The 121,896-nt window shown below is 45.4% G+C and overlaps 1 protein-coding gene across 1 annotated transcript; it reads right to left on the bottom strand.

The window, feature by feature from the left end:
• Positions 1-41,359: 41,359 nt before the first annotated feature.
• On the bottom strand, positions 41,360-121,412 carry LOC141218677 (uncharacterized). Its single transcript, XM_073665929.1, has 15 exons — positions 121,283-121,412; positions 76,718-76,997; positions 76,307-76,467; positions 76,008-76,167; positions 75,380-75,550; positions 62,853-62,944; positions 55,772-55,929; positions 54,214-54,317; positions 53,593-53,817; positions 51,963-52,048; positions 49,857-49,993; positions 47,304-47,393; positions 42,963-43,171; positions 42,673-42,879; positions 41,360-41,817 (listed from the first exon to the last, which is right to left on the bottom strand). The coding sequence occupies exons 2-15, from the start codon at positions 76,892-76,894 to the stop codon at positions 41,530-41,532; spliced, it is 2,265 nt and encodes a 754-aa protein (XP_073522030.1). The 5' UTR covers positions 76,895-76,997; positions 121,283-121,412; the 3' UTR covers positions 41,360-41,529.
• Positions 121,413-121,896: the final 484 nt, after the last annotated feature.

Consider the following 121,896-nt stretch of genomic DNA (forward strand, 5'->3'; position numbering starts at 1 on the left):
AAGGTACAGCTGGTCGTGCAGCGGTATGGTGGAGCAAAGGTTCCTGCAGGTTGTAGGCTTGTCAGAAGAAGTGGGTCGTCAGCTTCCTTTTAAAGGTTTCAACAGTCGGCGAGAGTCTGATATGTTGGGGTACACAGTTCAAGAGTAGAAGGGATGCACGGGAAAAATCTTGTATGCGATTGTGGGAAGAGGAGAGAAGACGGGAGTAGAGAAGGAGATCTTGTGAGGATCAGAGGTTGTGTGCAGGTATGTACCGGGAGACTAGGTAACAGATATATGGAGCAGACAGGTTGTGGATGGCTTTGCATGTCATGGTTACGGTTTTGAACTGAAGTCTCTGACCATTGGGGAGCCAGTGAAGGGATCATAGATTGCAATATTATAGATTGCTGGAGCCAGTCCACAGTAAAAAAGCAGCCATAGAGTGTCCAGGAACCTTCCCACAGACTTTTCTTAGCTAGGGCTGCTTCTCGGCAGGGTTGGACGGGCCCAACAGAGAACCGAAGACTCCTCCGGTGGGCCCTGGATTCTCCTTCAGTAGAGTTCATAGTGCCGAGGTGAGGTTGTGATGATGATTGAGGACACCATCTCCTTATCTTGCTGCTGGTACTTTTCTATGGGAATCAGCTTGGCTCCAACCAGCCTGGAATATTTCCAGTGAACTATGCCCATGGTATTAGGCGTGCCACCAGTACCAGTAGCAAAGCCATCCACAATTTCCCTTTCTTCTGCCCAAATACATTAGTTTCTCAAAAAGGAGCTGAAGATACTGAGTGGCAATAGGTGCAAGTTTCTCCAGAATGTTAGCTATCAGAGGGAGAACAGAGAGGGCAGCACAGTGGCTCAGTGGTTAGCACTGAAGCCTTGCAGCACTGGGGTCCTGGGTTCAAATCCCACAAAGGACAACATCTGCAAGGACTTTGTATGTTCTCCCCGTGTTTGCGTGGGCTTCCTCCTCAGTAAAAAAGTAGCCATGGAGTGTCCAGGAACCTTCCCACATACTTTTCTTAGCCAGGGCTGCTTCTCGGCAGGGTTGGACAGGCCCACCCGAGAATCTTTGGATGGGCCCTGGCTTCTCCATCAGGAGAGTTCACGATAGCGCAAACTTTGCAGCTGCTATGGGGCTCTTGAGCAGGGGAGAAAGGTGGGCCCTCAGAATCAAATCCTCTGGTTGGCCCAATGTTTTTCAGTCTGACACTGCTTCTCAGTGAGAGTTGTATTTCACCACAGCCATATTCTTTAGCTCGGTGAAAGGACTGGCATAGAGGGAAACAGTATCTACTCCGGCTGTCATTTCTCCACCACCTAAGCATTAAGCATATTATCTTCAGCACAGCCTGTTGCTTACAGCTTATTACTGATGTGGTCATTTCGGAGATGGAGGTCGAACTAGAGGAGGAGGTGCAGGAGCTGAACAATGTGATTACATTGAGGTTACATAGGCGAGTCTGGTTTTTATACTAAAGAAAGATCCTACTGTGTTTTTATTTATTTTTTTACGTCTCTTCAAATGTGTATTGGAGTGCATTCTAATTTTTGGCAGCCCTTGAAATTGTTGCCTATGCAATAACAATATAGGAGACACACTTCTTAATAATGGGAAGCACAATTCAAGAACATTAACTGTCTTATCTGAAATTCTTTTATAGGTGAGTTATCGCAGTATGGATAGAGTAGTACACCGATCCAGCCAGGTATTATTGCCTTATACTGCGTGCTGCTGGTGCTGCCCCCAAAAAATTAAAATCTATTCTATTCCCAATCGATAATGCTGTTAGATGCATTTACAATAGGGTCAGGTGCTTCTAGGTCAGTGATGGCGAATCTTTTAGAGACTGAGTGCCCAAACTCCAACCCAAAACCCACTTATTTATAGCAAAGTGCCCAACACTGCAATTTAACCTGAATGCTGAGGTTTTATTTTAGAACAAAACATACATCAGCATGTCACTTGAGCACCCGCAATACTCTGTGCATACCCGAGCAGCTGATGCAAACTCGAGTAGCGAGCACTTGCGCTCAACACTAGTCGTCATATTGCCATCACTTTTTTTTTACTTTTGAAAAAATCCAATCCTGACCCAACCCTAACACAGCCCTAACCCCAACCGTAAACCTAACACAGCCCTAACCCCAACCGTAAACCTAGCACAGCCCTAACCCCAGCCATAAACCTAACACGGCCCCAACCCCAACTGTAACCCCAACCCCAACCATAACCCCAAAAAAGACCCAACCCCAACCGATCCCCAACCCCAACCGTAACCCCAACACAGCCCCAACCCCAACCCTACTATAACGCAACCCCAACACAGCCCCAACCCCAACACATCCCCAACCCCAACCGTAACCCCAACACAGCCCCAACCCCAACCGTAACCCCAACACAGCCCAACCACAACCATAACCCCAACACAGTCCCAACCGTAACACCAACCCCAACCTTAACTTCAACACAGCCCCAGCCGTAACCCCAACACAGCCCCAACCGTAACCCCAACACAACCCCAACCCTAACCCTACTATAACGCAACCCCAACACAGCCCCAACCCCAATCACAACCGTAACCCCAACACAGCCCCAACCGTAACCCCAACACAGCCCCAACCCCAACCCTAACCCTACTATAACGCAACCCCAACACAGCCCCAACCCCAATCACAACCATAACCCCAACACAGCCCCAACCCCAACTGTAACACCAACCGCAACACCAACACAGCCCCAACCACAACCTTAACCCTACTATAACTCAACCCCAACACAGCCCTAACCCCAACCGTAAACCTAACACAGCTCTAACCCTAACCATAAACCTAACACAGCCTTAACCCCAACCATAAACCTAACACAACCCTATCCTCAACCCTACTATAACGCAACCTTAACACAGCCCCAACCCCAACAAATCCCCAACCGTAACCCCAACACAGCCCCAACCCCAACCGTAACCCCAACACAGCACCAACCCCAACCGTAACCCCAACACAGACCCAACCCCAACCATAACCATAACCCCAACCGTAACCCTACTATAACGCAACCCCGACACAGCCCCAACTCCAACCATAACCCCAACACATCCCCAACCCTAACACAGCCCCAACCCCAACCCCAACACAGTCCCAACCGTAACACCAACCCCAACTGTAACTCCAACACAGCCCCAACCATAAAACCAACACAGCCCCAACCGTAACCCCAATACAGCCCCAACCCTACTATAATGCAACCCCAACACAGCACCAACCCCAACCACAACCATAACCTCAACCCAGCCCCAACCCCAACTGTAACCCCAACACAGCCCCAACCCTAACCGTAACCCCAACACAGCCCCAACCCCAACCGTAACCCCAACCCCAACCGTAACCCAACACAGCTCCAACCCCAACCGTAACCCCAACACAGCCCCAACCCCAACCGTAACCCCAACCCCAACCGTAACCCAACACAGCTCCAACCCCAACCGTAACCCCAACACAGCCCAAACCCCAACCGTAACCCCAACACAGCCCCAACCATAAACCCAACACAGCCCCAACCCCAACCCTACTATAACGCAACCCCAACACAGCACCAACCCCAACCACAACCGTAACCCCAACACAGCCCCAACCCCAACTGTAACCCCAACACAGCCCTAACCGTAACCCCAACACAGCCCCAACCCCAACCATAACCCAACACAGCTCCAACCCCAACCGCAACACCAACATGGCACCAACCCCAACCGTATCCTTACTATAACGCAACCTCAACACGGCCCTAACCCCAACCCTAACCCTACTATAATGCATGCAACCCCAACACAGCCCTAACCCCAACCCTAACCCTACTATAAAGCAGCCCCAACACAGCGCTAGCCGTAACCCTAACCCTATCCCCAACCCTATCCTCAAAACACACCTAACACAACCCTAAGCCGAACCCCAACGCAAACTGCAAAGAATGGAAAAAATATATTTTTAATTTTATAATTTTTATTTGACTAAGGGGATGACAAAGGGGATTTGATTAATTATTGCCTTTTGATCACTGTGATATTGGCACCCCCGCCGATTGGACGGAAGTGCTTACCACTACGGAAGTAGTGGACAACTTTTTTAACGGACTGGTGGGGCGTCACACGGGTACAGGACACAGCGCTCGGGCACAGGTGACGGCGCTGGTTCATTAGACTGGTGGCGGTGCTTGTGCTGAACCGATGGCACACCACCTCTGACCTAGGGGAAACAGTCAGTGTGGAAAGACATAGTTCAAAATTGTGTACTGCTATTTATTTCTAACATTAGTTATACCTAATGTTTACCCTGGGACCTTCAAATTTGACTAGCAGTCCTAGTCAAGCGGTCTGCAGGCTGATGGGCCGGTGCAAGGGCTAATGGGGCAGCACACGGGCATAAGAGACGGCACAGGACACAGCGCGTGCGCCCCGGCTCAGAACACGGAGCGCGCGCCCCGGCACACGACACAGCATGGTCGCAGGTGATGGAAGTAGTTCAGGAGGCTGGCGGCAGGGCTTGTGCTGATCCTATGGCTCGTGTGCCAAAAGGGAGGGCTCTGCGTGCCATAGGTTCGCCACCGCTGTTCTAGGTGTTATCATCACCAGCTATAGATAAGTGTTCATTCTGGTCGCATAAATGTCTTCCACCGTACATAACTTTATTTTTTTTTATTTCTTTGGCCTTATATACAAGTCCTTACCCTGGAAAGAATGTTTCTTAACATTTTTTCCATTTTAGCTTGCTTTTTGTATGGTTTTTTTTGTCAGTCCGCAAAAGTGGCGTAATACTCTGACACCATTGTTCACAGATATGCTATTTGTCAGCGGCCAACTGAGAATAGGTTTGAACCCTCAACTGCAATACTTTAAATGGAGTGTAATATTTTACACGCTCACAATAACTGCTGAATTATTAGGGCAGTCATATGGGATAACATCTGATGGCCACGGTTTCAGGCAGTCGTCTAATAATATGGTATTTGTCAGCGACCAAGTGTCAATTGGTTCAACAAAACACAGGTGGCTGACTATAAATGGAGTGGAATATTTGCCACGCTCCACAAAACTTCTGTATTATTACGGCAGTCATATGGATTACGTGCGTCTGATCATTGAAAAAAGTTCCTCTGCTTCCACAATACAGTAATATGAATAAAACTAAAAAAATCTGGCTGTATTCTGCAAACAAGCAAATTGAGCTGTAAAATGGTGTACACTGCTACAATCTATAAATGGAGGACAATATTCTCCACGCTCACTACAAATGGCTGGATTTGAACCGCAGTTATATGTGATACATCTGACAGAGAACCACGTTTTTAAATAGCAGGCCTGTAGTTTACTAATACTATTCTTCAGAGACCCAGTGTGAATAGTTTGTCTGACACACTGCAACGAAATGGAAGGCAGAAATGGCTGATTTTGGAACACTGTTATATGTGATATGTCTGACAGAGAACCACGGTTTTAAATAGCAGGCCTGTAATTTACTAATATTATTCTACACAGAGACCTAGTCTGAATAGCTTGACCGCCACACTGCAGCAGAATGGAAAAGGAGGCCACTATTTTCCAGGTTCAGTTCAAATTTCTGTATTTTTAATTGCTGAAATATGGAACAGATCTGGCTGTATTCTGCAGTGCTAACAAGCAAATGGAGCAGAAAAATGGTGTACTCTGGATTGCTTTTTAAGCAAATAACCAGGATTAAGATAAAAAAATATTTGCCCTTGGCCCTGATACCTTGGGCTATGTCTACAAATATTTGTCACAGCAGGATCACTCAGAAGTTTAACATGCAATGGTCTCTCTTGTGCTGTCTGTCACATACCCTGCCTGCCTTGGTTTTTAACCAAATAACCAGAATTAAGATAAAAAAAAATGCCCTACCCCTGATACCTGGGGCTATGTCTACAAATATCTGTAAGAACAGCAGCAGCAGGAACGTGCTATGGACCATCTTGCACTATATGCACTGCAGTTTGCCACATACACTGCCTGCCTGCCTGCCTAACTCCTGCTATCACCACTGAATATATGCAACTGGATTAGTCCTCAGAAGGACTGTTAGTTCAGATGGATATATGGATATGCTGTGGAATACTTTTACTAAATATAAACAAGCAAATCTCTCCCTGACTCAGCAGCTGCTCTCCCTACTCTGCCTGGTTTCGGGGTAGACTGTGATGAGCATAGCGCCGCCAGGTCTTATATAGACCTGATGACGCTGTCCGTTCAGCCTGTCACTGTAATGCCCACAACCAACATGACTACGACATTACAGTGCATGGCAAGCAATCGTTGGCTTTCTAAAGAGCGCCAAACAAGCAGGGTGGGGACCCGAATTCCCACCCGAGCAATCCGGAAATACTCGCCGAGCTTGTCGAGCACCATGATACTCGAGTATCACGACGAGTACCGAGCAGTGGTGAGCATGTTCGCTCATCACTAGTAGGGACTTTTTACTTAAAGTATATTAGAAAATAGATTAGATTATGACATTAAATAGATGGGCATTTAGGATGAAAATTAATTTGTGTTTTGGACCACACCTTTAACCTGTTAACAATCAACTTTTTGGGTAGCACCAATCACAGCCTCCCAGACACTGTTCAGAGAGTTTTACTGTTTTCCCTCAATGCAAATTTCCAGTTTAAAGAAGCACTCCCGTCAAAGTTTTCATCCTCTTAATATATTACAGTCATCATATTATATAGCATTGTGTACTTACAGTTGCTCATTTTGCCTTTCTACACAGCTAATTCTGCTCTTTTCTTTATGTAGAAACAGAAAGTCTTTTGTCCCTGTATTTATCATTCCCCTTTTCAACTCCTTCAAAGACTTATGACTCATATAGAGAAAATTGACCTCCTGTTTCTACATAGAAGTTCAGCTAGTCAGTTTTTAATCACAGGATGTCATAGTCTAATAGAAAAGAGAAGAATTAACTGGGTAGAAGGGCAAAATGAGTACAGAGTGCTGTACTGTATAATATGACGATTGCAATATATTAATAGGATAAAAATGGGAGTGCTTCTTTAAGAGGGGCCTACATGTTTTGAATGGGGCTCATGTCAGGTGAGGAAGGGGACCATTTCATTTTTATTTAATCTTTGAGGCCTTTACTGGCTAGTCAAGCAGTGGAGTGCTTCAATGCATGTGATGAAGCATTGTCCTGCATAAAAAATAATGGTTTTCTTGAAAGATGCAGACTTTTTCCTGTACCAATGACTGAAGAAAGTGACTTCTAAAAACTTGCAGTAGGTTTGGGAGTTGATTGTGATTCCATTTTCAACCTGAAGAGGTCCAACTAGCTCATCTTTAATAATAAAAAATAAAATAAATTCAGCTCACCTGGTTCTCACATGCTCCTGGTGCAGGGAAGCCTGGTAACGTGGGGTCTCATGTAGTAGAAACAATATAAATGTAAGAAGAAACTGGCCTCCAGGAATATAAAAATTTCCCAATTTTTTTTTTTTTTTTTATTGATAGGAAAGTAGTTCAGATCAGTTCAGATAATGAGATAAAAATTCAAAGCTTTGACAAAGAGCATAGTATCATGCTCGAAAATGCGTAGCTGGATTCTATGATGTGATTTATCCATTGAATTTTTATCTCATTATCTCATTACCTGAACTGATCTGAACTACTTTTCTATCAATAAAAAAAATAATTTTTGGAAATTTTTATATTCCTGGAAGCCAGTTTCTTCTTACATTTATATAATTTTTAATAATACCAGACCATAGAAGTACCCTACCTCCACCTTGGTGGTGTCTAAGTCGAGGAGGAGTTCAGTGTCCGTTATGATCCAGCCACGGGCACATCCATCTGGTCCTTCAAGAGTCCATAAAACCTTTGAAAAATGTGTCAGTTATTATTATTATTCAGTTATTTCTTGGCCCAGTCTTGACGTTTCAACTTATGTGTCTTGTTCAGTGGTGGTTGGGTTTCAGCCTTCCTTACCTTGGCCATGTCTCTGAGCACTGAACACCTTGTATTTTCTGGACTTTTCAGAGAAATTGTAGCTCTGGAATATGACAGCACTGGAGGATAATAGGTTCCTGGTCTTTTCACGCTTGATTCTTCTCAAATCTTTGACAATTAATGTGTCCCTTTTTTCTCAACATGTTTTTGTGGCCCTGGTCACTATTTAACAAATCTTTTTATGGTTCTGAGATCATGTGAATGAACCCTAAATATTTTAACATTGACATGTATAAAACAGCAGAACAACTATATTTTAAGACGCTTAAAACAGTTACCCTGTCTATGGCCATTTTTAGGCTGCATGCTAATGCCCAAAAAGCATCCAGAAGACCTTGACCTCAATATGGGTCAAATATGATTTGCTTGAGCTGTAGGGAGTTTAGGTGTCACTGTGTCTGCATTTGTCTTCAGTCATGATTCTCATAGCTTGACGTGTACAATTTCCAGAAGATGAAAAAAAAAATTGAGATTAAGCCAGTAGCCAGTTCAGAGAGGAGTTCAGCCAGAGAGGGCTGACAGGGAGCAGTGGCTCAGTCTGGGCCCAGCTCCAGAGGCAGGCCTGGAGTGGAGGCCAGAAACAGCAGAAAGAGAGAAGAGAAGGAATGGAAAGGAAAGTAAGAAAGGAACTGGAACAGAGGAGAAAGGAAGCAAGGAACACAGAGAAAGGCCCAGAGACACGAGGACAGAAGGAACCCCATATGCCCAGGAGATACAGGGTGAAGGGTTGGCAGAACAGGGTACCGGAACCCAAATTGGTGGAGGCAACAAATTCCTCAGCCAAAGACCGGAGGTTGTTACCACATCTTGGTGCGACCCTTCACTACATCCACCAGGAAAGCATACCACATAGGGTCAGGGAAACAGGAGATAGGTTTCGCCAAGAGAAGGCCCGAGGGAGCTGGACAAAGGTGGGTCACTGGTGGGGACGGTCAGAGAAAGGAAAGGAAGGGAGCCCTGTGCCACTGTCACGGGTGTGTTGCCACGAAGATCGTCACGAGTACACAGCCTGACTTCTCGCAGCTGACTTGTTGGTGCTTTGTGTTTCTCGGCAGTGAGGGAGTTAATTCTCTCTCTCTCTCTGGGCTAGATGAGGTCCAGCCTCGCCCAGCTGCAATCAATACTTCTGTAGTGAGTCTCCTTCATATACCTGCTGGTCTGTCTGGGAGGTGTCGGTGAAAGCATTTCATTCAGACTGACAGAGCGGATCGTGGTGTTTGGAGTTGCTGAGATAAGTGTACTTGGAAGTGTTTCTTCCCTTTCCTCGCTTTATCATTTATCTCCTTTCCCGTTGGTTTTCCCTCTGTTGTAGTTGAGAAGTTGTTTGTATGCAAGGTGGTTTTGGTTTTTCCCTTGTACTGTCTCGTTCGTCTAAATACTGTATTTGGTCATATTATTTCTTGTTCCCTTTGGTTGTGATCGGGGTCCTTCTCAGGACTAGATTACTGAGGTGCAGGGATCTTCAGGAGGTAGGGGTTACGCTGGCGGCCTGGACCTCTGTACCTTTAACAGTACCTCCAGGTTGAGGGATTAGTCAGGGCCCCAGCTTAGGGTCAGCTTAGGCCCCCTACCTCCAGTATACAGAGACAGCGTGACATTTTCACCGACCCACTTAGTTTTTCTCCAGCTACTATGGATCCAGTAGCCGGTCTAGCTCGGCAATTGCAGAGTTTGTCCATGGAACTGGCGGACGTTAGGTCCAAGGTTTGGCATCCTCAGGAGCAAGCCGGACCAGAACCTAAAGTAGCTCTCCCTGATAGGTTCACTGGGGGGCGGGACAAGTTTTTTGTTTTCCGGGAGGCATGTAAATTGTACTTTCGGCTGCGGCCTCGGTCATCGGGGAGTGAAGAACAAAGGGTGGGAATTGTCATCTCGCTCCTACAAGGGGACCCACAATCTTGGGCGTTCTCTCTTCCCCCGGGTTCCCCGGCTCTCCAGACAGTGGATAGGTTTTTCGCTGCCCTGGGACTCGTATATGATGACCCAGATCGGATCTCCCTTGCTGAGTCTAAATTACGTAGGATCCAGCAGGGAGATCGTCCGGCGGAGGAATTCTGTTCGGAGTTCCGTAGGTGGGCCACGGACACCCAGTGGAATGACCCGGCTCTTAGGAGCCAGTTTTGTCATGGTTTATCCGACAAACTACAGGATGTGTTGGCACAGTATGACTCTCCCGTGTCTCTGGAAGCCGCTATGGCCCTCGCTATTCGCGTGGACAGACGGCTTCGGGAGAGGTGCGGGATAACTCTACCCCCTGTGATGACTCCACCTCCTACAAGGTCCCCTCATATGGTGGTTCCCCTGGTCAGTCCAGAGGAGCCTATGCAATTAGGAGGGACATCATTTCGGGGGAGGGGACCGGTGGTGCGCCATAAGGCAGGAAGGTGTTTCTTCTGCGGGAGAAAGGGACATTTTATTGGGGGGTGTCCATCCCGTCCCTTGCAGAGTGAAGAGTCGTCGGAAAACTGTTGATCCCAGGTTGTGTGGTGGACGGCAATCTGGGAGTAGGTATTTCGTCCCTAGGTTCGTGTCAGTTTCTCGTACCGGCGGAGGTGGTGGTGGGTACGAGAACTGAGAGGATATCTGTTCTTCTGGATAGTGGGGCCGGGGCTAATCTGGTTGATGCTCGGTTTGCCCGGGTTCAAGGTATGCGGTTGAGTGAGTTGGCTAAACCCATCCCCATATTCTCGATCGATGCCAGGCCTCTCGGGCAGGGAAGTTTTTTGCAAGTTGTGCATGACGTAAAACTTCAAGTGGGGGCAATACATAAAGAACTGTTGTCTTGCTACGTGTTGGAGGGTCTTCCCACTCCTATTGTGTTGGGCCTTCCTTGGTTAGCTAAGCATAACCCGGTTATTAATTGGCAAACCAGGGAGATAAGCCAATGGAGTAAATTCTGTAATAAAAACTGCATGAACACGGTCATTGGTGCGGTTACTCCTTGGGTCTTACCTCCATTTCTGGCGGACTTTGAGGATGTATTCTCGGAGAAAGGGTGTCAGGAACTACCTCCTCATCGCGTGTATGACTGTTCTGTAAAACTGCTCCCAGAGGCCAAGTTACCTAAAGCTAGGTTGTATAACCTTTCTGGTCCTGAGAGGCAGGCCATGAAGGATTATATCTCAGAAAGTCTGGCTAAGGGGCATATTAGACCTTCATCTTCACCGGTGGCTGCGGGGTTCTTCTTTGTTAAGAAGAAAGATGGAGGCCTACGCCCTTGCCTGGATTTCCGTGAACTTAATCGGATTACGGTCCGAGATCCGTATCCGCTCCCACTTATTCCCGATCTCTTTAATCAGATCGTGGGCGCCAAATGGTTTTCTAAGTTGGATCTCAGGGGGGCGTACAATCTGATTAGGATGAAGGAGGGGGATGAGTGGAAGACGGCGTTTAACACTCCGGAGGGGCATTATGAGAACCTTGTCATGCCATTCGGTCTGACTAATGCCCCGGCGGTGTTCCAACACTTTGTTAATGACATTTTTCGCCGCTTGGTGGGACAGTTTGTTGTCATATATCTGGATGATATCCTAATTTACTCGCCGGATCTGGTGTCTCATCAGGAGCACGTTAGGCAGGTGTTACAGATCTTGCGGGATAATAAACTGTATGCCAAGTGGGAAAAGTGTGTGTTCGCCGTACAGGAACTCCAGTTTTTAGGCTTCCTGGTTTCAGCGTCCGGTTTTCGTATGGACCCTGGGAAAGTGCGGGCAGTTCTTGAGTGGGATCGGCCAGAGAATCTTAAGGCACTACAACGTTTCCTGGGGTTTGCTAATTATTACCGAAAGTTCATTCGTAATTTCTCGTCCATGGTTAAGCCTCTCACTGACATGACTAAAAAGGGGACGGATTTTTCTAGGTGGTCTGACAAGGCTTGTCAAGCATTCTCCTCTTTGAAAAAATGCTTTGCCTCGGCGCCCATACTCATTCAACCTGATGCGTCTCAGCCATTCATTGTAGAGGTAGACGTTTCCGAGGTAGGGGTGGGAGCAGTATTGTCACAAGGTTCGTCCCCTGGTAAGTGGCATCCGTGCGCCTTTTTCTCTAAAAAATTGTCGTCCGCTGAGAGGAATTACGATGTCGGCAATAGGGAACTCTTGGCCATTAAGTTAGCTTTTGAGGAGTGGCGCCATTTTCTGGAGGGGGCAGTTCATCCGGTCACCGTCATCACCGATCACAAGAACCTGCTATATCTGGAGTCCGCGAAACGTCTGAATCCCAGACAAGCTAGGTGGTCATTGTTTTTTACCAGGTTTAATTTTGTCGTTACATATCGTCCTGGGTCAAAAAATGTAAAGGCGGATGCCTTATCTCGTAGTTTCCCGGGGGCCGGGAATACGGACGACCCGATTCCTATCCTTCAGGAGGGGGTGGTGGTTTCGGCAGTATGCTCTGAGCTGGAGGAGGAGGTATTGGAGGCTCAGGGGGACGCCCCTGTTGGACCTCCAGGGAGATTGTTTGTTCCAGATCAGTTGCGACAAAAGGTGATCGAGGCACACCATAACTCAGTTTTTGCAGGACACCCGGGGAGTAAAGCAACTGTGGATCTCCTCTCGCGTCGGTTTTGGTGGCCTAATTTACATAAGGAGGTGGTAACTTTTGTCGCGTCCTGTGGGGTTTGTGCGCGCTCTAAGACCTCACATACCCGTCCGTCTGGGGCCCTCTTACCTTTGAAGATCCCGGAGCGTCCTTGGACTCATCTGTCTATGGACTTTATTACGGACCTCCCTCCGTCTTCGGGTAAAACGGTCATACTCGTTGTAGTGGACAGGTTCAGCAAGATGGCACATTTTATCGCTCTTCCGGCTCTCCCTAATGCTAAAACTCTTGCGCAGGTGTTCATTGGGGAGATTGTGAGGCTTCACGGGGTACCCTCCGAGGTGGTGTCTGATCGGGGGTCTCAGTTTGTGTCTAAGTTCTGGAAGGCGTTTTGTGCACGGCGGGGGATGCAGTTGTCATTCTCATCGGCTTTTCATCCTCAGACCAATGGTCAGACGGAACGTATGAACCAGAGCTTGGAGACATATCTCCGGTGTTTTGTGTCAGAGAACCAGGAGGACTGGGCTTCTTTCTTACCTCTGGCAGAGTTTGCTCTTAATAATAGGCGGAGCGAGTCCACTGGTAAGTCCCCGTTTTTTGGGGCATATGGTTTTCACCCCCAGTTTTGTACTTTCAGTGGGGGGGGCTCTTCGGGGGTTCCTGAGGAGGAACGATTTTCCTCATCACTCGCTTCAGTATGGAGAGGGGTGCTGAAGAATCTGAATACTATGGGGAACCGATACAAACGTATGGCTGATAGGAGGAGAGTGTCTGGTCCGGACCTAAGTGTGAACGATCGGGTATGGTTGTCTACCAGGAATATAAAACTTAAGGTTCCCTCCTGGAAACTGGGTCCCAGGTTCATCGGGCCGTACAGAATCAGTTCTATTATTAATCCGGTGGCATTCCGTCTTGACCTCCCCCCTACGTTTAAAATTCACAACGTGTTTCACAGATCATTGCTTAAGAGGTATGTGGCGCCGGTGGTACCGTCACTTTTACCTCCCCCTCCAGTGGTTGTCAATGGTAACTTGGAGTTCCAGGTATCGAGGGTCATTGATTCACGCTTTAATCGCCGGTCCCTTCAGTACTTGGTTCATTGGAAGGGGTATGGTCCTGAGGAGAGGATGTGGGTTCCTGCGTCGGATATTAACGCAGACCGATTAGTTCGGGCCTTCCACACGACTCACCCGGATAAACCTGGCCCTGAGGGTCCGGAGGCCCCTCGTAGAAGGGGGGGTACTGTCACGGGTGTGTTGCCACGAAGATCGTCACGAGTACACAGCCTGACTTCTCGCAGCTGACTTGTTGGTGCTTTGTGTTTCTCGGCAGTGAGGGAGTTAATTCTCTCTCTCTCTCTGGGCTAGATGAGGTCCAGCCTCGCCCAGCTGCAATCAATACTTCTGTAGTGAGTCTCCTTCATATACCTGCTGGTCTGTCTGGGAGGTGTCGGTGAAAGCATTTCATTCAGACTGACAGAGCGGATCGTGGTGTTTGGAGTTGCTGAGATAAGTGTACTTGGAAGTGTTTCTTCCCTTTCCTCGCTTTATCATTTATCTCCTTTCCCGTTGGTTTTCCCTCTGTTGTAGTTGAGAAGTTGTTTGTATGCAAGGTGGTTTTGGTTTTTCCCTTGTACTGTCTCGTTCGTCTAAATACTGTGTTTGGGCATATTATTTCTTGTTCCCTTTGGTTGTGATCGGGGTCCTTCTCAGGACTAGATTACTGAGGTGCAGGGATCTTCAGGAGGTAGGGGTTACGCTGGCGGCCTGGACCTCTGTACCTTTAACAGTACCTCCAGGTTGAGGGATTAGTCAGGGCCCCAGCTTAGGGTCAGCTTAGGCCCCCTACCTCCAGTATACAGAGACAGCGTGACAGCCACGCTCTGGAATTGCCTGGGAGTTGGTCGAGTCCCTTGCCTGGTAAACGCAGCACGGCTCAGGCGGTCCCTCATGTGCACAAGTGACCAGAATAACAACTGTGAGTAAAGCATTGGAAACTGCAATTACAAGTCTCTGTGTTTCATCGCCGCACCAGCACCATTACTACTGGGACGCTCACACCATCACTCCCATCTTCCACACTAGCTGCCCTTAGGCAATACTTCTCCCGTGGGGAGTTATTCCATACTCAGCTGCGCAAATTACATCAGCCTCAGCGGTCTGCAGCGCAGCGGCGGTCCCCACTGACCGCAATCCACGGGTGGCGTAGTCGGACATTGTTATTACTTAAGACTGCCACTGGTTTGACCGCCCTGGGCACGGACTGGGTCACCGCCACACTGAGACTACAACCCCCAGCGATCCGGCTCCAAGTATCCCCTGCACAGCACAGGCCCAGGGGGCGCGTCACTTAAGCACATTTTTTGTTTTTCATAAAGTCCCAGATATCCCCTTTAATACAGCATTGTATAAATCTATATTGCCATGTATTCCTGCTAGGCCTAGTTGTTGACCTAGCACAAGGGTGCAGTATTTTTTGCATGATAATGAGCTTTAATTATGCCAGAGAATAATAATTAAAACATGAAGCTCTACTACTGAGTAAAATGACTGCTTGTACTCAAAGCTAATTAATTAGAGAGTATCCTGCTAATTAATATGTTTGAAGCTGATAAGTGAGCATAGGAGAAACAGGAGAGAAAAAGGCTGAAGACCTAGTTGGCAAGCTGGATTCAATTCAATTCTCCAGAGGTACAACATGACGTAACCTTCTAAATTCTAGTTAACATAAAACGTAAGCTGGAAAAAGTAAGGCTTTAAATGCATAAATATATTAAATATGCATTGTTTCCGAATTAAGTTTTTATCTCTACGGTACCAGTCAAAAGTTTGGATACATCTGTTCATACAGTGGTTTTCATTGTTCTCATAAGAATGTTCTCATTATAGATTCAGACTGAAATCAGCAAAACCACAAGGGAACATATATAGAAACAAGGAGTAAGGCTGTGTGCCCACGATACGTTTTTTAAGCATTTCCGCAGCTGCAAAAACGCTGCAGGAACGCTTAAAAAACGCATGGTAGAAGGCCTGCCATTTTCCCCAATGATAATCTGCATGTGCTGTGCACATGCTGCGGAAATTTCCACTGCGGATTATCATTGCGGAAAAAAATGCAGCACTACCAATTATTTTGCGGAAGTGCTGCGTTTTCACCGCCACTGACTTGCATTGAAACGCATGGATTACGCATCACTGCATATGTAGATGCGCATTCCACGCGTTTCAATGTGCAGATGGTACCTGGGTGTGGAGGACAGGAGACTCTCCTCCGGACCCTAGTACCATAGAACCTGTGATAAAAAGAATAAAATAAAAAATAAATGTTATATTTACCTTCTGATGGCCCCCGCTGCGCTCGTCCTCCTATGCCGGCAGCTCGCGATGGACTGAAGGACCTGCGCTGACGTCATGGTCATGTGACGGCAGGTCCTTCAGTGCAGTGTACCGCGATCTGCCGGCAAGGGAGAACGGATTGATGCAAAACTCTGGGGGCCATCGGAAGGTAAGTAAAGATTTATTTTTTAATTTTTAACCATTCTTTAAGGTCACAGTATATAAATCTATGCTGTTTGCATGGATTTATATAGTGTGACCAAGTTGACAAGCACTTTCCAAGTGATGCTAAAATCGTTTGGAAAGCGCTTGTCAATCCGCATGCGGAAATACATGTGAAGGACGGTTCACATCCGCATGTCCTGGCAGGAAAAATGCATGTACAATCCGCATTCATTTTTTCTGTCAGGGAGATGCAGAAACGCTCAGGAAAAATCTGGAGCATTTCTGCATCGTGGGCACATAGCCTAAAGAAGCATGAGTAAAACAAACCCGAATATATTTTAGGGTATATGCACACGTTCAGGATTCGATTGCAGAAATTTCTGCAAGGTTTCTGCATTTCGTGGCAGGGAAAAACACTCCGGCAAAAAACACGTTTTGCAGCAATTTTGGTGCGTGTTTGATGCGTTTTTGTACAGCAATGAATGCTTTTTGGAGCTAAATAAAGATGTTTGAATAAAGAAACGTAGGACATCACTTTAACCCTTGGATTCCTGTCAGACCTGGGGTGTGTATATTGGTTAATTTAAATGAATAAAGAATGTGTCTGTTGTATTTCATATCAAGTGTTTTACTCTCAGTGTGTGTGTGTTTATTTAATTAGGTTTAGTAATGAGGGCGTCTAATTGACACCTCTTCATCACTAAACAAAGGGCTAGGTGTCAGCTAATCCCATAAACCTTAAGTCCATTAGCATTCCCATTCTTGTAATTTCTGGGGCAGCTGGGAGCTGCTATTTTTAGCCTAGGAAGGTGCCACTAAGCAAACATGTTCCCTGGCTATTAACAGCTCACAGCTGTTTGCTTAGCTGCTACATCCCCATTATCAGCAACTAGCAGCGCTTTGGACACAGCGTATTTTAGCTGCGTCCAAAATGCTGTGTTCTAATGCCGCACTTTTGTTGTCAGTACATGAGGATCCACCGCATGTAATGACATTTCAATCGGTCAAAATCTGCAGCGGAGACGCTACAGAAATAGACTTGCTGTGGGTGACTTTGGATACGTGCCCATGATCAGGAGCCGCTGCGGGTTTGAAGCTGCGTATTTATGCATAGTGTATGAGATTTCTAGAAATCACATGTCCACTATACATGCATCTGAGGCTGCGGATCACCCACAGACACTGACATGCGGTGTGTCTTTTAGGACCGCAGCATGTCAAACTCTCTTGCGGAGTCGCTAGTCTCCGCAACAGAAATTTGACCACTAGAATGTATTGAATGCGGTAAATCCGCATGGTTCAGTGAACACATGTGGATTTACCTGTGTTCAATAGAACGCAGCGTTTTGGACACAGCAAAAATATGCTGCATCCAAAGCGCTGCTATGTCCAGATTGAGGCACATAGCCTAAAATTTAAAAAAATGGCTCAGGCTCCCGTGTCATTTTCATAACCAGTAGTGATGAGCGAGCACTAAAATGCTCGGGTACTAGTTGCTCGGGTCGAGCAAAATGGAATACTCGGGTGCTCGACCCGAGCAACTAGCCCAATGTAAGTCTATGGGAAACTCAAGCATTTTTCAGGCGGCTTCCCCCGGCGGTCTGCAGAGGGCCTAAAAATTGCCCAAATCGATGGGAACAGTGCTCAAATGACATGGAAACAGCATGGGGTAGACCCCTGGAAGCATCTCTGACTCCCAGATCACAGCTGTCAGCAACGTGGTCAGAGTATTACTCCACTTTTATGGACTCACAATAAAACATACAAAAACAAAACCAAAATGGATTTTCCTGCGAAATATGTTAAGGAACATCCTTTCAAGGGTAATGACTTGAATATAAGGCAAAATAAATAACCAAAAACAAAAATACTCCTCCACAACTTGGGCTATGTTCACACGTAGCATTTTTGATGTGTTTTTGCACTTTTGCATTGCTTTCAACCAAGACAAATGCATTCACCAGGAAATGTCATTTTAACATTTTACAACCTTATCTGGCCATGTGGTGTGTGACACATCATCAAACACATGCATACAGTGCTGAAAAGACATGAGAACAGCATCGGGAAGACCTCTAGAAGCATCTCTGACTCCCAAGTCACAGCCTAAAAGTGTGCCCATCATAAGTGATCCTTGGCGCATGCGAAGATGCTTCCCGCCATGCACCTGTCGTTGCAGACTTGCAACAATCACCGTCCATGTCCTTGTCCCACTGCAGCGTTCAGTTGCCCCAACCCCATTCTTTGGAATGCAAGCGCAAGTATGCAGGCAGCCACCCACCCACCCACAGGCTGCAATACTATACTGCCAAATTTTTGACAGCTGCTTGCATTTGAAATGTGGCCTTTTAGGCTCGAGGAGGCGGAAGCTTTTCATAACCTCATGCCGGTGGCGGCCGGGTGTCCATACTCGGTCCGCAGCTGCCACTATATTTCCCGGTATCGCCTCCGCCTTCCACAAGCATGGGTCCCACAACACTACCCGTGCCCTCCCCAGTACACTTACTGGGAAGGACCGCCTAACCACAAACACGTGGACAGGTGAATGTGGCCAGGGACGGTACGGAGCCAGTCCACAACTTTTTTGCTGAGAGTTGTATTTAGCTCGGTGAAAGAACTGGCATAGAGGGAAACCGTATCTACCTTGCGTGTCATTTCTCCCAGGAAGTCCTGTAATTGAGCTTGTTGCAGAAGCAATGGCAGCCCGTCCAACATCAACTCGCACTTGTCAGTGGTGCTTTGACACACACACATCTTTCTTTGCCCATTTAATGTCTTGAATACAAAGTTGGACAATGGCTTGATCCGTAATGCGTTTTGAGAAATAACAGGCATTAGCATGGCCGATCCACATTAAAAAAGCAGCCATAGAGTGTCCGGGAACCTTCCTCCACACTTTTCTTAGCCAGCGCTGCTTTTCGGCAGGGTTGGATGGGCCCACCAGAGAACTGGAGACTCCTCCGGCGGGCCCTGGCTTCTCCTTCAGGAGAATTCATAGTGCCGAGGTGAGGCAATGATGATGATCGTGGCCACCATCTGCTTAGTTTTCTCTTACTTGCAATATAAGTGCAAGTATGCTGCCAGCCACCCACCCACAGGCCGCAACACTAAACTGCCAGATTTCTGGGCAGCTCTTTGCACTTGAAATATGGCCTTTTAAGCTCGTGGAGGCGGAAGCTTTTCACAACCTCATGCCGGCGGCGGCCGGGTGTCCATACTCGGTCCCCAGCCGCCACTATATTTCCCGGTATCGCCTCCGCCTTCCACAAGCACGGGTCCCACAACATTACCCGTGCCCTCCCCAGTGCACTTACTGGGAAGGACCGCCTAACCACAAACACGTGGACAGGTGAATGTGGCCAGGGACGGTACGGAGCCAGTCCACAACTTTTTTTGCTGAGAGTTGTATTTAGCTCGGTGAAAGGACTGGCATAGAGGGAAACCGTATCTACCCTGCGTGTCATTTCTCCCAGGAAGTCCTCTAAAGCTGCTTGCACTTGAAATGTGGCCTGAACATTACTGCTGGTACTTTTCTGTGGGAATTTGCTTGCATCCTAACAGCCTGGAATATTTCCAGCAAACTATGGTACAACGCCATGGTATTAGCACTGCCCCCAGTACCAGTAGCGAAGCCATCCCCAATTTCCTTCTCAGGAATTTTATTTGGTAGACTGAGTGGCTGCCCAAATACATTTTCTCACAAAGGAGCTGAAGATAGAGTGGCAGTAGGTGCAAGTTTCTCCAGCCTGTTAGATATTAGAGGGTGAACGGCAGCACATTGGATCAGTGGTTAGCACTGAAGCCTTGCAGCGCTTGGATCCTGGGTTCAAATCCCAGCAAGAACAACATCTGCAAGGACTTTGTATGTTCTCCCCGTGTTTGCATGTGTTTCCTCCTCAGTAAAAATAGAATGTCAGGGAACCTTCCCACGCACTTTTCTTAGCAAGGACTGCTTCTCGGCAGGGTTGAACGGTCCCACCAGAGAAACCTCTGGTGTGCCTTGGCTTCTACCTCAGGAGAGTTCATGATAGCGCTAACTTTGCAGCTGCTATGGGGTTCTTGAGCGGGTGAGAAAGGTTATCCCTCAGAATCAAATCCTCTGGTGGGCACAATGTTTTTCAATCTGAAACAGCTTCTCAGTGGGAATTGTATTTCACCACAGCCATATTCTTTAGCTCGGTGAAAGGACTGGCATAGAGGGAAACCGTATCTACCCCGGCTGTCATTTCTCTGTCACCAGGTTCCGCCCATTGTCACACATGACCATGCCTGGCTGTATGTTCAGCAGTGAGAGCCACAGATCAGGCTGCTGTGTTACAGCTTTCAACAACTCTGCAGCGCTGGACGGTTTGTCAATTAAGCATTAAGCATGTTATCTTCAGCACAGCCTGTTGCCGCTTGGCCAAGGCAGTGCTGCAATGCTGTCAGCTTGTGACTGATGTAGTCATTTCGGAGATGGAGGAGGAGGTGCATGAGCTGAACAATGTGATTACATTGAGGTTAAATTGATGACGCTGTTTTTTATACTAAAGAAAGATCCTATTGTTTTGTTTTTTTTACGTTATTTTTTTAAGACAAATGCATTCACCAGCAAATGTCATTTTAACATTCTGCAACCTTATCTGGCAATGTGGTGTGTGACACATCATCAGACACATCCTGTTTTATTTATGATGGAGGGACTCGAAAAGTCATAAAGCCTATTTTTATAGGGCCATCAGATGGCCCTTACTATTCTTAAAAGGCCAGCAGTCTATTGTTAGAGAGCCATCAGCCGACTATGCTTTGTTGTTCCCATTATTAACAAGTGGGTCTTGTCACAAACCAATCGGAGCCACGTGCCCCTGATCCTTTCTCACAACTTCCGTGAGTTCCGGGTTTAGGATAATGTGAAGTGAGCTTATAAATTTTATATATTTACTCAAAAGAGCGATGCTAGGTACAATATATACAAGCGGTTACAAGATATATATATACAGTAGTCAGACAAATACAGTAAGGAAGCAGTAATACGATACAGTAAAATTAAAAGGAATAAAAGTGAATATACCACACTTTCATCAAAGGTCTCTGGACACGGCTCGAAGGGTGCTGTCATGGGTCCAGGGCGGTTCCTAGTGTCTTTCTGCCCATCTGTAGCGACAGGTGACCCTCAACAGAAGACCCCTCCTCTCTCACAGAGGGACACATTTATACGTAACTTGGGCAGGGCAGAAAATAGGCGATTTACATGTAATCTCCTCTTCCCTTCTATCAGACATTTCATAATCCATTTCCCAGCAATATTCTCATGGTAAGGTGTGCATGGTAATTGATCTAACACAGGAGCTTCCCCTGACTTCAGAGGTAATTCAATTAGCTATTCCTGATTGCCATGATTCAATTAGCTCCCCCATACTCTTGTCAGGAACAGGCGTTTGCACTACAAAGGTATATATCCTAGCTGACCTGTATTCAATTCTCTCCTGGGGTCCTTTGAAGTCAGACAGACTAGCATTCCTGCTGAGACCTTCATAACTGGGAATATGAAGTTCCAGTCCCTGGCCTCACCACAGGTCTCCTATACTGTTATTGCGTATCCAGAGACTGCCAGGGCTGCCAAAAATTTGTACACAATCCAATACCCCTTTGAAGAGACATAGAGGAGGGTCTCAGTAAAAAAAATGTTCCCATTATAAAGGAGCGGGTGGTAATGCCCATGCTGTGACTGCAAGGGCTGCCAAAATTTGGGAAAAACCCCACTGAGAATATAAAGACACATAGAGCAGGGCCACAGTAACGACAAATTGACAAATTCCCATTAGAAAGGAGAGGGTCTGCTATACAGTTATAGGATATGCAGTGAGTCCAACGGCTGACCAATTTTAGGAAAACCCCCACTAAGAATTTAAAGACACAGAGCAGGGCCACAGTAACAAGGTACGACATGTTCCCATTAGAAAGGAGAGGGTCTGCTATACAGTTATAGGGTATGCAGTGAGTTCAACGGCTGACCAATTTTAGGAAAAACCCCACTAAGAATTTAAAGACACACAGAGCAGGGCCACAGTAACAAGTACGACATGTTCCCATTAGAAAGGAGAGGGTCTGCTACACAGTTATAGGGTATGCAGTGAGTTCAACGGCTGACCAATTTTAGGAAAACCCCCACTAAGAAATTAAAGACACATAGAGCAGGGCCACAGTAACGACAAATTCCCATTAGAAAGGAGAGAGTCTCCCATAGTGTTGGCCTATGCAGTGAATGCAAGGGCTGCCAGAAATTTGGATGCACTTCAGTGACCCTTGGAAGAGACGTGGGGGAGGGCCTCATAAAAAAATGTTCTCATTAGAAAGGAGCTGGCCTCCTATATATATGTAGCATCGGCGTCTCTGCCCCGTACTAGGCAGAGACGCCGTCCCTCTCACCTCCCCGCTCCTGGCGCGGCGTCCTCCAACGCTTCTCTCCCCGCTGCTTCCGGCACGCGCTCCTTCCCCGGCAGTGTGCTTAGGGCGCGCGCGCGCTCCCCCTCTCTTAAAGGGACCGCGCGCGCCGTCCTAAGGAGTCCCCGGCCAATTGCCGGAGGACCTCCCATATATAAGGCACCTCCTCCAAAATGGAGGTGCCCGAGCAATGTTGTTGCAAAGCCTTCACTCTGCTTCAGCCCTCAGGTCCCGTTACCAGTTACCAGCCAGTTACCTGCCAGATTCCTGCTTGATACCTGCCTGATATTCGTTTACCTGCTTGCTAGCCTGCGGTCCGACGGTCTGCCTTCCGACACCTGTCAGTCTGTCTATGGACCAGCCTGCCCACTCACCTGGGAGCGCTCATCTGCTACCTGCCTGCTAGCCTACCTGGAGGCTCCGCCGTCACTTGCCGTGACCACCTGCCTGTCCAGAGACTCTTGCCTGCTCACCTGGGAGCGCTCACCTGCTACCTGTCTGCTAGCCTACCTGGAGGCTCCGCCGTCACTTGCCGTGACCACCTGCCTGTCCAGAGACTCTTGCCTGCTCACCTGGGAGCGCTCATCTGCTACCTGTCTGCTAGCCTACCTGGAGGCTCTGCCGTCACTTGCCGTGACCACCTGCCCGTCCAGAGACTCTCGCCCTCTCACCTGGGAGCGCTCACCAGCCACCTGCCTGCTGTCCTTCTACCCAGAGACTGTCCCTGTCACTTGCCGTGAGTACCCGTCCTACTACCCAGAGACTGTCCCTGTCACTTGCCGTGACTACCTGCCCCTCTACCCAGAGACTGTCCATGTCACTTGCCGTGACTACCTGCCCGTCTTCCCTGGGAGCCACCCGCTTCCTTACAAGGACTGCCCCCTTGTATAGTTGCACAGAGGTTCCACCTCCCAGACCCGTTACAATATACTTGTAATGCCCATGCACTAAGTGTATGGGCTGACAAACATTTACCCCTGGGGGGTATACATGTATATACCCTGGTGATATGGTGGTGGAGGATGAGGAGGAGGAGGACAAGAGCAAATAGCCAAAATCAGGAAGCGTATACCCATGTGTGGGTGTGAAAAGGTGCATGGGAATACACCTCCCAAGAAAAGACACTGGATTTGAGTTTATGTTATGCTGCTATCATTCAGTGGTGTTGAGAAGTCTGGCCCAATCCAGCCCTTGTTCATTTTTATAAGAGTCAGCCTGTCAACATTTTCAGTTGACAGGCGGATGTGTTTATCAGTTATAATTCCACCAGCGGCACTAAAAACCCGCTCTGATAAAACGCTGGCGGCAGGGCAGGCCAGGACCTCCAAGACATAGGGAGCCTGTTCATTCCACGTATCCAGCTTGAATACCCAGTAATTATAATGCACAGCGGAATCACGGAGGACGTTGGTACGGTCGGCAAGGTACTCCCTCAGCATCTTCCCAAACTCCTTGTGAGAGTACCCCGCGCCTCAGGGCCTGTGCGATGGGAGGGTCTGAGAAAACTCTCCCAGAACTTTGACAGTGTTCCCCTGCCTCTGCTGGATTGAAGTTGTGTCTCTCTCGCCTGTACTCCTTGGTTGTCCAACGAAGTGTGCCCTCTGCCGCCAGCGTTTTCAGATGGGAACTTCTTTAATAGTTCCGCAACAAGGGCCTTCTGGTACATCCCCATTTTTGTAGACCTGTCCGCCTCAGGAATAAGAGATAGAAAGTTCTCCTTGTAGCGTGGGTCTAGAAGTGTCACCAACCAGTAATGACTGTCACCAAAAATTTTGAGAACGCGAGGGTCAAGGGAAAGGCAGCGTAACATAAACTCAGCCATGCATGCCAGACTACTAACAGGCAAGACTTCCATGTCCTCACCAAGAGGATGACTGACCATGCTCTCCTCCTCTCTGTCCTCTGGCCATCCAAGCTGAACAGACAGTATGACAGCTGTGCTGGTAGTACCATCTATAGTCCTCCTCCTCCTCTTCCTCATTGTCACCCAATCCACGTTGGGATGAGATGAGGCTTAGCTGTGTGTAATCACCCTGTATGGTTCTTTGCTCCATCTCATCGTGCTCCGCCTGCAATGCATTCTCTTTGATTGTGAGCAGAGAGCGTTTCAGAAGACAGAGAAGTGGGATGGTGACGCTAATTATGGCGTCATCGCCGCTCACCATCTTGGTGGAGTCCTCAAAGTTTTGGAGGATGGTACATATGTCTGACATCCATGTCCACTCCTGAGGTCTTATGTGTGGAGTCTGAACTGAAGACCGATGGCCTTGTTGATGCTGGTACTCAACAACTGCCCTCTTCTGCTCACAAATCCTTCCCAACATCTACAGTGTAGAGTTCCAACACGTGGGGACATCACACACCAGTCTGTGAGCCGGAAGCTGCAAACGCTGCTGAAGCACGGCAAGGGCGGCGGAAGCTGTAGCTGACCTTCTAAAATGGGCACACAGGCGGTGTACTTTAACAAGCAGATCCAGCAACTCCAGGTAGGATTTGAGAAACCGCTGAACTACGAGGTTAAGCACATGGGCCAGGCATGGTACGTGTGTGAGCTCGCCTCGCCTCAGAGCTGCCACCAGGTTCCGGCCATTGTCACACACGACCATGCCTGGCTGTAGGTTCAGCAGTGTGAGCCACAGATCTGCCTGCTATTTCAGAGCTGTCCACAACTCTTCAGCATTGTGCGGTTTTTCAGCTAAGCATATTAGCTTCTGCACAGCCTGTTGCCACTTGGCCGAGGCAGTGCTGCAGTGCTTCCAGCTTGTGACTGATGTGGTCATTTCGGAGATGGAGGCTGAAGAGGAGGAGGAGGCTGAGGTGCAGGAGCTGTAGACCGTGGGGGCAACCCTGATTCACCTAGGGCCCGCAATCCTTGGCATTGGGAGGACGTGTTCCGTCCCAAGGTCCGACTGGGTCCCGGCTTCCACTATGTTAACCCAGTGTACCGTCAGCGAGATGTACCGTCCCTGCCCACAAGCACTTGTCCACGTGTCCGTGGTTAGGTGGACTTTACCGGTAACTGCGTTGTTGAGAGTATGGCTAATGTTTTGGGACATGTGCTTGTGTAATGAGGTGACGGCACACCAGGAGAAATAGTGGCGGTTGGGGACCGAGTACCGAGGGATGGCCGCCACCATCAGGTTGCGGAATGCTTCCGTCTCCACGAACCTAAAAGGCAACATTTCGAGTGCAAGCAGTCGTGAAATGTGAGAATTTAGTAGTGTGGCCTGTGGGGCGTTGGCTGCATATTTGCGCTTGCATTCCAAGGACTGGGGTATGGACAACTGAACGGTGCACTGGGACAAGGACATGGACGTGCTTCCTGATGCTGCTACTTGAGAGTATGAAACGACAGGTGCAGGGCAGGAGGCGTCTTTGCATGCACCATGGACAGGGGATTAGCTTGCATGCACAACAGCAGAAGAAGCAATGGTGCCACCCGCAGACACTGTTCCTGGACCCTGGGGTTCGGCCCACAAAGTCGGGTGCTTGATCATGCTGGTGGTGGTCAGGCTGGTCGTTTTGCCACCCTTGCTGATGCTGGTCTGGCAGGTGGTGCAAATGGCCTTTTTGGGGTTATCGGCAGAGTCTTTAACAAACAACCAGACTCGGGAAGACCTAACAGTTGTACTGGCAACTTACTTCATGTTGGTGTTATGGGGAACGGTTGCCTGCCTTCTGTCTGCGGCCACAACACTGCTTCTTCCTGCCTGTTGGGGGGCTCTGCCTCCCTCCCCCTGTGTGCTGCTGTCCTCGCTCTGCATGTCCTCCTGCCAAGTTGGGTCAGTTACTATATCATCCACCACCTCGTCTTCCACTTCTGCACCCTGGTCCTCCTCCTGACTTTCTGGCAATTGTGTCTCATCATCGTCCACCTCTTGTGAGACTTTCCCACCGTCGCCTTCATGTGACCGTGGCTGCTCAAATATTTGGGCATCGCTACACGCGATCTCCTCTGGCCCCGCTTCAAGTGGACCGATGGACTGCGGTAAATTGCTTCAATGACACACTAAAGGAAATTTTTAATGGAGGCCAGAAATGGCAGTATTTTCTGACAACGTATATGTGATCCGTTTGACGGAGAAAACACAGTTTTGAATAGCTGGATTTCTAGCGCTCTAATATGGAAAGGACCTGGCTGTATTCTGCAGTGCCAATAAGCAAATGGCAGAGAAAAAATGGTGTTCTCTGGATTGCTTTTTAAGTAAATAATGAGGATTAAGATCCAAAGAAAAGTATTCCTGGCCCCTGAGACCTGGGCCTTTGTATAGAAATATCTAACAACAGCAGAAGGCAGAATTGGAATGGAGCCTCTTGAGCTATATGCACTGCAGTCTGCTATATACACTGACTGCCTATACATCCTGCCTGCCTGATATCTCTGCAGATGGATTAGTCCTCGGAAGGACTGTTTGTTAAGATGGATATGTGTAATGTACGTTTTTTCTCCCTACACTACCTAATACACAAGCAAATCTGTCCCTGACACAGCAGCACCTCTCCCTACACAAGCAAATGGCGCAGAAAAACGGTGTTCTCTGGATTGCTTTTTAAGCAAATAATGAGGATTAAGATCCAAATAAAAGTATTCCTGGCCCCTGAGACCTGGGCCTTTGTATAGAAATATTTAACAGCAGCAGAAGGCAGAATTGGAATGGAGCCTCTTGAGCTATATGCACTGCAGTCTGCTATATACACTGCCTGCCTATACACCCTGCCTGCCTGATATCTCGAGTAGTGAGATGCTCGGGCGAGCACCGAGCAGTAGCGAGCATGCTCGCTCATCACTAATAACCAGCAGAGGGAAAGCCAACCACTGAAGGCTGATATTACAAGCCGGGGAAGGGGCCAGTAGCCAAAAATGTTCCCTGGCTATTAATAACAGCCCACAGCTATTTACTTAGCTTTTACTGGCTAGAAAAAAATATACATAGGGTCCCCCTATAAAATGTAGCCAGCAAAGGCTAAACATACAGCTGCGGGCTGATATTAATAGCCATGGAAGGGAACATGAATACTAGCCCCCTCCGAGGCTAATAATATCAGCTCCCAGCCACCCCAGAACTGGTGCATCTATAAGATGCGCCAAATCTGGTGCTTAGTCTCTGCTCTTCCCACTTGCCCTGGTGCGGTGGCAAGTGGGGTAATAGGGCTGTAGTCCATATCAGCCTTGTATTGGTGTCTGACATGAAGCTCAGGTTAGAGAAGGCTAGATGCCCCTATTACTAGAGTTGAGCCACCCCCGTAGTGTTCGGGTTCGGTTCGTCGAACACCGGTATGTTCGCCGAACTGTTCGTCGAACTGTTCGTCGAAAACCGTTAAAACCAATGGCATGCAAACAAAAACACATAGAAAACACCTTCAAAAGGTGTCCAAAAGCTGACAAACTGCTCAGAAGACACAACTAACACATGGAAAAGTTACAAATACATATAGTCATGCGAAAAGAAAAGAGGTGGAGGAGTAAAAGGAGGAGGAGACACAGATATTGGCATGTCATGCCCTTCTAAAATCAAGAAAGGCTGGAGTAAAAATCTAAAATCAGCCTACCAACACCCAGACGTCGTGACAAGAAAATTTAAAAAAGAAATACCTTTAGGTAGAATGGCGGTTCCATTCAGAACACTTTCCTTACAAGACATATTGGTATCCCCGTTGGGAGTCGTGCCAAAAACGGAACCCAATACATTCGGACTAATCCACCATTTGTCATATCCAAGAGGCAGGTCAGTAAACGACAACATCGACGCAGAACCAAGTACAGTAGTATATACTGTACATCCTTTGACAAGGCAATCAGGTGGGTCAAGAAGTTGGGAAGGGGCACCCTAATGGCCAAAACAGACATTGAGGGGGCGTTCCGGTTACTTACTACCTGTGCCTCTGAATAGTGTCCGCCTATTGGGCTGCTTCTGAGAAGGAGCATACTATATAGATAGCTGTTTGCCCATGGGGTGGTCCAGATCCTGCTCACTATTTGAGGCGTTTAGTTGCTTCCTCGAATGGGTCATCATGGACGTTTCTAAGGGGGCATATATTATCTATTAGCTCAACGACTTCTTATGCCTGGGCCCAAAAGATTTGCCACAGTGTGAATACACGTGGTAGTCCACCTGTGAGGAGAGAGCTGGAGGGAGAGCGAACACCACAGAGCCGAGGGGTTAGATGGAGAACGGAAGAAGGAAAGAGGGTGAGGGAGGTAAGGGAGTATGGTGGAAGGCCGACCTGAGCTCCCCCACGTTCCTCCTGCTGGGCGGGGACCAACCCTGGGAAGAAAAGCCGCTTGCGCATCCCTTTGAGGTTACAGGCGCGAGCGGGCAGAGGGACTACGCTGGAGTGCGAAGCCGACACAGCCAAGCCGTTCCTGCCCGTGCGACCTCCGTGTCGCTGGGTTTGTGCCAGAGCCGCGGTGGACCCTGACGACCAACCCCCCTCTCCCAATACTGGTGCCTGTCCACTGGTGGGTCGAGACCCCCTGCGGTGGAGGCAGGTCTAAGCTCTGTAATTTGAATGAGTACACTTTAAATCCTTTTACAAGGATCTATTGGAGGGCAAGTCTGGTGCCAGCAGCCGCGGTAATTCCAGCTCCAGTAGAGTCCACTAAAGCTGCTGCAGTTAAAAAGCTTTTATAAGGATCGAGCTTGGCGGTCCGCCGCATGGCGTGCTACCGCCAGTCCCAGCCCGTTTGCCTTGGGGCGCCTCCCCGATGCTCTTCACTGAGTGTCCCGGGGGCCCGAAGCGTTTCCTTTGAAAAAATTAAGTGTCCAAACCACAGGTGGTGTAGCTTGCTTAACAGCTGGGCTACTCCGCTGACTAGCAGACACTGCTACTAGGCCCAAAGTATTGCCTGGGCTACATACAGTTAAAAATTTGTAATTATATCTACAGGCAGTGTAGCTTGCAAAACAGCTGGGCTACTCCGCTGACTAGCAGACACTGCTACTAGGCCCAAAGTATTGCCTGGGCTATATGCAGTTAAAAATTGTTATTAGATACAAAGGCGGTGTAGCTTGCTTCAGATGGGCTACTCCGCTGACTACGAGACACTGCTACTATCACAAAATGATTGGCTGGGTTAGATGCAGTAAAAATTGTTATTAAATACACAGGTGGTGTAGCTTGGTTCAGATGGGCTACTACAATGAGTAACAGACACTGCTACAGGCCCAAAAGGATTTACTGGGCTAGATGCAGTAAAAAATTGTTATTAGATACACAGGTGGTGTAGCTTGGTTCAGATGGGCTACTCCACTGACTACCTGACACTGCTACTATGCCCAAAAGGATTTACTGGGCTAGATGCAGTAAAAAATTGTTATTAAATACACAGGTGGTGTAGCTTGGTTCAGACGGGCTACTACAATGAGTAACAGACACTGCTACTAGGCCCAAAGGATTTACTGGGCTTGATGCAGTAAAAAATTGTTATTAAATACACAGGTGGTGTAGCTTGGTTCAGATGGGCTACTCCAATGACTAACAGACACTGCTACAGGCCCAAAAGGATTTACTGGGCTAGATGTAGTAGAAAATTGTTATTAGATACACAGGTGGTGTAGCTTGGTTCAGATGGGCTACTCCACTGACTACCAGACACTGCTACTATGCCCAAAAGGATTTACTGGGCTAGATGCAGTAAAAAAATTGTTATTAAATACACAGGTGGTGTAGCTTGGTTCAGATGGGCTACTCCAATGAGTAACAGACACTGCTACAGGCCAAAAAGGATTGGCTTAGCTAGATTTAGCCAAATGCTGTGAAAAACACTTGCACAGCACTGGCACAGACCTGCCTGGCAAAAAGTGCTAGGAACTGCTGTAACCTAGCCCTCTAAAGGGCTGCAATTACAACTAGTCCCTACTCCCTAAACCTATCTCTCTATTTAACAGCAAATTCGCTCCCAATTCACAGTTATACTGTATAGCGCCCACAGCAGCAGCAGTGCCGTCTAATACTCAGCTGCAGCAGTGAGAAAATGGTGGCGACGGGGAAAATGGCTGGGTCTTATAGGGCAAGGACATGTGACATACACAGCCAATGACACATGCACTTGCTTGTGTGAAAAAATGCACTTCGCTGCGTGTGTGCGCTGCTGATAGGCTGACAGACTGCACCGCCCCACTGTAAATGTGAGAAAGAAAAAAAAAAATGGAGATCGGCATTATTTCTGCAGAAATCCATCCCCTGCCCCTCCCCCCGCCCACTCTACACTGAAACTGTCTATTAACATTGATTAACAGTATTACTGTGAAAAAATCCAGTTACGCTTTTGGTGCACGAACAGTTATAGAACATAACCTTGAACAGCCAAATTTTTTGCAAATCGTTCGGGTTCATCGAACGACTCGAACACCGCCCAAAACAGCTTGAATTTGAGATTGGCGAACAGTTCGAGTCGAACACCGCTCATCTCTACCCATTACTAAACCCGTAGTAAGGTTTTTTAAATAAACACACGGCCAGAATAAAGTCTTTTATTTAAATAAAATTCTACACGGTTTTAATCATTTATTTAAGAATAGAAAACACTGTATACTCACCTAATCCCAGAAGCCCTAGTCTCCTGTAAGAAACCAAAAATAAACAACCATATCTCTCACATGTCGGCCGTCATGTTCTAATCCACAGTGTCCCACGACGATCCGGGTCACTTCTACAGCAACCAGATCAACTGATGTAACTGTTGTAGAGGACAGCACTGTTTACACTGACAGGAGTGTAGTCACTCCTGTCAGTGTATAGCGATGTGCTGCAGGACTGAGGTCACTGGAGTTCAATAAGCTGATGATCAGCTGAGAGCTCCGGTTACCTCACTTACTGCATCAGTGTTGCGTGGGAAAATTCTCACGCAGCACCGATGCCGTAAGTGAGGGCACTGGAGCTCTCAGCTGATCATCAGCTGTTTGAACTCTAGTAATCTCAGTGCCAGCAACTCAGCACCATACACTGCCGGGAGCGATCGCGGTCCCGTCAGTGTATTGCCGGCTGCCGGGTAATCGGCTCTCCGTGGGACAGTGGACAGGTGAATATAAGGTGTTTTTTATTTTATTTTAACTTTTTTTTTTTTACACAAACCACAGATGCCGTCTGAGGAAACGACTTCTCCCCTCAGCCACACCTGGTCCCGCTATGATTGGAGGAGTAGTCTCCCATGGGCAATTCTTTGTGTGTTTTTGCCGTGTTTTTGACTTATTGACTAGAATTGAGTCAGTCAAATAAGCAGCAAACATCCGCAGCAAATACGCAAATATTTTTATACCTGCGCTTTTGCTGCGGACTTGATTGACTCAATTAAAGTCAATCGGTGAAAAATGCTGTATAAACACACAAAGAATTAACATGCTGAAGATTTAAACACAATGACTATCCTCTCAGGAAAATTCCTGACCATGTGCACAGCACAGGATTGTCATTGCATTAGCTGGCACATGGATTACCTAGCGTTTTTGGTGCATTTCCGCGCAGAAAAAAACGCAGCGTAAACTCATCAAAAACGCAGTGTGCACATAGCCTTAAACCTTAAATTCCTTTACACTCCCTTGGCATTCTTTCAAGCAGCTTAATCTGGTAAGCACTTGGACTGGGTACCAATGAACAGGTATGCCTCAAGAGATCATTTGTGGAATCACTGACCTTCAGAAAGTGTTTGCGACCATCAGGTGTGTTTTGCAGAAGCACTGTTGGTGCACAGTTTCATACAGTGCAGAGCACTATTCCACAACTATTGTAAACGATAATATGAAAAGAACCACTCAAATAAGAGAAACAACAGTGCATCATTACTTTAAAGACATGAAGGTCAGTCAATCTGAGAAATTGTTAGAACTGCAGTCATAAAAACCATCAATCAGAATGATGAACGTCTCTCTCATGAGGACTGTAGCAGGAAAGGAAGACAAGGAATAATCTCTGCTGCAGAGGATAAGTTTATCAGAGTTACCAGCCTCAGGAATCTTAAATAGTATCTCAGCTAACAGCCGCTGATGTACAGACAGGGGCGTACATAGAAATCATGGGGCCCCATAGCAGAAGTTCTAATTGGGCTCCCCCCCCCCAATAAAAGAAAAAAACAAATTAAATAATTGTTGGGGTCACAGAAGAGAATATCTCACAACTTTCCATCCTTTGCATAGTAATTTTTCTCCTGATGAAGTCCTAGATTACTCTTTTATTGCCCCCATAAAAAATAGGAATTATTCCTACCGTTAATTACGTTTCCAGGAGTCCATCATAACGGCACGACAGGAGTTAAGTCCTCTGTTCCTCTAGGGACAGGAAACACATGAGAGGTTAAAAGCCCCCCCCCCCATCACACCCTCAGTGTTAGTACTAATCACCAAATCAGGATGGATGCAACTCTATTTTATTATATACATATACCAATGTTACATTCACATTAGTGTCAAGAGCAGGGGCGGGAAATATGGTGCCGTTATGATGGACTCCTGGAAACGTAATTAACGGTAGGAATAATTCCTATTTTACCAGTACGTCCATCATAACGGCACGACAGGAGACATACCAAATCAAAAGAAATGGAACATTTAGGGCGGGACTACTGCCTGAAGGACTTTACGGCCATAGGCTAATTGTTGACCGGACAATACATCCAATTTATAATGTTTACTAAATGTGGATATATTGGACCTGGTTGCTGCCTGGCAGATTTGGCCCATTGACGCTCCAGCTTTCTCTGCCCAAGAAGCGGAGATTGCCCGAGTAGAATGAGCTTTAAGGGAAATTGGTGGATCCTTCCCCTCAGATTCATACGCGAGGGCGATAGTCCTTGTCAACCACCTTGCTAGAGTCGGCTTAGAAGCTTTCTTGCCCTTATTCACACTTGAAAATTGCAAAAAAAGGTTTGAGTCTCTCCTCCAAGGGGCTGTGATTTCTATATACCGAACAATTGCCCTCCTGACGTCCAAGGTATGGAAGGATTTTTCCTTTTCATTTTTGGGGGACTGGCAGAAAGACGGCAGTATTATCTCTTGATTCAGGTTCGAACTGGACACCACCTTAGGGAGAAAGGAGGGATCCAGTTTAAGAACCAATCTGTCCTCCATAATCTTAAAGGTATGGGTCCACAACTGAGAGGGCCTGGATCTCACCTACCTGTTTCGCTGTAGTAACTGCCACAAGAAAGGCTGATTTCATAGAGAGCAGGTCTACTGATGTTTCTTCTAGGGGCTCAAAGGGAGACTTACATAAAGCCCTCAACACCAGGTTCAGATCCCACGGCGGTACTAGACTCCTTATCATGGGTTTTAAACGAGAAGTTGCTTTTATGAACCTTAATATCCATGGGTGGTCTATTAAGGAGTAGTCCAAAAAAGCACTTAGGACCGAGATATGAACTTTTAACTTATTTGGCCTCAGATCCTTATCAAACCCCTCTTGGAGGAAATCCAATATCGTTGGAATATTGGGGTGAGACGAATTTCCCATAGACTGACCTGCAAAGTTACAGAACTGTTTCCAAATCCTAGTATAGATGGCTGACGTTACTGGTTTCCTACAGGCTTGTAGAGTTGTAATTACCCGATGGGAAAGGCCCTTAGAGGCTAGGATCCGCCTCTCAGGTTCTATGCTGTCAATTGGAGGAATTGGATGTTCGGATGTAACAAGGGACCCTGCAATAGAAGATCTCACCTGGCTGGGAGTCTGAATGGGAGATCCACCGCCATCCGGTGTAGCAGAGGGAACCAGCTCTTTTTGGGCCAGTAGGGCGCTATCAAAATAAGAGCTCCCCTCTCCTGCTGGATTTTCCTTAGTACTCTTGAGATGAGAGGGACTGGAGGAAAAGGTGTACACCAGTTTTGTCCCCCATGATTGAGAAAGGGCATCTATTCCTTCTGGGCTGTCGGCTGGGTCTAAGGAAAAGAAGCGCTGCAGCTTCCTGTTTTTTCTTGTTGTGAACAGGTCTATGAATGGGGTGCCCCATTGTTGAATGATTTGATGAAACACCTCCGGATTCAGCTCCCAATCTGAGGGACCAACTCTTGCTCTGCTGAGAAAGTCTGCTACAACATTTTCGGACCCCCTTAGATGAATAGCCGATATTGAAAGGACATTTCTCTCCGCCCAGTAGAAAATTCTTGATGCCAAGGATTGTAACCATTTTCCTCTTGGACCTCCTTGTCGACGAAGAAAAGTGATGGTGGTGCTGCTGTCTGAGAAAATTTTTATATGATTTCCTCTGAGCAAATGCTGACATCTTTGAAGAGTCTCCCAGACCGCCTTTAGCTCCCTGAAATTTGACGACCTGTGTTGCATCTCCTTGGGCCACATCCCTTGTAGATATCTGCTTAGTATGCTTGCTCCCCAGCCTTTTTGGCTGGCATCCGTATGGATCTAGATTGAAGGAAGAAGGATCCAGTCTACTGCGTTTTCCAAGTTTGAAAGGTCTGTCCACCAGGAAAGAGTTTTTTTAGTTCTCTTGACAGTCTCATTTTCTTGTCTAACCCCGATGGTCGTCTGTTCCAAACTGACAGGATCAACTTCTGTAACGGCCTTGAACGGGCCTGTGCCCATTTCACGCTTGGAATGCATGAGGTCATCAGTCCTAAGATCCGCCTGGCGTATCTGATTGAGGTGGTCTTCCGTTTCTCGAAGTTGTAAATTTCCAGTTTTATTTTTTCTCTTTTCTCCTGGGGCAAGGAGGACTTTTGAAGACTGGAATCTAAGAGTACCCCTAGAAATACCTTTGTAGTACTTGGATGGAGGCTTGATTTTTCCCAATTGATGTTCCACCCCAAATATTCCAGGGTTTTGATCGTATGTTCTTGTTGACTGAGAAGAAGAGACTCTGACTCTGCCACCAACAATATATCGTCCAGGTAAGGGATGATTATAATCCCCTGTGTTCTTAAGAAGGCCGCTACTTCTGTCATAACCTTTGTGAATATTCGGGGGGCCGAGGATAGACCGAAGGGTAGGCAAGTGAACTGAAAGTGGTGTACTGTGCCTTCCTGCTCTAGAGCGAACCTTAGGTATTGCTGGTGACTTGGGTGAATTGGAACATGGTAATATGTATCCTTGAGGTCTAGGGTGCACATTACCGATACCTTCTCTATCAATGGAATGCTGGTTTTTATAGTTTCCATTTTGAACCTTTTGTATTCCACCCACTGGTTTAAGGGCTTGAGGTTTATAACCGTACGGCGTTTGCCCGAGGGTTTCAACACCGAGAAGAGGGAGGAATAATGGCCTAAACCCTGCTCTGAAGGGGGGACCTGTTTCACCACGTGTAGGGATTGAAGGACTAATATATCCTGCCATAGACTTTTGAGAGCTACGGGGGAGCGAGGACGAGTGATTTGGAAACGACGAGGGGGGGTATGGGAGAAGTCTATTTTGAAACCTTCCCCTAAGGAAAGTAGGATCCATTAATTTTTTGTAATGGACGCCCACTTGTCCTGAAAGAAAAGAAGCCTGCCCCCTACTCCAATGGCGTCATGGTCTAGCTGGGGCCCCAGAGGCGACCTGATCTGCTCTGTCCTTTCCTCCCTTTCTGTAAGACCATCTCCCCGTCTTACCCTTACCCCTGTAATCACGTTTAGGGGATCGACGGGGTCCACGAAAGGGCCGGTATCTTTTAACCCTATCTTCGGGAAATCCTTTTTTCTTGTCGGATGCTCTTTCTAGGATCTCGTCCAACACTGGACCAAAGACCCGAGCACCCGAAAAGGGAATTGAGCACAATTTATTCTTTGAGTGGCTATCCCCCGACCACGTCTTTAGCCATATTACCCGTCTAGCTGTATTAGATAATACGCTACATCTAGCTGCGAATCTGACCGATTCGGCCGAGGCATCAGCCATGAATTGCGTTGCCAGCTTTAACATGGGAAGAGAGTCTGATAGCATCTCTACAGGGGAGTCCGACCTAATTTGATCTGACAGCTCGTCTAACCAAAGGCACATGGATCTTGCCACTGAAGTGGCAGCGATATTTGATTTAATTATGGCTGCTGAGGCCTCCCAACTTCTCTTGAGCATGCTCTCTGCCTTCCTATCCATTGCGTCCTTGAGGCAAGATGAGTCCTCAAAGGGGATGGATGTTTTCTTAGCCACTTTCGCTATTGGAACATCTACTTTAGGGATTTCCTCCCAAAGTTTGATGTCCTCCGGATTGAAAGGAAGGCGGGATTTAAAGTCTCTTGGTACAATGAGTCTTTTCTCCACTTCTTCCCATTCCTCCATAATCATTGATTTTAAATGCTCATTTACAGGGAACACTCTATTTCTCCGAGTTCTCAGACCTGCGAACATTTCATCTTGTTTGGAATGGGAGACCTGAGTGTCCTCTAAGTTCATAGTACGCCTGATGGATTTTAATAGTTCATCCGTATGTTCCGTAGAGAAGACATATTTCTTTCTCTCTTGTGAGGGTAACTGAGAGAAGCGATCCTCATCCTCTTCTAGACTGTGCTCTGATGCGGAATCTGAATATTCTCCTTCCTCAGACACCTCTTCCACCTCCCACCCAGGTCTTTTCTGGCGAGGAGAGGGCTGAACTATTTGGGGTGACGGCTGTGTACGGAAAGGCATGAAGCTCGACACTGTACTCTGGACCTCCTCACGTATCATAGATCTTATATCCGTCAAAAAGGAAGTTTTCTTCCTTTAGGACCTCGGCTATACATTTTTTACACAGCCGCTTTTTATATGAGTCCTGAAGCTTTGTGTTGCAGTCTACACATCGCCTTGATTTTTTGGAAGAAGATCCAGACCTCTGGGTTCCCCTCTCCTAATCCATAAAAATATATAAAAGGACACCGGAGATTTACTATAAAAACCTGTCCTAGAATACTCTGTTTTATCCAAAGAAGGGTCTAAGGCTGTACTCACACTGCCCAGGGACTCTGAAGGGGCTTCTGACCGTGAAGGATTAGCTTCCATGGTGTCAGTGTGTGTGTGGCTGAGGTGTACCCTTTATAGGGTCTTACCTAATCCAGGTGGTATCCACGCCCCCAACGATAATTGCCATTCTTAATGCCCTGGAGGCTCACCACTCCCTCCGGGCACCTGTGTGTTCTGGATTCCGAAGCCCCTCTTCTCAATGCCGGAAGGAGAAGCGGCGTGCGCTCCACCCTGGAATGCACGCCGGCCAAAGCGGATGTCCGCTCTTCTGACTCCGCCTCCCGGCCGGAAGTCTCGCACCAAGCTCGGCGTGCGCTCCACCCTGGAACGCACGCCGGCCCCAAAGCGGATGTTCCTTAATGACTCCGCCTCCCGCCGGAAGCCATACACCGCGCTCCTCCGTGGAGCGCACGCCGGCCCCTCAGCCGGTGTGTTAGCGCAACGCTCAGAGCCCCCTGTCCGGGGGATACAGCGGCAAGCGGCGGTCTTCTGGCTGAGGGACCCCGCAAAGGGTTATCAGCATGGAGCCTCTGGACCGAAGGAAGGGGAGAGTTCTCAGACCCCCCCAATCCCCCTGGCTCTCAGGTAACTTCTTATCTTCGGAGAACCTCTCCATAGCGTCCTGTCCTGCCAGGGACAGGAAAAACACTGAAGGTGTGATGGGGGGGGGGGGTTTTAACCTCTCATGTGTTTCCTGTCCCTAGAGGAACAGAGGACTTAACTCCTGTCGTGCCGTTATGATGGACGTACTGGTAAAGTATGATACCAACAAAAGGGGTAGGGGATCAGCCCTTACCGGACATTGAATACACTGTGGCTTTAAGAAACCATGCTCCCCTCTGAGTTTTCTGCTTGTTGACTAGTCGCCCCCCTTGCTTCTTGGTCTGTGCTGAGAGAGGGAAATGAACCAGGAAGCAGAGGGACCTGGTGTGTGTGTCTACGGGAGCAGATAGGCTCCTGCCTGTTCCTGATAAAGAGAGACTATAAAAAGAAACTGTAAATCTCTGGAAAGATAAGAGCGCAGACTTTATCAAGATTTGTTGGCAGGACTATGTCAAGAGTAGAGAAATCCATCTCTTTTTGAAGAATGTTTTCCTTGAAGGCTGCTGACCTGAGGTAACACACAACACAGAGTACCAGCCATTTTACCTCAGTGAAAGTGAAGCAAAGTTTGCCTGTCTGCAGAAGGAAGAGATCCAATATACAAAGGAAAGGTCTCGAGTGACGCGAGACTGCTCGGTTACACCACGAACAAGGCGGCGGCGACCTGCGTCTGATCAGCGCAAAAGTGAGTGACTCACCGGTGGTCAACTGTGCTAGGGATTAGTGTAGTTTTCTTTAGATCGGGCCACGCTGCTACAGCATCCTATTAGCGGAAAGCCCGATAGGGGACTAGCCTAGAGTAGTATGTGAAACTTGATGTGTACTGTTGTATTGAACTTTCATTGCCATAGCTGGAGCATAGCTTTGTGACTCGCTTCAGCTATTTCTTCCTGTATTCATGTTATTGATATTGTCATTGTAAATATTGTTATACTCACTTCCCGGCATGTAATCCCTTTGCACATAATAAAGCCGGAGTTTTGTTTCAGCCTTCTTGTCTGCTGTGTCATACTTGAATCCTCCCTTGCGGTGTTCTTTTGGACATTGCTACACCCCCATGGTGAATTCCTCCACATGCATAGTATAATGACCCTACTGTACCCCACCTCAACTCCCAAGGCAAAGTATGGTGACCACAACACAGTATGATCCCTCAACTGTGACCCCCACACTAGCCCTCCAAACAGTATAATGGTCCGCACTAGCCCTCCAAACAGTAAGATGACCCCCACACAAACCTTCACACTGTATAATTGCTTGAACACAGTATAATGACCCCACATAGCCTTCCATATAATATAATGCAACCCGATGGTCCCCCATGCAATAAAATGAACTCCTCATGGTCCTCCATGCAATAAAATGCACCCCCCATGGTCCTCCATACAATATAATGCACCCCCCATGGTCCTCCACACAATATAATGCACCCCCCATGGTCCTCCATATAGTATAATGCACCCCATGGTCCTCTACACAATATAATGCAGCCCTCATGGTCCTCCTTACAGTATAATGCGGCCCCCATAGGGCATAGTGCGGCCCCCATAGGGCATAAAGCAGCCACAGTCCTCCAGTAATATGGGCACCACATTTAAATAAAGAAATAAATACACACTTATGGCTCCTCGTTCCCCCACTGCTTCGGTCTCTGCAGCGCGTCTCATCAGCTCCACTGCCTGACCCAGCATGGTGCGATGAAGTGATGTCATCGCGCCGCTGCGTCAGACACAGAGGGGGAATGATGGGAGAGGGAGTGTCACATGATGCTCCCTCCTCCATCATTGCCTTCAACTGTATCGGCATCTGCTGTGGAGCCCCCCCCGGCTCAATTATTTTTAAAAAATAATTAAAAAAAAAAGAGGCAAAGACTATGCTTTTTCATCATTTTGCCAAACAAAAAGTGGAATAAAACACGATCAAATAGTCAAATGTAAATTCAATTTCTGAAAACACAATCTTGTCCCACAAAAAAACAAACAGCTCCATCAGTAGAAAAATAAAATATCAATTTTACCACACGTGGAACGGCATAAACCGCCCCAAAAAACAATTCCTGAATTGCTGTTTTTTTGTTCATTCTGCCTCCCAAAAATTGAAATAGAAAGGGATCAATCAATAGCATGTGCCTGAAAATGATACAAATAAAATTGTCAACTCATCCCGCAAAAATCAAGCCCTCATATGACTCTGTCCGCAGATATATAGAAAAATTATAGCTCTCAAAATATGGCAATTGAAAAACTTATTTTTGCAATAAAAACCATCTTTTAGTTTGGACAGCAGCCAAGCATAAAAAAACGATAGAAATCTGCTATCGCTGTAATCGCACCGACCCGAAGAATAAAGTCGTCTAATCATTTGTACCGCACGAGAAATGGCCTATAAAATAAATAAAACCAATTCTTCACCTGCTGTTGATTTGTTCATTCTGCTTCCCAAAGATCGCAGAAAGGCACATTTATTCTGTGCTCTACGCTGAGTGCTTACACTAGGTTTTCCGTGTAAATCTTTGAAATACGTGATTCATACGGAAAGTTCCCTATAATGAAGCTCGGGACACTGTGGATGCCATCTGGCCTATGATCCGGCGGTGTCTGTCCTTTAAGGTGTGCATAAAAGCGCGGTCGACCACAGTTTTGTGCACTTCTGAAAAGAAGGACAATGCTGAACAGAGACCAGACGTATTACTCTGCTGCCTCATTATAGTGAATGGATCCCTCGGGGGTTACTCTGAATCACGTTACTTGGAGATTTAGATGTAAACCCCAAAGTAAGTGCTCAGCATAGAACGCAGGATAAATGTGATCCAAAATTTTGAATGCTCCAACATGCGTTCTTTATCAGAGCCAATCAAAGCTTTATAAAAGCTCTGATAAAGTATGCAGGTTGGCGCGTTCGAAACGCGTTGCTATTCCTTCTGTGACTATGGAAGCTAATTTGATGGAATAAAAATCTGTTTTCTATACCTAAGAAGCTGGGATCCCATCCTTTTATTCACTTAAAATTTTGAAATCACTTTATTATGGGTTTTGTCTACATTCCTGAAAAAAAATTGCATGTAGGTGTCTTCCAAACCTCTGCTTTCCCCAGTTTATTTGCCTGTCTTCAGCTGCATTGATATCAGAACATATGGATCTGGAGTACATATGCTGGCAGTGAGAAGGTCATGTGCCTCCTCTAAGTGTCTTGCTTATCAGAACAATCTCCTGCAGCAGGTTTGCTGGTCCCCAGAGCTAGTGAGACACAGGTGCTGACCCCTTCACTGCCAGCATGTGTACACCAAACTTTCCATGCTGCACAAGATTATCAAAAATTAATTAAAGGCTGCTTAATCTTTACACTGTTAAAACTTTATCTTGTTGCATGTATGTATTGCGGCCACAATGCAACTGCTGCATGTTAATGTAACAACATTTTTTAGCTATGAAAAAAACATTTTTACAAAGGTTTATTTGTTTGGTTTTTTTTACAAAAAATAGAATTGAACAATTTGACAAAAATCACACCAAAAAACTTCTTGTCTATTTTTGAATTAGTTTCGACACAATGGACTTAAGTATTATTTCTTTTAAGATATTGCCATCTGGTGGAGGAAAAAGGAGCAATCAGCAGGTATTTAAAGGTCGAGCTTCTCCCTGGACTGTGAAGCTAGCCTGCAAGACATTGGATGGCACTTTTGTTACTTGAAAAGGTTGCTGACCTCCAACATAAAGGCTGAATATTCCTGGTTCAAGAATCCAGTAATTTGTCCAAATAGCTCGCTGTCGAGGCAAAACTGAGAAAGAAACCTTAACAGATCCACTCTGCGGAATTGTTAGTCGTTGAACACCTACTAACTGCCAGCGGGGAACTGGCACAGATGCATTGGACCAGCTCATGTATGCTTGTATTACCTGTGGAAAGGATAAAGAGGTTACATAACCGTATGTTCATGACAGACAGTACAAGCATAAGGCAGCCATGAAGGTCCTGTGTAATATATCTTTCTCTTTATGTTCCATAGACATGCACATAGGCACTCAGTTGATTTTTCTGGATAACATCAACACCATTTCCACTCATTGTAATCTTCAACTTTCTAGAATATTAGAAGTTATCCATATCTTGGCCTTTAATATTCTCTACTATTTTAGGTCTTCTAAGGAATTTGTAAAGGGGCCATGATATACTGTATGTATACCATGGCCCCTCTGCTGCTCCTGTTGTCTTTATCTTCCTCCTGGTTTAAACGTCATGCCAGCACCATCCTAGCCATGGGCTGCGGAGGGGCTGTGGCAGAGCGGAAGACCCTACCCACAGTCCCGTCTCGATGCACCAAGCTATGATTATAAGAAAACTTCAAACCCCGATTACACAAAATCCACAGAACACATTTCTTCACCACAGGAGCGTTTTAATCAGTACTATAGTGCCAATATGGCCATGTGTATACTTTACTTAGCAAAATCCTGCTGACAGGTTCCCTTTAATGAACAAATCTGAACACTTTGGGCCAGTGTGAATTCAGTTGCCGTACCATGCCCTAGTGGCTGTGACATTTCTCTGCAGTCTTTGTTGTTTCACTCTGTAGGTTTTCATAACTGTTCTGAATCCTCTATTCAATTTTTAATGCTTTTCACTATATTTTTTTATCTGTGTGTTGCTTAGTAATAATATTGCAAGATATGCACATTATGCTAAACCTTTTGCTCCTGACTATATAAATCTATGTTTTAAGAAATATAGAATGAAAGTTGTTTTATTCTCACCTCATCTCCTGTTCTTAAGCCAGAATTTTTCACCTGTACAAATAAATCAAGGGTTTCGCAAAGTTTAAGGATGCTTGGGGTGACCACCAAACCACTGTACTGAAATGTAGTATAGGAAAGCCCATACCCAAATGGGTAAAGAGGGATCTGCTTTCCATAATAGCGGTATGTCCGCCCATACATGGTGTAGTTTTCCATTGCTGGCACCTTAAATAGAGAACAAACATTTAGGCCCTTTTATTTTATGCTCTAATCCTAACACTATTGAAAGACATCCATTTGATACGTACTTGGTCCATCCCGGCTGGCCATGTGGCTGGAAGTCTGCCACCTGGATTTGTTCCTTCAGCTCCAGTTAAAACTTTAGCAATTGCAGTCCCCGCAGCTTGGGCAGGGAAGAAACACTCTAAGATAGCGTGGACACCGGTACTGTTCTGAGCCCAGGAAACATCCAGAGGTCCGGCATTAAATAGCAACAAGACAAGTGGACGGCCTGCCGCTGAGAGGTTATATAAGAGCAATAAATTCACTGATAACGGAATAAGCTTTATGTTCTTCATTAAATATCAGTATACATTGAAGCGATAAAGTACAGTACAGACCAAAAGTTTGGACACACCTTCTCATTTAAAGATTTTTCTGTATTTTCATGACTATGAAAATTGTACATTCACACTGAAGGCATCAAAACTATGAATTAACACATGTGGAATTATATACTTAACAAAAAAGTGTGAAACAACTGAAAATATGTCTTATATTCTAGGTTCTTCAAAGTAGCCACCTTTTGCTTTGATGACTGCTTTGCACACTCTTGGCATTCTCTTGATGAGCTTCAAGAGGTAGTCACCGGAAATGGTCTTCTAACAATCTTGAAGGAGTTCCCAGAGATGCTTAGCACTTGTTGGCCCTTTTGCCTTCACTCTGCGGTCCAGCTCACTCCAAACCATCTCGATTGGGTTCAGGTCTGGTGACTGTGGAGGCCAGGTCATCTGGCGTAGCACCCCATCACTCTCCTTCTTGGTCAAATAGCCCTTACACAGCCTGGAGGTGTGTTTGGGGTCATTGTCCTGTTGAAAAATAAATGATGGTCCAACTAAACGCAAACCGGATGGAATAGCATGCCGCTGCAAGATGCTGTGGTAGTCATGCTGGTTCAGTATGCCTTCAATTTTGAATAAATCCCCAACAGTGTCACCAGCAAAGCACCCCCACACCATCACACCTCCATGCTTCACGGTGGGAACCAGGCATGTAGGGTCCATCCGTTCACCTTTTCTGCGTCGCACAAAGACACGGTGGTTGGAACCAAAGATCTCAAATTTGGACTCATCAGACCAAAGCACAGATTTCCACTGGTCTAATGTCCATTCCTTGTGCTCTTTAGCCCAAACAAGTCTCTTCTGCTTGTTGCCTGTCCTTAGCAGTGGTTTCTTAGCAGCTATTTTTCCATGAAGGCCTGCTGCACAAAGTCTCCTCTTAACAGTTGTTGAAGAGATGTGTCTGCTGCTAGAACTCTGTGTGGCATTGACCTGGTCTCTAATCTGAGCTGCTGTTAACCTGCGATTTCTGAGGCTGGTGACTCGGATAAACTTATCCTCAGAAGCAGAGGTGACTCTTGGTCTTCCTTTCCTGGGGCGGTCCTCATGTGAGCCAGTTTCTTTGTAGCACTTGATGGTTTTTGCAACTGCACTTGGGGACACTTTCAAAGTTTTCCCAATTTTTTGCACTGACTGACCTTCATTTCTTAAAGTAATGATGGCCACTCGTTTTTCTTTACTTAGCGGCTTTTTTCTTGCCATAATACAAATTCTAACAGTCTATTCAGTAGGACTATCAGCTGTGCATCCACCAGACTTCTGCACAACACAACTGATGGTCCCAACCCCATTTATAAGGCAAGAAATCCCACTTATTAAACCTGACAGGGCACACCTGTGAAGTGAAAACCATTTCCGGTGACTACCTCTTGAAGCTCATCAAGAGAATACCAAGAGTGTGCAAAGCAGTCATCAAAGCAAAAGGTGGCTACTTTGAAGAACCTAGAATATAAGACATATTTTCAGTTGTTTCACACTTTTTTGTTAAGTATATAATTCCACATGTGTTAATTCATAGTTTTGATGCCTTCAGTGTGAATGTACAATTTTCAAAGTCATGAAAATACAGAAAAATCTTTAAATGAGAAGGTGTGTCCAAACTTTTGGTCTGTACTGTATAAGACAGTGGCTACAGGAGGAGGATGGAAGGTAATGTTGAAGACTGGTTCCAGAAATGGTATTTCATAAACTGGTTTATTTGGATGTCTATATAATGACTGAGACAAGAAATCATATGTGTGTGTGCTGTCAGTGGATAGAACACGGATCAATGTTATTCAATATGGCTGTTCAGATGACAATTTTATTACACAGACTGAATAACCATGTAGAAAAAAAAATAATTACAGCATGTACTGGTCTCTTCTGTACTTTGGATGAGAATCACCTATAGGTGTGGAAAAAAAAATCAGATCCAATACAAAATACGGATCATTCATACTGCATCCGATTTTTAAGAATAGATTGCAAATATTAACATAGGAAACTGTATTTGATCAAGCACATGTAACTGCTCGGTCAGACGAGTGTTATACAGACGTGGGATATCGGGGTGCAACACTGAATGCACACTTACCCATTATAGCCAGTGTGCCAGTGCACATGACTGATTTTCCACATGATCCATAGGTCTGCCTGGAAAAATAATCACATCATGCACTATTCTGGTCAGTTATATGGCCCAGGCTAGTACATGTAAACAGCCCCTACACTCATCCGCTATATAGACATGCACACTGAGACAGTTATGTTATGGACATGACTGACCCGAGCTTTACAACAGCTATCTGAATCTGGCCTTAAACTTTTAATGTATAAAAACGGATGCCCTGCAGATTTAAAAAACGGCCACACAGATGATAAAGATCACATTATTAAAGACACCAGACTTCTCACAATTAGACATGTGACCCCGGAGTGCAGCATGAAATCAAATGAGCAAGGATACTGTGGATCAGTTAAAAAATAGTTGAAAAAAGTTATCCAAGTGACTTCAAACAAGATATGATCATCGGTACTAGACTACCTGAGGCCAGTATTCCAAAAACTGGCAACCTTGTGGGGATCTTGTACAATGGTGAACAAAAAAATATACCAAGAATTGTGTGATTGTGGAGAACATCCAACGAAAGGGGGTCCTGTGTACATAAACGATTCAGTGATGAAAGGGGTTAGAGGAGGATGTTAAGAGTTGTTATAATGAAAAGTTAAAGCGAACTGTGGCTGAATACAACGCTGGTTAACCATCTGTGTTGAATGGACAACTCGACGTTCTGTAAAACTGATGGGCCATGACAGGAAAAGGCCAGTCTGAGTACTATTGCTGTGTAAGCGAGAAAGAAAGTAAAGACCAGTGAGCAAAAAAATTGGATCATTGATTAGTGGGAAAACATTTCCTGGTCAGATGAATCCAGATTTTTGTTGCACCATGTTGATGGGAGGGTCAAAAATTTGGCTAACCAGCACGAATTAATGAACTCATCTTGCAAAATGTCAACAGGTCAGACTAGTGGAGTTGGAGTATATTGGTGTGGGAAATGTTTTCTTGGTACACACTGGGTCCCCTGATACTTGTACATGGACATTGGATACAAGGGCTTAAAAGGATACCAGACAGCTGATACATGCTGCCCAAACCGCAAACAGCATGTATAAGCCGCTGACTGTAGATTACAGCCATGTATGTTTGGCTCTGAAACGCTGCAGTGTTCCAGAGAAAAACATACTTTTAAAAGCGGCTTCTTCCTGCCAGCTGACAATGACTGAAAAGCCTCTGCCTGCGTGCAAGTATAGGCAGAGGCTTGGCAGTCAGTCAATGTCAGTGGGCAGGAAGAAGGCGCCAGGGATCCTCCTGTACGACTATTCAATACCGTGGCTTGTTACCCGCCAGCTATTAAAAGTATGTTTTACTTGAAACACCGCAAAGTTTCAGAGACAAACATTCATGGCTGTGATCATACACCCAGTGGCGTGACACACTGCCCATGGTTTGGGGAGCATGTATCAGCTGACAGGTTCCTTTTAACTAATCAGTATGGCCAAACAAGTTCTTCTCTTTATGGCAGATGGACATTTTCAGTAGGACAGTGCACCATGCTACAAGAGTTATGTTTAAACCAGCAGCATGTTTAGACATCCTATAAGACAAAACTCTCGATTTTGGTAGTATCATCTGATAATCAAATGTGCATTGAGGTTTCCTGACTCTCCTCCAACAGAAGATGTTAGCGGAGCATAAGGCCATACTAGATGTCAATATGGCTCGATCTTTAGTCCACATAAAAGCTATGTGGTAGTGTGGTAGTGACTTTTTCTCGTGTCTCCATTAAAATAATCAAGCATGCTGGTTTATAGTAGACCTGGGAGACATAGCTATCAGCTGAAGTTATTTCACGTGTTACCAGATTTTCTTCCATTCACCATCTATTTACTGTATCCTATTATATTCCTTATAGAGGCTATTGCACGGTTTCATTCCATGTGACCTATGCAATGCTAATTTAATAAGTAGAAATGTATATGATGATTTACCTGAAGCAACAGCATCTTTTAGTAATGTAGCCTGGAGACCAGGGAGTAACAGATTCTCTCTGTCATTGCTCTCCATCTCCACAGTTGTACCTAAGAGACAAAGAGTGAACATACTGAAATCATTGTATTGCCACCATTCCCTTTTTTTCAGTTCATCCAAAAAATACTGATCTAGTCCAGAAATTTCTTGCAAAAAGAAAGAGGTGGTTTACAGGCAAACTATATGTTAAGAAACTAACTTAAAATGAGTATCTTTTATTTTCCCCTGACTTCAATGTTTGGTATTTTATTCACGGTTTCACACGCAATAAGCATTCCAGGTGAGGAATAATCAGAGAAAAAGTATAATAGAAACAAGTCACCAATTCTGCATTTATCACCCACTCCTGAGAAAAAATACTGACCAAATACTGATAGTGGGGCCATGGCCTAAAACTTACCCTCGGTCATCAGCTGCTCCTACGACGCTCCTCGCTCTGAACCTGCTGTCCGCCTCCTCTCCTGACACTTTACTAACACCAATAGCAGGAGGGAGACATTGTCACGTGCGACAGATAAAGAAATAAAACAGATAAAAAAATGTTGGTGTCCCGAATCTCCACAAGGTGCAGAAAAAAAACCTATTAAAAAACATTTTTATGTACATTCCTGCTACTATGTGCAAGAATGGGCAGTTTATTATGAAAAAAAATGGTGAAAAGTACTCTTTAATAGACTGGTAAAAGAGTTTTATTAGGTTTATTTAGGTTAAAGCATTTTTGAGATCCCTAAAATCTAAAGCATTCTTGAAAATCGAAAACACGAAAAGCAGCTCCTAATTTAATTTAGTAGTTTGGGCCCTACATATGCTATGGATGTTTCCTGCCACTGGTCCTAAAATATTAACATTCTATTTAGTATTGAGAAGAGAAACGTCTAAGGGTATGTGCCCACGATGCGTATTTTATGCGTATTTTGTGCGGAAATTTCCGCAGCGTAAACGCATGTTATACGCATGTTAGCCTTCTGCCATGGTCCCCTATGGCATTCCACAATTGTAATGCCCATGCTGCGGGATTTTCCGCAGCGTTTTTGATGTGCGGAAAATTCCGCAGCATGTCAATTATTTGTGCGTTTACGCATGCGGAATTGCCATCTACAATGCAGTAGAAAACGCAAGGCAATTCCGCATGTGCAAAACGCGCGAATTACGTGCGAAAAACGCATGCGTTTTCCAGGAAAAAGGACATGCGGAAATGAAGCGGAGATTTCCGCTTCAATTGCGCATCGTGGGCACATACCCTTAGAGGGACATGATTAACTTGTACAAGTACATAAAGGGCCGATAAAAAAAAATATGATAAGCTGTTTCATGTAAGCCCCACCCCCCTCATAAGACAAGAGGGCACTCCCTCGGTCTGGAGAGAAAAAAAAGATTCAATCTCCAGAGGAAGCAAGATTTCTTTACCATGAGAAATATTAGTGGAACAGGCCTATATGCATTTTATCAGAAAATAAAAATTGAGACACTAGATTAGGAGGGTAAAATCTCTTTTAGGGCAGACTGGATCATATATTATAGTTGTACCTATACCCCATTCCATTTGTCGTCTTCCATCCCTTTGTTGACCTTGAGGGACATGTGTCTTTTTTCAAGTAATCTGATAAATTACGTTATCCATATCACAGAATTCCTGCAGTCTGTCAATGGCAGAAGACTGTAGTATTGTTGATGGAAATGTAATGCAATGTAACAATGATCGTATTTTTGGACTAAATGAAGCACCCCAGGTTTTGACAGTAGTAAATAGAAAAAACATATTTCCTACTAATTAATACATCCCTGGTAGTGTAAAGAAGTGGAGGAGTTACTATTACTAATTTTAATGCACTAGGACAGAGTAGAGAGGTAATAGACCTAATGTTAGTGTTTCTCTGCAGCACACATTATGTACACTCTCTGTAGGGTACACAAATCTGCTGCATGCACACTACAACCACATTCAGTTCAGCTGCATTTGCACACACATAATTTTGCTACATACACACATGCAGCTCAGTTACACCAACACACACAGTTTTGCTACATCAACACACACAGCTCTGCTATAGCAACACCCACACCCACATAGCTCTGGTACAATAACACACACACACACACACCACTCTGTGGCTTTGTGAAGCTCCTTCCAGGCATGTGACTGATCATATGACTTGAAAGGTCCTTCAGCTACTCATAACTTGAAGCACCCTTGCAGCTTTAGTGTTGTGCAAGTTCTGTGCATGTACCAAGTCCTGGTAGCTTTCTCCCCTGCCTGGCACCTATCAGATACATCCGTGTAGGGTAAGAGGAGAAAGCAGTGGATCAGTGATAAGGAATGATGCTATCTCAGCATTATTCTTGATAGTAGGTACTGGACGCAAGACTATAAGACGCACACATCTTTTAGCAAGGTTTTTTCTTACTAAAAAGTGTGTCCCATGGTCAAAAAAATATGATATACATTTTTAGCATTTTTCGAAAACAAGTTATCCTGTATCAAATATACATTTTTTTTTACTGTCTGTACCTACCAGTCCCAAGACATACAATGGTTACGTCAACAGTCTCGACCAATGCTTTAATCTCTTCAGATGAGTATGTCTTACATTGCGCATCACTGCATCCTGAAGCAAAGCTCACCTCCACTGGAAGCTGTGCAATGCCATTTCTGAGAAGTAAATGGATAATACTGATGTTACTGTTCTTAATGACTTCATGAAAGACATAACATGCGGTTGTACTGATATCCTGCAAAAGTCAGTGACTGCTTAAACCTAACAGTAGTATAGCCTATCATTGGGAAATTTTGTCACTTATGCTGGACTTGTATATTATTATTATTATTATTTATTATTATAGCGGCATTTATTCCAAGGCGCTTTACATGTAAAAAAGGGGTGTACATACAAAAGCAATTACAATAATCATGAATTAAATGTGATAGCGACTGGTACAGGAGGAGCTAGGGCTCACAGTCTACAAGGGATGGAGGAAGATACAGTAGGTGGGGTGTATAGTGTTGTGAATAAGTATTCTCACATTGAATTGTAGCGCCCCGAGGGCTCGGCTGCTACAGGGGTATTGCACCTCTGCCAGAGGTGTGGTATTCCACTCCCAGGTAAGGATGGAGTATGGACCAGGACTCAGCTGCATACACCACACTCACCCCATTTCCGAGGGACAGCTCAACGGTACTCCCATTAGACAGAAATGCAGGTACGACAGACCATGTCCCTGGCTGGAGTGGGGAGGGGGGAGGAAAACCCAGTGATGTAGGAGCAGATAGGGGTTGGTTCCTGAGCGTAGATAGGAGCCCATTGGTTGCTGGTCACCTGGGCCCATAGCTAGAGGGAGGTATAAAAGGTGGGCACCATCTTAGCTCTGGGTTGTTGAGTAGAGACAGGGAGTAAAGGCTCTGTAGGAGCTCTACTCCAGAGTGGGCCTAGAGAAAGGCCGAGGAGGAGAGTGGAGAGAGAGAGGAGGTGAAGGGGAGCTGTGGTTCTCTCTCAGTCCAGCTCCACGAGAAAGGAGAAGAAGGAGGAACAGAAAAGAGGAGAAGAAGAGACAGAGGAACAGAGGGGCTCAGGAACAAGAAGGTGGAAGGGACCCTAAGAACCCACGAGAATACCGGGTGAAGGGTCAGGCAGATTAAGGGTACCGGATCCCAAGTTGGTGGAGGAGAAACAACCCTCAGCCAATGACCGGAGGCTGTGACCATTTATTGGTGCAGCACCTCATCAAACCTGCTAGGAAGGCACCATAAAGGACAGCGGGGAACGGGGCCCACGTTTACCCGCGCAGATCCGCGGCAGCTGGACAAAAGTGGGTCACTGGTGAGGCAGGCCAGAGGAAGGATTGAAGGGAGTCCTGAGCCATACTTCTGAGCTGCCTTGGAGTTGACCGAGCCCCACACCTGGTGGACGCAGCACCGCTCGGGCTGTCACTGCTGACAGAAGTGACCCGGAACAAATGAACTGTGAGTAAAGACCCTGGACTGTAACTTGTTGTCTGAGTGCTCCTTCGCGCCTCCAGCACTACCGCTAATGGGACTCTCACCACCATCACTCCCACCATTCACTACACTGCCCTGGGGCTGCACTCTTCCCGTGGGGAGTCACACCACCTCAGCTGCACCCACCATCAGCCCCAGCGGTCTGCCCTGCAGCGGCGGTTCCTAATGACCGCACATCCACGGGTGGCGTAGTCGGACATCACTTAAAACATCTAAAAGACTGCCACTGGTCTGACCACCCTGAGCCACGGGACCGGGTCGCCACTACTACCCCCATCGTCTCCCTACTGCCCGGTTCCGAGTGCCCCACGGCCCAGGGGGCGAGTCAGAATGGTTTAAGAAGTAAGAAAATAATACCTGAACTGATATTACAAGAACAGCACATTTCATTCAAGTCCAAGTTTAACAGTGATTTAAACATACATAAAAAGGGGCCCCATAGCAAAGAATATCAGTGGCCGTCATTATGATGGTGCAGGACAGAATGGCTTACTGTTTGTTTAATTAATTTTGCCTTTGTACCCGCCAATATATTTCTATTAATATATAAAAACACTGTTTCCTAGAATATTGAGATCTAAATTGTTACAACAATCTTTTATATTTTCTGAATTTTTCTTCCTACCTGGGTGTGGAAATATATTGAGGATCAGGATGTGGCTCATAGTCTCCAAACAGTTCTTGTGCACTATCAGCGAAAGGACCAATTACCTGGAGGAATAAGGTTAGGGCTGTCAGGTTTCATGTATAGAGCATGTGCAAAGGAAAAGCAAGGCCATGCGAACACGTTGCGTTTTTGTCGCGCGGATTTGTTAACAAAACCTGAAGAGTTTCCTGATGCCAGCAAAGTGAATGAGAAACCTGAAGTGTCATGCACACATTGCTTACTTGTGACTTGCAGATTTGGTGCAGAAAATAATCTGCAGCAAGTCAATTCTCTGTGCATTTTTGCCAGCATTTTTCACCCATTGATTTCAACACAAAAACGCACCAAAAACACACGTTTTGATGCAGAAATAGTACAGAAATTTCTGCACACAAAATACTCAATGTTTGCATATAACCCAAGAGTCCTATGGCACCATACATATGCTGCAGCCATGTACACTCCATGTGATTCTGTAGGGCACCATATGGCAGATCTTCATACGTAATCATATGTAATCTGACCTAACTACCATCTGTTCGACATTATGCAAAGTCATGTATGCTTAAAACTTTTCGGACTCTCCAAATACTCTGTTCACTGAATTAAAGGCTGTGTGCACATGTTGCAGATTTGGTGCGTTTTTGTCGTGTTTTTTTCTGGCTGGATTTGTGACAAAACCTGAAGCAAACCTGAATGAGAAACCTGACGTGTCATGCACACGTTGAGTATTTTTTGACTTGCAGATTTGGTCACCCATTGACTGCACTGAAAAAACGCAGGCAATAAACGCAACATTTTTGAGGCTGTGTTTTCCTGCCAAGGGATGCAGAAGCATTGCAGAAATTTCTGCAATCAAATACTCAACGTGAGTACATATTCTTAAACCTGTATTTTTTGCCTATAGCAACCAATCATAGAGCAGCTTTCATTTTACCAAAGCTGTTTAAAACATATAAAGTAGAGCTCTGAATGGTTGCTGTGGGCAGCAAAGATGACGTCTCTTTGATACAATACAAAGGCCCAGTCATAAGCTATAGATCGGAGGCTTCCATTGTAACAAAAATGTTCATGTTTTTAAAGTGGAAAAACCACCGGTGGTGTAGTGACTGGTACGCCTGCTCTTGGTCTACTTCGTCTATCGCTCAGTCAGGGCACACTCGGAGAGGAGGATAGCTGTTCCTCTTTTGACAGGAGCAGGTGCCCTGTGCCCACCCTCTGCAGTAAAGATGGTGCAATGTGCTATCGCACTACAAGTAAGAAGAGGATACCGACTATGGGAGAATATCAACTATCTATTGAGCACGTGTGACCTGTCATGAACAAACTAAAGGACGTATCCATGGGCAATCAAGTAGGCCAAAGCCTCTGACATGCTGTTTTTTTTTAGGGGGGATATATCCAGAGCAGAGAGCATTTTTGGAAATTGCTTGCATTTGTCAATTTCATTTTAGGATTTTACTCCACTGAGCTACGATTGATATTGGTGGAATAACTCTTTAATTAGGTTAATGAAGATATAATAAGGTATTAAAACAATATTGAAAGGTGGAGCAAATAGGTCAGACATAGCGTCAAAAATAATGCAAAATATAAGAAGGCTTCTCACTCCAAACTTCTTCCCTTTGATGGTCTGCAAGTCCATAGGCAAGATGTCCCCAATGTTCTTGAGCAGTATAAAGCTCTTAATAGCAGCCTCCACAGCGAGGTCTCTGTGTTCTTGACTCTGAACAGAACTAAGGTCCAAAGAGCTGTAAGGATTCATATCTGGAGGATCAAATTCTCCCAACCGCATTCGGGTGTAGAACAGGGGGTACAGGCGTTGTTTCACCGTCTAGTGGATCATACAAGCAGAAGACAGGTTAATGTCTATTTTCCGGCACTTAGAATCTATATACAATTGGAACAGTAAAAAGCATGTGTTCAGTGGAACAGGATTATGTGATAGATCACCAGCCATCACATTTTGTTGATTTTCTAACAAGCAAACAGTAAAATTGTCAAAAAGTAAAAAATATTTAAACACTTAAATAAGGCACATGGCACAACATTTTTTTTGAGTATATGCCATTTTCTGTTTGTGGATTCTAAGAATGACTGCAAGGTTTGGGTATTAACTGGATTCTACACATAGTCTAATATAGCAGGGTAATTCTTGGCTGGAATATATTGATGCAAAAAGTGGATTTTCACTCTGAGCTATACATCATTTCCTTATGCCATTCTTTACCTCCAGCGTGATGTTGCCCAAATTCACTGCATCTTGTATTTTCATGAAAACATTGTCTGTCAGATTGAAGGACAGCTCCAAATTGCATCCAGAGTTCATAGAAGCTGAAGATAAATACCAAAAATTAAAATGCTGTGTCCTCCAACTCTGTTTTAAAATAAAGTCAGCAAGCGATTACAAGCACCTATCACCAATCTGCCCCTTTTAGTTAAAGAAGCACTCCTCCCATCAAAGTTTTTATCTTAATATATTGCAATCATTATATTATATAGCGTTGTGTATTGCTCATTTTCCCTTGAACCCAGCTAATTCTTCTCTTTTCTCTGCTCTATATAGAAACAGGAAGTCTCTTGTCCCTGCATTTTATCATTTCCCTCTTCAACTCCTGACCCAGCTGCTCCACTCTTCCCCCTGCCAGGGACTTTTGCAGTGACTCATGACTCATACAGGGAAAATTGACTGTCTGTTTCTACATAGAGCTTAGAAAGATTCAGCTAGTCAGTTTTTAATCACGTGATGTCATAGATATAATGGAAAACAGAAGAATTAACTGTGTAGAAAGACGAAATGAGCAATTGCAAGTACACAGTGCTATATAATATGATGACTGCAATATATTAGAATACAAATTTTGATGGGAGCGCTTCTTTAATAAAAAAGTGGGTAGCCCCAGACTGATGATTTGTCTAAATTTTCAGTCCAGTACCAAAGTCTAGCAGAAGTAGCTCTAATGTCTCCCAAAAGGGCCCGACTTTCTAGCAAAGTAGTGCAGGTAGTATTGGGTTATGGTATTCTGGCAAGCAGAGTGGGATCCTACTACCATCTGTTCTTGTAGAGACAAGATGTTGCTCTTGCCACATTGCTGCTTACTTTCCTTAACTGATACCGAGCAGTAACCTCTATAAAGATGTTACCATTCGGTAACAATTTAAGAAAGCACTTAAAGGGAACCTGTCATGTTCCCAAAAGCTATTAAACTGCAGATATTGGTTATTCTGCAGTCTAATAGAATTCTAAAGCTGCCGGCACGTCAAACTGAAAGCACAGCTACCAGAAGAAAATTAACTTTATTCCTCTCAGCAGCCTCTAGCTTTCAGTCAAAGAGGCATGGCGGCATGGCTTCAGACACCGCTCAGTATACAGTAAGCAGCAGCTGTAAGCACGCCTTGACACACTGACTGACAGCTGTCTCCGCACAGATGCGCCGCAGAATGAGCTGTCAGTCAATGTTCCAGGGCGTGCTTAAAGCTGCAGCTCACTTTAACTTCTGTCTTATTTTCTCATTGTTATTGTGTAGGAACTGAAACGGAGGATTGGGCTCATAATTCTGTTGCTGATTTATCTTTAGTCCCATTATCTACCCCGTATTGAGAGAAAAAAAGTTATATTGTAAGGGATCTAAGGTACAACTCTATTGCCTTTCATGTTTATATGACCAATGAGAGCCCAAAGCTAAAGAACTTTCGCAACAATCTTTGTTTCTGAGGACCTCATTAAACACAATAAACTACACAAATATAAGGGGCCTTCCAGGTAGATGATTATGTGGGGGACTCACCAATGGCAGTTTCCAGAAAGCTGCTGGTGTACCTGTGTGCCCACATAATAAATTCAACTGCGCCCTCATCACTTACAACATAACCTTTAAAGCCCCACTCGGAGCGCAGGATGTCAGATAGCAGCTTTTTATTAGCACAAGCTGGAACTCCATTTACTCTGCAAAACACAAAGAAATTGTAGTCACGTCATCAGTGGTAAAATAAAGCCTTTATCGAGTTGACCAGGACTCTATATTGATTGCTTAGCCTTTGAAAAGGTCACCAATATCAGATCGGTGAGGGTGCCACACCTAGCACCCCCAACGATCAGCTGTTCTTGGTGGTGGCTGGAAGTGATCAGCTTCAAAGTGGAACTACACAGTTTCGTTAACTATGTAGTGGCCCTAGCATGGTACTGCAAATCCACCCCAATTCATTCAAAAAGGGGTGGACGTTTAGAACTCAGCTGCAGACACTGTACAGTTGACAGTTGTGTAGTTCCACTTCGCAATTATTCACTTCTGTCCGTTACCAGTACCAAGAAAACCTGGTCGGTGGGGTTGTCGTGTGTCACACTCCCATCAATCTGAAATTGATGACCTATCCTAAGGACCACCCCTAATTCCTATACAAACCCTTTAATAGTTCTACCTGGGAGTTAAATTATAGAGAAACCAAACCAAGACCACATTACGGGGGTTCACCAGCAAAATACACTGCTCAGAAAAATAAAGGGAACACTCAAATAACACATCCTGGATCTGAATGAATGAAACATTCTCATTGAATACTTTGTTCTGTACAAAGTTGAATGTGCTGACAACAAAATCACACAAAAATCATCAATGGAAATCACATTTATTAACCAATGGAAGCCTGGATATTGAGTCACCCCCAAAATTAAAGAGGAAAAATACACTACAGGCTGATCCAACTTTGATGTAATGTCCTTAAAACAAGTCAAAATGAGGCTCAGTATTGTGTGTGGCCTTCACGTGCCTGTATGTCCTCCCTACAATGCCTGATGAGGTTGCAGGTGGTCTTCTGTGGGATCTCCTCCCAGACCTGGACTAAAGCATCCGCCAACTCCTGGACAGTTTGTGGTGCAACGTGACATTGGTGGATGGAGCGAGACATGATGTCCCAGATGTGCTCAATCGGATTCAGGTCTGGGGAACGGATGGGCCAGTCCATAACTTCAATGCCTTCATATTGCAGGAACTGCTGACACACTCCAGCCACATGAGGTCTGGCATTGTCCTGCATTGGCAGGAACCCAGGGCCAACCGCACCAGCATATGGTCTCACAAGGGGTCTGAGGATCTCATCTCGGGACCTAATGGCAGTCAGGCTACCTCTGGCGAGCACATGGAGGGCTGTGCGGCCCTCCAAAGAAATGCCACATTACTGACCCACTGCCAAACCGGTCATGCTGAAGGATGTTGTAGGCAACAGATCGCTCTCCACGGCGTCTCCAGACTCTGTCACGTCTGTCACATGTGCTCAGTGTGAACCTGCTTTCATCTGTGAAGAGTACAGGGCGCCAGTGGTGACTTTGCCAATCCTGGTGTTCTGTGGCAAATGCCAAGCGTCCTGCACGGTGTTGGGCTGTGAGCACAACCCCAATCTGTGGACATCGGGCCCTCATACCACCCTCATGGAGTTGGTTTCTAACCGTTTGTGCAGATACATGCACATTTGTGGCCTGCTGAAGGTTATTTTGCAGGGCTCTGGCAGTGCTCCTCCGGTTCCTCCTTGCACAAAGTCGGAGGTAGGGGTCCTGCTGCTGGGTTGTTGCCCTCGTACGGCCCCCTCCACATTTCCTGGTGTTCTGGCCTGTCTCCTGGTAGCGCCTCCAGCCTCTGGATACTACGCTGACAGACACCGCAAACCTTCTTGCCACAGCTCGCATTGATGTGCCATCCTGGATGAGCTGCACTACCTGAGCAACTTCTGTGGATTGTAGAGTCCGTCTCATGCTACCACGAGTGTGAAAGCACAACCAACATTCAAAAGTGACCAAAACATCAGCCAAAAAGCATTGGTACTGAGAAGTGGTCTGTGGTCCCCACCTGCAGAACCACTCCTTTATTGAGGGTGTCTTGATAATTGTCAATAATTTCCATCTATTCTCTATTCCATTTGCACAACAGCATGTGAAATTGATTGTCAATCAGTGTTGCTTCCTAAGTGGACAGTTTGATTTCACAGAAGTTTGATTTACTTGGAGTTATATTCTGTTGTTTAAGTGTTCCCTTTATTTTTTTGAGCAGTGTACATTCATGGCATATCAGTATGATGCAATAAATATCTAAATGGTGGTCTGACTGCTGAGAACACCCCACCAATATTGAAAATAGGTGTGCTAGATAACTAGTTCCTGGTGGAGAAGAAACTGTGCATGCGAGGAGACACAGAAACAACTAGGTGTGTTAACCAGCCTGTTTCTGTATCTTCCACACACATTAAAAGGTGTACTCAGGGAAATGTAATAAATAATTAAAATAAAGTACATTTCAATTTTTCAAATTTTACTAAATACCTTTATTTAACAAAATTTTAGCAAAAAGGTAATCTTTAGTTAGTGCACTATCATGATTTTAAATATTTCCCTGCCATCCCCGCTGTGAGATTGTAGGATGAGTTGCGTAAAGACGTCTGCTTGAGACAGACGTCGGGTGAAGGCAACGTGCAGACAGATATAGTGAACACGTATTCCTCTGTTCACCGAACCGGATAGGACAAGCGGAGGAGCGAGTGTGGACTAAAGCAGGAGGTAAATGTTGAATCTCAGTCAGCCGGAAAGGTTATCTCCTTTAGTCCGCACTCGCTCCTCTGCTTGACCTGTCAGGTTCGGTGAACAGAGGAATGCGCGTTCTCGAGACTGTTGTACTGTTAAAGGCAAACTTAGGTCAATATTTTTTGTGTTTATTTGTGAAAATATCAGAATTTTGGCAAAAATGTTGAAAATTTTGCAATTTTTATGCCCTTAAACCAGATATTTACTAAAGGGAACCGGTCATGTTATTTCAAGCATCTAAACTGTTCCCAGTACGTTGTTAGTGATGCAGTGTGTATCACTAACACCTTATTTTCATTAAAAACAGCGCAGTAATGATGTCCAAAAAGCACTTTATATAGTTAGATCGTACCTGCTCATTAAGTCATATGGGTGTGCATCATTTTCTGTTCAGTCACTGGCGTCGCCACCCACTCAATTTGATTGATTTCCCTGGTTGCGCTGACATTACTATAATCCTGTGCTTGTGCAGTGTGGAGCCGCACTTGTCCAGTGTTGAGTGGCTGCCCGCTCTACTCTGCACAAGCACGGCTCCATCATCATTATATGGTCACTTTGGAATAAAATTAGATTTTTTGCATCACTACTCTGCAATTTTTCTACTTATTGGTGCAAAAGGTTTTGCTTTACTATTGGACACCACAGGTGTATTACAGAACTTTATACCATTGGGCAGTGAAGAAACAATAATTACATTTTTACCATAAAAATTTTGTTTCAGCCCAGATTTTACATTTTCACATGGGAAAATGGGTAAAAATGGCACCAAAATTTGTCACGCAATTTCTGCTAAACGTGCCAAACGTGGCAATACCCCATATATGGCTGTGCAGTACTGCTTAGCCACACAGCGAGACTCGGGAGGGAAAGAGCGTGTGGTGCCAATCAGACCAGAACCAGAGAGGGAGCTCTGATTGTACATAGGCAGCCATGTGGGGGCTCATACTGTACATAGGCAGCCATGTGGGGGCTCATACTGTACATAGGCAGCCATGTGGGGGCTCATACTGTACATAGGCAGCCATGTGGGGGCTCATACTGTATATAAGCAGCTATGTGGGGCTCATACTGTATTATATACGTAAGTAATATAAATGCCTTAAAACATTCTCTCTCTCTCTCATTCTGACATTTGGCAGATATTAAAAATTATGGTAATCCTAACTGACCTAAAATGGGAAAGGTTAATTCTGATTTCATGTCAGATATTGAGAAAAACATGCATATGTGTCTTTATATAGTGTATGTAAACTTCCGGTTTCAACTGTACATCCAGTAGCTGTGTGTGTGTGTGTGTGTGTGTGTCTGTCTGTGTGTGTGGGGGGGTGAGAGGGAGGGGCATTCCTTCTACATTGCCCGGGGCTCTGGGTTCTCTTAATCCACCCCTGGTTATGGCCAACTGCACTTGGGAAGGACTGCTCACATCATCAATAAGGCCCAGAACACAGGATTTAGGACTAAGTGAAATCTGAAAGGTAAAAAAAACCATTACTAATCTACCAACACTTTCCCATAACCCAGCTAGCCGAGGGCATGCCAAAAACATTTGAATTAAGTCTGCACATCCTCCCTACAATGTGGACAAGAATCATCTGCCCTGAGGCCCATTATGCACAGTGTTTTTGGAGTTCTGTAGACTCTGCGTATAAGAAATAACCTTCTTTGAGCCGTGTTGAGACCTTTCCTGTCAATTCTAGAACATCCTCCCACTCTTCCATAGAGATGTTCCCCACATCTCTCTTGCCAACTTACCCTGACCAATGCCATTCGGTCTCTCAAAATTTTCAACAGCAAAGAATTATATAATAAAGAAATAATTCCCTTAGTAGTTTTAGCATGTACCACAATGTCTACCTTCCCAGTAGATTAAATAGTAAGGTCAGAAATGGTTTCTTGGGTCTGTACTGTGTGTCTTAATTGCAAGTACTTAAAGGAATCAGAATTACCCAAATAAAGCTTTCAGGTGATCAAATGTGAGCAAAAATGGCAAAGTACAGCTGGTAAACGTATCTCAAACCCTGACTTTTCCACTACCCAAATCCCTCAAACAAGGGTTATTCCAAATCGGAGTATATTTAGAGCAATCTTGCATTCCCAAGCACTTTTTACAGGTCCACCAAATTTTGTGTATAAAGAGTAAATAGGGTAGCCTCTCAAGTTAACCTTAAATTTGTGAGATTCTAAACGTTCTAGCAAATTATCACCACCTCCCCAAATATTTTAACACTAGTCTCCATGCCTCCTGAATCCCCTCTAAAGCCCACCCCCTAAAATGCTGAAATTGGGAAGCTAAAAATTACCCCCAAATATGAGGCTATGCTACCCTGATCTTTAGGTAGCTGTAACTTTTCCAATTTTATTCTACATTTCCCAGAACCAATATTTAGATATTCAAATGAAGTTATGAAGAACATAAAGGGTGCATGGCATAAGACACAAGGGCTGACAGGGACAGCTTCCCCCAAACATTCACTTTATTCCTCACCTTGATTACCAAAGGACTTAGATTTAAAGTTATATTTCCTGTGACTTTCTTGTATGTAGATACCCAGGCATTTAAATTTCTGCACCACTGGATTATTTGACATACCATCCCAGACCAATGTATCTCTATTATCTAAGGCAGGGGTGGGCCTTAGGTAATAGAGAGACCTTGACTGTTGTAGAGGGCCAAACCAATAGGCTAAAATTAATTATGCTCAATATTAATATTAACATTAATTATAATCATTTTATATTAATTGTATGACATAATATTGAGCAGAATTAAGTATGCTGACATCCCCTTATATACCGTAAGAGTCCACACACAGTCCCCTATATACAGCAGGTGCCCCACATAGCCTCTTATATGCAGTATGTACCGCCCTATAAATAGTATGAGCTCCACACATCCCTCTATATACACACAAATATCCCATACATATGAACAAAAAAAAACAAAAAACAACACATACTTGCTCCAATTCCCTGGCCCTCTGCCTCTGCTCTCCCCGATGCACTGACTCTCCGCAGTGCACAGCTGGTGCGATGAAATGACGTCATTACGTCTGCTGTCTCACACACGGATTGCTGGAATATGGAGCCAGCGGCACCATCCTCCACTGATGTATTCACTGCTGTCTACATCCCTAGGATACGGAGAGCGGTGACAGTGAGCAGCGACGGCAGATGGACGGCGAGCGGGGGAGGGCATGGTGCGGCCCATGGGCCACTGTTTCAGCCCTTTGGCTGTCTCAGTCTGCAGGCTGGACTAGAACAGCCGAAGTGCCGGATCTGCTCAGGTCTGATCTAAGGGAAATAGCACAGACTTTGACCAGTTTATACAGTAGGTAAGCCCGAGAAAGTTCCAAATCTTTCTATTATTTCCATTATAATTGGAAGGGATATATTAGAATTATTGACAAATAATAACAGATCATCAGCATATAGAGTAATTCCATTCGCTGTAGTTTAACTAATTAAATGGCTCAATCGCTGCTGCGTGTGGTCTTCAGCTTCCCCTGTTCACCACAATCGCATTTGTGTGAAAAAATGGATTGTTATGGCAGTCGATAGAGTGGTGAAGGCCCCATGTGGCCATCATCTTAGTCCTTCTATGAAACCCAGCCACTGGGTGAACTTCATAACAGATCTTTTTTTTCACTTTATACTGCAATGCCATGGTATTGCGGTATGTTGTACATGTGATCAAACTTTTTTTTTTCACTTAAAAACTAAACTGATACAATTTGGTATAGCATAATCATAATAACCTGTATAATCATGATTCCTGGTCATTTTTACAGCACAATATATGTTGTAAAATCAAAAACCCAGAAAAACAAATTGTGGAATTGTGCACTGTAGCTGGAATTTTTTCCTGTTTTCCAGTAAAATGTATGGTCAAATGAATAGTGCCATACAAAACTATGTCTTGTCCCCCCAAAAATAAGCACTCATATAGCTATACCAAAAGGGAAAATAAAAATGTTGTGATTCTGGAGAAAAGGGAGTAGAAAAATAAAAGTTCAAAAAAGTGGAAAAATCACCTGATCAGGAAGGTTAAAGTGCAGAATTTAGTCTTTTTTACTCTAAAAACATAATGTAAAGGTAGCATAAAATCTCCACACAAAATGCATAAAAAAAGAGAAAATACACAAAAAAGCAACAGAAATGTAATTAAGAATAGATTGCTATTGCAAATTTTAGTGTGGACACCGGCGGAAAACCAACAGTAAAAAAAAACGCAGTGTCCTAAAACCCTGGATCTAGAATAAAGCCCAGTAATGACTGCCGATGGTGTTTGTCTGGCTACTTGCCTGTTATAACTGCACATAATGCTGTAGGTCCCAGCTTCAACACAAGCCTGAAATTGTGGTAAAAATGTCATTCGCAAGTCTCTCTCCTCCACCTGTGGGAAAAACAAAACATGAGCTAAGGATAAACACTTATGATCCTAATAAAATGTGTTTGTGAAATAGGTGGGGGGAATTCTTATTCAAGTTGGACAACATATTCCTTACAATTGCGCCCTGTATGTAGATCGCACTAACAAAACAATATGACCAGTGATTTAGGCAATGTTCACATCACGTTTTACCTTATGTTCAGTGTCACCGTCAGGGCTTATATCCAAAACGTCCACAAAATGGGATTTGAGTAAATGCACTGACAGGGCCATTGTCTATAATGATGCAGATGGAATCACAGTGTGCTCTGTCGGATAAAATTTTCGGCCGTATATGTCTAGTTAAAGGCATTTTCCACTACTCGGACAACCCTTTCTGAATCTCTATGTGTCCCCCTTGTAAAATAACAACACTTTTACTCATCTCCGATGCTGGCCCTGATGCAAGCCCTGGCGATCGAGTGACATTGTTATGTCACGTAATCCCTGAGGCCAATCAGTGCTGGACTCTTACATCCTTCAGATGTATGTGATTCCCCACCTTTGGATGCAAGTGAAGTCGCAATGTCACGCGATCCCTGGGAGAGCCAGTGCCGACAACGCTTTAAACGGGACCGGAATTGGAGATGAATATAAATGTTATTATTTTACAAGGGGGAAACATAGGGATTCAGAAGTGGTTGTCAGAGTAGTGGACAACCCCTTTATGGCAGGCAGAAAGACGTAGTCTAGGGCATGGAAACCCACATGTGGCCACAGAGCCTCAGGTTGTGCGCCCATAGTCTAGATCACATACAGGTGCTTCTCACAAAATTAGAATACCATCAAAAAGTTAATTTATTTCAGTTCTTCAATACAAAAAGCAAAACTCATATATTACATAGAGTCATTACAAACAGAGTGATCTATTTCAAGTGTTTATTTCTGTTAATGTTGATGATTATGGCTTACAGCCAATGAAAACACACAGGGCTTCCTATGCGTTTCAAAAGGTCCCTTAGTCTGTTTCAGTAGCCTCCACAATCATGGGGAAGACTGCTGACTTGACAGATGACCAGAAGGCAGTCATTGACATACTCCACAAGGAGCGTAAGCCACAAAAGTCATTGCTAAAGAAGCTGGCTGTTCACACAGTGCTGTATCCTAGCATACTATTGGAAAGTTGAGTGGAAGGAAAAAGTGTGGTAGAAAAAGGTGCACGAGCAACCGGGATAACTACAGCCTTGAAAAGATTGTTAAGGAAAGGCCATTCAAAAATTTGGGGGAGATTCACAAGGAGTGGACTGCTGCTGGAGTCATTGCTCCAAGAGCCACCACCCACAGACGTATCCAGGCCATGGGTTACAAGTGCCGCATTCCTTGTGTCAAGCCACTCATGACCAATAGACAACGCCAGAAGCGTCTTACCTGGGCCATGGAGAAAAAGACCTGGACTGATGCTCAGTTGTCTGTGTTGTTTTCCAATGAAAGTAAATTTTGCATTTCATTTGGAAATCCAGGTCCGAGAGTCTGGAGGAAGAGTGGAGAGGCACACAATCCAAGCTGCTTGAGGTCTAGTGTGAAGTTTCCACAATCAGTGATGGTTTGGGGAGCCATGTCATCTGCTGGTGTAGGTCCACTGTGTTTTATCAAGACCAAAGTCAGTGCAGCCGTCTACCAGGAAATTTTAGAGCACTTCATGCTTCCCTCTGCCAAGCTTTTTGGAGATGGAAATTTCATTCTCCAACAGGACACACTGCCAAAAGTACCAATACCTGGTTTAAAAACAACAGTATTACGGAAATTGGCTGAATTTAGCCCCTGAAAAGGCTCCCCCCCCCTTTCAACTGTCCATGGTCGCAGGAGAGGTCCCTGGACCCCTCGGTTACAGACCGGTGTATAAAGGAGGCCGCCTCACTACCCAGTGAATCCGGGCCTACCTGGAAGCCCGAAGCCGTGGCCTCTCCTCTCTGTGGGATTCGTGACGTGTCCTGCTGGGACGACAGAGGAGCGCCTGAGACGGGCTGCGGGGGACCCAATCTGGATCACCTGCGGCTGCATGCAGACTGGGACGGCGGTGGAGAGACACACGGTGTGAGACACCGCCACCTACGTGCCGAGGAGACTGGTAGCAGCGGAGATCCAGGTACGGGTGCAGAAGAGAGGCGGGCCAGTTGCGGACACAGGTACAAGGAGCTTACCGGCCTGGGCTCTGTGCTCGCCGACTGTTGCGCTGCTGCTGGTGGGACTGCGGTCTTCTCTGGAGGAGTGCCGCTGCGGTTCGGAGAGGCGCCGAGCCCATGGCACGGTGAGTCCTGCTTGAGCCGCCTCGGCCGCCCTGTCCCTGCCGCCGAAGGTTTTCCCGCCACAAGAACAGCCGCCATCTTGCCAACCCTGCGCCACTCATACAGAGACACTGAAGCAGGAGCTTCAAATAGCATCTCTACTAAGTTTAATCAAAAAGGATAAAACACATCTCTCTTCCTCTGTCTCTCTATCTAACACCCATTGCGAGCCACAGATCTCTAATCCCATAAAGAGTCACCTGTCATTCTGCTGAAGCATAGCAAGTGACAAAAATCTCTTTTGACATTTGAAGTCCCCAGCGTGAACTTTTTATTATTATTAACAAGGAATAAAAGGAGCAACATATAAGAAAACAGTGGATTATCTATAACTGAAAAGCCATTTCTAATTTTACACTTTAACTCCATCCAGTGGACATTTGTAGCAAAACAGCAACTTTTCATTATCTACTTCAAACGCCATCTTGTGGACCACAAGGAAATTACAGCCCAAATTTATTACAGTTATTGTTCATTCACTAACTATCCTTGTTATATCATCCAATTCTCTATGACCATTTAATAACCAGCCCTGGCCCCGCATACGCAATCTATTACTGGTCAGTAGATAATTTGCTCTGGTGATTTCTCCATTTCTTACCATGCAGTAGCTACAATCTACAAACTATGAATCTGTGAGTCTTCCGGTTCAGGCGCCGACCATGTGAGCTCTGATCAACTGGTTCATGCTCACCCCCCCCCCGTACATCTATTCAAGTCTCCTGATTCTTGATTCTGGCAGCTTAGTGATCTCCGAAGGCTATCTCTAAGTAATATCATTGGCCTATATGGACCTCTACCTCCTCCGTAGCGGGCAGAAACAATCTACCTTTTCCAGCCACACTGACATCTCCAATCTTCCTAAAATGGCTCCTACTCTTGACCAAGAGGAACATCCCGCCCAATCTGAAGGTGGAGAGGAATTGCGTCAACCCCCCAAAGTGCCCTGCAATTCTACTTCAAGAAAAGGGGAGACACAAATGGACCCTTCAGAACTAGCGTCTGAGGTCACGGCTAAGCTATTACCCAAAATCAAAACCATAATACAATCCACACTAAACACTGCCCTGCAGGATCTACAAGCCAGACAGGATGAACAAGCCGAACAGCTTACCGAATTAGAATCACGAATATCTAACATCGAGGATGATTCAAAAGAGGACCATTCCAAAATATCTGCCATCGTTCATGAAACCTCTATGTGAAAATGAAATACCAAGAGCCCTAAAACTACCCGAAGGTAAAAAGGTGGAAAGGGTTCACAGAATTGGTTCTCCACCCGCTACCTCTGGGACCCAGGGTACAACCAGGCCAAGACAGGTCATCATGAAATTTCTGGACTTCAAATGATAAAGCGGACATTATCCTAGCATTCAAACAATTAAACCACCCATTGATCATTCAAGGCCATAAAATCTTGCTTTTTGAAGACTACTCCATCGAAGTAACCAGGAAAAGGAAGACCTTCAGCTCTATATGCACCAAACTTCACAAGGAAAAAATTCGCTTCAACTCCGCTACCCAGCTATTTTACGCTTGAAGGACACAGATGACTCTTTCCGGGAATTTATTTCACCTGTTAAAGCAGAAACTTGTCAACAGTCTCCTGCGCCCGAGGGCCAGCCCGGAATGGTTCCACCAGGATGAAACTCCTTCTTGCTCGCGGTCCCCTAAGGGATCTACGAGGCGAGGAGACAAAGGAGGCCAGAGTTTAACAATCGTTGATTCAGTGAGCTTCTCCTTTTATACACCTGGAGGTGCTGGAGGAAAGGTAGTATGGAGGCAGTTGCTTCCGTCCTTCTACCCACTCGGACTTTTACAATTTTGACTAAAGTTATTATATTCCATGGGTGAGGTGGGAAGGGAGAATGGAATCAATAAGTGATCAAAATGGAAGAAGAATTTTGATGAAAAATAACATAGAAAAAGGGGGTTAAATTGTAAATTGTAGTTTTACACACATGGTCGGGCAGAATTGAAGCCCAGGGCAAAGGTTTCCCTATGAGCTGATACAAAGTGTCTACGCTCTTGCTAGGACAGTTGTTTTCTAAAAATTTGGTTAATTGTTACTTAAGTTTGTTTTACATGTTCAAGTATTGCTCCTTATTATATAATTTAGTTACATGTCATCATTGTCTTGTAAGTATTTTACCAGTTATGTTTATTCTTACAGTCCCTGAATGTTTATAGTGTCATTGAATGTTAAAGGTTTGAGAACTCCCCAGAAATGCATGAAAGTCCTTAAACATTTAAAACCCGACATAGCCCTTCTAACAGGAGACATCTCCCGGATGCAAACTTCCCCCGGATGAAAAAATTATGGGTGGGTGGAGTTTATGGCTCATTGTCTGTGGATAGAAAAGCTGGGGTCTTAATCCTTATCAATAAACAATTTACACACCAGATCATAAGTCAACAACAAGATGGAGAGGGAAGATTGCTACACTTAACATTAACCACATCTTGTGGAACCTTCTCTATCTATAATGTATAATGCGCTAGCACCTCTTATGTCTACCTGCCAAGTAATCGACTCGTGGAGATTCCTGAACCCTAGTAATAGGGAATTCACACATTTCTCACACGCCAACGTCTCTTGGTCTCGAATGGACTATATTTTTATCTCCCCCTCCCTGTTAGCTAAATTGATTACTGTACACATTGATAATATTGTTATTTCAGACCATGCTCCAATAAATTTGGAACTATCAAAGAAATTTCTTCGGGGCTCTGATTTCTTATGGAGATTCCCATATTAATTTATTTCCTCTCTCAAATTATGGTGGCAGGAATTCTTGTTGCATAACTCGGCACACCAAAATGATACCACACTACTATGCGAATCAGCCAAGTAGGGGGAAAATTTTGGCGTATACGTTCTCTCACAAAAAAAAAAAGTTATGAGAAGATATGGTGAACTATCCTCTGAACTGAAACAAGCCTACACTACATTTCTACTTGACCCTTCCCCTTTAAATAAAACACTTTGGTCTCAAAAACGTTCAGAATTAAAACAATACGTAGATATGAGAGAAAAATTCCACCTATCCCAAACAGAAGCATATTGTTATAGGTTTGGTAACAAATCAGGGAGGATGATGGCCAATTGGGAAAAAGATCTTAAAAAGCCACAGGGAATTTTCCAACTAAGAAATACCAACGGGGAAATCCACCCGAATCCTAAATCAATTAATGAGATCCTAGGCTCATTTTATAAGGACTTATATAAAAATCGGAAACAAATCATGCCCCTCTCCGATAGGGTCAAACTACCTTTATTTTCAGTGGAGCAAAAATCTATATTAAATAAACCTCTCTCATTGGAAGAGATTACTAATACAATTAAAAATTTGAAACGAAATAAAGCCCCTGGCCCAGATGGATACACATCTGATTTCTTTAAGGGAAGAGGTTTCCAAGTTATTAGAATCGATCTTTAATAAAATAACTCAAGGCGATCCCATTTTCCCTTCCGCAAATATGGCTTACGTTAAATTGTTACTAAAACCAGACAAAGAGCCATTATCCCGCAGTTCATACAGACCAATTTCCCTCATAAATACTGACATTAAGATAATGTCCAAAATAATGGCTGACAGACTGGCCTCCATTTTACCTCACCTTATATCCCCTGTACAAGCAGGTTTTATTAAAGGTTGCTCGGCCACGCTAAATATTAGAAAGGTACTGTTGGCGCTGGATAAAATCCAGTCTACACCGAATTTAAAACGTTCCCCGGCGATTGTCTCCTTAGACGTCGAAAAGGCCTTTGACAATATTAATTGGGATTGGTTGTACAAGGTCTTAACTAAGATGTTGTTGACAGGCCCCTTCTATAACTATATATGCAATTTCTATAGGTCTCCAAAAGCTCAGGTATATACCCCGGGTTTTCTGTCCACTCCCTTCCCCCTAGAGAAGGGAACGAGACAAGGGTGTCCTTTGTCCCTCCTACTTTTTAACATAGCACTAGAACCCTTAATTCGTATTCTGTCGGACCCAAAAACCTTTTCAGGCATCCAATTTACTAAGAAATCAATTCAGGCGGCATTTTTTGCAGACAATATTTACCTGCATTTACCTCTAGTAATGGATCTGCTTAAAAATTTCGTTGCTTACTCTGGGTTTAAAATAAATGCTAAAAAATGTGAATTACTACCATTAACTGAAAAAGGAATAAAACTTTACCCAAGAGGATCTTTCAACGATATAACTATAGCTCCCCTTTATATCACTTATTTGGGTATCAAAAAAGGTCGCTCACCATCCTCTTTGTACAAGTTAAATTATCCCCCCCTCATAAAAAAAATTACTAATCAATTACTAATCATAGACTGTAAGCTCGCGAGCAGGGCCCTCACTCCTTTCGATATGAGATATGCTTATTCTGTATTGTCTGTATAAGTCCCCCCTAAAATTTGTAAAGTGCTGCGGAATATGTTGGCGCTATAAAAATAAACTATTATTATTATTATTATTATATTATTATAATTAAAGTCATGGCAGGATCTGCCCTTGTCTTTCTTGGGTAGGGCACATTTGGTCAAGATGATCAGTAAATCCCTCTGACATAACTACACTCAATAGGGCCTTCAGTCATTTCATCTGGAAGAGAAAACGTCCTAGGATTAATCTAGACAAACTTATGTCAAAGATGATGGTGGCATTAATTTTTCAAGCGTCAGGAATTATAACCTCATCTGCCTCTTTCACTACTTAATAGACTGGCTCCACAAAAGACATACATACTCTGACTATACGTTGGAATCAGATTATGCTTACCCATTCAATTTGATTGCACTTCTACACTCTAGATATACTTCCCTACCCCTAGCAATCAAAAGATCAGTAACTTTTAAAGACACCATTTCCGCTTGGAAGGCAGTTAGGAAAAAATATGGCCTTTCTTTCAGAATTTCTAAGCACCTGCCGCTATGGCGGAATCCAGAATTTCCACAGGGCATTGAAAACAAATTATTTTCTAAGTGGCAACAGGCTGGTATAGATAACATATCTCATCTCCTCCACCCTACCGATCAGAGATGGTTGACATATCCAGAATGTATGGGAAAATATAAACTACCTCTCCAACATGGCTTCTAATATGAACAAATCAGACTTTCCGTTATGTCAAACTTAAGGGATGTTACTTATGAGTAGTGTTGAGCGATACCTTCCGATATCGGGAAATATCGGATCGGATTGGATCGGACCGATACCCAAAAAGTATCGGATATCGCCGATTCCGATACCGGAAACCAATGCAAGTCAATGGGACACAAATATCGGAATAAAAATAAACCCTTTCTTTCCTTGTAGGTTAATTCTACATGAAGGAAAGCAACTAAGAATAATGTAGAATGACATGAAAAGAAGGCAATTCAGCAGCAGCATACACCGGTACCCGACAATTTACAACAGAAAGAATAGAGCATCACACATAGATTACATAGATAGAAACATGTCAGTCACATATATGAAGTACAGTGACAGTGTTGCTTACTGTACTTGTCATTTAGTGTAAAGGATTTATTAAAAAAAATAACAGTGTTTTCATGCACCGTCTCTTTAAAAAAGCCAGCCGGCAATTCAGCAGCGGTACCCGACAATTTAGAATAGAAAGAATAGAGAATCACACATAGATTAGATAGATAGAAACATGTCAGTCACATATATAATAAGTACAGTGACAGTGTTGATTACTGTACTTGTCATTTAGTGTTAAAATAAAGGATTTATTAAAAAAAAAATTGGCGTGGGGTTCCCCGTAATTTTAGGCTCTAGCGGAGGTTAAGCAGACAGCTGGGGCAGATGTTTGAAGCCTGGGAAGGGGGTAATACCCACGGAGCTTCCCAGGCTACTAATATCAGCCCCCAGCTGAATACCTAGCCTTTACTAGCTATTAAAATGGGGGACCCCCAAAAAAATGACGTGGGGTCCCCCCTATTTTAATAGCTAGCAAAGGCTAGGCAGACAGCTGGGGGCTGATATTAATAGCCCAGGAAGGGTGCCATGAATATTGGCCCCCTCCCAGGCTAGAAACACCAGCCGTCAGCCGCCCCAGAAATGGCGCATCCATAGGATGTGCCAATTCTGGCACTTAGCCTTGCTCTTCTCACTGCCCTGTAGCGGTGGCAGTGGGGTAATAGGGCTGGGGTTGATGTCAGCTTATAATGCCAGCTGACATCAAGCCCAGGTTAGTAATGGAGAGGCGCCTATAAGACACCCCCATTACTAACCCCATAGTCAAAGTTAAAAAAAAAACACAAACACCCAGAATAAAGTCCTTTAATTGAAATAAAGACACAATTCTTTATTGTTCTAAATTAAACCATACTTACCATCACGCCCATTCCAGCTGAAGCCAACGATCTCCTGCAATAAAAGTAAAATAATAAAGCAACCTCATCCTTACCTTTCCATGGTTCCCACGACGGCTCCAGCTCTGCTACATTCACATGACAGGCTGGATCGCAGCCGAAAGCTGCCATCCAGCTTGCCATGCAGCAGAGACTGAGAAGCGCAGGCATGCTGGCGCTCCTCAGTGTCTGGCTGTGACGGCATCCAGATGAGCCGAGTTCATGTCCAATGAACTCAGCTCACCTCATGCACGTCACTGACAGCTTGGGAAAATTCTCCTGCTCAAGCGCTGAGCGCAGGAGAATTTTCCCACGCTGTCAGTGACGTGCATGAGCTCACCTCATGCACGTCACTGACAGCGTGGGAAAATTCTCCTGCTCAAGCGCTGAACGGCAGGAAAATTTTCCCACGCTGTCAGTGACGTGCATGAGGTGAGCTGAGTTCATTGGACATGAACTCGGCTCATCTGGATGCCGTCACAGCGAGACACTGAGGAGCGCAAGCATGGCTGCGCTTCTCAGTCTCTGCGGCATGGCAAGCTGGATGGCAGCAATCTGTTGCGATCCAGCCTGTCATGTCAATGTAGCAGAGCTGAAGCTGTCGTGGGAACCATGGAAAGGTGAGGATGATGTTGCTTTATTATTTTACTTTTATTGCAGAAGACATTGGCTTCAGCTGGAATGGGCGTGATGGAAAGTATGGTTTAATTTAGAACATTAAAAAATTGTGTGTTTATTTCAATTAAAGGACTTTATTCTGGGTGTTTGTGTTTTTTTTTTTAACTTTGACTATGGGGTTAGTAATGGGGGTGTCTTATAGACGCCTCTCCATTACTAACCTGGGCTTGATGTCAGCTGGCATTATAAGCTGACATCAGCCCCAGCCCTATTACCCCACTGCCACCGCTACAGGGCAGTGGGAAGAGCGAGGCTAAGTGCCAGAATTGGCGCATCCTATGGATGCGGCATTTCTGGGGCGGCTGACGGCTGGTGTTTCTAGCCTGGGAGGGGGCCAGTATTCATGGCACCCTTCCTGGGCTATTAATATCAGCCCCCAGCTGTCTGCCTAGCCTTTGCTAGCTATTAAAATAGGGGGGACCCCACGTCATTTTTTTGGGGGGGTCCCCCATTTTAATAGCTAGTAAGGGCTGGGGGCTGATATTAGTAGCCTGGGAAGCTCAGTGGGTATTACCCCCTTCCCAGGCTTCAAACATCTGCCCCAGCCGTCTGCTTAACGTCTGCTAGAGCCTAAAATTACGGGGAACCCCACGCCAATTTTTTTTTAAATAAATCCTTTATTTTAACACTAAATGACAAGTACAGTAATCAACACTGTCACTGTATTTCTTATATATGTGAATGACAGGTTTCTATCTATCTAATCTATGTGTGATGCTCTATTCTTTCTGTTGTAAATTGTCGGGTACCGGTGTATGCCGCTGCTGAATTGCCAGCCAGCTTTTTTAAAGAGACCGTGCATGAAAACACTATTATTTTTTTTAATAAATCCTTTAACACTAAATGACAAGTACAGTAAGCTGAGCGCTGCCATCCAGCTTGTCATTGTCATCCTTCAGAGACACTGTAGATCGCAAGCATTATGGGAACTTCCGATTCCGGTATTCGATATTCTAAAAGTATCGGAACTCAGTATCGGAACTCCGATACCGCGAATATCGGTCGATACCCGATATTTCAGTATCGGAATGCTCAACACTACTTATGAGACGTCCCAGAACTAATTGGATGTCATTCTATCTCCAATAGTTACCCCCTCAATATCTCTATTCGGTTATGAAATCTAATTTGTTAGGGGTACACCCAGACCTTTTCTTTAAATATTGGAAGCAATAATTGGAAGACGTGGAAATTTCCATTAAGATCAGATTAGGTTGGAAGGTATTTAGGAAATACATCATAAGTGAAACATGGAGAGAAACTCAATATAAAATAATACATGGGGCCATCTATGCCTTTAATATACTGAAAAAAGATCCATTATCAAATAGACTAGCTGCATGCCCTAAGTGCCATCATCCATACTCTGACCTCATGAATGGTCTATGGTCCTGCACCGAATCAACAGTATATTGGGATCAGGTCTCAGATTTGATTCACACTATATGGGATCCAGGGTACACCCTCTCTCTATACTTAGCCCTACTACATTATTGGAGTAACCCAGAGAATCCTAACAAAAAGATAGGAGGCCCCCCAAAACTGCCCCACACTCTACTCTTCTTGGCAAAAAAAAAGGTACTCAAAAATTGGCTAGACCCTAACATTCCCCCCATAGCAGAGTTGACAATCCAAATAAAACAGTTTTTTGGAGTAGAACAACTAGATGCCCTCAGTAACAAGGAACAGCAAGCTGGCAAATTTCTATTAAAGTGGAAACAGTTTATTATAACATGTTGCTCTCTGATTGAAAAAAACATTTTTTTACTTCTACAGAATGGTATATTCTAGAGGATCTCAACAACATCAAGAACTGAAATAAATTAACTTTTTGATTATATTCTAATTTTGTGAGAAGCACCTGTATGTTAAACTCTGGCCCGCAGGCCAAATCTGGCCTGCGGGGTGAGTATATTTGGCCCGCAACGCCGGGCAGGTCCCCCAAATATATTTGGCCCACAACGCCAGACGGGTCCCCCGAATATATTTGGCCCGCAACGCAGGGCGAGCCCTCCGCCCGGCATTGCACTTTCAACTATAATCGGCATCTCTGATACAGTTGAAAGCAATGATGGAGGAGAGAGCATCAGCTGATGGTCCCTCTCCCATCATTTCCCCTCTGCATCCTCTACATCTGACGCCTTAGCACAGCGCACGCAATGACGTCAATATAGTGCACCACGCTATACTGAGATGTGCAGAGGATCTGAAAACACCATGAAGAGACCGGAGCAGCTGAGGAATGGGCAGAGCTGGTGAGTATTTATTTATGTGAGCTAATTATACTGTAAGGAGCACTATGTGGAGCCCATTATACTGTATGGAGGACTATGTGGAGCCCATTATATTGTATGGAGGACTATGTGGAGCCCATTATACTGTATGGAGGACTATGTGGGGCCCATTATTCTGTATGGAGGACTATGTGGAGCCCATTATATTGTATGGAGGACTATGTGGAGCCCATTATACTGTATGGAGCACTTTTTGTGGCCATTATACTGTATGGAGCACTATGTGGGGCCATTATACTGTATGGAAAGCAATCCAGGGCCCTGTTAAACTGTATGAGGGACTATGTGGGGCCCATTATACTGAATGAAACACTTTTGTGGCCATTATGATGTATGGAGGACTGTGTGGGGATTACAATTGGAGAATCATACTGTGATGAGGTCATCATACCGTGCGTGTGGAGGGTACTGTGTGGGTATCATGCTGTGTTTGGGGGCACTTTGTTTGCATTTTACTTTATTATCTGAATTATTTAAGTTTTTTTTATCCTTTGCTATTACATATGTAAATTAGTTGTAATATTTGAAGATAAAAAAAGTCTACAATTAAGGAACTTTTTCCTTAATAAATATCAAGGTTGACCCACGGCTTTGTCCCAGCTTTTAATTTTGGCCCTCTGTGTATTTGAGTTTTACATCCCAGGTTTTGATGCATGAGATACCTGGAACTAAAATGTTAACATAAGTGGAAATTATCAACAAGCTAGTTTTGGACTTAATATATTAGCACCAATCATTGATACATAAAATAAAATCCATAAGCCAGTTTACAGACTGCAGTACCTTGGCATCAAAGCTAAACCTGGAAACAGGAATATTTTCAGGACCACCGTGGGCGTCAAAGTGTTTGCAGCCAGCATTGGCTTTGATATAACGAGGATGGTCTCCCTGTAGTCCTTTCACAAAAGCTGTGGCCAGAAGTCCACTAAGGTAAGGATCTTCACCATAAGTTTCCTGCAGATAAAACCTTACAAGATGTAATAGTTGAAAACACATTGCTTATACAGCGCTGCTAGAAGGGGCATCCTTTGGCATTACCATCAGCACAAAAACTGTGCAGTGGGAGATTCATGACAAGGATTTCCATGGACGAGCAGCAGGCTGCAAGCCTTACATCACCAAGCACAATGCTAAGTGTCAGACAGGGTGTTATGAAGCTGCCAGTACTGGACTCTAGAGCAGTGGAAATGTGACAAATCACACTTCTCTATATAGCAGTATAATCGACGAGGTTGTGTTTGGCGAAAGCCAAGAAAACGTTACCTGCCTGACTTCAATTGGTGGAGGAGAGAGAATTCTATGAACATGTTTTTCAGCATTTACAGTTGTAATGAAATGTGAAAAAAGCTCCTGTAGCTGTAATGTGCAGGTGTCCAATTCTCTTCTCCTTATAGTGTATCCGCTTCCCTACCTGATTCCTGCCCCATAGAGGATGTCTCATAATATTGATCACAGGACTGAAGCAGCTGAGACCAGTGTGGTCATCATAGTTCCCGATGGACATGAAGTAGTTGTGTTTTGCTCTGACTTCAGTGGCTGTGGCATTAGCCACTTTCAATATCAATTCAGGGCTGCAGAAAAAAGCACAGTATGAGACATAAGCCATGAAGAATACCCCAAAAGCAAAAGATAAGAGCAGATCAACAGTGACAGGATGTGAAGATTTGTATTGTGACCTGTGTATATGGTCTGTGTTCTTTTTTACATTACCTGAAAGATGCAGCCAGACCCAAAGCCTGAGGGTAAGAAGTGGCATAACCTTGTGCCTGGACATCTCCCCTCAAACATTCGGTATTCCAGTTATATGGCTTGATGCCCAACGTAGGGATAGCAGGAGCAGGACCATTGTTAATTGCACCGCCCCTCGCCATCTGTGATTGATCAAAGGAATTAAAATGATACCTGCCACAGTATAAATAATAAAACCAGATACAGCGTTATGTATGGTAGTGTAAAGTACACAAGGCTCTCCAGAATGCTGCATGACGCTTCCACCATCACAGCAGGAAGCCTACAGAATGTTTCCAGTTCTGCCAGTAATTCGCCGATTCTGATAGGACTAAATGGTATTAAAAGGAGAACATGCTCAGAATGTATGTTCTCAGAACCATGAAGCATTACCTGTAGCACCATTTCTTCAAGGCTAAGCCGATCGATCAGGTCCTTCACACGTACATCCCATGACAGCGAGGGATTCCTGAAGGGATAATCCTGTCCCAAACAAGCTGAGAGTTGTAGGAAAACCATGGCTAGAGACACGATGTTGGCCTTAGCCATAGACAATGAGATGGACTTCATGCCTTATATTTCTTATACAAGGGTAGACTTTAAGGAAGTTTCACTATTGCGAGCAGTCATGAGCTGAAAAGAGGAAATCCCATTTGATGTTTTATTTTGTCATCTGCAATGAGGAACAAAGAAAATGTTATTAAAATGACAAATAAAGGTAGTGGTGTCTCAAACATGTCCACATCAAAAGTGCTACATCTTCATGTTCACACCAGGAAGATATTCTATCCACGCTGTGATACCATCAATCACTGGCGGACACAGAAAGAAAAGGGCCCTCTGCAGTCCAATAGCTCATCAATAATGCACAACTCAACCTGTTATAGAGGTGGAAATGGGACCCACTTATATTAGGCCCCTGTGCAGCAATGATATGTCTGCCCCTGCCATCAATATATGTATACAAGAGCATACATGCATGCATATATTTTATATTATAACATATATATATATATATTATATACACATATACTGCTCAAAAAAATAAAGGGAACACTTAAACAGCAGAATATAACTCCAAGTAAATCAAACTTCTGTGAAATCAAACTGTCCACTTAGGAAGCAACACTGATTGACAATCAATTTCACATGCTGTTGTGCAAATGGAATAGACAATAGATGGAAATTATTGGCAATTATCAAGACACCCTCAATAAAGGAGTGGTTCTGCAGGTGGGGACCACAGACCACATCTCAGTACCAATGCTTTCTGGCTGATGTTTTGGTCACTTTTGAATGTTGGTTGTGCTTTCACACTCGTGGTAGCATGAGACGGACTCTACAACCCACAGAAGTTGCTCAGGTAGTGCAGCTCATCCAGGATGGCACATCAATGCGAGCAGTGACAAGAGGGTTTTCTATGTCTGTCAGCGTAGTGTCCAGAGGCGCTACCAGGAGACAGGCCAGTACACCAGGTGGCGCTGAGGGGGCCGTAGGAGGGCAACAACCCAGCAGCAGGACCGCTACCTCCGCCTTTGTGCAAGGAGGAACAGGAGGAGCACTGCCAGAGCCCTGCAAAATGACCTCCAGCAGGCCACAAATCTGCATGTGTCTGCACAAACGGTTAGAAACCGACGCCATGAGGGTGGTATGAGGGCCCGATGTCCACAGATGGGGGTTGTGCTCACAGCCCAACACCATGCAGGACGCTTGGCATTTGCCAAAGAACACCAGGATTGGCAAAGTCGCCACTGGCGCCCTGTGGTCTTCACAGATGAAAGCAGGTTCACACTGAGCACATGTGACAGACATGACAGAGTCTGGAGACGTCGTGGAGAGCGATCTGCTGCCTGCAACATCCTCCAGCATGACCGGTTTGACAGTGGGTCAGTAATGGTGTGGGATGGCATTTCTTTGGAGGGCCGCACAGCCGTCCATGTGCTCGCCAGATGTAGCCTGACTGCTATTAGGCACTGAAATGAGATTCTCAGACCCCTTGTGAGGCCATATGCTGGTGCGGTTGGCCCTGGGTTCTTCCTAATGCAGTACAATGCCAGACCTCATGTGGCTGGAGTGTGTCAGCAGTTCCTGCAAGATGAAGGCATTGAAGCTATGGACTGGCCCGCCCATTCCCCAGACCTGAATCCGATTGAGCACATCTAGGACATCATGTCTCGCTCCATCCACCAACGTCACGTTGCACCACAGACTGTCCAGGAGTTGGCGGATGCTTTAGTCCAGGTCTGGGAGGAGATTCCACAGGAGACCATCCTCAACCTCATCAGGAGCATGCCCAGGCATTGTAGGGAGGTCATACAGGCACGTGGAGGCCACACACAATACTGAGCCTCATTTTGACTTGTTTTAAGGACATTACATCAAAGTTGGTTCAGCCTGTAGTGTGTTTTTCAACTTTAATTATGGGGGTGACTCCAAATCCAGGCCTCCATTGGTTAATAAATTTGATTTCCATTGATGATTTTTGTGTGATTTTGTTGTCAGCACATTCAACTTTGTACAGAACAAAGTATTCAATGGGAATATTTCATTCATTCAGATCTAGGATGTGTTATTTGAGTGTTCCCTTTATTTTTTTGAGCAGTATATTATATATATTATATCTCAGAGGTGGACACAGACTGGAGAGGGCTCCTGTGTAAGAACTGTATATGGGCCCTATCTTATCCTGTAGCTCCACATATAGACACGGCTCACAAAATTACATGAATTCAAAAAACATCACAGAAAAAAAAAACAGCCTTACCAACACCAGGACGGATTACTAAAGCATAAGCAGGATGCAGCAGATCCCTTATACATTATTTTTCATCTTTTTATTGAACATTTTTTCATCATTTGCAGGATGCAGCCATGCCTTTTAGTGTTGGTTGGGTGAATTGGGGCGTATGTCTTGTGGGGTGCACATATATACTGCAGGGCAGCCCACTTGATTTAAAATATTGGGCATCATTAATAGGCTGTAAACCAGACACTGTGCATCACACCCATCAGTGTGACTGGCGTCCTATATAAGCCGCATTTGAGTGTATTTGTAATACTACTCATCCACTCACATATCTGCCAATTCATGGAAGGGGTGGCTGTCGCATCAGTATTATGCACCTGTGCGGCCCCCGCCCATAGCTCCACATATAGCACCTAATTCACCTGTATGACAGCTATGCAGTTTGTCAGCTTATTTCCTTAAGTGCATTCTAATTGATATTAACGACAAAGAGCCCCCAAACCTATTGAGCCCCTGTGCAGCTGCACAGGTTGCACCGGTGGAATATATCAAATATATATGTGCGTTTTTACACTCCGACAAAGACCATTTTATAGGGAAAAATCCAGCACTAGCACTGTACATTAATGTCACTGTGCATTATTGGCATTGTGCATTACTAGCACTGTGCATTACTAGCACTGTGCATTACTAGCATTGTGCATTACTAGCACTGTACATTACTAGCACTGTACATTACTAGCACTGTACATTACTAGCACTGTACATTACTGGCATTGTGCATTACTGCCACTGTGCATTACTGCCACTGTGCATTACTAGCATTGTGCATTACTAGCATTGTGCATTACTGCCACTGTGCATTACTGCCACTGTGCATTACTAGCATTGTGCATTACTAGCATTGTGCATTACTAGCACTGTACATTACTGCCATTGTGCATTACTGCCACTGTGCATTACTGGCATTGTGCATTACTAGCACTGTACATTACTAGCACTGTGCATTACTGCCACTGTGCATTACTGGCATTGTGCATTACTGGCACTGTGCATTACTGCCACTGTGCATTACTGGCATTGTGCATTACTAGCATTGTGCATTACTGGCACAGTGCATTACTGGCACTGTGCATTACTAGCACTGTACATTACTGCCACTGTGCATTACTAGCATTGTGCATTACTGGCACTGTGCATTACTAGCACTGTACATTACTGCCACTGTGCATTACTAGCATTGTGCATTACTGGCATTGTACATTACTGGCATTGTACATTACTAGCACTGTGCATTACTAGCACTGTACATTACTAGCATTGTGCATTACTGGCATTGTACATTACTAGCACTGTGCATTACTAGCACTGTGCATTACTGCCACTGTGCATTACTGGCATTGTGCATTACTGGCATTGTGCATTACTAGCACTGTACATTACTAGCACTGTGCATTACTGCCACTGTGCATTACTGGCATTGTGCATTACTAGCTCTGTACATTACTAGCATTGTGCATTACTGCCACTGTACATTACTAGCACTGTACATTACTGGCATTGTGCATTACTGGCATTGTGCATTACTAGCACTGTACATTACTAGCATTGTGCATTACTGCCAATGTACATTACTAGCACTGTGCATTACTGCCACTGTGCATTACTGGCACTGTGCATTACTGGCATTGTGCATTACTGGCACTGTGCATTACTGCCACTGTGCATTACTGGCACTGTACATTACTGGCACTGTACATTACTAGCATTGTGCATTACTGCCAATGTACATTACTAGCACTGTGCATTACTGCCACTGTGCATTACTGGCATTGTGCATTACTGGCACTGTGCATTACTGCCACTGTGCATTACTAGCACTGTACATTACTGGCACTGTACATTACTGACATTGAGCATTACTAGCACTGTACATTACTGGCACTGTACATTACTGGCATTGTGCATTACTAGCACTGTGCATTACTGGCACTGTGCATTACTAGCATTATGCATTACTGGCATTGTGCATTACTAGCACTGTACATTACTGGCATTGAGCATTACTAGCACTGTACATTACTGGCACTGTGCATTACTGGCATTGTGCATTACTAGCGCTGTGCATTACTGGCACTGTGCATTACTAGCATTATGCATTACTGGCATTGTGCATTACTAGCACTGCACATTACTGGCATTGTGCATTACTAGCACTGTACATTACTGTCACTGTACATTACTGGCATTGTGCATTACTAGCACTGTGCATTACTGCCACTGTGCATTACTGGCATTGTGCATTACTAGCACTGTACATTACTGGCATTGTGCATTACTAGCACTGTACATTACTGGCATTGTGCATTACTAGCACTGTACATTACTGGCACTGTACATTACTGGCATTGTGCATTACTGGCACTGTACATTACTGGCATTGTGCATTACTAGCACTGTACATTACTGGCACTGTACATTACTGGCATTGTGCATTACTGGCACTGTGCATTACTAGCACTGTACATTACTGGCACTGTACATTACTGGCATTTTGCATTACTAGCACTGTACATTACTGGCACTGTGCATTACTAGCACTGTGCATTACTAGCACTGTACATTACTGGCATTGTGCATTACTAGCACTGTACATTACTGGCACTGTACATTACTGGCATTGTGCATTACTGGCATTGTGCATTACTGGCACTGTGCATTACTGGCACTGTACATTACTGGCACTGTGCATTACTGGCACTGTGCATTACTGGCATTGTGCATTACTAGCACTGTACATTACTGGCACTGTGCATTACTAGCACTGTGCATTACTAGCACTGTACATTACTAGCATTGTGCATTACTAGCACTGTACATTACTGGCATTGTGCATTACTAGCACTGTACATTACTGCCACTGTACATTACTGGCACTGTACATTACTGGCATTGTGCATTACTAGCACTGTACATTACTGGCACTGTGCATTACTAGCACTGTGCATTACTAGCACTGTACATTACTGGCATTGTGCATTACTAGCACTGTACATTACTGGCACTGTACATTACTGGCATTGTGCATTACTGGCATTGTGCATTACTGGCACTGTGCATTACTAGCACTGTACATTACTGGCACTGTGCATTACTGGCATTGTGCATTACTAGCACTGTACATTACTGGCACTGTGCATTACTAGCACTGTGCATTACTAGCACTGTACATTACTAGCATTGTGCATTACTAGCACTGTACATTACTGGCATTGTGCATTACTAGCACTGTACATTACTGCCACTGTACATTACTGGCACTGTACATTACTGGCACTGTACATTACTAGCACTGTACATTACTGGCACTGTACATTACTGGCATTGTGCATTACTAGCACTGTACATTACTGGCACTGTACATTACTGGCATTGTGCATTACTGGCATTGTGCATTACTAGCACTGTACATTACTGGCACTGTACATTACTGGCATTGTGAATTACTAGCACTGTACATTACTGGCATTGTGCATTACTAGCACTGTGCATTACTGCCACTGTGCATTACTGGCACTGTGCATTACTAGCATTGTGCATTACTAGCACTGTACATTACTAGCACTGTGCATTACTGGCATTGTGCATTACTGGCATTGTGCATTACTAGCACTGTACATTACTGGCACTGTACATTACTGGCATTGTGCATTACTGGCATTGTGCATTACTAGCACTGTACATTACTGGCATTGTGCATTACTAGCACTGTACATTACTGGCACTGTGCATTACTAGCATTGTGCATTACTGGCATTGTGCATTACTAGCACTGTAAATTACTGGCACTGTGCATTACTAGCACTGTACATTACTGGCACTGTGCATTACTAGCACTGTACATTACTGGCACTGTGCATTACTAGCACTGTACATTACTGGCACTGTACATTACTGGCATTGTGCATTACTAGCACTGTGCATTACTGCCACTGTGCATTACTGGCATTGTGCATTACTAGCGCTGTGCATTACTGGCACTGTGCATTACTAGCATTATGCATTACTGGCATTGTGCATTACTAGCACTGTACATTACTGGCACTGTACATTACTGGCATTGTGCATTACTAGCACTGTGCATTACTGCCACTGTGCATTACTGGCATTGTGCATTACTGGCACTGTGCATTACTGGCATTGTGCATTACTAGCACTGTACATTACTGGCATTGTGCATTACTAGCACTGTACATTACTGGCATTGTGCATTACTAGCACTGTACATTACTGGCACTGTACATTACTGGCATTGTGCATTACTGGCACTGTACATTACTGGCATTGTGCATTACTAGCACTGTACATTACTGGCACTGTACATTACTGGCATTGTGCATTACTGGCATTGTGCATTACTGGCACTGTGCATTACTAGCACTGTACATTACTGGCACTGTACATTACTGGCATTTTGCATTACTAGCACTGTACATTACTGGCACTGTGCATTACTAGCACTGTGCATTACTAGCACTGTACATTACTGGCATTGTGCATTACTAGCACTGTACATTACTGGCACTGTACATTACTGGCATTGTGCATTACTGGCATTGTGCATTACTGGCACTGTGCATTACTAGCACTGTACATTACTGGCACTGTGCATTACTGGCATTGTGCATTACTAGCACTGTACATTACTGGCACTGTGCATTACTAGCACTGTGCATTACTAGCACTGTACATTACTGGCATTGTGCATTACTAGCACTGTACATTACTGCCACTGTACATTACTGGCACTGTACATTACTGGCATTGTGCATTACTAGCACTGTACATTACTGGCACTGTGCATTACTAGCACTGTACATTACTGGCATTGTGCATTACTAGCACTGTACATTACTGGCACTGTACATTACTGGCATTGTGCATTACTGGCATTGTGCATTACTGGCACTGTGCATTACTAGCACTGTACATTACTGGCACTGTGCATTACTGGCATTGTGCATTACTAGCACTGTACATTACTGGCACTGTGCATTACTAGCACTGTGCATTACTAGCACTGTACATTACTAGCATTGTGCATTACTAGCACTGTACATTACTGGCATTGTGCATTACTAGCACTGTACATTACTGCCACTGTACATTACTGGCACTGTACATTACTGGCATTGTGCATTACTAGCACTGTACATTACTGGCACTGTACATTACTGGCATTGTGCATTACTGGCATTGTGCATTACTAGCACTGTACATTACTGGCACTGTACATTACTGGCACTGTACATTACTGGCATTGTGAATTACTAGCACTGTACATTACTGGCATTGTGCATTACTAGCACTGTGCATTACTCCCACTGTGCATTACTGGCACTGTGCATTACTAGCATTGTGCATTACTAGCACTGTACATTACTAGCACTGTGCATTACTGGCATTGTGCATTACTGGCATTGTGCATTACTAGCACTGTACATTACTGGCACTGTACATTACTGGCATTGTGCATTACTGGCATTGTGCATTACTAGCACTGTACATTACTGGCACTGTGCATTACTAGCATTGTGCATTACTGGCATTGTGCATTACTAGCACTGTAAATTACTGGCACTGTACATTACTGGCATTGTGCATTACTAGCACTGTACATTACTGGCACTGTACATTACTGGCATTGTGCATTACTAGCACTGTACATTACTGGCACTGTACATTACTGGCATTGTGCATTACTAGCATTGTACATTACTGGCACTGTACATTACTGGCATTGTGCATTACTGGCATTGTGCATTACTGGCACTGTACATTACTAGCACTGTGCATTACTGGCACTGTACATTACTGGCATTGTGCATTACTAGCACTGTACATTACTGGCATTGTGCATTACTAGCACTGTGCATTACTGCCACTGTGCATTACTGGCATTGTGCATTACTAGCACTGTACATTACTGGCATTGTGCATTACTAGCACTGTGCATTACTGCCACTGTGCATTACTGGCACTGTGCATTACTGCCACTGTGCATTACTGGCATTGTGCATTACTAGCACTGTACATTACTGGCATTGTGCATTACTAGCACTGTGCATTACTGCCACTGTGCATTACTGGCACTGTGCATTACTGGCATTGTGCATTACTAGCACTGTGCATTACTGGCATTGTGCATTACTAGCACTGTACATTACTGGCATTGTGCATTACTGGCATTGTGCATTACTAGCACTGTACTTTACTGGCATTGTGCATTACTAGCACTGTGCATTACTGCCACTGTGCATTACTGGCACTGTGCATTACTGGCACTGTGCATTACTAGCACTGTACATTACTGGCATTGTGCATTACTGGCATTGTGCATTACTAGCATTGTGCATTACTAGCACTGTGCATTACTGCCACTGTGCATTACTGGCATTGCGCATTACTGGCACTGTGCATTACTGCCACTGTGCATTACTGGCATTGTGCATTACTAGCATTGTGCATTACTGGCACAGTGCATTACTGGCACTGTGCATTACTGGCACAGTGCATTACTGGCACTGTGCATTACTAGCACTGTACATTACTGCCACTGTGCATTACTAGCATTGTGCATTACTAGCACTGTACATTACTAGCACTGTACATTACTGCCACTGTGCATTACTAGCATTGTGCATTACTGGCATTGTGCATTACTAGCACTGTACATTACTGGCATTGTGCATTACTGCCACTGTGCATTACTAGCATTGTGCATTACTGGCATTGTACATTACTAGCACTGTGCATTACTGCCACTGTGCATTACTGCCACTGTGCATTACTGGCATTGTGCATTACTAGCACTGTACATTACTAGCACTGTGCATTACTGCCACTGTGCATTAATAGCATTGTGCATTACTGACATTGTACATTACTAGCACTGTGCATTACTGCCACTGTGCATTACTGGCATTGTGCATTCCTGCCACTGTGCATTACTGGCACTGTACATTACTGCCACTGTGCATTACTGCCACTGTGCATTACTGGCATTGTGCATTCCTGCCACTGTGCATTACTGCCACTGTACATTACTGGCATTGTGCATTACTAGCACTGTACATTACTGGCACTGTACATTACTGGCATTGTGCATTACTAGCACAGTACATTACTAGCATTGTGCATTACTAGCACTGTACATTACTAGCATTGTGCATTACTAGCACTGTACATTACTAGCACTGTGCATTACTAGCATTGTGCATTACTAGCACTGTACATTACTGGCATTGTGCATTACTAGCACTGTACATTACTAGCACTGTACATTACTAGCACTGTGCATTACTGCCACTGTGCATTACTGGCATTGTGCATTACTGGCATTGTGCATTACTAGCACTGTACATTACTAGCATTCTGCATTACTAGCACTGTACATTACTAGCACTGTGCATTACTAGCATTGTGCATTACTAGCATTGTGCATTACTAGCACTGTACATTACTAGCACTGTACATTACTAGCATTGTGCATTACTAGCACTGTACATTACTAGCACTGTACATTACTGGCATTGTGCATTACTGCCACTGTGCATTACTAGCATTGTGCATTACTAGCACTGTACATTACTGGCACTGTACATTACTGGCATTGTGCATTACTGCCACTGTGCATTACTAGCATTGTGCATTACTGGCACTGTGCATTACTAGCACTGTACATTACTGCCACTGTGCATTACTAGCATTGTGCATTACTGGCATTGTGCATTACTGGCATTGTACATTACTAGCACTGTGCATTACTGCCACTGTGCATTACTAGCATTGTGCATTACTGCCACTGTGCATTACTGGCATTGTGCATTACTGGCATTGTGCATTACTAGCACTGTACATTACTAGCACTGTGCATTACTGCCACTGTGCATTACTGGCATTGTGCATTACTAGCACTGTACATTACTAGCATTGTGCATTACTGCCACTGTACATTACTAGTACTGTACATTACTGGCATTGTGCATTACTGGCATTGTGCATTACTAGCACTGTACATTACTAGCATTGTGCATTACTGCCACTGTACATTACTAGCACTGTGCATTACTGGCACTGTGCATTACTGGCATTGTGCATTACTGGCACTGTGCATTACTAGCATTGTGCATTACTGCCACTGTGCATTACTGGCATTGTGCATTACTGGCACTGTGCATTACTAGCATTGTGCATTACTGCCACTGTGCATTACTGGCATTGTGCATTACTGGCACTGTGCATTACTGCCACTGTGCATTACTGCCACTGTGCATTACTGGCATTGTGCATTACTAGCATTGTGCATTGCTGGCACTGTGCATTACTGGCACTGTGCATTACTAGCACTGTACATTACTGCCACTGTGCATTACTAGCATTGTGCATTACTAGCACTGTACATTACTAGCACTGTACATTACTGCCACTGTGCATTACTAGCATTGTGCATTACTGGCACTGTGCATTACTAGCACTGTACATTACTGCCACTGTGCATTACTAGCATTGTGCATTACTGGCATTGTACATTACTAGCACTGTGCATTACTGCCACTGTGCATTACTGGCATTGTGCATTACTGCCACTGTGCATTACTGGCATTGTGCATTACTGGCATTGTGCATTACTAGCACTGTACATTACTAGCACTGTGCATTACTGCCACTGTGCATTACTGGCATTGTGCATTACTAGCACTGTACATTACTAGCATTGTGCATTACTGCCACTGTACATTACTAGCACTGTACATTACTGGCATTGTGCATTACTGGCATTGTGCATTACTAGCACTGTACATTACTAGCATTGTGCATTACTGCCACTGTACATTACTAGCACTGTACATTACTGGCACTGTGCATTAGTAGCATTGTGCATTATTGGCACTGTACATTACTGGCATTGTGCATTACTAGCACTGTACATTACTGGCACTGTACATTACTGGCATTGTGCATTACTAGCACTGTACATTACTGGCATTGTGCATTACTAGCACTGTGCATTACTGCCACTGTGCATTACTGGCATTGTGCATTACTAGCACTGTACATTACTGGCATTGTGCATTACTAGCACTGTACATTACTGGCACTGTGCATTACTAGTATTGTGCATTACTGGCATTGTGCATTACTAGCACTGTGCATTACTGGCATTGTGCATTACTGGCACTGTACATTACTGGCATTGTGCATTACTAGCACTGTACATTACTGGCACTGTACATTACTGGCATTGTGCATTACTGGCATTGTGCATTACTAGCACTGTGCATTACTGGCACTGTGCATTACTGGCATTGTGCATTACTGGCACTGTGCATTACTAGCACTGTGCATTACTGCCACTGTGCATTACTGGCATTGTGCATTACTAGCACTGTACATTACTGGCATTGTGCATTACTGGCATTGTGCATTACTAGCACTGTACATTACTGGCATTGTGCATTACTAGCACTGTGCATTACTGCCACTGTGCATTACTGGCATTGTGCATTACTAGCACTGTACATTACTGGCATTGTGCATTACTAGCACTGTACATTACTGGCATTGTGCATTACTAGCACTGTGCATTACTGCCACTGTGCATTACTGGCATTGTGCATTACTAGCACTGTACATTACTGGCATTGTGCATTACTAGCACTGTACATTACTGGCACTGTACATTACTGGCACTGTGCATTACTAGCATTGTGCATTACTAGCACTGTACATTACTGGCACTGTACATTACTGGCATTGTGCATTACTAGCACTGTACATTACTGGCACTGTACATTACTGGCACTGTGCATTATTGGCATTGTGCATTACTAGCACTGTGCATTACTAGCATTGTGCATTACTAGCACTGTACATTACTGGCATTGTGCATTACTAGCACTGTACATTACTGGCATTGTGCATTACTAGCACTGTACATTACTGGCACTGTACATTACTGGCACTGTGCATTACTGGCACTGTACATTACTGGCATTGTGCATTACTAGCACTGTACATTACTGGCACTGCACATTACTGGCATTGTGCATTACTGGCACTGTGCATTACTAGCACTGTACATTACTAGCACTGTACATTACTGGCACTGTGCATTACTGGCATTGTGCATTACTGGCATTGTGCATTACTAGCACTGTACATTACTGGCACTGTACATTACTGGCATTGTGCATTACTAGCACTGTACATTACTGGCACTGTACATTACTGGCATTGTGCATTACTGGCATTGTGCATTACTAGCAGTGTACATTACTGGCACTGTACATTACTGGCACTGTACATTACTAGCACTGTACATTACTGGCACTGTACATTACTGGCATTGTGCATTACTAGCACTGTACATTACTGGCATTGTGCATTACTAGCACTGTGCATTACTAGCACTGTACATTATTGGCATTGTGCATTACTAGCACTGTGCATTACTAGCACTGTACATTATTGGCATTGTGCATTACTAGCATTGTGCATTACTAGCATTGTGCATTACTGGCACTGTACATTACTGGCATTGTGCATTACTAGCACTGTACATTACTGGCACTGTACATTACTGGCATTGTGCATTACTAGCACTGTACATTACTGGCACTGTACATTACTGGCATTGTGCATTACTAGCACTGTACATTACTGGCATTGTGCATTACTGGCATTGTGCATTACTAGCACTGTACATTACTGGCACTGTACATTACTGGCATTGTGCATTACTAGCACTGTACATTACTAGCACTGTACATTACTGGCACTGTACATTACTGGCACTGTGCATTACTGGCATTGTGCATTACTAGCACTGTACATTACTGGCACTGTACATTACTAGCATTGTGCATTACTAGCACTGTACATTACTGGCACTGTACATTACTGGCACTGTGCATTACTGGCATTGTGCATTACTAGCACTGTGCATTACTAGCATTGTGCATTACTAGCATTGTGCATTACTGCCACTGTACATTACTAGCACTGTACATTACTAGCACTGTGCATTACTAGCACTGTACATTACTAGCACTGTACATTACTGGCACTGTACATTACTAGCACTGTACATTACTGGCACTGTACATTACTAGCATTGTGCATTACTAGCACTGTACATTACTGGAATTGTGCATTACTGGCATTGTGCATTACTGGCATTGTGCATTACTGGCATTGTGCATTACTAGCACTGTACATTACTGGCACTGTACATTACTGGCACTGTGCATTACTGGCATTGTGCATTACTGGCATTGTGCATTACTAGCATTGTACATTACTAGCATTGTGCATTACTAGCATTGTGCATTACTAGCACTGTACATTACTAGCACTGTGCATTACTGGCACTGTACATTACTGGCACTGTACATTACTGCCACTGTGCATTACTAGCATTGTGCATTACTAGCATTGTGCATTACTAGCACTGTACATTACTAGCACTGTGCATTACTAGCATTGTGCATTACTAGCACTGTACATTACTGGCATTGTGCATTACTGGCATTGTGCATTACTAGCACTGTACATTACTGGCACAGTGCATTACTAGCATTGTGCATTACTGCCACTGTACATTACTAGCATTGTGCATTACTAGCATTGTGCATTACTGGCATTGTGCATTACTAGCACTGTACATTACTGGCATTGTGCATTACTAGCACTGTACATTACTGGCATTGTGCATTACTGGCACTGTACATTACTAGCACTGTACATTACTGGCATTGTGCATTACTGGCATTGTGCATTACTAGCACTGTACATTACTGGCACTGTGCATTACTAGCATTGTGCATTACTGCCACTGTACATTACTAGCATTGTGCATTACTAGCATTGTGCATTACTGGCATTGTGCATTACTAGCACTGTACATTACTGGCAATGTGCATTACTAGCACTGTGCATTACTGGCATTGTGCATTATTAGCACTGTACATTACTAGCACTGTACATTACTAGCACTGTACATTACTGGCACTGTACATTACTGGCACTGTGCATTACTAGCATTGTGCATTACTGCCACTGTACATTACTAGCATTGTGCATTACTAGCATTGTGCATTACTAGCACTGTACATTACTGGCATTGTGCATTACTAGCACTGTACATTACTGGCACTGTGCATTACTGGCACTGTACATTACTAGCACTGTGCATTACTGCCACTGTACATTACTAGCATTGTGCATTACTAGCATTGTGCATTACTAGCACTGTACATTACTGGCATTGTGCATTACTAGCACTGTACATTACTAGCACTGTACATTACTGGCATTGTGCATTACTAGCACTGTACATTACTGGCACTGTACATTACTGGCATTGTGCATTACTGGCATTGTGCATTACTAGCACTGTACATTACTGGCACTGTGCATTACTAGCATTGTGCATTACTAGCATTGTGCATTACTGGCATTGTGCATTACTAGCACTGTACATTACTGGCATTGTGCATTACTAGCACTGTACATTACTGGCACTGTGCATTACTGGCATTGTGCATTACTAGCACTGTACATTACTGGCACTGTGCATTACTGGCATTGTACATTACTAGCACTGTACATTACTAGCACTGTACATTACTAGCACTGTACATTACTGGCATTGTGCATTACTAGCACTGTACATTACTGGCACTGTGCATTACTGGCATTGTGCATTACTAGCACTGTACATTACTAGCACTGTACATTACTAGCATTGTGCATTACTAGCATTGTGCATTACTGGCATTGTGCATTACTAGCATTGTGCATTACTGGCATTGTGTATTACTAGCACTGTACATTACTGGCATTGTGCATTACTAGCACTGTACATTACTAGCATTGTGCATTACTGGCATTGTGCATTACTGGCATTGTGCATTACTAGCACTGTACATTACTAGCATTGTGCATTACTGGCATTGTGCATTACTAGCATTGTGCATTACTAGCATTGTGCATTACTAGCACTGTACATTACTGGCATTGTGCATTACTAGCACTGTACATTACTAGCATTGTGCATTACTAGCACTGTACATTACTGGCATTGTGCATTACTAGCACTGTACATTACTAGCATTGTGCATTACTGGCATTGTGCATTACTAGCACTGTACATTACTGGCATTGTGCATTACTGGCACTGTACATTACTGGCATTGTGCATTACTGGCACTGTACATTACTGGCACTGTACATTACTGGCACTGTGCATTACTGGCAATGTACATTACTGGCACTGTACATTACTAGCATTGTGCATTACTGGCATTGTGCATTACTAGCACTGTACATTACTGGCATTGTGTATTACTGGCACTGTACATTACTGGCACTGTGCATTACTGGCATTGTGCATTACTGGCAATGTACATTACTAGCACTGTACATTACTGGCATTGTGCATTACTGGTGACGCGCCCCCTGGGCCAGTGTTGTTGGGGATACCCGGAGCCGGATCAGATGGGGGTTGTAGTCTCCGAGTGGCTGTGACCCGGTCCGTGCCCAGGGTGTCAAACTCAGTGTGTGGCAGTCCTTACTGATGTTACTAAAGTTCTTTATGTCGACTACGCCACCCGTTGAATTGCGGTCACTACGGCCGCCGCTGCAGCAGGGTCCGCTGAGGCTGATGGTGTTTGTGCAGCTTAGGTGGTATAACCCCCAACGGGAAGGGTATAGCCTCAGGGGGTCAGGTGCAGAGGATGGTGGTTGTGGAAGTGCAGGGAAGATGGTAATGAGAGTCAGAGTCGGGTTATGCAGTTCAGGGTTCTTTACTTACTGCTGTTCTTGTACCGGTCACTCCGGCCTTGAGTGACCACCCGAGCCGCGCTGCGTCCACCAGGTCCTGGACTCGGCCAACCCCCAAGTAGTTCTGGAGCGTGGTTCTGAGCTCCCTTTCTGTCCTGTCCTCGTCTCTGGCCTTCCCCACCAGGGATCCACCTATGTCCGGCTCCCTCGGGCCTCTTGTTGGCGAACCCTTGCCTCTGGGTTCCCTGACCCTATGCGTGGTCTGCCTTCCGGGTGGATTTGGTGGGTGGCCGTGGCAGATGCTGCCCACGGCCTCCGGTCTCTGGCTGAGGTATGCTGTAGCCCCCACCAGTTTGGGATCCGGTACCCTGTTGCCAACTCTTCACCCTGTGGTTGTATTTGGGCTCTCAGAGTTCCTTCTTTCTCCCCCCTCTGGGTCTTTCGTTCTCTCCTCTCTCACTCTGGGCCTGGGGCTGCTCTGCTCCTCTGCTTTCTTCCATTCCTCTGCAAAGACTTACTGACTGACTGACTTCTCACAGACTGACCCTGATCTTAGATGGTGCCCACCTTAAATACTCCCTCTATGTGTGAGCTCAGGTGACCAGCACCCAATGAGCTCCTAACTTTACCCAGGCTGCTCCCCCTATCTGCCCCTACACTACTGGGATGTTCCACCCCCCTCCCACTCCAGCCAAGGACAGACTCGGTCGTACCTGCACATTTCTAAGTGGGAGTACCGTTGGTCTGCCCTCCGGAAATGGGATGTGTGTAGTGCATGCAGCCTTCTGAGCTCAGTTCCACACTCCATCCTTACCCGGGAGTGGAATACCACACCTCTGGCTGAGGTGCAATACCCCTGTAGCAGCCGAATCCTCAGGGTGCTACATTCCCCCCTGGTAAATCACAGCACGTCCTCGGGCTGTAAGATATAAACACCAAAACATACAATTTTCTTTTTATATAAACATAATAAAACATATAAAACAACATATATTAGCAGCATCATAAAACTTTTCATATTAAACTTTCTCGTAGACGTTTCTTGCTCCTAGCTCCTCCGGTCACGGTGCAACTTGTGACCGGGTAAAGTGCGACAGTCTCTCTTGGAATCAAACAGTTTCCTATAAAACCGGAAGGGGGCGCTTTAGGAAGCGCAACTATATACAAGGGGATATGGCCGCTCTCAGTCCTCGGCCAGGTATTAGGGAGGATTGACCGTTCTCAGTCCTCGGTCAGTGGGAATAGGGACACACGGGTTAACAGTTCAGTTCTCTGGTCCCAACGGGGACTATATTAGCAGCAACGGTTCACTGTGCCCCGACGGGCAACTATATACAGTCTCTATACTACCGTACTCAACGACGGCGTCCTCCTGCTCTTTCTTTGTGGACAGTTTCAGTTTCAGACCCGTCCGGGTCCTCTTGCTCCTCCTCACACCGCAGCTCCTCCTCCGTCAGGCGATGCACATGGAGGGCGTAGGGTCCTTTGGCACACTTGTGCCGGGTGAAGGTGACCTCGTCCCCTAAATACAGGTCACGACCTCTGTGTCCCTCCGGTAGGTGGGACTCAACGTCTCTCCTGGTCACGAAGACGTCGCCTGGGGTGCGGTGATCCCTGATGAAACCCCACCCATGCTGCAGATTGAACTTTATCACAGTCCCGATGGTACGGGGACCATGCGCTGCACGGGGGTCTCTCCTGGTCCGGCTCTTCTGCTCCGCGCTCCTTATTTGGGCTTGTTGTTCCCGGACCCGCCTCTCTCTCCGCTCCTTCTCAAAGACCTCGAGCTGCTGGCGGCAGCACTCTGCACGCTCCGCTGCGGCTGCCCGAGTCTCCTGAGTGAACCCCATGAGGTCTTCTCCGGTGGGGTCCCACTCAAACTGGGTCTCTTCCAGCGGGGGCGAGGTCCTCTTTACAGGCTTCGGAACCGGAATCAGGGGTTCGTCTAGGGGTCTCTCTTTCCGGAGTCGAGGATGGTGAAACTCCGGTGGCCATATGAAGGGCTGCCCATCCGGGCACGTATGCTGGGCGAACAGGTCTTCACCCAGGTGCGGCACTCTTGATGTTACGGGCGCTGTGATGGTAGCGGCGCCCGGGTTGACCAGGCCTTGCGACCAGGCCTGGGGCACCTTGAAAGTAAAGGGCACCGTAAGAACGGCGGCGCCCTGTGTTACTTGGCCCTGCGACCAGGCCGGGGGCTCCGCGGAGGTAGGGGGCGCTTTTGGTATTGCGTCGCCCGGGGGTACTAGGCCTTGCGACCAGGCCGATGGTACTTCCTGCTTGGCCACGCTCGGGGTCGAGGAGTGTGACGTCACAGGGGTCGCGGCTTCCGTTTGAGGCCTAGTCTGCGGCGGTGACGTTGCAGCGACGGGCACGGCAGGGGGTACTTCGGGCTCTGCGACGGGGAGCTGGGGCAGGCACGCGGTTTCCCGGCTCGGGGTAGTGACGTCCCCTTTACCTGCCTCCTTTCGTTCGGCTCCCTTCTCGGCGCCGTCTCCGGCCTTCAGTCCTCCTGCGCCATCCTCAGAGGCGGTCTGTCTCCTCGTCTCGGGTGGCGTGCTCCGCTGACGGGTTCTTGTCTGCTGGGCCATCTCACGGCTCCATTCTGCTAACGTCTCTCGCTGCACCCGGGCCATCCTCCGTGCGAGGCCCTCCAGCGCGGTCTGTGCACACTCCCGATCTCGGGGGAGCTGTGTTAGGATCTCCAGCAGGCCTTCTGGAGTGGCGACCTGCAACAGGCTCCTGACCACTGGGTCGGTGCTGCCTGGAGTGGCGGCCCGCATCAGGCTCCTGACCACTGGGTCGGTGCTGCCTGGCTCTCCCTCCATCTCCGGGTAGGCTCTCTCTGGACTCTCTTCCAGACGTCTTGTCTCCGGGTGCGCTCTCTCCAGACTGCTCCAGGCGACACCCATCTTTGTTCTCTTCTTCTGTCTCCGCCCACATCGAGGGTGGTCCCGGGGCAACTTCAGTTCCAGGGGCAGTTCTCTCACGCTGATGGACACTTCCAGCATCACAATCTCTGTTGGTGGGCGCGGTTTCCGCTTTTGGCGCCATTCTTCGACCTGGCCCACGATGGGAGGTGACCTCTTGCCACCCTCTGGCACGCCCATAATGGCGTCCGCTCCCCCAAGGCGGGAAATCTTCAGAAATGGCGGGAATCGTCTCCCAGTGGCGGGAAACTCCATGGATGGCGGGAAAAAGCTGCAAATGGCGGACAACCGGCGGGAAACGACCTGCGATGGGGCCCGTTGGCGGGGACCCTCCGGAACCGGCAGGAGACTTCTTTTTAAGGTAACGATGAACTTTTCTTCAGGCACGCAGTACCCGGTTGTTGCGGGCACGTAATCCTGCCGACTACGCCAAAGTTGACGCGCCCCCTGGGCCAGTGTTGTTGGGGATACCCGGAGCCGGATCAGATGGGGGTTGTAGTCTCCGAGTGGCTGTGACCCGGTCCGTGCCCAGGGTGTCAAACTCAGTGTGTGGCAGTCCTTACTGATGTTACTAAAGTTCTTTATGTCGACTACGCCACCCGTTGAATTGCGGTCACTACGGCCGCCGCTGCAGCAGGGTCCGCTGAGGCTGATGGTGTTTGTGCAGCTTAGGTGGTATAACCCCCAACGGGAAGGGTATAGCCTCAGGGGGTCAGGTGCAGAGGATGGTGGTTGTGGAAGTGCAGGGAAGATGGTAATGAGAGTCAGAGTCGGGTTGTGCAGTTCAGGGTTCTTTACTTACTGCTGTTCTTGTACCGGTCACTCCGGCCTTGAGTGACCACCCGAGCCGCGCTGCGTCCACCAGGTCCTGGACTCGGCCAACCCCCAAGTAGTTCTGGAGCGTGGTTCTGAGCTCCCTTTCTGTCCTGTCCTCGTCTCTGGCCTTCCCCACCAGGGATCCACCTATGTCCGGCTCCCTCGGGCCTCTTGTTGGCGAACCCTTGCCTCTGGGTTCCCTGACCCTATGCGTGGTCTGCCTTCCGGGTGGATTTGGTGGGTGGCCGTGGCAGATGCTGCCCACGGCCTCCGGTCTCTGGCTGAGGTATGCTGTAGCCCCCACCAGTTTGGGATCCGGTACCCTGTTGCCAACTCTTCACCCTGTGGTTGTATTTGGGCTCTCAGAGTTCCTTCTTTCTCCCCCCTCTGGGTCTTTCGATCTCTCCTCTCTCACTCTGGGCCTGGGGCTGCTCTGCTCCTCTGCTTTCTTCCACTCCTCTGCAAAGACTTACTGACTGACTGACTTCTCACAGACTGACCCTGATCTTAGATGGTGCCCACCTTAAATACTCCCTCTATGTGTGAGCTCAGGTGACCAGCACCCAATGAGCTCCTAACTTTACCCAGGCTGCTCCCCCTATCTGCCCCTACACTACTGGGATGTTCCACCCCCCTCCCACTCCAGCCAAGGAAAGACTCGGTCGTACCTGCACATTTCTAAGTGGGAGTACCGTTGGTCTGCCCTCCGGAAATGGGATGTGTGTAGTGCATGCAGCCTTCTGAGCTCAGTTCCACACTCCATCCTTACCCGGGAGTGGAATACCACACCTCTGGCTGAGGTGCAATACCCCTGTAGCAGCCGAATCCTCAGGGTGCTACATTGGCATTGTGCATTACTAGCACTGTACATTACTGGCATTGTGCATTACTAGCACTGTACATTACTGGCACTGTACATTACTGGCACTGTGCATTACTAGCATTGTGCATTACTGCCACTGTACATTACTAGCATTGTGCATTACTAGCATTGTGCATTACTAGCATTGTGCATTACTAGCACTGTACATTACTAGCACTGTGCATTACTGGCATTGTGCATTACTAGCACTGTGCATTACTGCCACTGTACATTACTGGCACTGTACATTACTGGCATTGTGCATTACTAGCACTGTACATTACTGGCATTGTGCATTACTGCCACTGTACATTACTGGCATTGTGCATTACTGGCATTGTGCATTACTGGCACTGTACATTACTGGCACTGTGCATTACTGGCACTGTGCATTACTGGCACTGTACATTACTGGCATTGTGCATTACTGGCATTGTGCATTATTGGCATTGTGCATTACTGCCACTGTACATTACTGGCACTGTACATTACTGGCATTGTGCATTACTAGCACTGTACATTACTGGCACTGTACATTACTGGCACTGTACATTACTAGCACTGTACATTACTGGCACTGTACATTACTGGCACTGTGCATTACTGGCATTGTGCATTACTGGCACTGTACATTACTAGCATTGTGCATTACTGCCACTGTACATTACTAGCATTGTGCATTACTAGCATTGTGCATTACTGGCATTGTGCATTACTAGCACTGTACATTACTAGCATTGTGCATTACTGGCATTGTGCATTACTGGCACTGTGCATTACTAGCACTGTGCATTACTGCCACTGTACATTACTGGCACTGTACATTACTGGCATTGTGCATTACTAGCACTGTACATTACTGGCACTGTACATTACTGGCATTGTGCATTACTAGCACTGTACATTACTAGCACTGTACATTACTGGCACTGTACATTACTGGCATTGTGGATTACTGGCATTGTGCATTACTAGCACTGTACATTACTAGCACTGTGCATTACTGCCACTGTGCATTACTGGCATTGTGCATTACTGCCACTGTGCATTACTGGCATTGTGCATTACTGGCATTGTGCATTACTAGCACTGTACATTACTGGCATTGTGCATTACTGGCATTGTGCATTACTAGCATTGTACATTACTAGCACTGTGCATTACTGCCACTGTGCATTACTGGCATTGTGCATTACTGCCACTGTGCATTACTGGCATTGTGCATTACTAGCACTGTACATTACTGGCACTGTGCATTACTGGCATTGTGCATTACTGGCATTGTGCATTACTAGCACTGTACATTACTGGCACTGTACATTACTGGCATTGTGCATTACTAGCACTGTACATTACTAGCACTGTGCATTACTGGCATTGTGCATTACTGGCATTGTGCATTACTAGCACTGTACATTACTGGCATTGTGCATTACTAGCATTGTACATTACTAGCACTGTGCATTACTGCCACTGTGCATTACTGGCATTGTGCATTACTGCCACTGTGCATTACTGGCATTGTGCATTACTAGCACTGTACATTACTGGCACTGTGCATTACTGGCATTGTGCATTACTGGCATTGTGCATTACTAGCACTGTACATTACTGGCACTGTACATTACTGGCATTGTGCATTACTGGCACTGTGCATTACTGGCATTGTGCATTACTAGCACTGTACATTACTGGCATTGTGCATTACTGGCATTGTGCATTACTAGCACTGTACATTACTGGCATTGTGCATTACTGGCACTGTACATTACTGGCACTGTGCATTACTGGCATTGTGCATTACTGGCAATGTACATTTCTGGCATTGTGCATTACTGGCATTGTACATTACTAGCATTGTGCATTACTGGCATTGTGCATTACTAGCACTGTACATTACTGGCATTGTGCATTACTGGCACTGTACATTACTGGCACTGTGCATTACTGGCATTGTGCATTACTGGCAATGTACATTACTAGCACTGTACATTACTGGCATTGTGCATTACTGGCATTGTGCATTACTAGCACTGTACATTACTGGCATTGTGCATTACTAGCACTGTACATTACTGGCACTGTACATTACTGGCATTGTGCATTACTAGCATTGTGCATTACTGGCACTGTACATTACTGGCACTGTGCATTACTGGCATTGTGCATTACTGGCAATGTACATTACTAGCACTGTACATTACTGGCATTGTGCATTACTGGCATTGTGCATTACTGGCACTGTACATTACTGGCATTGTGCATTACTAGCACTGTACATTACTAGCACTGTGCATTACTGGCATTGTGCATTACTAGCACTGTGCATTACTGCCACTGTACATTACTGGCACTGTACATTACTGGCATTGTGCATTACTAGCACTGTACATTACTGGCACTGTACATTACTGGCACTGTACATTACTGGCATTGTGCATTACTGGCATTGTGCATTATTGGCATTGTGCATTACTGCCACTGTACATTACTGGCACTGTACATTACTGGCACTGTACATTACTGGCATTGTGCATTACTGGCATTGTGCATTATTGGCATTGTGCATTACTGCCACTGTACATTACTGGCACTGTACATTACTGGCATTGTGCATTACTAGCACTGTACATTACTGGCATTGTGCATTACTGGCATTGTGCATTACTAGCACTGTACATTACTGGCACTGTACATTACTGGCACTGTGCATTACTGGCATTGTGCATTACTGGCACTGTACATTATTAGCATTGTGCATTACTGCCACTGTACATTACTAGCATTGTGCATTACTAGCATTGTGCATTACTGGCACTGTACATTATTAGCATTGTGCATTACTGCCACTGTACATTACTAGCACTGTACATTACTAGCATTGTGCATTACTGGCATTGTGCATTACTGGCACTGTGCATTACTAGCACTGTGCATTACTGCCACTGTGCATTACTGGCATTGTGCATTACTGCCACTGTGCATTACTGGCATTGTGCATTACTGGCATTGTGCATTACTAGCACTGTACATTACTGGCATTGTGCATTACTGGCATTGTACATTACTAGCACTGTGCATTACTGCCACTGTGCATTACTGGCATTGTGCATTACTGCCACTGTGCATTACTGGCATTGTGCATTACTAGCACTGTACATTACTGGCACTGTGCATTACTGGCATTGTGCATTACTGGCATTGTGCATTACTAGCACTGTACATTACTGGCATTGTGCATTACTGGCATTGTACATTACTAGCACTGTGCATTCCTGCCACTGTGCATTACTGGCATTGTGCATTACTGCCACTGTGCATTACTGGCATTGTGCATTACTAGCACTGTACATTACTGCCACTGTGCATTACTGGCATTGTGCATTACTAGCACTGTACATTACTAGCACTGTGCATTACTGCCATTGTGCATTACTGGCATTGTGCATTACTAGCACTGTACATTACTAGCACTGTACATTACTGGCATTGTGCATTACTAGCACTGTACATTACTAGCACTGTGCATTACTGCCACTGTGCATTACTGGCATTGTGCATTACTAGCACTGTACATTACTGGCACTGTACATTACTGGCATTGTGCATTACTGGCATTGTGCATTACTAGCACTGTACATTACTGGCACTGTACATTACTGGCATTGTGCATTACTGGCATTGTGCATTACTAGCACTGTACATTACTGCCACTGTACATTACTAGCACTGTGCATTACTGGCATTGTGCATTACTGGCATTGTGCATTACTGGCACTGTACATTACTAGCACTGTACATTACTGGCACTGTGCATTACTGGCATTGTGCATTACTAGCACTGTACATTACTGGCACTGTGCATTACTGGCATTGTACATTACTGGCATTGTGCATTACTAGCACTGTACATTACTGCCACTGTGCATTACTAGCATTGTGCATTACTAGCACTGTACATTACTGGCACTGTGCATTACTGCCACTGTGCATTACTGCCACTGTGCATTACTAGCATTGTGCATTACTAGCACTGTGCATTACTGGCATTGTGCATTACTAGCACTGTACATTACTAGCACTGTGCATTACTGCCACTGTACATTACTAGCACTGTGCATTACTGCCACTGTACATTACTAGCACTGTACATTACTGGCATTGTGCATTACTAGTACTGTACATTACTAGCACTGTGCATTACTGCCACTGTGCATTACTGGCATTGTGCATTACTAGCACTGTACATTACTGGCACTGTACATTACTGGCATTGTGCATTACTGGCATTGTGCATTACTAGCACTGTACATTACTGGCACTGTACATTACTGGCATTGTGCATTACTGCCACTGTACATTACTAGCACTGTGCATTACTGGCATTGTGCATTACTGCCACTGTACATTACTAGCACTGTACATTACTAGCACTGTGCATTACTGGCATTGTGCATTACTGCCACTGTACATTACTGGCATTGTGCATTACTGGCATTCTGCATTACTGGCATTGTGCATTACTGGCACTGTACATTACTAGCACTGTACATTACTGGCACTGTGCATTACTGGCATTGTGCATTACTAGCACTGTACATTACTAGCACTGTACATTACTAGCATTGTGCATTACTGGCATTGTGCATTACTAGCACTGTACATTACTGGCATTGTGCATTACTAGTACTGTACATTACTAGCACTGTGCATTACTGCCACTGTGCATTACTGGCATTGTGCATTACTAGCACTGTACATTACTAGCATTGTGCATTACTGGCATTGTGCATTACTAGCACTGTACATTACTAGCACTGTACATTACTGGCACTGTGCATTACTGGCATTGTACATTACTGGCATTGTGCATTACTGGCATTGTGCATTACTAGCACTGTACATTACTGGCACTGTACATTACTAGCATTGTGCATTACTAGCACTGTACATTACTAGCACTGTACATTACTGGCATTGTGCATTACTGCCACTGTGCATTACTGCCACTGTGCATTACTAGCATTGTGCATTACTAGCATTGTGCATTACTGGCATTGTACATTACTGGCATTGTGCATTACTGCCACTGTGCAATACTAGCATTGTGCATTACTGCCACTGTACATTACTAGCACTGTGCATTACTGCCACTGTGCATTACTAGCATTGTACATTACTGGCATTGTGCATTACTAGCACTGTACATTACTACCACTGTGCATTACTGGCACTGTGCATTACTAGCATTGTACATTACTAGCATTGTGCATTACTAGCATTGTACATTACTAGCACTGTACATTACTGGCACTGTACATTACTAGCACTGTACATTACTGCCACTGTGCATTACTGGCATTGTGCATTACTAGCACTGTAAATTACTGGCACTGTACATTACTGGCATTGTGCATTACTAGCACTGTACATTACTGGCACTGTACATTACTGGCATTGTGCATTACTAGCACTGTACATTACTGGCACTGTACATTACTGGCATTGTGCATTACTAGCATTGTACATTACTGGCACTGTACATTACTGGCATTGTGCATTACTGGCATTGTGCATTACTGGCACTGTACATTACTAGCACTGTGCATTACTGGCACTGTACATTACTGGCATTGTGCATTACTAGCACTGTACATTACTGGCATTGTGCATTACTAGCACTGTGCATTACTGCCACTGTGCATTACTGGCATTGTGCATTACTAGCACTGTACATTACTGGCATTGTGCATTACTAGCACTGTGCATTACTGCCACTGTGCATTACTGGCACTGTGCATTACTGCCACTGTGCATTACTGGCATTGTGCATTACTAGCACTGTACATTACTGGCATTGTGCATTACTAGCACTGTGCATTACTGCCACTGTGCATTACTGGCACTGTGCATTACTGGCATTGTGCATTACTAGCACTGTGCATTACTGGCATTGTGCATTACTAGCACTGTACATTACTGGCATTGTGCATTACTGGCATTGTGCATTACTAGCACTGTACTTTACTGGCATTGTGCATTACTAGCACTGTGCATTACTGCCACTGTGCATTACTGGCACTGTGCATTACTGGCACTGTGCATTACTAGCACTGTACATTACTGGCATTGTGCATTACTGGCATTGTGCATTACTAGCATTGTGCATTACTAGCACTGTGCATTACTGCCACTGTGCATTACTGGCATTGCGCATTACTGGCACTGTGCATTACTGCCACTGTGCATTACTGGCATTGTGCATTACTAGCATTGTGCATTACTGGCACAGTGCATTACTGGCACTGTGCATTACTGGCACAGTGCATTACTGGCACTGTGCATTACTAGCACTGTACATTACTGCCACTGTGCATTACTAGCATTGTGCATTACTAGCACTGTACATTACTAGCACTGTACATTACTGCCACTGTGCATTACTAGCATTGTGCATTACTGGCATTGTGCATTACTAGCACTGTACATTACTGGCATTGTGCATTACTGCCACTGTGCATTACTAGCATTGTGCATTACTGGCATTGTACATTACTAGCACTGTGCATTACTGCCACTGTGCATTACTGCCACTGTGCATTACTGGCATTGTGCATTACTAGCACTGTACATTACTAGCACTGTGCATTACTGCCACTGTGCATTAATAGCATTGTGCATTACTGACATTGTACATTACTAGCACTGTGCATTACTGCCACTGTGCATTACTGGCATTGTGCATTCCTGCCACTGTGCATTACTGGCACTGTACATTACTGCCACTGTGCATTACTGCCACTGTGCATTACTGGCATTGTGCATTCCTGCCACTGTGCATTACTGCCACTGTACATTACTGGCATTGTGCATTACTAGCACTGTACATTACTGGCACTGTACATTACTGGCATTGTGCATTACTAGCACAGTACATTACTAGCATTGTGCATTACTAGCACTGTACATTACTAGCATTGTGCATTACTAGCACTGTACATTACTAGCACTGTGCATTACTAGCATTGTGCATTACTAGCACTGTACATTACTGGCATTGTGCATTACTAGCACTGTACATTACTAGCACTGTACATTACTAGCACTGTGCATTACTGCCACTGTGCATTACTGGCATTGTGCATTACTGGCATTGTGCATTACTAGCACTGTACATTACTAGCATTCTGCATTACTAGCACTGTACATTACTAGCACTGTGCATTACTAGCATTGTGCATTACTAGCATTGTGCATTACTAGCACTGTACATTACTAGCACTGTACATTACTAGCATTGTGCATTACTAGCACTGTACATTACTAGCACTGTACATTACTGGCATTGTGCATTACTGCCACTGTGCATTACTAGCATTGTGCATTACTAGCACTGTACATTACTGGCACTGTACATTACTGGCATTGTGCATTACTGCCACTGTGCATTACTAGCATTGTGCATTACTGGCACTGTGCATTACTAGCACTGTACATTACTGCCACTGTGCATTACTAGCATTGTGCATTACTGGCATTGTGCATTACTGGCATTGTACATTACTAGCACTGTGCATTACTGCCACTGTGCATTACTAGCATTGTGCATTACTGCCACTGTGCATTACTGGCATTGTGCATTACTGGCATTGTGCATTACTAGCACTGTACATTACTAGCACTGTGCATTACTGCCACTGTGCATTACTGGCATTGTGCATTACTAGCACTGTACATTACTAGCATTGTGCATTACTGCCACTGTACATTACTAGTACTGTACATTACTGGCATTGTGCATTACTGGCATTGTGCATTACTAGCACTGTACATTACTAGCATTGTGCATTACTGCCACTGTACATTACTAGCACTGTGCATTACTGGCACTGTGCATTACTGGCATTGTGCATTACTGGCACTGTGCATTACTAGCATTGTGCATTACTGCCACTGTGCATTACTGGCATTGTGCATTACTGGCACTGTGCATTACTAGCATTGTGCATTACTGCCACTGTGCATTACTGGCATTGTGCATTACTGGCACTGTGCATTACTGCCACTGTGCATTACTGCCACTGTGCATTACTGGCATTGTGCATTACTAGCATTGTGCATTGCTGGCACTGTGCATTACTGGCACTGTGCATTACTAGCACTGTACATTACTGCCACTGTGCATTACTAGCATTGTGCATTACTAGCACTGTACATTACTAGCACTGTACATTACTGCCACTGTGCATTACTAGCATTGTGCATTACTGGCACTGTGCATTACTAGCACTGTACATTACTGCCACTGTGCATTACTAGCATTGTGCATTACTGGCATTGTACATTACTAGCACTGTGCATTACTGCCACTGTGCATTACTGGCATTGTGCATTACTGCCACTGTGCATTACTGGCATTGTGCATTACTGGCATTGTGCATTACTAGCACTGTACATTACTAGCACTGTGCATTACTGCCACTGTGCATTACTGGCATTGTGCATTACTAGCACTGTACATTACTAGCATTGTGCATTACTGCCACTGTACATTACTAGCACTGTACATTACTGGCATTGTGCATTACTGGCATTGTGCATTACTAGCACTGTACATTACTAGCATTGTGCATTACTGCCACTGTACATTACTAGCACTGTACATTACTGGCACTGTGCATTAGTAGCATTGTGCATTATTGGCACTGTACATTACTGGCATTGTGCATTACTAGCACTGTACATTACTGGCACTGTACATTACTGGCATTGTGCATTACTAGCACTGTACATTACTGGCATTGTGCATTACTAGCACTGTGCATTACTGCCACTGTGCATTACTGGCATTGTGCATTACTAGCACTGTACATTACTGGCATTGTGCATTACTAGCACTGTACATTACTGGCACTGTGCATTACTAGTATTGTGCATTACTGGCATTGTGCATTACTAGCACTGTGCATTACTGGCATTGTGCATTACTGGCACTGTACATTACTGGCATTGTGCATTACTAGCACTGTACATTACTGGCACTGTACATTACTGGCATTGTGCATTACTGGCATTGTGCATTACTAGCACTGTGCATTACTGGCACTGTGCATTACTGGCATTGTGCATTACTGGCACTGTGCATTACTAGCACTGTGCATTACTGCCACTGTGCATTACTGGCATTGTGCATTACTAGCACTGTACATTACTGGCATTGTGCATTACTGGCATTGTGCATTACTAGCACTGTACATTACTGGCATTGTGCATTACTAGCACTGTGCATTACTGCCACTGTGCATTACTGGCATTGTGCATTACTAGCACTGTACATTACTGGCATTGTGCATTACTAGCACTGTACATTACTGGCATTGTGCATTACTAGCACTGTGCATTACTGCCACTGTGCATTACTGGCATTGTGCATTACTAGCACTGTACATTACTGGCATTGTGCATTACTAGCACTGTACATTACTGGCACTGTACATTACTGGCACTGTGCATTACTAGCATTGTGCATTACTAGCACTGTACATTACTGGCACTGTACATTACTGGCATTGTGCATTACTAGCACTGTACATTACTGGCACTGTACATTACTGGCACTGTGCATTATTGGCATTGTGCATTACTAGCACTGTGCATTACTAGCATTGTGCATTACTAGCACTGTACATTACTGGCATTGTGCATTACTAGCACTGTACATTACTGGCATTGTGCATTACTAGCACTGTACATTACTGGCACTGTACATTACTGGCACTGTGCATTACTGGCACTGTACATTACTGGCATTGTGCATTACTAGCACTGTACATTACTGGCACTGCACATTACTGGCATTGTGCATTACTGGCACTGTGCATTACTAGCACTGTACATTACTAGCACTGTACATTACTGGCACTGTGCATTACTGGCATTGTGCATTACTGGCATTGTGCATTACTAGCACTGTACATTACTGGCACTGTACATTACTGGCATTGTGCATTACTAGCACTGTACATTACTGGCACTGTACATTACTGGCATTGTGCATTACTGGCATTGTGCATTACTAGCAGTGTACATTACTGGCACTGTACATTACTGGCACTGTACATTACTAGCACTGTACATTACTGGCACTGTACATTACTGGCATTGTGCATTACTAGCACTGTACATTACTGGCATTGTGCATTACTAGCACTGTGCATTACTAGCACTGTACATTATTGGCATTGTGCATTACTAGCACTGTGCATTACTAGCACTGTACATTATTGGCATTGTGCATTACTAGCATTGTGCATTACTAGCATTGTGCATTACTGGCACTGTACATTACTGGCATTGTGCATTACTAGCACTGTACATTACTGGCACTGTACATTACTGGCATTGTGCATTACTAGCACTGTACATTACTGGCACTGTACATTACTGGCATTGTGCATTACTAGCACTGTACATTACTGGCATTGTGCATTACTGGCATTGTGCATTACTAGCACTGTACATTACTGGCACTGTACATTACTGGCATTGTGCATTACTAGCACTGTACATTACTAGCACTGTACATTACTGGCACTGTACATTACTGGCACTGTGCATTACTGGCATTGTGCATTACTAGCACTGTACATTACTGGCACTGTACATTACTAGCATTGTGCATTACTAGCACTGTACATTACTGGCACTGTACATTACTGGCACTGTGCATTACTGGCATTGTGCATTACTAGCACTGTGCATTACTAGCATTGTGCATTACTAGCATTGTGCATTACTGCCACTGTACATTACTAGCACTGTACATTACTAGCACTGTGCATTACTAGCACTGTACATTACTAGCACTGTACATTACTGGCACTGTACATTACTAGCACTGTACATTACTGGCACTGTACATTACTAGCATTGTGCATTACTAGCACTGTACATTACTGGAATTGTGCATTACTGGCATTGTGCATTACTGGCATTGTGCATTACTGGCATTGTGCATTACTAGCACTGTACATTACTGGCACTGTACATTACTGGCACTGTGCATTACTGGCATTGTGCATTACTGGCATTGTGCATTACTAGCATTGTACATTACTAGCATTGTGCATTACTAGCATTGTGCATTACTAGCACTGTACATTACTAGCACTGTGCATTACTGGCACTGTACATTACTGGCACTGTACATTACTGCCACTGTGCATTACTAGCATTGTGCATTACTAGCATTGTGCATTACTAGCACTGTACATTACTAGCACTGTGCATTACTAGCATTGTGCATTACTAGCACTGTACATTACTGGCATTGTGCATTACTGGCATTGTGCATTACTAGCACTGTACATTACTGGCACAGTGCATTACTAGCATTGTGCATTACTGCCACTGTACATTACTAGCATTGTGCATTACTAGCATTGTGCATTACTGGCATTGTGCATTACTAGCACTGTACATTACTGGCATTGTGCATTACTAGCACTGTACATTACTGGCATTGTGCATTACTGGCACTGTACATTACTAGCACTGTACATTACTGGCATTGTGCATTACTGGCATTGTGCATTACTAGCACTGTACATTACTGGCACTGTGCATTACTAGCATTGTGCATTACTGCCACTGTACATTACTAGCATTGTGCATTACTAGCATTGTGCATTACTGGCATTGTGCATTACTAGCACTGTACATTACTGGCAATGTGCATTACTAGCACTGTGCATTACTGGCATTGTGCATTATTAGCACTGTACATTACTAGCACTGTACATTACTAGCACTGTACATTACTGGCACTGTACATTACTGGCACTGTGCATTACTAGCATTGTGCATTACTGCCACTGTACATTACTAGCATTGTGCATTACTAGCATTGTGCATTACTAGCACTGTACATTACTGGCATTGTGCATTACTAGCACTGTACATTACTGGCACTGTGCATTACTGGCACTGTACATTACTAGCACTGTGCATTACTGCCACTGTACATTACTAGCATTGTGCATTACTAGCATTGTGCATTACTAGCACTGTACATTACTGGCATTGTGCATTACTAGCACTGTACATTACTAGCACTGTACATTACTGGCATTGTGCATTACTAGCACTGTACATTACTGGCACTGTACATTACTGGCATTGTGCATTACTGGCATTGTGCATTACTAGCACTGTACATTACTGGCACTGTGCATTACTAGCATTGTGCATTACTAGCATTGTGCATTACTGGCATTGTGCATTACTAGCACTGTACATTACTGGCATTGTGCATTACTAGCACTGTACATTACTGGCACTGTGCATTACTGGCATTGTGCATTACTAGCACTGTACATTACTGGCACTGTGCATTACTGGCATTGTACATTACTAGCACTGTACATTACTAGCACTGTACATTACTAGCACTGTACATTACTGGCATTGTGCATTACTAGCACTGTACATTACTGGCACTGTGCATTACTGGCATTGTGCATTACTAGCACTGTACATTACTAGCACTGTACATTACTAGCATTGTGCATTACTAGCATTGTGCATTACTGGCATTGTGCATTACTAGCATTGTGCATTACTGGCATTGTGTATTACTAGCACTGTACATTACTGGCATTGTGCATTACTAGCACTGTACATTACTAGCATTGTGCATTACTGGCATTGTGCATTACTGGCATTGTGCATTACTAGCACTGTACATTACTAGCATTGTGCATTACTGGCATTGTGCATTACTAGCATTGTGCATTACTAGCATTGTGCATTACTAGCACTGTACATTACTGGCATTGTGCATTACTAGCACTGTACATTACTAGCATTGTGCATTACTAGCACTGTACATTACTGGCATTGTGCATTACTAGCACTGTACATTACTAGCATTGTGCATTACTGGCATTGTGCATTACTAGCACTGTACATTACTGGCATTGTGCATTACTGGCACTGTACATTACTGGCATTGTGCATTACTGGCACTGTACATTACTGGCACTGTACATTACTGGCACTGTGCATTACTGGCAATGTACATTACTGGCACTGTACATTACTAGCATTGTGCATTACTGGCATTGTGCATTACTAGCACTGTACATTACTGGCATTGTGTATTACTGGCACTGTACATTACTGGCACTGTGCATTACTGGCATTGTGCATTACTGGCAATGTACATTACTAGCACTGTACATTACTGGCATTGTGCATTACTGGTGACGCGCCCCCTGGGCCAGTGTTGTTGGGGATACCCGGAGCCGGATCAGATGGGGGTTGTAGTCTCCGAGTGGCTGTGACCCGGTCCGTGCCCAGGGTGTCAAACTCAGTGTGTGGCAGTCCTTACTGATGTTACTAAAGTTCTTTATGTCGACTACGCCACCCGTTGAATTGCGGTCACTACGGCCGCCGCTGCAGCAGGGTCCGCTGAGGCTGATGGTGTTTGTGCAGCTTAGGTGGTATAACCCCCAACGGGAAGGGTATAGCCTCAGGGGGTCAGGTGCAGAGGATGGTGGTTGTGGAAGTGCAGGGAAGATGGTAATGAGAGTCAGAGTCGGGTTATGCAGTTCAGGGTTCTTTACTTACTGCTGTTCTTGTACCGGTCACTCCGGCCTTGAGTGACCACCCGAGCCGCGCTGCGTCCACCAGGTCCTGGACTCGGCCAACCCCCAAGTAGTTCTGGAGCGTGGTTCTGAGCTCCCTTTCTGTCCTGTCCTCGTCTCTGGCCTTCCCCACCAGGGATCCACCTATGTCCGGCTCCCTCGGGCCTCTTGTTGGCGAACCCTTGCCTCTGGGTTCCCTGACCCTATGCGTGGTCTGCCTTCCGGGTGGATTTGGTGGGTGGCCGTGGCAGATGCTGCCCACGGCCTCCGGTCTCTGGCTGAGGTATGCTGTAGCCCCCACCAGTTTGGGATCCGGTACCCTGTTGCCAACTCTTCACCCTGTGGTTGTATTTGGGCTCTCAGAGTTCCTTCTTTCTCCCCCCTCTGGGTCTTTCGTTCTCTCCTCTCTCACTCTGGGCCTGGGGCTGCTCTGCTCCTCTGCTTTCTTCCATTCCTCTGCAAAGACTTACTGACTGACTGACTTCTCACAGACTGACCCTGATCTTAGATGGTGCCCACCTTAAATACTCCCTCTATGTGTGAGCTCAGGTGACCAGCACCCAATGAGCTCCTAACTTTACCCAGGCTGCTCCCCCTATCTGCCCCTACACTACTGGGATGTTCCACCCCCCTCCCACTCCAGCCAAGGACAGACTCGGTCGTACCTGCACATTTCTAAGTGGGAGTACCGTTGGTCTGCCCTCCGGAAATGGGATGTGTGTAGTGCATGCAGCCTTCTGAGCTCAGTTCCACACTCCATCCTTACCCGGGAGTGGAATACCACACCTCTGGCTGAGGTGCAATACCCCTGTAGCAGCCGAATCCTCAGGGTGCTACATTCCCCCCTGGTAAATCACAGCACGTCCTCGGGCTGTAAGATATAAACACCAAAACATACAATTTTCTTTTTATATAAACATAATAAAACATATAAAACAACATATATTAGCAGCATCATAAAACTTTTCATATTAAACTTTCTCGTAGACGTTTCTTGCTCCTAGCTCCTCCGGTCACGGTGCAACTTGTGACCGGGTAAAGTGCGACAGTCTCTCTTGGAATCAAACAGTTTCCTATAAAACCGGAAGGGGGCGCTTTAGGAAGCGCAACTATATACAAGGGGATATGGCCGCTCTCAGTCCTCGGCCAGGTATTAGGGAGGATTGACCGTTCTCAGTCCTCGGTCAGTGGGAATAGGGACACACGGGTTAACAGTTCAGTTCTCTGGTCCCAACGGGGACTATATTAGCAGCAACGGTTCACTGTGCCCCGACGGGCAACTATATACAGTCTCTATACTACCGTACTCAACGACGGCGTCCTCCTGCTCTTTCTTTGTGGACAGTTTCAGTTTCAGACCCGTCCGGGTCCTCTTGCTCCTCCTCACACCGCAGCTCCTCCTCCGTCAGGCGATGCACATGGAGGGCGTAGGGTCCTTTGGCACACTTGTGCCGGGTGAAGGTGACCTCGTCCCCTAAATACAGGTCACGACCTCTGTGTCCCTCCGGTAGGTGGGACTCAACGTCTCTCCTGGTCACGAAGACGTCGCCTGGGGTGCGGTGATCCCTGATGAAACCCCACCCATGCTGCAGATTGAACTTTATCACAGTCCCGATGGTACGGGGACCATGCGCTGCACGGGGGTCTCTCCTGGTCCGGCTCTTCTGCTCCGCGCTCCTTATTTGGGCTTGTTGTTCCCGGACCCGCCTCTCTCTCCGCTCCTTCTCAAAGACCTCGAGCTGCTGGCGGCAGCACTCTGCACGCTCCGCTGCGGCTGCCCGAGTCTCCTGAGTGAACCCCATGAGGTCTTCTCCGGTGGGGTCCCACTCAAACTGGGTCTCTTCCAGCGGGGGCGAGGTCCTCTTTACAGGCTTCGGAACCGGAATCAGGGGTTCGTCTAGGGGTCTCTCTTTCCGGAGTCGAGGATGGTGAAACTCCGGTGGCCATATGAAGGGCTGCCCATCCGGGCACGTATGCTGGGCGAACAGGTCTTCACCCAGGTGCGGCACTCTTGATGTTACGGGCGCTGTGATGGTAGCGGCGCCCGGGTTGACCAGGCCTTGCGACCAGGCCTGGGGCACCTTGAAAGTAAAGGGCACCGTAAGAACGGCGGCGCCCTGTGTTACTTGGCCCTGCGACCAGGCCGGGGGCTCCGCGGAGGTAGGGGGCGCTTTTGGTATTGCGTCGCCCGGGGGTACTAGGCCTTGCGACCAGGCCGATGGTACTTCCTGCTTGGCCACGCTCGGGGTCGAGGAGTGTGACGTCACAGGGGTCGCGGCTTCCGTTTGAGGCCTAGTCTGCGGCGGTGACGTTGCAGCGACGGGCACGGCAGGGGGTACTTCGGGCTCTGCGACGGGGAGCTGGGGCAGGCACGCGGTTTCCCGGCTCGGGGTAGTGACGTCCCCTTTACCTGCCTCCTTTCGTTCGGCTCCCTTCTCGGCGCCGTCTCCGGCCTTCAGTCCTCCTGCGCCATCCTCAGAGGCGGTCTGTCTCCTCGTCTCGGGTGGCGTGCTCCGCTGACGGGTTCTTGTCTGCTGGGCCATCTCACGGCTCCATTCTGCTAACGTCTCTCGCTGCACCCGGGCCATCCTCCGTGCGAGGCCCTCCAGCGCGGTCTGTGCACACTCCCGATCTCGGGGGAGCTGTGTTAGGATCTCCAGCAGGCCTTCTGGAGTGGCGACCTGCAACAGGCTCCTGACCACTGGGTCGGTGCTGCCTGGAGTGGCGGCCCGCATCAGGCTCCTGACCACTGGGTCGGTGCTGCCTGGCTCTCCCTCCATCTCCGGGTAGGCTCTCTCTGGACTCTCTTCCAGACGTCTTGTCTCCGGGTGCGCTCTCTCCAGACTGCTCCAGGCGACACCCATCTTTGTTCTCTTCTTCTGTCTCCGCCCACATCGAGGGTGGTCCCGGGGCAACTTCAGTTCCAGGGGCAGTTCTCTCACGCTGATGGACACTTCCAGCATCACAATCTCTGTTGGTGGGCGCGGTTTCCGCTTTTGGCGCCATTCTTCGACCTGGCCCACGATGGGAGGTGACCTCTTGCCACCCTCTGGCACGCCCATAATGGCGTCCGCTCCCCCAAGGCGGGAAATCTTCAGAAATGGCGGGAATCGTCTCCCAGTGGCGGGAAACTCCATGGATGGCGGGAAAAAGCTGCAAATGGCGGACAACCGGCGGGAAACGACCTGCGATGGGGCCCGTTGGCGGGGACCCTCCGGAACCGGCAGGAGACTTCTTTTTAAGGTAACGATGAACTTTTCTTCAGGCACGCAGTACCCGGTTGTTGCGGGCACGTAATCCTGCCGACTACGCCAAAGTTGACGCGCCCCCTGGGCCAGTGTTGTTGGGGATACCCGGAGCCGGATCAGATGGGGGTTGTAGTCTCCGAGTGGCTGTGACCCGGTCCGTGCCCAGGGTGTCAAACTCAGTGTGTGGCAGTCCTTACTGATGTTACTAAAGTTCTTTATGTCGACTACGCCACCCGTTGAATTGCGGTCACTACGGCCGCCGCTGCAGCAGGGTCCGCTGAGGCTGATGGTGTTTGTGCAGCTTAGGTGGTATAACCCCCAACGGGAAGGGTATAGCCTCAGGGGGTCAGGTGCAGAGGATGGTGGTTGTGGAAGTGCAGGGAAGATGGTAATGAGAGTCAGAGTCGGGTTGTGCAGTTCAGGGTTCTTTACTTACTGCTGTTCTTGTACCGGTCACTCCGGCCTTGAGTGACCACCCGAGCCGCGCTGCGTCCACCAGGTCCTGGACTCGGCCAACCCCCAAGTAGTTCTGGAGCGTGGTTCTGAGCTCCCTTTCTGTCCTGTCCTCGTCTCTGGCCTTCCCCACCAGGGATCCACCTATGTCCGGCTCCCTCGGGCCTCTTGTTGGCGAACCCTTGCCTCTGGGTTCCCTGACCCTATGCGTGGTCTGCCTTCCGGGTGGATTTGGTGGGTGGCCGTGGCAGATGCTGCCCACGGCCTCCGGTCTCTGGCTGAGGTATGCTGTAGCCCCCACCAGTTTGGGATCCGGTACCCTGTTGCCAACTCTTCACCCTGTGGTTGTATTTGGGCTCTCAGAGTTCCTTCTTTCTCCCCCCTCTGGGTCTTTCGATCTCTCCTCTCTCACTCTGGGCCTGGGGCTGCTCTGCTCCTCTGCTTTCTTCCACTCCTCTGCAAAGACTTACTGACTGACTGACTTCTCACAGACTGACCCTGATCTTAGATGGTGCCCACCTTAAATACTCCCTCTATGTGTGAGCTCAGGTGACCAGCACCCAATGAGCTCCTAACTTTACCCAGGCTGCTCCCCCTATCTGCCCCTACACTACTGGGATGTTCCACCCCCCTCCCACTCCAGCCAAGGAAAGACTCGGTCGTACCTGCACATTTCTAAGTGGGAGTACCGTTGGTCTGCCCTCCGGAAATGGGATGTGTGTAGTGCATGCAGCCTTCTGAGCTCAGTTCCACACTCCATCCTTACCCGGGAGTGGAATACCACACCTCTGGCTGAGGTGCAATACCCCTGTAGCAGCCGAATCCTCAGGGTGCTACATTGGCATTGTGCATTACTAGCACTGTACATTACTGGCATTGTGCATTACTAGCACTGTACATTACTGGCACTGTACATTACTGGCACTGTGCATTACTAGCATTGTGCATTACTGCCACTGTACATTACTAGCATTGTGCATTACTAGCATTGTGCATTACTAGCATTGTGCATTACTAGCACTGTACATTACTAGCACTGTGCATTACTGGCATTGTGCATTACTAGCACTGTGCATTACTGCCACTGTACATTACTGGCACTGTACATTACTGGCATTGTGCATTACTAGCACTGTACATTACTGGCATTGTGCATTACTGCCACTGTACATTACTGGCATTGTGCATTACTGGCATTGTGCATTACTGGCACTGTACATTACTGGCACTGTGCATTACTGGCACTGTGCATTACTGGCACTGTACATTACTGGCATTGTGCATTACTGGCATTGTGCATTATTGGCATTGTGCATTACTGCCACTGTACATTACTGGCACTGTACATTACTGGCATTGTGCATTACTAGCACTGTACATTACTGGCACTGTACATTACTGGCACTGTACATTACTAGCACTGTACATTACTGGCACTGTACATTACTGGCACTGTGCATTACTGGCATTGTGCATTACTGGCACTGTACATTACTAGCATTGTGCATTACTGCCACTGTACATTACTAGCATTGTGCATTACTAGCATTGTGCATTACTGGCATTGTGCATTACTAGCACTGTACATTACTAGCATTGTGCATTACTGGCATTGTGCATTACTGGCACTGTGCATTACTAGCACTGTGCATTACTGCCACTGTACATTACTGGCACTGTACATTACTGGCATTGTGCATTACTAGCACTGTACATTACTGGCACTGTACATTACTGGCATTGTGCATTACTAGCACTGTACATTACTAGCACTGTACATTACTGGCACTGTACATTACTGGCATTGTGGATTACTGGCATTGTGCATTACTAGCACTGTACATTACTAGCACTGTGCATTACTGCCACTGTGCATTACTGGCATTGTGCATTACTGCCACTGTGCATTACTGGCATTGTGCATTACTGGCATTGTGCATTACTAGCACTGTACATTACTGGCATTGTGCATTACTGGCATTGTGCATTACTAGCATTGTACATTACTAGCACTGTGCATTACTGCCACTGTGCATTACTGGCATTGTGCATTACTGCCACTGTGCATTACTGGCATTGTGCATTACTAGCACTGTACATTACTGGCACTGTGCATTACTGGCATTGTGCATTACTGGCATTGTGCATTACTAGCACTGTACATTACTGGCACTGTACATTACTGGCATTGTGCATTACTAGCACTGTACATTACTAGCACTGTGCATTACTGGCATTGTGCATTACTGGCATTGTGCATTACTAGCACTGTACATTACTGGCATTGTGCATTACTAGCATTGTACATTACTAGCACTGTGCATTACTGCCACTGTGCATTACTGGCATTGTGCATTACTGCCACTGTGCATTACTGGCATTGTGCATTACTAGCACTGTACATTACTGGCACTGTGCATTACTGGCATTGTGCATTACTGGCATTGTGCATTACTAGCACTGTACATTACTGGCACTGTACATTACTGGCATTGTGCATTACTGGCACTGTGCATTACTGGCATTGTGCATTACTAGCACTGTACATTACTGGCATTGTGCATTACTGGCATTGTGCATTACTAGCACTGTACATTACTGGCATTGTGCATTACTGGCACTGTACATTACTGGCACTGTGCATTACTGGCATTGTGCATTACTGGCAATGTACATTTCTGGCATTGTGCATTACTGGCATTGTACATTACTAGCATTGTGCATTACTGGCATTGTGCATTACTAGCACTGTACATTACTGGCATTGTGCATTACTGGCACTGTACATTACTGGCACTGTGCATTACTGGCATTGTGCATTACTGGCAATGTACATTACTAGCACTGTACATTACTGGCATTGTGCATTACTGGCATTGTGCATTACTAGCACTGTACATTACTGGCATTGTGCATTACTAGCACTGTACATTACTGGCACTGTACATTACTGGCATTGTGCATTACTAGCATTGTGCATTACTGGCACTGTACATTACTGGCACTGTGCATTACTGGCATTGTGCATTACTGGCAATGTACATTACTAGCACTGTACATTACTGGCATTGTGCATTACTGGCATTGTGCATTACTGGCACTGTACATTACTGGCATTGTGCATTACTAGCACTGTACATTACTAGCACTGTGCATTACTGGCATTGTGCATTACTAGCACTGTGCATTACTGCCACTGTACATTACTGGCACTGTACATTACTGGCATTGTGCATTACTAGCACTGTACATTACTGGCACTGTACATTACTGGCACTGTACATTACTGGCATTGTGCATTACTGGCATTGTGCATTATTGGCATTGTGCATTACTGCCACTGTACATTACTGGCACTGTACATTACTGGCACTGTACATTACTGGCATTGTGCATTACTGGCATTGTGCATTATTGGCATTGTGCATTACTGCCACTGTACATTACTGGCACTGTACATTACTGGCATTGTGCATTACTAGCACTGTACATTACTGGCATTGTGCATTACTGGCATTGTGCATTACTAGCACTGTACATTACTGGCACTGTACATTACTGGCACTGTGCATTACTGGCATTGTGCATTACTGGCACTGTACATTATTAGCATTGTGCATTACTGCCACTGTACATTACTAGCATTGTGCATTACTAGCATTGTGCATTACTGGCACTGTACATTATTAGCATTGTGCATTACTGCCACTGTACATTACTAGCACTGTACATTACTAGCATTGTGCATTACTGGCATTGTGCATTACTGGCACTGTGCATTACTAGCACTGTGCATTACTGCCACTGTGCATTACTGGCATTGTGCATTACTGCCACTGTGCATTACTGGCATTGTGCATTACTGGCATTGTGCATTACTAGCACTGTACATTACTGGCATTGTGCATTACTGGCATTGTACATTACTAGCACTGTGCATTACTGCCACTGTGCATTACTGGCATTGTGCATTACTGCCACTGTGCATTACTGGCATTGTGCATTACTAGCACTGTACATTACTGGCACTGTGCATTACTGGCATTGTGCATTACTGGCATTGTGCATTACTAGCACTGTACATTACTGGCATTGTGCATTACTGGCATTGTACATTACTAGCACTGTGCATTCCTGCCACTGTGCATTACTGGCATTGTGCATTACTGCCACTGTGCATTACTGGCATTGTGCATTACTAGCACTGTACATTACTGCCACTGTGCATTACTGGCATTGTGCATTACTAGCACTGTACATTACTAGCACTGTGCATTACTGCCATTGTGCATTACTGGCATTGTGCATTACTAGCACTGTACATTACTAGCACTGTACATTACTGGCATTGTGCATTACTAGCACTGTACATTACTAGCACTGTGCATTACTGCCACTGTGCATTACTGGCATTGTGCATTACTAGCACTGTACATTACTGGCACTGTACATTACTGGCATTGTGCATTACTGGCATTGTGCATTACTAGCACTGTACATTACTGGCACTGTACATTACTGGCATTGTGCATTACTGGCATTGTGCATTACTAGCACTGTACATTACTGCCACTGTACATTACTAGCACTGTGCATTACTGGCATTGTGCATTACTGGCATTGTGCATTACTGGCACTGTACATTACTAGCACTGTACATTACTGGCACTGTGCATTACTGGCATTGTGCATTACTAGCACTGTACATTACTGGCACTGTGCATTACTGGCATTGTACATTACTGGCATTGTGCATTACTAGCACTGTACATTACTGCCACTGTGCATTACTAGCATTGTGCATTACTAGCACTGTACATTACTGGCACTGTGCATTACTGCCACTGTGCATTACTGCCACTGTGCATTACTAGCATTGTGCATTACTAGCACTGTGCATTACTGGCATTGTGCATTACTAGCACTGTACATTACTAGCACTGTGCATTACTGCCACTGTACATTACTAGCACTGTGCATTACTGCCACTGTACATTACTAGCACTGTACATTACTGGCATTGTGCATTACTAGTACTGTACATTACTAGCACTGTGCATTACTGCCACTGTGCATTACTGGCATTGTGCATTACTAGCACTGTACATTACTGGCACTGTACATTACTGGCATTGTGCATTACTGGCATTGTGCATTACTAGCACTGTACATTACTGGCACTGTACATTACTGGCATTGTGCATTACTGCCACTGTACATTACTAGCACTGTGCATTACTGGCATTGTGCATTACTGCCACTGTACATTACTAGCACTGTACATTACTAGCACTGTGCATTACTGGCATTGTGCATTACTGCCACTGTACATTACTGGCATTGTGCATTACTGGCATTCTGCATTACTGGCATTGTGCATTACTGGCACTGTACATTACTAGCACTGTACATTACTGGCACTGTGCATTACTGGCATTGTGCATTACTAGCACTGTACATTACTAGCACTGTACATTACTAGCATTGTGCATTACTGGCATTGTGCATTACTAGCACTGTACATTACTGGCATTGTGCATTACTAGTACTGTACATTACTAGCACTGTGCATTACTGCCACTGTGCATTACTGGCATTGTGCATTACTAGCACTGTACATTACTAGCATTGTGCATTACTGGCATTGTGCATTACTAGCACTGTACATTACTAGCACTGTACATTACTGGCACTGTGCATTACTGGCATTGTACATTACTGGCATTGTGCATTACTGGCATTGTGCATTACTAGCACTGTACATTACTGGCACTGTACATTACTAGCATTGTGCATTACTAGCACTGTACATTACTAGCACTGTACATTACTGGCATTGTGCATTACTGCCACTGTGCATTACTGCCACTGTGCATTACTAGCATTGTGCATTACTAGCATTGTGCATTACTGGCATTGTACATTACTGGCATTGTGCATTACTGCCACTGTGCAATACTAGCATTGTGCATTACTGCCACTGTACATTACTAGCACTGTGCATTACTGCCACTGTGCATTACTAGCATTGTACATTACTGGCATTGTGCATTACTAGCACTGTACATTACTACCACTGTGCATTACTGGCACTGTGCATTACTAGCATTGTACATTACTAGCATTGTGCATTACTAGCATTGTACATTACTAGCACTGTGCATTACTGGCACTGTGCATTACTGGCATGTAGCCCCTTCACTACAATGATCACTGGGGTCAGCAGTCAGATACAGACCGATAAATCACATTCTGGATTATCCTCGTATTATGCCATAACTTCTGCACCTAAGACACAAGTGTTATACTTGGCTTGACACGTTAGATATGTGTTGACATTTGAACTGAAGGGGCACCAGTATGTAAGGATTAGCCTGTCTTTAGGAACATAATGTAAAAACGATCTACTCACAACTCTACGGAAGATAAGACAAGTAGCCTCCACCGTCAGTCATATAGCCAGACTGTGACTTCCCCTAGTCAACAGCTTCCTATCCTGCACTAATAAGGAGGAGCCGGTTTATTTCTACTCACCTTGCTATTCAGCTTCCTACCACAAGAGGAAAAAATAACAGCGCTGATATAATATCTCCATGAAGCTTTCTTATTCTACCACATGGTGGCGCTGTTGTATAAGGCTATTGATCTATTTAGCACTAATCATGGCCCCGAATGGCTTGTAGTATGGAAGAAACAGCCACATCTCTAAGGAAGGAAAGGCAGATTACACACAGTATATAATCACTATATGCAGAACTGGAAGCAAGGAAAGAAATAAGAATAATTATCTACAGCAGGCTGCCAATACAGTAAGTCACCATGTTACAATCTGTATTCTTTTACTCCAGTCCTACATAGATATGCAAACATGCTCTCTTGCTGAAGAATACATGTCAAACTCAGGTCTGGGGCCAAATCTGGCCCATAGTGTCATTATATTTGGGGTGCGAAAAAATGACAAATGACTACTAGAGTTGGCCCACCTTTACACAGCCCATGCTCATACTATAAATATCATGTTTCCAT

The sequence above is a fragment of the Phyllobates terribilis genome, unplaced genomic scaffold (assembly GCF_046119375.1).
Source record: "Phyllobates terribilis strain yellow unplaced genomic scaffold, ASM4611937v1 Scaffold_2__4_contigs__length_985480577, whole genome shotgun sequence".
In the NCBI taxonomy this organism is placed as follows: domain Eukaryota; kingdom Metazoa; phylum Chordata; class Amphibia; order Anura; family Dendrobatidae; genus Phyllobates; species Phyllobates terribilis.

Bases quoted from the DNA above. Each gene is read 5' to 3' on its own strand.
- LOC141218677 (XM_073665929.1), bottom strand. From the start codon at position 76,894: ATGAAGTCCATCTCATTGTCTATGGCTAAGGCCAACATCGTGTCTCTA. The intron at 62,945-75,379 runs GTACTGCAGTCT...TTTTTCCCACAG, and splicing joins GGTTTAGCTTTGATGCCAAG to GTGGAGGAGAGAGACTTGCG. The intron at 41,818-42,672 runs GTGAGAATAAAA...TCCTTTCCACAG, and splicing joins GCTTAAGAACAGGAGATGAG to GTAATACAAGCATACATGAG.